The sequence below is a fragment of the Loxodonta africana genome, chromosome 5 (genome assembly GCF_030014295.1).
Source record: "Loxodonta africana isolate mLoxAfr1 chromosome 5, mLoxAfr1.hap2, whole genome shotgun sequence".
NCBI lineage: Eukaryota > Metazoa > Chordata > Mammalia > Proboscidea > Elephantidae > Loxodonta > Loxodonta africana.
Genome location: NC_087346.1, coordinates 40,912,478 through 41,053,422, shown reverse-complemented (window position 1 = coordinate 41,053,422; position 140,945 = coordinate 40,912,478). Strand labels below are relative to the sequence as shown.

The 140,945-nt window shown below is 39.7% G+C and overlaps 1 protein-coding gene across 8 annotated transcripts; it reads left to right on the top strand.

Annotated features, from left to right (window-relative positions):
• Positions 1 to 22,949: 22,949 nt before the first annotated feature.
• Positions 22,950 to 135,630, top strand: SGMS2 (sphingomyelin synthase 2). 8 transcript variants are annotated; one of them, XM_023548561.2, is made up of 8 exons: positions 24,591 to 25,096; positions 26,206 to 26,310; positions 66,472 to 66,616; positions 106,810 to 107,502; positions 112,178 to 112,295; positions 117,344 to 117,497; positions 122,546 to 122,712; positions 124,231 to 135,630. In XM_023548561.2, exons 4-8 carry the CDS (start codon positions 107,048 to 107,050, stop codon positions 124,432 to 124,434), a joined length of 1,098 nt encoding a protein of 365 aa, XP_023404329.1. In that variant the 5' UTR covers positions 24,591 to 25,096; positions 26,206 to 26,310; positions 66,472 to 66,616; positions 106,810 to 107,047; the 3' UTR covers positions 124,435 to 135,630. The 8 variants fall into 8 exon arrangements, with proteins under 8 accessions (XP_064141528.1, XP_010588794.1, XP_023404329.1 ...); XM_064285459.1 differs by lacking the exon at positions 24,591 to 25,096 and adding an exon at positions 80,257 to 80,428 and having other exon boundaries at positions 25,792 to 26,310; XM_064285458.1 differs by lacking the exons at positions 24,591 to 25,096; positions 26,206 to 26,310 and adding an exon at positions 22,950 to 23,204.
• The last annotated feature ends 5,315 nt before the right edge of the window (positions 135,631 to 140,945 follow it).

Genomic DNA, 140,945 nt, shown 5'->3' with positions numbered 1-140,945 from the left:
GTTTGGTTGTATTCAGGAAACTTGTTAGCTTTTGGTTTAATTCAGTTGTGCTGACTTCCCCCATATTGTGTGTTGTCCTTCCCTTCACCTAAGATAATTCTTTTTTACTATCTAGTTAGTGAATATCCCTCTCCCCTGGCCTCATACCATCAAAGAATGTTTTCTTCTGTGTTTAAACCTTTTCTTGAGTTCTTACAATAGTGTTGTCATACAATATTTGTCCTTTTTCGACTAATTTCACTCAGCATAATGCCTTCCAGATTCGTCCGTGTTATGTTTCGCAGATTCATTGTTGTTCTTTATCTTTGCATAGTATTCAATTGTGTGACTAAACCATAATTTGTTTATCCATTCATTTGTTGATGGGCACCTTGGTTGTTTCCATCTTTTTGCTATTGTGAACAGTGCTGTAATGAACATGGGTGTGCGTATATCTATTCATGTGATGGTTTTTATTTCTCTAGGATATATTCCAAGGAGTGAGATTGCTGGATCGTATGTGTCTTAGTCATCTAGTGCTGCCATAACAGAAATACCACAAGTGGATGGCTTTAACAAAGATAAATTTATTTTCTCACAGTCTAGTAGGTTACAAGTCCCAATTTAGGGTGTTGGGTACAGGGGAAGCCTTTCTCTCTCTGTCGGCTTTGGAGGAAGGCTTTGTCCTCAATCTTCCCATGGTCAAGGAGATTCTCAGGCACAGGAACCCCAGGCCCAAGGGACACGCTCTGCTCCTGGTGCTGCTTTCTTAGTGGTATGAAGTCCCCATCTCTCTGCTTGCTTCCGTTTCCTTTTATCTCTTAAGAGATAAAAGGTGGTGCAGGCCATGCCTCAGGGAAACTCCCTCTACCTTGGATCAGGGAGGTGACCTGAGTAAGGGTGGTGTTACAATCCCACCCTAATCCTCTGAACATAAAATTACAATCACAAAATGAAGTACAACCACACAATACTGGGATTCATGGCCTAACCAAGTTGACAGATACTTTTTGGGGGAAACAATTCAATCCATGACAGTATTGTACTTCTATTTCTAGTTTTTAAGAAAGAGTCAAATTTATTTCCAAAGTGGTTGTACCATTTTACATTTCCACCAGCAGTGTGTAAGTGCTCCAGTCTCTCCACAACCTCTCCAACATTCATTATTTTGTTTTTTGGATTAATGCTAGCCTTGTTGGGGTGAGATGGTATCTCATTGTCATTTTGATTTGCACTTCTCTAATGGCTAATGATTGTGAGCATTTCCTCATGTATCTGTTAGCTGCCTGAATGCCTTCTTTGGTGAAGAGCCAGTTCATATCCTTTGCCCTTTTTTTAATTGGGTTATTTGTCTTTTCGTTGGGGAGATTTTGCAGTATCTTGTAGATTTTAGACATTAGATGCTGATTGGATTTGTCATAGCCAAAAAATTTTTCCAGTCTATAAATTTTTTTTTTTTCACTCTTTTGGTGAAGTCTTCTAATGACCTTAAGTGTTTGATTTTTAGGAGCTCCCAGTTACCTAATTTCTCTTCTGGTGTTTGTGCATTGTTAGTGTCTTAGGCTGGGTTCTCTAGAGAAGTGAAACCAGTAAAGCATATAAGTATACAGAGAGATTTATATCAAGGAAACAGCTCACACAATTCTAGAGGTTGGAAAGTCCCAAGTCCTTGGATCAGGACAGAGGCCTTTCCCAAATCACAGAGCTGCAGAAACTGATGAACTCAAGATGAGTAGATCAGAGAACAGGGCTTCCGCTCACAGGCTATGAAAGTCGAGGAATCCTTAAAGTCACAGGCAAGACTGCAAGGTTTCTCCTGATTCACGTAGCTTCAGGGGCTGGCAAACCCAAGATAGGCAGGTTGGGGAGCAGGACCCTTTCTCACAGGCTGTGGCGATCAACAAATCCCAAGATGTACAGGTAAGCTGCTAGCTCAAGTTCCAAGAACTACAGGTAAGCTGCAAGGTGAACAGAAAGGAAGTAGGCAGTGGAAGGTGGAAAGATGAAAGCTAAGGGGGCAATGAGCTGCCACAGGCTCCACCCCCACTGACACTGCTCAGGAGATTCCATCACGGGGGTGATCAAATTTCACAGGGAAGTGATCACAACATTACACAACTGCCAAAACACTGAGAATCATGGCCCAGCCAAGTTGATACACAATCTTAACCATCACAGTCACCCCTTGTCAACTGTACACATCTCCCCAAACCATACATAATCTCTGAATAAACTCAATTACAAAGCTATACTTGCACATAACAGGATACAACTGACACACGAAAACCAAAAATGTACTAGCCCTGTTTACATCTTACATTTTATAAGTGAAGAAAACAAAAATATCTGATGCACACATACAAAGCAGAAATACTCATAACAATTACAGTCCTCGTTTCTGCAACTGGTCACGTGGCCATAACCGGTATTTAGAACTACCTTCTTCCACCACGCATTCTGTCTTCCCTTTGGCCTCGGCGAGCACCTCATCTGGTCGTGGTTCTGTGCCTGGTGGGGTGACCCAAACCTTCATTCCTGAAGGGTCTGAGCCATTAGCAGTCGTGTTGGAATCGGGTTGCTGTAGTTTTCCATTGGGAAACCCTAGTGGCGTAGTGGTTAAGTGCTATGGCTGCTAACCAAAGGGTCAGCAGTTCAAATCCACCAGGGGCTCCTTGGAAACTCTATGGGGCAGTTCTACTCTATCCTATAGGGTCACTATGAGTCGGAATCGACTCGACAGCACTGGGTTTGGGTTTTAGTTTTCCATTGACTTTAATCACAGGACATGGTTGTACTAAGAGACACCCTAAGGGAACTCCTGCATTCCAGATATACTCTTCTTTATCTCCATTATGTACTATCAATCCAATTTCCTCTTGGTAGTCTGGATCAATCACACCAGCCAGTATGGTAACTCCCTTCTTTGCCTGTTGGTCCAGAGGCATAAGGAGTCCAACGATCCAGGTAGTGTTCTTAACTTCCAGTTCAATGGAATCAATGATGTGTCTCTAGGTGGGAGCATTCCTCCCTTTGGAACTAAGACCTCTAGGTATGCAGAGCATAAGATCACAGGGACAGGAAGCAAAAATCTTGTAAGTGGGTCACTAGGGGTAATAGTGAGTGGTGCCACTCCCACTTCCATCCCTTGATTCCTGAACCCATGAATCCTGGCTATGGGAGAAATAGCACCATATATTGGACGCTGGTTTAGAGCATATACAGCCTCTTGGAGAACATTGCCCCAACCCTGCAAGGTATTGCCACCTAGCTGGCGCCGTAATTGTGTCTTTAGGAGGCCATTCCATTGTTCTATCAAGCCAGCTGCTTCAAGATGATGGGAAACACTGTAAGACCAGTGAATTCTATGAGCATGGGCCCACTGCCACACTTCATTTGCTGTGAAGTGGGTCCCTTGATCAGAAGCAATGCTGTGCAGGATACCATGATGGTGGATAAGGCATTCTGTAAGTCCACAGATGGTAGTTTTGGCAGAAGAATTGTGTACAGGGAAGGCAAACCCATATTCAGAGTAAGTGTCTATTCCAGTAAGGACAAAACACTGTCCTTTCCATGATGGAAGTGGTCCAATGTAATTAACTTGCCACCAAGTTGCTGGCTGATCACCCTGAAGGGATGGTGCCATATCAGGGATGCAGTGTTGGTCTCTGTTGCTGGTAGGTTGGGCCCTCAGCAGTGGCTGTAGCCCAGTCAGCCTTGGTGAGTGGAAGTCCATGTTGCTGGGCCCATGCATAACCTCCATTTCGCCCACCATGTCCACTTTATTCATGAGGCCATCGGGCAAAGATGGGAGTAGGTGGGGAAAGATGATTAGTGATTTCCACACAACGTGTCATCCTATCCACTTGATTTTTAAAATCATCCTCTGCTGAGGTCACCCCTTGGTGAGTATTCACATGAGACACAAATATCTTCATTTCTTTTGCCCATTCAGAGAGGTCTATCCACATACTTCTTCCCCATAAATCCTTGTCTCCAATTTTCCAATCATGTTCCTTCCAAGTCCCTGACCATCCAGCCAAACCATTGACCACAGCCCATCAATCAGTATACAATTACGCATCTGGCCATTTTTGCTTCCAAGAAAGGTGCACTGCTTGAAGTTCTGCCCATTGGGAAGATTCCCCTGCACCACTGTCCTTCAGGGAGGTTCCAGAAAGGGGCTGTAGTGCTGCCGCTGTCCACTTTTGAGTGGTGCCTGCCTATCACACAGAACCATCTGTAAACCAGGCATGAGTTTTCTCTTCAGTCTACTGGTCATAAGGAACTCCCCATGAGGCCATAGGTACAGACTGGGAGATGGAAGGTAATGTGACAGGTGTGGAGACTATGGGCATTTGGGCCACTTCCTCATGCAACTTACTTGTGCCTTCAGGTCCTGCTTGGCCCCTATCTCATATATACCACTTCCTTTTAATGATGGAGTGCTGCTGGGAAGTCCAACTTTATGACTCTGTGGGTCAGAAAACACCCAGTTCATGATGGGCAGCTCAGGCGTCATGGTGACTTGGTGTCCCCTGGTTAAGTGTTCAGTCTCTACTAAGGCCTAGTAACAAGCCAAAAGCACTTTCTCAAAAGGAGAATAGTTATCTACAGAGGATGACAGGGCTTTGCTCCAAAATCCTAAGGGCTTACACTGTGATTCACCAATAGGGGTCTGCCAAAGACTCCAAAAGCATCTCTAACTGCCATGGACACTTTAAGCACCACTGGATCAGCTGGATCAAATGGCCCAAGTGGCAGAGTGGCTTGTACAGCAGCCCGAACCTGTTGTAGAGCCTTCTCTTGTTCTTGGCCCTACTCAAAACTAGCAGCTTTTCAAGTCACTTGATAGATAGGCTGGAGTAGCATACCCAAATGAAGAATATGTCGCCTCCAAAATCCAAAGAGGCCCATTAGGCCCTGTGCCTCCTTTTTAGTTGTGGGAACAGCCAGATGCAATAACTTATCCTTTACTTTAGAAGGAATATCTTGACGTGCCCCACATCACTGGATCCCTAGAAATTTCCTGAGGTGGAAAGTGCCTGAATTTTTGTGGGATTAATTTCCTACCCTTTAACACACAAATGTTTTACCAGCAAGTCCAGAGTCATTGACAGTTCTTCCTTACTAGGCCCAATCAGCATAATGTTATCAGTATAATGGACCAGTGTGACGTCTTGTGGAAGGGAAACGTTATCAAGTTCCCTGCAGACTAATTATGACAGGGCTGGAGAGTTGGTGTAGCTCTGAGGTAGGCGAGTGAAGGTGTATCGCTGGCCTTGCCAGCCAAAGGCAAACTGCTTCTGGTGGTCCTTTGGAATAGGTGTGGAGAAAAAGGCATTAGCCAGACCAATAGCTGCATATCAGGCACCAAGAGATATATTAATTTGCTCAAGCAGTGAAACTACATCTAGAACAGCAGCTGCAATCGGGATCACCACTTGGTTAAGTTTTCCATAATCTACTGTCATTCTCTAAGATCCATCTGTTTTTTGCACAGGCCAAATAGGAGAGTCGAATGTGGATGCGGTAGGAATCACCACCCCTGCATCCTTCTAGTCCTTGATGGTAGCAGTAATCTCAGCAATCCCTCCAGGAATGCAGTATTGCTTTTGGTTTACTATTTTCCTAGGTAGGGGCAGTTCTAATGGCTTCTTCTTGGCTTTTCCTACCATAATAGCCCTTACTCCATTTGTTCGGGATTCAATATGGGGGTTCTGCCAGTTGCTGAGCATATGTATTCCAATTATGCATTCTGGAACCGGGAAAATCACTACAGGATGGCTTCAGGGACCCATTGGACCTACTGTGAGACGAACATGAGCCAAGGCTCCATTAATAACCTGACCTCCATATGCCCCTACTCTGACCGATGGGCCACAGTGATGTTTCCGGTCTCCTGGAGATAATGTCAGTTCAGAGCCAGTATCCAGTAATCCCCAAAAAGTCTGATTATTTCCTTTTCCCCAGTGAACAGTCACTCTCACAAAAGGCCGTAGATCCCCTTGGGGAAGGCTGGGAGAGAGATTAACAGTATAAATTTCTGGCAGTGTATTGGAGTCCTTCCTCAAGGGGACCCAGCCTCCCCTTCATTCAAGGGGTTGTAGGTATTTAAACTCAGTCAAGTCTGGGAATTGATTGAGGGACTGTGACTCTCTATTCTGGCAATTCAAGTTGCTGGCCTAGAATTCATCCATTTGTAAAGGTCAAGTAAATATTTAGTAGGTTTCCCATCTATTTCTCTCCTAGGGATGACTAAGTAGCCAATGCCATAAGTCCATACGAGTCAGACTATTCTGATTAGTGCTTTGACTCTGCTGTCCATTCCTGTAACCATGCCCACCTTGTCTTTGTTGATTGAGTGTAGCCACTTGGCCCCTAGTACCACAGGGTCCAATCAGCCCCATTGTAGCTACGTATCTTAATTCAGTTAGGGCAGTTCCCACTGTCAAATCTGATTTATATAAAATAACAATAACAGCAGTCTTCAAGGGTGCTGGAGCTATCCTCACAAATTTGTTCCCCACAGTTGTAGTAGAAGGTGTGTCCTCTGGGCATTCCATGTGAGCTGAGAGGCCAGGAAACCAGGAAACAGAAGCTGTAGAGACAAGGAACACAAGAAACTGAGCTGCCTAAGTCTTAAAAGATATGGCCATGACCTCAGGGGTTTCAAAGGGTAGAGCCATAGCCTCTGGTGTTTCTAAGGGTGGAGTCGTCGCTCAGATGGACTAGGAGAATGGCACACCTAAAGCCAAGGGGGCAGAATTGCTGTCCCAGCGAGCCTGGGACAGGATAGGCACAAGCTAGACATTTCCCATTACAATAAGACAAATATAAGACGATTCTTATATTGAGAAAAATTTGGAAGATTTTTGCCTAATGTATCTCCACCTTTTTTCTTTTAAAAGTAAATGACACTCTTTCTTAAGAAATACAAGCCATAAAAGGGAAGAGGTCCCAGATAAGTAAAGCATTAATGAAGAAGAACAAAGTGGGAGACCTCACATTACCTGATTTTAGAACCTATTACACTGCCACAATTGTTAAAACAGCCTGGTACTGGTACAAAAACAGATACACAGACCAGTGGAACAGAATTGAGAATCCAGACATAAATTCATCCACCTATGAGCAGCTGATATTTGACAAAGGCCCAGAATCCATTAACTGAGGAAAAGTCAGTCTTTTTAACAAATGGTGCTGGCATAACTGGATATCCATCTGCAAAAAAAAAGAAACAAGATCCATACCTCACACCATGCACAAAAACTAACTCAAAATGGATCAAAGACCTAAATATAAAATCTAAAACGATAAAGATCATGGAACAAAAAATAGGGACAACGTTAGGAGCCCTAATACATGGCACAAACAGGATACAAACGTTACTGTCTTAGTCATCTAGTGCTGCTGTAACAGAAATACCACAAGTGGATGGCTTTAACAAAGAGAAATTTATCTTCTCACAGTAAAATAGGCTACAAGTCCAAATTCAGGGCTTCGGCTCCAGGGGAAGGCTTTTTCTCCCTATCATCTCTGGAAGAAGGTCTTTGTCCTCAGTCTTCCCCTGGTTGAGGAGCTTCTCAGGAGCAGGGACCCCAGGTCCAAAGGATGTACTCTACTCCTGTCACTGCTTTATTGGTGGTATGAGGTCCCCAACTCTCTGCTAGCTTCCCTTTCCTTTTATTCCTTGAGAAATAAAAGGTGGTGCAGGTCACACCCCAGGGAAACTTCCTTTACATTGGATAGGGGATATGACCTGGTAAGGGTATTACAATCCTACCCTAATCCTCTTTAAAATAAAATTACAATCACAAAATAGAAGACAACCACAGAATACTGGGAATTATGGCCTAACCAAGTTGATACACACATTTTTGGGGGGACATAATTCAATTCATGAGTTTCCACCCTTTGGCTCCCCCAAAAATCACATCCTTGCAACATGCAAAACATATTCATCCCACCATATCATAGCAAAAATCTTAACTCCAAGTCCAAAACCTAAAAATTCCTCTTCATCTGTGAAATCTAGAATACAAATTCTCTGCTTCCAAAGGTATAATGGCAGAACGGGTACAAGCTAGACATTTCCATTACAAACGGGAAAAACTGGAGGAAAAGAAGGGATAATAGGCACCAAGCAAGTCACTAGAACACATTACATTAGCCCTGAAAGCTTCGAAAATAATCCCCTGGTCTCTGAGACAATTTACACAATGGCCCTGCCCTCCAGGTATTGGCCACACTCTCCTGATTGAGTGGTGGCCCCTCAGCCTTGGGCTTCAACTCTGCCTTCCAGGCTCACTGGGACAGCAATTCTGCCCCCTTGGCTTTAGGTGTGCCATTCTCCTAGTCCATCTGAGCGACGACTCCACCCTTAGAAACACCAGAGGCTATGGCTCTACCCTTTGAAACCCCTGAGGTCATGGCCATATCTTTTAAGACTTAGGCAGCTCAGTTTCTTGTGTTCCTTGTCTCTACAGCTTCTGTTTCCTGGTTTCCTGGCCTCTCAGCTCACATGGAATGCCCAGAGGACACACCTTCTACTACAACTGTGAGGAACAAATTTGTGAAGGTAGCTCCAGCACCCTTGAAGACTGCTGTTATTGTTATTTTATATAAATCAGATTTGACAGTGGGAACTGCCCTAACTGAATTCAGACACCTAGCCACAATGGGCAACTGCTACTAGTTGCCACCAACTCAATTCTGATTCATGGTGACCCCATGTGCTGCAGAGTAGACCCATTCCTTAGGGTTTCCATGACTGTGACCTTTCTGAAACAGATCAGCAGGCCTTTCTTCTGAGGTGCCTCTGGGTGGGGTGCTAATAGTCAAGCACTTAACCTAGTTGTTTCAAATGGTGTCTGGATCCCTCTCTTGAAGAGTCATTAAGTCATGGTGGGCCCCATATGATGATGATCCTTATGATCTGGTAAGTTCAGGCAATGCTGCTCGAGGCAAATCTGAGAATCAAATCATTGTCATGCAAGCCTTCTTTCTTCTTCTTTTTTTTTTTCCTTTTGGCTGCTGCTGAATTCTCCAAGACATGAGTTCCTGCTGCTATCCAGGAGACTCTCTGGGCTACGTTCACTATTTTTCATGTGGCCCCAACACTTACCCCTTTATGGTGGAAGGGAGGGTAATATAGTAAAAACAAAGCAGCCTCTCAAAGTTATTTAGTCAAGCATATACACAGAATCTCAGAGAAGTTTAGACCAGCTTGTACTTCCAGTTTAAGCACTATATTTAACCAACCAAATTCCCCCAAGTAATGGTTTTTTGGGACTGTTTTCTCTTGCCCAATCAATTTACTCCCTATTGCTCTGCTCCATCCGTAGTTGTATACTATCCTAATAGACTTCTTGGCTTCCTCCCTTGATCAGCAAAGCATGTCCCCAAACTCCACCCCACCAGGACTTTCTCTCTGTTCCTCAAGAAGAGCCACTCAGTACTATTTAACCTCTTTTGTCCTGCCTATACCCAAAATATCTGTCATAATTTGTCATTCATTATCAAATATATTTAAGTGCAGTTGGTTGGGGGCAGGTTAGTGGTCTTTGGGTCCTGTTGGAGAAGAGGATGGAAAGGGAACCTCATAGCAGTTTGGCCTCTGAATAGAACATCTAATATAAAATGAAGCCATTTACATTGCTAAGATTATCCTCCTCTTGACATACCTCCTGAATTTTATTACGCTAAGTAGGTATCTGTCTATCCCAGCTTCGAGTTACATTACATAAGACTCCTTTCTACCACCTTAGCTAGAGGAAAGAAGGGATCGGCCCGTCAGCTCCAGAAAAGGCAGGGGGTGGGTTCAGGGAGAAAATCTCCCCCACCTTCCTCACACACCTATTCCATCTTCATACTCTTATTTCCATAATGTTCTGTGCTTTCTTTCTCCTAATCTCCCCCTCTCTATCTATTGGTCCCTAACCCTCCTCATGTTGTTGTTGGGTGCCGCCAAGTCGGCTCTGACTCATAGCAACTGAACGAAACACTGCCTGGTCCTGCTCCATCCTTACAATCGTTGTTATGCTTGAGCCCATTGTTGCAGCCACTGTGTCAATCCAACTCATTGAGGATCTTCCTATTTTCTGCTGACCCTATATTTTACCAAGCATGATGTCTTTCTCCAGGGGCCGATCCCTCCTGACAACATGTCCAAAGTATTTAAGATGCAGACTTGCCATCCTTGCTTCTAAGGAGCATTCTGATTGTACTTCTTCCAAAACAGATTTGTTCTTTCTTCTGGTAGTCCATGGTATATTCAATATTCTTTGCCAACACCACAATTCAAAGGCATCAATTCTTCTTCGGTCTTCCTTATTCATTGCCCAGCTTTCACATGCATTTGATGCGATTGAAAATACCATGGCTTCGGTCAGGCACACCTTAGTCTTCAAGGTGACTACCCTTCTCATAAACCAAGCCAAAACCCACTGCTGTTGAGTCAATTCCGACTCATAGCGACCCTATAGGACAGAGTAGAACTGCCCCATAGAGTTTCCAAGGAGTGCCTTGGTGGATTTGAACTGCCAACCTTTTGGTTAGCAGCCGTAGCACTTAACTACTATGCCACCACGGTTTCCATATATCCTCTGAAATCTGTACTTTAGGATCATAACCTGTCGTATATGCTTAATCCTTTCTGTGAGCATTCCCTGTATTTTATGGACATAAGTGAAATCCAAGGGCACATTTTCTCTGCAGCTGCCCGAGGATGTCTGATTACCTTCTCATACTCTATGCACCTTGGGTTTGGAAGGTAAAGTGTGCATCCCCTCTGATTTCTAGAGATACTTCTGGATCATGATTATACCAAAAAAAAAAAAAAAATTACCACCTCTTGTGAAATGCCCTGTCCTTTGAGGCATTCATGACTTCTGCACCATTCTCTTCTCATTCCAACATATTATTAATTGTTTGCCACCTGATTGATCTTCTTCTCTAACTCTGGTCTGACCAAACTTCTGGGTGACTTCAGCATCCATGAGAACTGTCTATTATAATTATTTATTTATTAACCCAATTATCTTCCAATGCTCTGAACTCTGAAGCGAACCCTCCCTCTCCTCCTCCACTTCTCCACCTCACTCATCCATTCACAGTCACATTCTAGGCCCTGTTATTGCCCTAAACTACATATCTACATATCAGATAAATAGTCCATGAATCTCACCACCTGATCCCTATGCTTCCAGATTCTTCCATCTGTTATCTCTATTTCACACATTTAGCAACATCTTCAGGATGTCTTTTATTTTTCCCTTGTCCATCTGGGGAGCCCCTATCAACTCCCTCCTCTATCTGCTTCCCTCCTGACCATCTTTTATCCTGTAGTCCATTGTTTCATCACTCTTAACACTACCCTAAACTGCCTCCCTCTTTATCTCCTCCATCCACCAGAAAACCTTCCACACCCCCGTTTTCTGTGCCCAGGTCCAGGTGGCTGAGTGCTGTTGGGGAAAGTTGGAGAAAGCCACTTTTGGTGCCACTTTTGGTACCACTATGATCCCTACTTCAATTCAGTGTCCAAATTGTCAGTTTTACAAAGTTTCTCTAGTTGGTCCGTGTTCTTGCTCTGCAGCGAGGCTACTACTAACCATTTCCATTCTTTCTGAAACTAACCTTCTGTTCCACCTCTTTATTCTCAGTTGATGATGTCACCATGTGGTAGGCAGAATGGCCCCCTAAAGATGCCTACACCCTAATCTCCGGAATCTGTGAATACGTTCCATTATGCAGTAAAAGGGAATTTTCAGCTGTAATTAAGATTTAAAAAAAAAAAAAGTTGCTATCAAGTCAATTCCAACTCATGGCGACCCCATGTGTTCAGAGTGCAACTGCTCCATAGAGTTTTTATAGCTATGACCTTTCATAAACAGATTGCCAGGCAGGCTGTTCATCCCAGGCAGCTTTAGGTGGGTTTGAACAGCCAACCTTTTGGTTAGTAGGTGAGTGCTTAAAAATTTCACCACCCATAAAATAAACCCATTGCCGATTCCAATTCATAACGGCCCTGTAAGACAGAGTTGAACTGCACTGTAGAGTTTCCAAGGAGCAGCTGGTGGATTCAAACTTCCAGCCTTTCGGTTAGCAGCCGGACACCTAACCACTGTACCACCAGGGTTCCTTGTACCAGCTAGGAATTTGTAATTAAGATTACAGACCTTAAAATTAGGTGATTATTCTGGATTATCCAGGTGGATCCAATCTAATCACAGGGGCACAATAGCAGAGAACTTTCTCCAGCTGAGATAGAGAGATGCGGCAGAAGGGGAAGTCAAAAAATTTCCAAGAGAAAGATTCAACACATTTATTGCTGGCTCTGGGTCGAATGCCTCTAGAGCTAAGAGCAGCCCCCAGCTGACAGCCAGAAAGAAATAGGTACCTCAGTCTTGCAAATGCAAGAAACCAGGCTCTGCCAACAACCTGAATGTGTTGGGAAGTTTCCCAGAGCCTCCTGATAGGAACCCAGTGGCCCAACACCTTGATTTTTGCCTCATGAGACCCAGAGCAGAGAAACTAGCAGAGATCTGATCTACAGAATTATGAGACAATAAACTTGTGTTGTTTTAAGCTACCAAATTGTGGTTATTTGTCATGGCAGCAATAGAAAACTGATACACACACGCTAATTCACAAACAAATGGACGTACCCAACAAAAACTATTTCAACTTTCTGCAACCAGTCTACACACATAACTGTCACTCCCAGGATTTTCTCTTCCTTTTTCCCCCTCTGGTATTGGAGAAGTTATTCCTTGTCATCTCTCAGGTCGTTCCTTCCATCTGTGTTCTAGACACTCTCTCCTCTGGACTTCCCATGAACCTTGACTATTGATTATCCTCCCCGTTGTCTCTCTTCTCGTTTCCTTCTTCACTGTTTCCTTCCCATCAGCATTCAATCATAAGCAAGATGCTCCTTTTTAAAATAGCCCTCCTCTGGCCCTCCAGTTACTGCTTTCTGTCTTCCCCTTCACAGATGGTCATTACACAGCTGTCTGTTTTATCACACCCCTGCTCTAACCAGGACCAAACCAAGACAAGGAGGCTTATAGTTCTAAGCCCCATTCGAAGTAACATCATTGAAATATTTGTTCCATATTTATTCTGTGAGAATGGGAAGAAATGGAATTTTCTTTTTTAGACCAAATGGGCAACTCCTGTACAAAAGCAGGATAAGAAGGCAGGAAGGAACAGGCACTGGATGAATGGGCACAGGGAACCCAGGGTGGAAAAGGGAAACTTGCAACCAGTGTCACGAAATAATATGTGTATAAATTTTTGAATGAGAAACTAACTTCAGCTGTAAACTTTCATCTAAAGCACAAAAAACAAAACATATAAGAGATTCATGTACTTACATTAAAAAAAAAAAAACCAAACCCAGTGCCATCGAGTCGATTCCAACTCATAGCGACCCTATAGGACAGAGTAGAATTGCCTCATAGAGTTTCCAAGGAGCACCTGGCAGATTCAAACTGCCAACCCTTTGGTTAGCAGCCGTAGCACTTAACCACTACGCCACCAGGGTTTCCATTTACTTACATATGCTGGCCCAAAAAAGAGACATTGTTGGGGGAGGAACCAAAAACCCACTGCTGTCGAGTCGATTCAGACTCGTAGTGACCCTATAGGACAGAGTAGAACTGCCCCGTAGAGTTTCCAAGGAATACCTGGAGGATTTGAACTGCCTGCCAACCACTTGGTTAACAGCCTTAATATTTAACCACTAAGTCACAAGGGTTTCCGTTGGAAGAAGAGGGAGGTAAAATGTTCCCCACTTCTCTACGTTCTTATTCTCACTTTGGTTTTCATTTGCTAGTTTCCAACCCAGATAACTTCTTTTTTTTCTTTTATTAGTTAGTGAAGTTTTATTCAAGCAAGTTTTGATTCTAATTGGGGTGGCGTCAAAGTGAAAGCAACTCAACAAAACAAAACAAACCCACTGCCATGGAGTTGGCTCCAACTCATAGTGACTCTACAGGACAGAATAGAACTGCCCCCATAGGGTTTCTAAGGCTGTAAATCTTAATGCAAGCAGACTGCCACATCTTTCTCCTGCAGAATGGCTGGTAGGTTCCAACCACCAACCTTTTGGTTAGCAGTGGAACGCCTTAACCACTCACTGTACCACCAGGGCTCTTTGAAAGTAACTCAGAGGCTCTCAATTTGAGGTCAAATGCTAACTGGTTTTATAGGGTGAATGCAGAAGCTAGACAGAAACAGGATATGATTGGCCAAAAGCCTATTTTATATTGTATTCATTTTTAAGTTTATTGTTTTTTATATAATCTTATTTTTTTGTTGTTGTTAAGAATATACACAGCAGAATATATACCAATTCAACAGTTTCTACAAGTACAATCCAGTGACATTGATTTCATTCTTCAACTTGTGCAACCATTCTCACTCTCCTTTTCTGAGTTGTTCCTCCCCCACTAACGTAAATTCACTGCCCCCCAAGTTTCCTATCTAATCTTCAAACCAAATAACTTCTTGAAGTACATATTCAAGAATTTAAAGATTAGAGGACATACACATCGTTTTGTTTCAGAATTTCAGAAGACTATAATTATTGAATTAAAAAAAAAAAGACCAAACCCATTGCCATAGAGTGGATTTCGACTCATAGCAACCCTATAGGACAGAGTAGAACTGCCCCATAGAGTTTCCAAGGAGCACCTGGTGGATTCGAACTGCTGACCATTTGGTTAGTAGCTGTAGTGCTTAACCACTACACCACCAGGGTTTCCATATATTGAATAGTCATCAGATACAGGACTGCACTTAGGAGGATTGAGAAGCATTTTAAATTTTTACTTAGGGTACTGCCTACTCTGGTGGGAAAGGGACACAATTTTATTTTTATTTTGTACTCAGACATATACATATACAACAGCTTTGTTGAGATATAATTCACATACTATAAAATTCACCACTTAAAAGTGTATAATTCAATGGTCTTTAGTATATTCACAGTGTTGTGCAACCATCACCACCATCAACTTTAGAATATTTTCATTACTCCAAAAAGAAATCCCAGGCCATTAGCAGTCACTCCTTAACCCCCTCCCCCAACCCAAATTGTATTTTATAAATGTATTCTGGTAATACTTTAGCATCCTTTATAGATCAGCACTCCAGGAAGCCAACTCACTAACCACCTGCTGAACCAAGTTCTGCCTCACCCTACTCAATCAGGATTCCAATTCCATCCCACCATGCTACCAGACTCCCTCTGGTAAAGGTCAACGAAGACTGATGGACGGTTTTCAGTCTTCATGTTGCTCGCTCTCTCAGGAACACTTGATATACACAGCCACCCCATCTTCCTCAAAAAGAGACTTTTCCTTGGTTTCCACAGCACCATGTTCTCCTGGTTTTCCTCCAATCTGTCTGGTTGTCTATTTTCCCTTATCTGTAGTTTTCTCCTTCTTTACCTAACCTATAATGTTGGGCTTTCTCTTGGATCTCTTCTCTTCTTTTCTCAGTCTGTACTCTTTCCAGGCCATTATTATCCATCCATTTGCTGCCTATTCTCAAATTTGTATCTCTAGTCCATGCCTCTTTTCTGAGTTCTAGACCAATATCATTGGTTCCTGATCATATGCCACCTCTTGAAATGGTTGAAAATGGACTAATTTTTTTTTTTTTTTTTGTATAATGACTCTGTGTATTCCTTTCATCTTCTTTTGATTCTTGCGTCGTTTAATATTTTCCCCATAGAATCCCTCACTATTGCAACCTGAGGCTTGAATTTTTTCTCCAATTCTTTCAGCTTGAGAAACGCTGAGCCACACTGTGATATCATGAGCAACATCATGATAAACGGAGAAAAGATCGAAGTTGTCAAGGATTTCATTTTACTTGGATCCACAATCAACACCCATGGAAGCAGCACTCAAGAAATCAAAAGACACATTGCATTGGGTAAGTCTGCTGCAAAGGACTTTTTAAAGTGCTGAAGAGTAAAGATGTCACCTTGAAGACTAAGGTCCGCCTGACCCAAGCCATGGTATTTTCAATTGCATCATATGCATGTGAAAGCTGGACAATGAATAAAGAAGGCTGAAGAAGAATTGACGCCTTTCAATTGTGGTGTTGGCGAAGAGTATTGAATATACCATGGACTACCAAAAGAATGAACAAACCTGTCTTAGAAGTACAACCAGAATGCTCCTTAGAAGCAAGGATGGTGAGACCGCGTCTTACGTACTTTGGACATGTTGTCAGGAGGGATCAGTCCCTGGAGAAGGATATCATGCTTGGCAGAGCACAGGGGTCTGCGGAAAAGAGGAAGACCCTCAACGAGGTGGATGGACACAGTGGCTGCAACAATGAGCTCAAGCACAACAACAATTGTAAGGATGGCTAAGGAACGGGCAATGTTTCGTTTTGCTGTGCATAGGGTCGCTATGAGTCGGAACCGACTCGACGGCACCTAACAACAACAACAACAACAGACCACTATGTCCAGTTGCCTGCTTAACATCTCCACTTATACACCTCACATTTCAAACTCTTTATGTTTAAAACTTAAATCATTATCTTTTCCCACAAACCTGCTTTCACTACATTCCCTATCTTAGTAAATGGCACCATCATCTACCCAAGTGCCCCATCCCACATCCAATTAGTCTGCAAATTCTGTCCATCATACTCCAAATGCACTTCATTTCCTCCATTCCCATCATCAGTCTCCTTATCCAGACCACTGCCATTTCACACCTGGATTGCTGCAAAGCTGCTTATTGTTTCCCTTGGAGTCCCCGGGTGGTGCAACTTGTTAATGGGCTAAGCTGCTAGGCCAAATGTTGGAGGTTCAAGTCCTCCCAGACGTACCTCAGAAGGAAGGTCTGGTGATCTACCTCTGAAAAATCAGCCACTGAGAAGAGTTTTATTCTGAAACACATGAGGTTGCCATGAGTCAGAATCAACTCAACGGCAACGGGTACACCACCCCTATACCCCTCCAGGCCAGAGTGAGTGGACAATAATGTTAATAAGATTTGATACATAGTACCTGTCACTTGATTTCCTAAATACCCAAAAGACATTTTATTTAACATAGAACATCTGTATATGTGGAAACCCTGGTGGCATAGTGGCTAAGTGCTACAGCTGTTAACCAAAAGGTCAGCAGTTCGAATCTGCCAAGTGCTCCTTGGAAACCCTATGGGGCAGTTCTACTCTGTCCTATAGGATCACTGTGAGTGGGAACGGACTCGACAGCAATGGGTTATTTGTATACAGAGTGTAGTGCATACCAGGTATAAGAGGATAGTTCAAAGTTTTCTTTAATAGAAAAATATCAAACTAAACTCTTCCAAATTAAGAATTAAACAAACAAAAAAAACCCTCAATGCTGTCCAGTTGATTCCAAATCATAGGACAGAGTAGAACTGCCCCATAGGGTTTCCAAGGAGCAGCTGGTAGATTTGAATTGCTGACCTTTTGGTTAGCAGCTGTAGCTCACCATAGCTTTTAACCACTGTGCAACCAGGGCTCCAATTAAGAATTAACCCACCCAGTACCCAGTGCCGTTGAGTCGATTTCGACTCATATTTAGATAACAACAAATCAAAGAGAGTAAGAGTATATAGATAGACTTTTTCTCCCCCACCATGGAGCCACTAATATGATTGTGAGGAAACAGCATATGATATAGTGCTAAGCTTTAAAAAATCAGAACGATACATATTATATTGTTAAAATTATCCTACACAATAGAAATCTATGGAAAAGAGATTAGACACAAAATGTTAACAGTGATTATATTTTTCCCCTCCATTTTCCAATTGCTCATTAATATGGTAATATTTATTATATTTTTGATAAAGTTTAAAATAAGCATGCTTTAAAAACAACTAAAAATATTGCCAAATCGGAAAGGTTATATCAGTACAAATACAATTTAAGGAATGGTGGTCAAAAGTGTGAACTTTGGGCCAAAGATACCTGGATTTATATACTGACTATGCCACAAAGTTAAATGTGATCTTGGGTAAGTTACTTAATCTCTATTTAGTTTCCTCATATACACAGGAGGTTAAAAAGTTGCTGAAAGGAGTAAATGAGATAAGACAGTAAAGCATTTGCATAGCCCTTGGAATTTTTTTTTTTTTTTTTTTTTTTGGAATAGAGTAAAAGACTCATTGCCATTGAGTGAATTCCGATTCATAGCTACCCTATACGACAGAGTAGAACTGCCCCATATGGTTTCCAAGGAGTGGCTGGTAGATTCAAGCTACTGACCCTCTGCTTAGCTCTTAACGACTGCACCACCATGGTAGGTATCTGCTCTTTGAATGGGCCTGGCACGCTGTGAATATCTGAAAACATAAATTCAGAGGGTGGGCTATGCAAACTTAATCTTAGTTGTTTTGGGTGTTATTGTCTCCCTAGCTAGACAGTAAGCTCACTAATGGCATGGACTTATTGCATTACTGCTTTGTATGTTCTGGAAACAGCAGTCAAGAAATCAAATGACATATTCTGTTGGGCAAATCTGTTGCAAAACACCTCTTTAAAGTGTTTAAAAAAGCAAAGATGTCACCTTGAGGACTAAGGCGTGCCTTACCCAAGCCATGGTATTTTGAATCACCTTATACGCATGTGAACGCTAGACAATGAATAAGGAAGACCAAAGAAGAACTGATGCATTTGAATTATCATGTTGGAGAAGAATAATGAATATACCACGGACTGCCAGAAGAATGGAGCGCTGGTGACACAGCGGTTAAGATCTCACTGATAACCAAAGGGTCAGCAGCTTGAATCCACCAGCTGCTCCTTGGAAATCCAACAGGGCAGTTCTACTCTGTCCTATAGGGTCTCTATGAGTCGGAATTGACTCGATGGCAACTGGCTTGGTTCTGGTTGGCCAGAAGAACAAGCAAATCTGTTGTGGAAGAAGGACTGCCAGAATGCTCCTTAGAAGTGAGGATCTTGAGACTTAGTCTCACATACTTCAGACGTGTTTTCAGGAGGGATCAGTCCCTGGAGAAGGACATTACACTTGGTAAAATAGAGGCTCAGCAAAAAAAGAGAAAGACCCTCGATGAGATGCATTGACACAGTGGCTACAACAATGGGCTCAAACATAGCAACAATTGTGAGGATGGTGCATGATCAGGCACTGTTTTATTCTGTTGTGTACAGGGTCACTAGAGTTGGAACCAACTCAATGGCACCTAACAACAATAACAATGATAAACATAATGATTAAGTTAGGAAAACAGTATGAATCTGCATAAGTTATCTGCTCTTGTGATAACTCCTGCTCTGAATTTACCTAAGTCATTTTTATTTTCACTTTATGCCTAAGGTGTTTATCTAAGAATCACCATGTATACTTTCTGAATGTATGTGTTATCAATGGGAATGTTTTGTTGTTTTTTTAAATTTTGTATGAGATTGTTTATTTCAGCATTATTTATCATTTTCTTAAGATCCAGCATACTGCCTGGCATATAATTATTGAGTGAGTGAACAGACAAATGAACAAACTTTAAAGAACAGACCAACAGTAACAACAACACAATTAGCATTAGAACTAACGTTATGTGCCATTGAGTCAGTTCCAATTCATAGTGAATCCCTGAGCAACACAACAAAACACTGCCCGGTCCTGTACCATCCTTACAATCTTTTTTATGTTTGAGCCCATTGTTGCAGCCACTGTGTCAATCTATCTTGTTGAGGGTCTTCCTCTTTTCCACTGACCCTCGACTTTACCAAGCATAATGTCTTTCTCCAGGGCTTGGCCCCTCCTAATAACATGTCCAAAGTACATGAGACAAAATCTCATCGTTCTTGCTTCTAAGGAGCATTCTGGCCGTACTCCTTCCAAGACAGACTTGTTCATTCTTCTGGCTGTCCATGATATATTCAATATTCATTGCCAATGCTAAAATTCAAAAGCATCAATTCTTCTTCAGTCTTCCTTATTCATTGTGTAGCTTTCACATGCATATGACTAAAACCAAACCCAGACCCTCTGCTGTCAAGTTCAATTCCAACTCATAGCAACCCTATAGGACAGAGTAGAACTGCCCCACAGAGCACCGGGTAGATTCAAACTGCCAACATTTGGTTAGCAGCTGTAGCTCTTAACCACTAAGCCACCAGGGCTTCCACATGAGGTGACTAAAAATACAGTGACTTGGGTCAGGTGCACCTTAGTCCTCAAAGTAACATCTTTGCTTTTCAACACTTTGAAGAGGTCTTTTGCAGCATATTTGCCCAACACAATTGATTTCCTGACTACTGCTTACATGGGTGTTGATTGTAGAGCCAAGTAAAATGAAATCCTTGACAACTCCAATTTTTTCTCTGTTTATCATGATGTTGCTTACTGGTCCACTTGTGAGGATTTTTGTTTTCTTTATGTTGACGTGTAATCTGTACGAAGGCTGTAGTCTTTAATCTTCATCAGTAAGTGCTTCAAGTCCTCTTGGTTTTCAGCAAACAAGGTTGTATCATCTGCATATTGCAGCTTGTTAATGAGTCTTCATCCAAGTCTGATGCTGAGTTTTTCTTCATATAGTCCAGGTTCTCTGCTTATTTGCTCAGCATACAGACTGAATACGTATGGTGAAAGAATACAACCCTGATGCATACATTTCCTGATTTTAAACCACACAGTATCCCCTTGTTTTGTTCAAATGACTGCCTCTTAGTCTATGAGCAGGTTCTACATTAGCACAATTAAGTGTTCTGGAATTCCTATTCTACGAAATGTTATTCATAATTTGTTATGATCCACAGAGTCGAATGCCTTAGCATAGTCAATAAAACACAGCTAAGCATCTTTCTTGTGTTCTCTGCTTTTAGCCAAGGTTCATCTAACAGCAGCAATGACATCCCTTGTCCCACGACCTCTTCTGAATCCAGCTTGAATTTCTGGCAGTTCCCAGTCATTGTACAGCTGTGACTGTTTTTGAATTATCTTCAGATGTTCATCATACCAAAAACATATCTGTTGAACTTGATTTACCAAAGGCACTGGTTTAGAAAAAAAAATTGACAGGAACACACATGTCAGTCCTTCCCATCCTTTACCACATTCAGCATCATTAATTTTGGAAGGTGATGAATCACGGCTTCAGTAAACTTTGATACATTGTAAGGATAAAAAGTGCAGTTAAAAAAAAAAAAACAAAAAACCACCTCTTTCTGTGAGATTGATAAGTCACTATTTCTGAAAACAGAAATTAAGATGAATAATTTTCTTTCTCATATGTTGGCAATTTATAATGGAAAAGCCATGCAATTAAATCATAATTGTACTATTTACTTGTGAATATGGAACCGATGTAATAGAATGACCTAATTATTTATCTCACAATATTTAAACTGAGGCACCACAGTAACTACAAATTCCAAACTACCCATTGCAAAGCCTCCCCTACAGACAGAGGCTTTCTTCTGATGAAGCGGCAAGGTTTACACCATGCAACGGTGCAGAAAAGGGTTACAGGATATGTCCTGAGCTTCTAAACTTCATTCATATACATAGGCCAAAAAGTCTACACTCTAGGACATCTTATTTATACCTATCTCCATGATGTCATAAAATATTTCCGTCAGAAGTAGGGAGTAGGTGGATATTCGCCCCCTCCCCCCAAACTTGCCTGCATCTAAATACTTCAATCTAGTCCCTCTATGTTACTAATGGACAGGACACCCAGGCTTCTGAATTAGATCTGTGACTGTCTACAGAAACTGTTGGTTTTAATTTCCATTTACTTTGACTAGCAAACAAATCCATTTGCTATTGCCTTCTGGGCAAAATGCCTGGGCTTTGTAAAGCTGAAAACGAGCTACTTATTGAAAATGAAAAAGAAACCCAAGGAAAATAAATTCCAATTGTTGGTGTTCTCTTCTGGTTTCTTGCATTTCTATAGCTCTACATGAGTGCATTTTCCACAACAATAATGTTGATCCTTTGCTTAATTCAGTGGCCTTTTCCTTTGGTGGAAACTTTTGTACTGTGAGGACATCCTACGTTGTCAGTTTGAGAGGCTGCCTTGCCTGTCCTTTTTTTCTAATGGGCTATTTAATAATCACAGGTAAATGATTGTTTAGCAACACTATATTCGTACTACAAAAAAAAATCATGCTAGGTACCCAGAAATGCCTCTGATTATTTTTGTTGGTTATATGGAAGCACCCATACGCCAGTGCAAATCCTAAACATAATTCCCCTGTCCAGAAGTAGACAGTAATATAATATCCATTACATAATAGATATTAACATTATACCTATCAAGTAAATTCTATATAAAATAAAATAGATTTAGTCAAATTCCCTCTGATTGTCATCCTTGTTATAACCCCTAAAGCTGACATCGTTTGCTTAGAAAACTGCCCGCCAGGTGTATGAAAAGCAACTGCAAGAAAAGGTAGAGCCTTGAACATTTTTAAGATGGCAACACCGCTTCTAAAAAAATAACTGCTGAGTTCATCAAGCAAACCACACAAACAATAAAAAGAAAGAAACAAACCACGCACAGCCGCCTCATGCCCCCGAAGCGGCTGAGAAGCGCAGTGTTCAGCAGAGCAGGGGATCATTCTTTCACTATTTATTTTGGTTACGGTTTCTTACCCTAAATGAGAAGCAAATCAATTAACGGGACAAATGACATGGTGGCTAGTCACCGAAGGGAAAGTATTATTAGCCTCATTAACTTGGAGCACCCTCCCAGCTCATAGAGTTCGCGCCGAGCGGCTCTTGACTGACCCTGCCAGGCGACCCTGTGAGGTTTGGAAACCCACCTCCTTGACTCGGGCCCAGGTGACACACCCTTTGAATAAACACCGATGCCCCTAGAACTCACTCATCTCTGTCAGAAAGCAGTTTCCGAATCGGGAGGGGGGGGTGCGGGGGTGGGGGATCCCTTCCTGGCCCCACCCCTGGAACTTGCTGGGAGTGGCACCCAAAGAACTTTCCCAGATTGATCTCTGTCACCGCTCAAGGAGGTCTGTTCCAGGGCCCTCAGCCTTTCCTCCCAGTGCCAATCTGCCCTGCCTGCCTGCCTGCTTGCCAAGCCCCTCCTTCTCTGCACCTTTAAAGGCTGGCCGAGGGGAGGGTCGGCTGGGGATTTCTTCTTAAGAAGTCGCACCGGTTTTTCTAGCTCCGCTTTGTGCCAGCCGAGCCACAGCCACAGGAGCGAGCGCAGCCGCCTCCTCCGCCGCCACGGAGCGAGCGGGTGAGTCACTGTTTGGAAATGGAGTGGGCGGGCGAGGGTGTGAGAGAATGAATGATGTCAGGAGCGCGCAGGGCGCAGGGCGCGGGCCGCGCGGCGGGCGGGGAGAGCCGGGCGCGGGCCGCGGTAAACACCGAGCGCCGGGCCGAGCCGCGCCGCCGGCCCAGCCGGGCGGGGAGACCTCGCCCTCGGCCGCCCGGAGCCCGGCCCGTGCTGCAGCGCCGCCGAGTGCGGCCTCTGGGTCTGCAGCCGCGGGAGCGACCCAGAGAGGTGCTTCCCCTCGTGGGGCCGCGGCGCGAGAGGGCGAGACCCCGAGCAAAGTTTCCAGCGGCTTCGGCCCGGGGTGGCAGCGCCTGGAGCTGGCTGCGGCGGCTGCGGTTGCGGCAACGGACTCGGTCCCTTCGCAGATCCCCCTCCCGGGTGCAAGTGCCTTCTGCTGAGAGCTGGTAAGGAGCTCCGGGAGAGGCCGGGGGAGGAGGAGGATGGGCTGAGAAGCGGCGCGTCCTGCGGAGCGCTAGGAGAGGGGAAGGTATAAAATTAACCAGGGACGTGGCCGTAATTCTGCCTGTTCCCGCCCCGCCCCCGGGCATCCTTCCTCGATTGTGTTTGATGGCTGTGTGGCTTAGTCTCATTACTCTGATCATTCAGCCCGTTAATTGGTAACCATTTCGGGTAACTCGGTCCTGGTGTTGAAGGGACACAGGCTAAGCCATAGATTGTCCACAGCCACTCGAGGTCGTGGGTGAAGTTCAGATGGTGGAGGAGGGACTATCTTGTTCTCTCTTGAGAGGCACTTACTGATGATGTGTGAACCGTAATAGCACAGCTCTGGGCTGCCCACACTGAAATCTTTCAATATTTGGCATTCCAGAGCAGCTCCCCTTAAGAAGAGAGACGTGGCTTCTTAGGGCAAATACGTAGGAGCGGACCCAGGTCAAGATCTGTAGGATGCAGATAATCGTTTATGACCTGCGGTCTCGAAACGGTTCAAACGTTATGTCCTGTAATCTTTTATTTTGATTTATTAATCTTTGCCACACTTCTATTTCAACTCGTGTCCGCTTTAATGTGACCATAAAATCATTTTGAGGTGTGTATTACATTTTGAAGAGATTGCAACAGTTTAGCGTCTCTGGGTAGGTCGTCGTGGATTTTCAGTCTGTACTTAACTTTTCAAATCCTTGGTTTCTCCCCTAATTTCATATATTACCTGTGGGTCCTCAGGCACCTTACTTAAACACTCTGAACCGGTAAAATGGGGGATTATAACTACTTCACCATGAAAATTAAAGTGCCAAACACCTAGCATGTTGTGTGGCAACCAGACCTCAATAAATGCTAGCTGTTTATATATAAACAGTAGTAAATTCCAGCTGGTTTAGGAAATAAACAATTCATTTTCACACATTTTCCTGCCTACCAACTTGGTGGGCTGAGGTTTAGCATGTGAAATCCATGTTACCGGGACTCTTTTGGCAAGTGCTGTGTTTGCAGGAAGTCTTAAAGTGTGGATATCTGAGAGGTTTTTGGTTCCTACTCTGCATCATGGCAACTGCCTGCCACTCAGTGACTGAAAGTGAACAACCTGGGATTTGGAGGAAGACTCAATGTGTGGAAAGCTCTCTAAAATTTGACTCCTACCTTTTTTTGGAAGAAGCAGTGCAAAATTTTCCGTTTATCGCCCTTTCCTTGGTTTGCTGATATTCTTACTTCAAAATAGCCTTCTGGTTGAAGTGTTTTTTGTACGAGTTAATATTTAATTTGGTTTCTTTAGTTTCATTTTTAAGTAAAGCTGGTTGACTGAGAAGTCTGGAGTAAAACTCTTGGACACATGTGGATTGCTACCTTCTTCTCTCAGTTTCTCTTCTCACGGAAACTCGAAAAAGCCACGAAAGGTATTTGGAAGAATCTTAAGCAGTTGCTCAAGAGTTACTGGGACCATTTGGTCTTACCATCTCTGTAACAACAATGTTTAGAGTCAAAGGTCATGGGATATGTTTTTCCACAGTATAATGTAGAGAGATTTTGGACCTCAGTCCTGGAACTATCTCAGTAACTTATTGGCTGTGTTATTTTGAGCAAGTTACTTGAACTCTCTGGGATTTTTGTGGGACTTTAAATAAAATGATATTTATCAAACATCTGGCCCAGAATATAGGAGAAAAACATCATTTTCTTATATCTCTTAAAATAGACAATGGAATACAACAAGAACTTTTCTTTTTTCCTTGTTTTTTAAAGAAATAATACTTTGAGGTGAGGTGTTTGTTTTTTAACAGAACAATTACTGAGAATTCTAGACAGCTTCAGACTTAAGAGCAGCCTACTCACCTTTATCTATTTCTCTTATATGGGAATTGAAGCCTCTTTTCTGAACTGCAACTATAAGATATTTATTCAGTCCATTCATTTGGTTAACATTTAGCGAGCAACTACTATATACCAGCCACTGTGCTAGAGGTGCTAACGTGAAGGAAACAGTTGCTGACCTTGAGAGGCCTACTGTCCAGTAGAGAGAGATCCAGGGCTTTGATTATGCTTAGGGGTGGGGGTGGGGGGGAGGAGGCAAAAAGGAGGAACAAGAACCCAAGAAGTGGGAGAGGTGGGAGGAAACATGAAACAATTAACTAGGCTGCCTCCCACTGATAATGCCTGCCTAATGGTTCTCCTGTTGGAGCTCATGAATTCTTACGAGGCTGAACAATGCCAAGTATGCCTTGCTTTATCCAATAAAAATATTATAGACAAGTTTAGCCCTTAAGTTAAATAATTTTAAATGCTCGATAGCAAGCTTGTTTAAATGAAATATTATGGGTCAGTTCGGCCAGGAATTTAGTTTCTGAATTATCATTGTATATGAATATTTCAATTTACTAATTTTTCTCATAAGTAGTATGTTATTTATTGAGAATTTAAAAATGCAGGTAAAACAATTCAGCCATAATCTGACCATGCAAAGGCCACTTAATATTGTATCTTCCCATTCTTTTTCACCACTATGTAGATATAATACCAAGAGCTAACATGTGTTAGCTTTACTGTGGGGCAGGCACTGTGGCAATTGCTCTATGCACAGAAACTCCTATAATCCACACTCCATCCCTATGAGGTAGGTACAATTGTTATTCTCTTTTTACTGAGAAGGAAACTAATATTGAGAAAGCAAGTAACTTCCCTGAAGTTGCACAGCTAGAAAGTTACTCTTTATAAAACCAAGTTCATTTTCTACATACTATTTGGGCTTGCTTGGCTTGCATTTTCTAAGTTACCTTTTTTTTACCCAACTATATTGCATGGAAACCATGGTGGCATAGTAGTTAAGAACTAAGGCTGCTAACCAAAAGGTCGGCAGTTCGAATCCACCAGGCATTCCTTGGAAATCCTATGGGGTAGTTCTACTGTATCCTGTAGAATCAACTTGACGGCGGTGGTTAGTTCTCTATCGCATGGACGTCTCTCCGTGTCACTGGAATATTCTTGTACAGCATCATTTTTAGTTTTCTGTTATGTGAATATGTCTTGACTTAACCAATCCCCTATTGTTGGACACTTAGTTTATTTTCAGTTTTTTGATGTTAAACAGCTCTGCACTAAATAGCCTTCTGGCTCTATCCGTGGGCACACCATGATTATTTCAGTAACTCTGCATTTTAAAAAGTGAAATATAATGCTTAATTTAGCTGCCTTTGATTTCTTTCCTTCTTTCTTTTTAAAAATCATATTTAGAATTAGAAAACTTTCTCTTCTCCCTTTAATTTAAAATGTAGGAGTTTTAATTTTTATGTTCCTGTAGTGTTTTTCAAAAAATTGCAGCAATAGTCTCAGCCTTCTATGTAGAGCTGCAGTGTGTCCATAGCTGATTACACGGGGAAGTTATCAGATGAAAATGGAACATACAGACTTACTTAAAATACTGTTTGCATTTGTGATATTGTTATTAGCCAAAAAGCAGAACATCTTTCATGGGGAACTTTAGAAGAATGGAGCACTGCTAATTTTGACAGGAATATCTTGAAAATAAACTCTACTTATACAGTTTGCTTCCTTAGTACCTAGTCACATTAAAAAAAACAAAACCAAAAACCAAGCCCATTGCCGTTGATTCTGACTCATAGCAACCCTATAGATCAGGGTAGAACTGCCCCAGAGAGTTTCCAAGGGGCGCCTGGCGGATTTGAACTGCCGACCTCTTGGTTAGCAGTTGTAGCACTTAACCACTACGCCACTGGGTTTCCCCCAGTCGCACAGGCAAGTTACGTATTTTAAATATTGCATTTAGCAGATTTATCACCAGGTTTGAATAACCTCCATCAATTTCAAACAGGTCACCTTTTTAAAAAACTTTACAAGTTTGTTGTTTGGTCTCTTCAAAAGTATACCATTAGTAGGACATTCTGGGTTGATTTAATGAACATGTAAAAAATTTCCATTAACTGATTTTCATTATAATTATAAAACATTTTTTTTAATTAAATTTTCTCAAGTGTTACTGTGACACCTTCTTTGCTGCTCTGAGTCAAAATTTTAGTCTTTGGTTTGTATTTCCATTATTCTTACCTAATTTATTCTTATGATTTTTGATAAAGGATGTTGGAATATGAGTGGTGTTAAATTCAGCCTCTTCACTTACAGAAACCCAAATCAGTTCAGTAATTTCTAACAATGACTTGTAATTCAAAGCAGAATTAAATAAACAGGTAATAGATTTAAAGTATGAATAGGGTAATGAGTTTTTTACTAATTGGTTTTCCCTCTTGCCATACGTACATATCATTTGATGATTTTCTTATGACAGTTTCAGAGACGGCCTTACGGTTTATATCTTAGACAATTTGTGTCACTTAAAATGTTCAGATTAAACTTGGACTGTTAGAATTTTTTCAAGAAGCAGCATTAACTGAATTGAGTGTTTTCTTCCAAAAACATGTGGATCTTTTCTTCCAAAATACCCGTTCCTACAACTGAAAAAAGACAAACTAAAAGCCGTATTGTTAATGCCTAGGGGATGCTGAGCTTCTGTTAAGGGTGACAGGAAAATTTGAAAATGGTTAATGGTGATGGTTGAACACCATGATGAATGGCATTAATGTCACTCAGCTGTTCCTGTGAAAATTGTAGAAATGGCAAATATTTTGTTACCTATTTTTTTTTTTACCACAATAAAAAAAGAAGTACTTAAAAAAAAAAAAGCCACCTTTTTAAAGAGGAGTGGGTGAGAGGAGGTAAAAGGTAACACATTCAAAACCAAAGAGGGAGAAAAGATCAGCCGATTACTGAGTCAAGGCAAGTGAAAACTCTGGAAGGGTCTGTTACGGATTGAATTGTGTCCTCCCAAAATACGTGTTGTAAATCCTAGCCTCTATGCCTATGGTTATAATTCTGTTTGGGAATGGGTTGTCTTTGTTATGTTAATGAGGCAGGGTTAGTATAGGGTGTATCCTGAGTCAATCTCTTTTGAGATATAAAAGAGATTAAAACAAAAAAAAAAATGAGAGCAAAGATGGGGTAAGATAGATGCCAAGACACATGGAGATCTCCAAGGAACCATGACGTAGAAGCTGAAGAGACAGAACTTTTCTCGAGAGCTGACAGGGAGAGAAAGCCTTCCCCTAGAGCCAGGACTCTGAATTTGGACTTCTAGCCTTGTAAACTGTGAGAAAATAAATTTTTGTTTGTTAAAGCCATCCACTTGTGGTATTTGTGTTATGTAGCAGCACTAGATGACCGAGTCAGGGTCCTTCAGGAAAGTGCCACTTCTCCACCTGGTGCCTTGGTCGAGGCTCACATTTGTGGTGACACATTTTGATTTTGATGTCAGGGCCAGCCTCAGGCAAAACTGGGAAGGAGCTGAACTACCTGCCTGGGACACCCCCACCTCCAAGTTTACCTTGGCGTACTCACCTACACCAGGAAGGTACCTGATGAATATCTGAATAAAGGCAAATTGCTACCTAATTGTAACCATGTGACCAGAGGCATCGCGTTTATGGAAACTTGGGGGCTGAGTACCTATCACTAGAATTTAATCCCCTCCTTTCATTAAATGGAGCCCTGGTGGTGCAGTGGTTAAGAACTCGGATGCTAACCAAAAGGTTGGCAGCTCAAATCTACCAGCCACTCCTTGGAAACACTATGGGGGCAGTTCTTCTCTGTCCTATATGATCGATATGAACCAGAATTGACTCAACAGCAACTGGTTTGGGTTTTTGTTTTTTCTTTCATTAAATTGATCAGAAATGCAAAATATATACGATTTTTTTTAAAGTTTCCCCACAAATTGAAGAGACTGAAGGTAGGGTAACTGGGGGTAGGAAAACAACTGCAGAAAGAAAGATGGGAATGTACCGGAGGCAAATTCTGTGTCCCTGCTGGTGACTGGCTCCTCCTGTTGCAGCTGGGACTGGGGTCATGGTTGTGAGGCCCTGGAGGGCCTGGCCTGGGAGGGCGTGAAACCGGGGGTCAAGAGCCTCGCTGACCTGCTCTGCCAATGAGAGTCATCTGGGGAAGGCACCTCTTAACATGCATGCACACCACCTAGAAACATTAAGGGTACTTTTCATTGACGCTTCACCTGGGAGTCACTTTAATTAGGTAGTCTGACCTAACACCTAGAAAAAATGTGTAGAAATGAGCCTTTATTTAGGGGTAGAGAAGAGGATTCAAGAAAGAATAAGTGGTTTTGGATCACGGACCACTTGAGAGGGGTGAAACTAATACGGGTACCAAAAAGGGATAGCTCTAGTTAGCAACCCATCTCCAAAGTAGAGACCTTTCAGAAAAAGGCTCATAGCAGTAGTTAACTATGAAGCTAAGCCTCTGAAGCAGAGACCAGATGACTGAGTTGGCTCTCCGACTTCTCCAGTCTCAGAAGCTGGAGCCCTTGCAGTAAAAAAGTGATGGCTAAATAAGGGTAGATACAATGAGATAGGCACTTGCAGCTGTTGGTAGTTGTCATCGGCTCCAACTCATGATGACCTCGTATATAACAGAAGGAAATGTTGCCTAGTCCTGTGCCGTCTTCATGAGAGTCGGTATGTTTGACTACTGTGGCTGCTGTGCCAATCCACCTTACATTCGCTGACCTTCTACTTTACCAACCATGGTATCCTTTTCTAATGATTGGTCTTTCCTGATGACATGTCCAAAGTAAGCAAGCCAAAGCCTCGCCATCCTCACTTCAAAGGAGCATTCTGGTTGTATTTCCGATTTGTTCATTTTTCCGACAGTTCATGGTGTATTCAATATTCTTCACCAGCACTACAATTTAAATGTATCACTTGTCCTCTGTCTTTGTTTTTCATTGTCTAATTTTCACATGCTCATGAGACAAGTGAAAAGACCCTGGCTTGGGTCAGGTACACCGTAGTCATCAAAGTGACATCTTTGCTCTTTAAAACTTTAAAGAGGTCTTTTGCAGCAGATTCACGCAATGCAATACGCTGTTTGATTTCCTGACTCATGCTTCCATGGGCAATGATAGTCGATCCAAGTAGAATGAAATCATTGACAACTTTAATTTTTTTCTCCGTTTATCATGATGTTGTTTATCAGTCCAGTTTTGAGGATTTCCATACTAGTGAAGATTAAGCAAAATGTTGTCTTCATCTTGAGATAGCCCTGCAAAATAGAAACTGTTATCTCCACTGTGAAGGTGCAGAAACAGTATAGGAAGGTTGATGCACTCGAGGCTACAGAGCTGGTAAGAAGTGGAGCAGGATTTGAAGCCGGGACCATGCATTTCCCAGTATCCCTCGTTGCTTTCTGTAATCTTTCCATCAGGGTGATATGTCAGATCTTTGATTGATATACTTTGATACAGGATTGTATATCTGTTACCCCATCTCCTGGATTGTTTCTCTGGTTTGTGCTGTCATAAGGACAGGAAGTAATGTCAGAAGTGAACACTGGGAGGCTTATGAAGATTCGTGTTTGAGTCCCAGCACTACCAGCTAACCACTATGTAACCTTGAGCAGCTTCCTCAGAGGAACCTCTATTTCCTGTCTGTGAAAAGAAAATAAAATAGTTTTTACTTCATAAGATTACCATATGGATTATATGACTTTATGTGTATAAAACATTTAGAGTAATGCCTGACTCATAGCTACTATTAAGTGGCTCAGCTATCTCTTTTTTTTAATTGTAAATAAAAGATGCCTCGATGGTGCAGTGGTTAAGCGCTCAGCTGTCAACTTGAAAGGTTGACGATTCGAACCCACCAGCCACTCCACAGGGGAAAGATGTGCCAGTTTGCCTCTGTAAAAATTACAGCCTTGGAAATCCTATGGGGCAGTTCTACTCTGTCCTGTAGGGTTGCTCTGAGTCAGAATATACGTATTTGTATATATACAATATATATGAATTGTTATGTATGTATTTGATAAATTTTATATACATAAACAGAGTGCCATCTCAGCATTCTTCACATGTACAATTTAATTACATTGTGTTTATTGTGTTGTACACCAGCACCATTACCCATTTCCAAATTTTTCTATCACTCTTAATAGAAGCTCAGTGTCCCCTAAGCCAGTGAGTCCCCTCTGCCCCACCCCGGTGCTATCATTATCTTTTTACCTATAAGCAACACCTCTAACTTTTAAGACAGGTTTCAATTCTGTTACCTCCAAAATTGAATCCTTGGTTCTCACTAAGGAGGTTTGTTTCTCCTGTAACAGAACATTCGGTTGTCCCCTCTTGCTTATGCCAGTAGGGTCTGCATCCTACTCCCAGCCCTCCCTGTCTTTCTTCTGGGGTTAAAATAAAATGACTGACGTTGGTTATAAACTGCTATTGAATTCAGGACCTTTCATAAGAAGTATATAATGTCAGCTGTGAATGCTGAAAGGCTTTTGAGGCTGCCTCCACAATATGCTCGCACTCCCTGCAGATGCTGGTAGGGTGCGTCTAGCACAACTGGTACTGTCGCTCACAGAGCTTGGCCTTCTGGGCTGTATTGTACCATGAGCACCACTGTCCCAGAAAATGCCAGGAGACATTAAGAATCACAAACCCCACTGTCCCTGCCAAAGCTGCGCGTCTTTCTTTAGGAGGCCCCTAGACGGTTTATTTAACACAGCTGCTACTGTCTTCTGAGATTTGCATTTGTTGAGCGAGTTGTTTAACCATCCAGTTATTATGACCCCAGTAGTTGCCATCAAACTCTAATAGCAACAAAGGACATTGTTACGGCCAAATTAGTGGGTAAATTAGTGTTCTATAGAATGTCATTGAGTGTTTTTATGTACACACACACACACACACACACACACACACACACGATGTCATATCTTTTATGATGGATTAGTTAATGCCGAAAACTATGCTCCCTTGGAATAGAGTTTGAGTAGCAAGCTTTAAGGAGTCCTTGGGTGGTGCAAACAGTTAAGCTCTCAACTTCTAGCCAAAAGTTTGGAGGTTCTAGCCTACCCAGGGGAGCCCTGGAAGACAGGCCTGAGGATCCACTTCTGAAACGTCACAGCCTTAAAAACCCTGTGGAGCTCAGGTCTACTCAGGCACACACGGGGTTGCCGTCAATCAGAATCAACTTGATGGCAACTAACAACAGCAGTAGCAGCAAGTTATAAACGGCGAACAGGAACATTTAAAATTTTATTTAACAAATTCTTAAAGTGCTGACTATCTGCCAGGGTTTGTTCTAGGCACTTAGAAATATTACTCATTTACTCCTCCTAAAACGCTGTGAGGTAGATACTGTTATCCTCATTTCAGACACAGAGAGGTTAAGCCACTTGCCAAAGATCACGCAGCTAGTATGTAGCAGAGTTAGGTTTTGAAAGGAGGCGGACTGGCTGCAGAGTATAACCATTACACATTGATCATAGAATATACCACGTGTCTTGCAGTTTGGGCCTGGTCTGTGTTCTTGCATTTGTACGTTTATCAAAGAAAAAATCACATCTGTGCAAACATGCTCTCAACTCCTTATGATTTACCATGTGGAAGATTATGAGTAGGTCATATATTTCAGTATCACTACTGAAAGACTTTGATGCTTAACTTTCCATGTGGTAATATCAACCATTTCTCCCCAAAAGCTGCTGAGTGTTCAGTTAGGCTTGGTGTTGAGTCTGGGAGGGGAGCAGTACATCCCCGCGACTGGCACACTCAGCTCAGCAAGAAGAGAGCAAATCTTACCCTTGCTATTCTAACAGTATTTAATTTTTTTTAGCTTTGGGATTGTCACCTTTTGTGAATTAAAATAGTTAAAAATTCTAATTGGAGGAGAGTATCTTGTACACTTGATGTTTTTTTGTTTTTTAATTACTGTTGGAAACAGTGATAGGCAGAATAATGACCTCCCAAAGATGTTCAGTAGGTCCCTGGGTGGCCCAAATGGTTTGTGCTTGACTACTAACCTAAAGGTTGGCAGTTCAGACCCACCCAGTGGTACTGTAGAAGACAAAACCTGGTGATCTGCTTCCGTTAAGATTACAGCCAAGGAAACGCTATGCGTGCAGTTCTACTCTGTAACATGTGGGGTCACTGTGAGTCGCAATTGAATTGACATCAACTAATGACTTTTTTTTTTTTTAACGACAACAAGAGATGTTCTAATTCCCAGAATCTATGACTATGTTAGGTACCATGGCAAAAGGGGTTTAAGTTTGCAGATGGCATTTAGATTGCTAATCAGTTGACCTTGAAATAAGATTATTCTGAATCATCCGTGGGAGCCCAGTGTAATCACAAGAGTCCTTAAATGGACGGGGGCGGGGGGGGGGGGGGCGGCAGAAAAGTCGGAAGCAGAGAGATGGCAGCATGAGAAAGACTTGACCTGTTGTTCCTAGCTTTGAGGATGGAGGAAGGCCACAAGCCAAGGAATATGGGCACCCTCTAGTAGTTGGAAAAGGCGAGGAAACAAATTCTCCCCGAGAAGGAACATAGCCCTACAGATACCATGATTTTAATTCAGTGAGACCTGTGTCAGACTTCTGACCTCCAGAACTGTACGATAATAAATTCGTATTGTTTTAAGCCAGTAAACCTGTGGTAACTTGTTACAGTAGCTTTGGAAACTAATACAGAGAGTTATAATCTATGTTTTGGTTTGCTCCTTTATGCAGCCCCATCTATGATTTACTATCATGGACACAGTGGGTTGTAGCAAGTGTCTATATTTTTAGGGCTCTTTTATTTTTCATCTACAGTTAATCACTTTGGGGGAGCAGGAGTTAACTTTTGAAAATTCAGTACATCTTGGTATCCAGGAAATGTTCAAAATGACAATGCCAATGTTTCAGCAGAAAGAGAAGTCTTGTTGATTCTGGAGCAAGTAGAGCCACCTCGGGCCTCTTTGCCTAATAGAAATGTGTCTATGTCCCACGTAATGGTCATCATAACCTTGTATTTGTTTGGGGTAAGATGACAAACCACACATGCTGGTGGTGATGGCGGTGGAGGTTATCCTTCGACTTTTGACTCCAGGTTCCCTGTAACTTTTTAAAACCTGTACCTGCTCTGACTGCCTAACAACATCATTATGAATCCTTTGAGACCAAGAGCACGTCTACACAAAGGTTTCATAAACTGTAATGAATTAAGCAAATAAAAAGTGAAATCTCTCACTGGATCATCTATCGTAAGTACCTAGAGGGCCATAGGTCCCCAGAGTAGACACTGACTTGGAATCGCAGTGTCAATTTTTGAAGTTAAAAATAGCAAGGATTGGCATAATAGATGGGGTTAGCCTTTTTTTTTTTTTCCGTTTTTTTAAGGAATTCTCCAATAACAATCTTTCATAGTTATTTGAAGACAACGTCCTTCACTTAAGGATTCTCCTTTTGTATGATAAAGAAATGTAAGAGATAAAAGCTTGAGAGTTTTAAATGAAACAGTACTGTAGGATTTTGATGATTTTTAAAGAACTACAGAGTGGAAAATTCACTGGATGATATAAATATATAGCTGTTTCTGGGGGGAAGAGACTGTCTTGTGTAGAAGTATAGGAAAATTAGAAACACTAAAGCCATGGAGATTTAATATTTTCATATTTATAGTTCTCTTAAATGTACCCTTTTTAGATCTGGAGTCACTGTGTTAATTTAGAGGAAAAATATATATAAATACACATAAGTTGGATTTTGTAAATATGAAGGTTTGGAAGAAACTCAAAGAAATGTGGAGGAAAGAGACAAGTTTTGGTTTGTGTTTTAAAGTGCTTTTGGAGGAGATTTTTCTAGGCTCTCATTTCTTTAGTCTGGAAACTTCCCAAGCCCAGGCTCTGTGGGTACAGGGACCCACAGGACTCTGACTCATTTGCTTGCATTCAGTCCTCATAAAGCAACCCTTGGTTAATGGTTTGCTTTTCCCTGCCAGTTTCTTCATAGAAGGATGAGGGTGTCTTAGAAACCAGTATTAGGCAGCTATGTAAGTAACCTTCACTGGTACAAGAAGGGTATCTATGACATCTCCCAGTCATCATTGGTAAATTAATAAATTGATGTTCTCTGGGGTGTCCCTTGTTAGTACAAACCAGCACTCCTGAACTGCTCCCTCCTGGGTGAACTGATGAAATAGTTTCTGAGCTTGCAAAGACTAGACTCTGGACCAATGTGCTGACCTGCCCCCAGGGGGTAACCATCCCCTGAGAACTCAGCAATGCCCAACAGAAATATAATGAGAGCCACTCACGATAGCCACATATGTAAGTTTTTTAGTAGCCATATTACAAAAAAAAAAAAGATCAAGTTAACTTTAATAGCATATTTTCATTAACCCAATATATAAAAGTATTACCAATATGTAATATTATCAATTATAGTTAATATAAAATTCTTAAGATTTTTACTTTTTCCAAAAAGCCTGACATCTGATGTGTAATGTATACTAACAGCACATCTCCGTTTGCACTGGCCCCGTTTCAAGGGTGCAGTAGCCACTTGCGGCTAGCAGCTTCCACACTGGGTGTTGCAGCTCCAACCAGCCTTATCGTTAAGAATCAAGACCTTGTATAAATCCGAGAATATCCCCTTAATAGTTGCCATCCAATGACTTTGCTACTGTGTTTTGTTTTTCGTTTTCCTTTTTTGTTGTAAAAGTATATATAACACAGACCATTTTCCAGATGTACAATTCAGTGACAGTATTGGGTTTTAGACACAGAATTACATCATGAGTTGCCTCAGTGAGGGCCGTGGGACACTGGTTCTGGTCCTTCTGTCAGTATGAGTGAATAAGCCAAATGGTACAGTGAAACATCCCTGTAAGGTTATCTGTACTTCAGATTTGTGAATTTGGATGCCAGGAGGTGTACTGGGCCTGTAAATAAAATACTTAGATTGTTAAAACCAAAATAAATAAATAAATAAACCCATTGCTGTCGAGTCAATTCTGACTCATAATGACCCTACAGGACAGAGTAGAACTGCCCCCAAAAATTTCCGAGGTGAATTTGAACTGCCAAGCTTTTGGTTAGCAGCCAGTCTCTTAACTACTGAGCCATCAGAGCTCCGTGTAGATTATTAGATTCCTGCAAATAGGAAGAGAGAGCTGCTCATCTGCCTTTGTGACCTGGTATACAGTAGAGTGTGTGCAGCATCTGGCCTGGTCTCCAAAACTCAAGATGTTGCCACATTTAACTCCTGTCATCTGTCACCTTGCTGTCACCTGTTATTTGCCCCCACCCTGTCCCACCCTACCCTTGCCTTGTTTATATGCATATTGTTGTTTACTAATTTATGCTCCTGTTCAGTTGCTTATTGTGACAGTTTGGGAAGCAAGGCCACTGGGAAATCTAGACCAGAGAAATCATTCATTATTTGGTATCAGTCTGCCAGGAACAGATAAGATTAGAATGTAACAAGACACAGGCACAGTACCAAAGAATGAGAGAGAGAGTAATTCTGTTGGAGGAAAATAAATAAATCTCAAGGAAGGATTTCATAGTGAAAATTCTCCCAGCCATTGAGCAAGCCACCACTCTTACCAAGTTCTCAGACATGTTGCCTTGGGTTTCCTAATTGGGTTGACTTTATATACACAGGTAGCTGAGACATAGTCCCAAACACTCATCAATTCTTTCTGGAATTAATGCATTCAACACAATTTTTAAAGCACTTGCCATGTACTAGATATTATTCTTGATTCTGGGGATTCAGCAATGAACAGTAATCAAGGTTTGAACAGTAATCAGTGGAGATCGAGTGTATGTGTTGAGAGAGCAAAAGGTGCTGAAAAAGGAGGATGACCGGATGATAAGCAAGTAAAACCAATAAATAAACCAGATACGTACAGATTTGGATTAAGTTCCTTAAAGGAAACATGGTGATATAGTGAAGAGTAACTGGGAAGGCCTAGTCTAGCAGAGTCAGGAGTTTACCTAAAGGGGTCATATCTGAACTGAGATGTGAAGGATGAGAAGGAGCCGGCAGAGGGGACAGCATGTGTTCAAGCCTTTGTGGGGAAAGAGCTTGGTATACACAAGAATGGAAAGGAGGCTGGTCAGGCTGCAGTGTGTGGAGTCAAAAGTGGTAGGACATGAGGCAGTGAGGAGGTAGGGCCATGTTGGGTAGGGCTTGCAGGCTTTATAATATATGAATCTTATTCCAAATGTATTATGAAGTGTTCTTAGGGCATGATCTGGTTTACATTTGTCACAGATCTCTCTGGCTGCTGGGCAGAGTGGAGTAGAAGGTGATAAGAGTAGAGGCAAGTAGATCAATTGAGAGTCTTTTGGAATCCCACTCCTTGGAATATATCCTAGAGAAATAAGAGCCTTTACACGAACAGATATATATGCACACCCATGTTCATTGCAGCAGTGTTTACAATAGCAAAAAGATGGAAGCAACCAAGGTGCCCGGCAATGGATGAATGGATAAGTAAATTATGGCATATTCACACAGTGGTATACTACGCATTGATAAAGAACAGTGAGGAATCTGCGAAACATTTCATAACATGGAGGAACCTGGAAGGCATTATGCTGAGTGAAATTAGTCAGTTGCAAAAGGACAAATATTGTATAAGACCACTAGTATAAGAACTCGAGAAATAGTTTAAACAGAGAAGAAAATATTCTTTTGTGGTTACGAGAGGCAGGGAGGGACAGGGGTATTCAATAATTAGATGGTAGATAAGAACTACTTTGGGTGAAGGGAAAGTCAACACACAATACAGGGGAGGTCAGCACAACTGGACTAAACCAAAAGCAAAGAAGTTTTCTAAATAAACTGAATGCCATCGTAACAGGGGCTTGGGTTTGGGGACCATGGATTCAGGGGACATCTAAGTCCAGGCATAATAAAATCTATTAAAAAAACACTCTGCATCCCACTTTGGAGAGTGGCGTCTGGGGTCTTAAACACTAGCAAGCGGCCATCTAAGATGCATCAATTGGTCTCAACCCACCTGGATCTAAGGAGAATGAAGAACACCAAGGACAGAAAGTAATTACGAGTCCAAGAGACAGAAAGGGCCACATAAACCAGAGACTACATCATCCTGAGGCCAGAAGAACTAGATGGTCCCCAGCTACAACCAATGTCTGCCCTGACAGGGAACACAATAGCGAACCCTGAGGGAGCAGGAGAGCAGTAGGATGCAGACCCCAAATTCTCGTAAAAAGACCAGACTTAATGGTCTGACTGAGACTAGAAGGACCCCGGTGGTCATGGCCCCCAGACCTTCTGTTGGCCCAGGACAGGAACCATTCCCAAAGCCAACTCTTCAGACATGAATTGGACTGGACAATGGTTTGAAGAGGGATGCTGGTGAGGAGTGAGCTTCTTGGATCAGGTGGACACTTGAGACTATGTTGGCATCTCCTCCCTAGAGGGGAGATAAGAGGGTAGAGGGGGTTAGAAGCTGGCAAAATGGACACGAAAAGAGAGAGTGGAGGGAGGGAGTAGGCTGTCTCATTAGGGGGAGAGCAATTGGGAGTATGTAGCAAGGTGTATATAAGTTTTTGTTTGAGAGACTGACTTGATTTGTAAACTTTCACTTAAAGCACAATAAAAATAAAAAGAGTCTATTGGCAGCATTCTGCATGAGAGGTGATGCTGTTTGGAGCAAGATGGTGGTATTGGAGGTGGAGAGGGGTAGATGGATTTGAGAGTTTTGGAGATAGTATCAACAAGACTTGCAGATATATTACATATATATATTTGTATTATGTGAGAGAGTAGGAAAAGTCAAGCACGACTCCTAGTTTTTTGGTGGATGAGGGGGTTGTTGGAAATAGAGTTCTGGTTTGGCCATTGGGTAGTTTAGGTGCCGACTAGCCGTCCTAATGGATATAGATGTCAGATAGGCAGTTAGGATTGAGAGACCTGTGTTCAGCATAAAAGTGGTATATAAAGTAATGAGAATGGAAATCTAGAATCACCTAGGGAGATTTTCTAGGCAGAGAAGAGAGACGGAGCTCAGGCTCATAGAAGTAAGAGCATTAATAGGTTGGATAGGAGACCAAAGAGTGACCAGTGAGGTAGGAGGAGGACCAGAAGAGCTGTGTCCCAAATGCCAAAAGAATCAAGTGTTTAAAACAGGATGGAGTAATCAGCTCTGTTGTAAGTTCTTGAGGAGTTGAGTAAGATGAGAAGACAGCGTGTGTTGGGTTTGGCAATACAGAGGATATTGGTGATCTCGCTGAGCGCCCGTAGGGGAGCCATTTAAAGCACAAATGAATTGGCCTCCAGCATTTTCCTCAAGGAACTTTCTCATTCTCTCCCTTCTCCACCTTACCCCCACAGGCTAGATGTCTTCTCTGTGTTCCAGAGTACGTAGGCCTTTCTCTGTCACTGGACTGCCTACCATGTTGTATATGATTTTCTGCTGATACTGTGTTCTTTCTAGACTGTGAGCTTCTTGAGAGCAGGATTTATACGTTTTTCGTATTTATATGTTTAACGTATGGTGCAGACATCCAACACATGTTTGCCAAATTAATGAGTTGAGTATTCTCAAATACTGCTTTTTTTTGCTTATATTACCTTCTGCTGTCTTTTGTCAGGCAGGGGCAAATGTTTCCTGATTCTCAGTCTGCTACCCTCTTCCCATGCCATCTGCTTTTTGTAACTTGCCAGGGCTGGGGACACATTTTATCCAGCGTTATAACATTTCCTTCTCCTTCTCTTCTTCCTCCTCTTCCTCCACAGTTGCCAGTGGTTGATTCCAAAAGCTTGCAGTTTTGACTCATGGCGACCCCATGTGTGCAGAGTAGGCCTGATCACCAGGCCTTTCTTCCAAGGCACTGCTGGGTTTGACCTCAAACCTTTCAATTAGTAGTTGTCTTAGTCAGGGTTCTCTAGTGGAGTAAAACCAGTGAAGTGTATACAGATGTACCTATATAGAGAGAGAAATTTACTTCACGGAAATGGCTCACACAATTGTGGAGGCTGGCAAGTCCCAAATTCATGGATCAGGTGACAGGCTGAAGACCTCTGCAGGTGCACAGGGTTACAGGGGTTGTTGAATCCAAAATCTGCAGGTCAGGTGACAAGCCAGAGACTTCTTCAGGCTTACGTTACAAGAACTGGAGGTCAGGCGACTAGAAGAGTGCAGGGTTGAGAAAGAGAGACTGAGCTTTGCCAGACATCGTTTATGTCCCGGAGGCAGGGCACACACCCAAGGAAACTCTGCTTTTGACTAATGGCTGCTCACATCAGATCACGTTATGAAGAGTACACACCAAATCATTGAGAGTCATAGCCAAGTTGACACATAACATTAACCATCACGTTAGCCCAGAGCTTATCCATTTTGCACTACCCAGGGACTCCTTAAAAAGGCTTGCTTAGTTCTAATCTTTTCTTCTTGGATGTTTCCCTTGAACCCTATACCTTCTTGGGAGACCATACGTGAAAACCTGTGGAAATCACTTCTCATTTATTTCAGAAACTTCGCCTTTTTCCACCTCTGCGTGGTTTGGTCAAAGTTACCTGCAGCTACACTGTACAGTTTACCATTTCTGAAGCTTTGATTTGCTTCATTGCACACTGGAGTATCTTAATGCCCTGGAAAGTTTGGGCTTCACTGGCCTAGTAGCAACTGGCTAGCAACCCCAAAGGGTTCTTTTTAGCAAGTTTTTTCTTTTTTGGTAATTGTTTTCTCACCAAGGCTACGTGGAAGGGAATTTTTTCTTCTACACTACTTCTGTTTGTTTTCCACTTAATTATCCTCCGGTTGTGACACCTGAATTATGCTCCTTGCTGTGGAGATATTAAGTGTATTGCTAATGGAGGATTATCGCTTTAGGTGGAAGGATAGAAGCAAGAGGAGGATATAAATCTTGTTTACATGCAAATGTTTCCTAGTAATAAAAATCACGAAAAGTTACTAGAGATTTAGGTTCAGAAATGTCTCTACAGGGTTCGCTTATGTTTTTAGAAGGAATTGCCTTTCTTAATTAAAGAAACTATTGATTTAAGATTCTGGTCAGACTAGAGATTAATTCCCTGTTTTTATACTTGGCTTCATTCTTTAAGGAGCCCTGGTGGCACAGTGGTTAAAAGCACTCGGGTGTTAACCAAAAAGATTGGATGTTCGAATCCACCAGCTGCTCCAAGAGAGAAAGACGTGGCAGTCTGCTTCTGCGAAGATTTACAGCCTTGGAAACCCTATGGGGCAGTTCTACTATGTCCTGTGGGGTCACTATGAGTCAGAATCAACTCAAGGACAGTGGGTTCGGGTTCATTCTTTAATTTATATCCTTTGTTTGATAGGGTGTTACCCTCACATGGACAGTATCTTTTGTGAACTTCATCTTTTTAAATGCATCTCACAAAACCCTTTTTTTTTTCCTTTAACTTAACTAAAAGAGACACATTTTAATATCACTTCGTTTGGTTTTTATTTCACAAAATCTTGCTATTTTCTTGAAATTTACTATAGTTAGGGTGATCTAGCCTGTTAGAACAGTCCTGGTATATACCTGTTGTTCTGATGTAATCATTAGTTAATCAGTCTTTCTTTGAAAATACAAAACTGGCCTGGTTAGGCTGTAAAATTATATGGTCACCTTTTTATAGGCCACATTTAATAGAAATCTGAGGGGATTAATATTTTATTTATTTTTTGTTTTAATCTACATAAATTTTAAATATACATATATATCTATATGTATTTACATATTTTTTCTTTTACTTTTTCCAGCTAAACTTACAGAATCTTGCCAGATGTCTTGATGTTGTAGAAAGATATATATTTTTGTTGCTGCTGCTGCTGCTGTAGGCAAGTCAGAAGAATTTCTCTTCTCCTCAGATTCCTGACTTTCTCATGTTCTTTATCTCTGTGATTCTTTTTCTTCTTATTGGTCAAGGTGCTAACAGATTACATATGTCTGGAGGATATAGGTTTCTCCAGGATAATTCCCATAATATGATATTTTAGGTTGGGAGGAATGTAGAGAATATATATTTGAAATTAGGTAAAGGAAGCTAGTCTGTGGGATTTCTTTCTCTATCATCTGTCTCTCTGTGTGAATGTGTGTGTGTTAAAAAGAAATTTAGATGAAGTTAGGCAGTTCAAACCCACCTAGTGGCTCTGAGGGGGAAAGACCTGGTGCCTGTTCCTATAAAGATTACAGCCTAGAAAACTCTGTGGGGCAGTTCTACTCTGTCATGTGGGGTCAACTAAATGGCACCTAACAACAACGGTTCTAATTAGCTGGCAAAGTCATGGAAACTGGAGTAAAGTGCACTGGTCTTAATGGGCTGTCTTGTAATTTCCAGTTACACCTCAATGAATTTTGGAGGTAGTCTCAATCTAGCTGTCAAACAGACTTCTAAATTTTGCAGTGATTGCTTCCTCTATTGTTCATTCATCAGCCACTTAAAAAAAAAAAAAAAAGAAAGAAAGAAAACCAAACCCATTGCCGTGGAGTTGATTCCAACTCATAAGGACCCTATAAGACAGAGACCTGCCCCGTAGGGTTTCCAAGGAGGGGCCGGTGGATTCAAACTGCTTACCAAATTAGCAGCTAAGTTCTTAACCACTATGCTCATATAAAAAAACAAACCAAACCTGTTGTCATAGAGTTGATTCCGACTAATAGCGACGCAATAGGACAGAGTTAGAACTGCCCTGTAGGGTTTCCAAGGCTGTAAATCTTTACAGGAGCAGACTGCTATATCTTTCTCCTGTGGAGCAGCTGGTGGATTTGAACTACCGACCTTTTGATTAGCAGCTGAGAGCTCAACTGTTATAGGTCCTTGTTTTTTTCCTAAGATGCTTTATCCAGTGCAGTAATCTAAGCCATTTTTTTTTTCCTTCCCCTTTGAATTTTTTTGTTGGTGCTGTTTTGTTTTCTATCTTGACAAATAAATTGCCTTTAATAGGTGAGGCAGGAGCAGGAAAATTACGAAACTACATCCAGAAAGAGATCATTTGTAAAAGTTCCTTCTATATGGGTTAGTAGAAAAGACAGAGGTAATGGGTGTTAGATATATGGTGTTAGGCTGTAACTTTCCTTTGTGTTCTTTTTACCCCATTTACACATGCAGTAAAGCGCCTACCCTACCCTGCCGTAGTCATGAAGTAAATGAGGCTGGGTTTTTTGTTTTAAATGATGTACTTGACCTTCGTTTCTACTAAAATGTTCTTATTAAACAGTCTTAGGGTTGGACACACACTCATTCTTTTTGAATAGAAGTAAACAATTAGCTATTTTTGAATTCTAAGAATCCTTTGAACCTTTCAACATGAAACTTAAAAGAAGGAAATACTGACAAAGTGCTTTTTTTGAGTCATTTGTTCTCCAAAGCATAATTTGTATTTATTTAAATGAGATTTGATTTTATTCTAAAGAGAATTTCAGTCAACTCTCTAAATTTAACTAGAGTTTAACAAATACAACTATCTGATGAGCCAGCTTTATTATTAAATATTTGTTTATAACCCACAAGCGTTACTCATAGTTTCTTAGTATTGTGTTTGGAAGCAGAAGTAGTGGAAGGAGTGTGGTGTCAGCTGTGAGTTGCCATGGATACGGCTGTCAACAGTGAGAAGAGGAATAAGCTGTATACATGTTGGTGGAAGCATAGCAACGATGGTGATGATGGCGCAGGACCTGGCAGTGTTTCGTTCTGTTGTACATAGGGTTGCTATGAGTCGGAACCAACTCAAGGGCACTAAACAACAGCAACAACAATGTTGGCCACAATTTGAGACTGTAGTCCTTAGGGTCAAAAGCCATCCTCAGGGTGCTTTTTCAGGGGGAAGTTAAGGTTAGGGGAAGAGAAGTCTCAAAGATCTCACATCCTTGGGTTAGGACTGAAGAGTAAAATTCACTATGCAGTGCATCACTCCCTTGCAAAAGGCATTCAGGATGATCACCTAGGTTCCAGGTACATTTCTGAATTGTATGTGTAATTGACAGAAACCTTAAGAAGGCTGTTTGAAGTTGAGATGTTTTTATTTTAAAACACAGTATAAAACCTACATGGCATCTTGAAGAGGGCAGAAAAATATCTTTTGGGACCTGCCATTACTTCTGTAGACAGATTTCTGTTGTATTGGCTTCACGTAACCTCGTTAACTGTGCCTACTTAGCTGATGACTAGAGGGTCAGTTTTCAAGAGATGATTAAAAGTGCTTCTTTTTAAATCATCTTGGATTTGGCAAGGTGGGGTGGAGGGAGCATGTAATCAAAAAGGCTACTACCCGATGCTGGCGAGTGGATTTCGACTCATGGGGACTCCATGTGTTACAGAGTAGAATTGAGCTCCATAGGGTTTTCTTGGCTGTAATCTTTACGGAAGCAGATCCCAGGCCTTTTTTCCATGACACCACTGGTGGGTTTAATCTGCCAACCTTTCAGTTAGTAGGCAAGCACAAACAATTGTGTCACCCAGGGACCTTCAAAATGGCTAGAGGTATTTAAAAAACACACTGTATACTCAGCAAAATGTGGTTCTAGATATAAATTAAAATAAACCAAAGAAATAACACTCAGTCCATCTCCTCAAAGAGCTCACGTTTAAATATAATTTAACTATAGTCAAATGCAGATTAACTGATTAAGTTTCTATCCCTTGCTAATTCATGTAACCAGTGGTCTGTGTTGGTTTCTAATGGAGCCTGGACCATCTTGTCTATAGCTTCCATCAACTGGGGCAAAGTAAATATGAGCTGTGACAAGTGATTTTAGCACTTTTACAAACTTGAAAGTCTTTTCTTCACCTCAAGTCAGGAGCAAGGTGAGGCTCATACATGGAAGAGCAGCTGGACTGAGCTAGGAAGGATCATAGCTGGGGAGAGGAGACAAGATACTCCAGACTAAGCTAGTGAAGAAGAGAGGTTGGGCTAGGAAGCTTGAGTGAGGGGCTGATGGCCTTGAGGCCAGTGTGTGAGCAGTTTTAGGACTCCCAGAGGATTGAGCACCTGGGCCAAGGGATGATGAGACTACTTTTTAAAGGAAACAGCAAGATGCTCCTGAGGCCTAAACTGGAAAAGTCCTTCCTTCTCCTAGGCTCTGAAGAGAACGTGGCCTGGATTTGGTAGTGGAATTATACAATGTGCAAGAAAAGAGAGTGCTCATTCTAAGTTATAGAAGCAGTGAAAAGGCCTGTGACCCAGAAGGGAGGAAGGTGTGTATGGGGAGCCATTTAACACGGGGTTACTGACAAGTTTCTTATGCCCTTCACCTTCCTCAATCGTATGTGGTTTGTACCCTCAAGCTCCCCTGTGTAGTTGTGTGGCGTCCAAGTATGTGTGGAATTCACTCGATGGCAACTGGTTTTTATGGGGAAGGACAAACCTAAAGGAAACACAGGGAAGCTGTCTCTACTTGAGGCAAGGTTTTAAAAAGAGAAAGCTGGTTTTGGTAGTGTGGTTCCTTGAGGCAAGCAGCTAAGGGACTCTTTGATGTGGGGTCCTCATTGAAGTGAGCCTTTGGCTACAAGAACATTCTTAATGGAAGGCCTAAAGATGTCATCTTGAAAGTAAAGCACGTCTTTTCTTTGGTGTGGTTTCATTGGGGTACAGTTTAGCAAATGGCATGTTACAGATTTGTGCTAAGCCCCTGACATAACGCTTATGTTGCACTCTGAATGAAACTTTTTAATTTCAGCGGGGATGCCATGTGCCTTGTCATTGATGTGTAAAGTATTGCCTTCATATTTGCTGGCATGAATGTATAGATTGACAGAGAAAAAACTGTGAGGAGGCAATGATAGAGTTATGCCAACTTATATAAACATGTTATGCCACAAATGTTTCATCAACCTTAAGCAGTGCTTAGAATGCTCCCTGCATTTAGAAGGAGTCCCTGGGTGGTGCAAACAGTGAACACACTCGGCTGCTAACCAAAAGGTTGGAGGTTCGAGTTGACCCAGAGGTGCCTTAGAAGAAAGTCCTGCCAATCTACTTCCAAAAAATCAGCCATTAAAAACCTTATGGAGTACATTTCTACTCTGACACACATGGGGTCACCGTGAGTCAGAATCAACAGGCAGGTGGTTCTACATTTAGAAGGCTTAAGTGCTTGTGAATTATAAGGCAAATTGAAATTAGAGATTGTGTTCAAGCAGATTGTCGTTGTTCTTAAAGGACATAATGGGGTTCTTTTTGTTGTTGTCGTTACTGTTCAAGTGTTGCTTCATAGATTAACTGCTAATATTTGGAGTATTTGTTGTTTTTATTTTCGAAAAAAATTCTTGCTATCCTAAATATTAGTAAGATTTTATAGATAATTCTAAGAAATACTTATGAGATACTTTAGAGAAAGCCTGACTGTCTAAGGGAATGCTTGGTTTCTAGATGTGTTTCCTTTGCTCTGTTAACCTGCCATGAAGTTCCATGAAGACAGACCATTTCTACATGTAGTACAATGTGTTGCCTTCCCCCTCAAGCATACACAAGAGCAACGCTGTCCAGTAGAGCTTTCCTCGATGATGGAATGTGCTGTAACTGTTCACTGTCCATTATAGCAGTCATGAGCCACATGCAGGCTATTGAGCACTTGACGTTTGGGTAGTGTGACTGAGGAACTGAATTTTTAATTTTACTTAATTTTAACCAGTTTTAACGTAAACTTAAGTAACTGCATGTAGCTTGTGGTTATTGTAACTGGACAGCCCCAACACTAAAAAGTTAGAACACATCTGAGAGTCCATTAATCCAATACCTGTTTTTTTCCTTTAGCAAATACTTGATGAGTGCTTACTATGTACCAAGCTGATTTCTAGGTACTGAGGGTACAAGATTAAATAGTACAAATTGCAATTGAGGTCACTGAAGCTCACAGAATTAAAGTGACCCTTTTAAGATCACAACTAGCAAATGTAAGAGTCCAGATTAAAACCAGATCTCATGATTGCTAATTGAGTATTTTTTGTCCTTAGTGCTCTTTTCCCCAGAAAGCCCCTTTGCTTCTTGTTTACTTTATATTTCTTACTGTTCTCAATTAGAGAGTGGCTCACCACCAGACACATGATTACAACTTACTGAGACCGTGAAAAGCAATTGTGTGTATCTCCTCTAGAAAGAGTACACGTTTGCACTTAGCATAGACTTTTTGTTTATTTAGAAATGTGAGGGAAAAATGGGATTACTTACTATCCGGAAGCCTTTCTACAAGGATGAATAAGAATTGTTCTTTACTCTTTCTCTATTGCAAGCTTTAAAAACTTTAGAGAGGCGGAGACAACCTCCTGGTTTCTTTTTTCACGTGCTAAACCTCATCCTTCTCTTGAAGGTGCCATGTTCTAAGGCAAAGGTGGCGTCCAAGATGTTCAAAGGCTGCTAATTGTGCTTTGAAAATAAGAGAGAGTAGCATAAGCATCGATAATGACATTCATAATGCTTACTCCTTAAACTTTTCCTTCTTATACTTAGGTGTAATTTCTGACTGTGCATAACTGAGAAGCCCAAGGCAAAAGCGCACAACTCTCTCAGAGATTTTCTTGGTTAGATATCACCATCCTATTTTGTGGCACAGCCCATTGGTGCTTGGGTGGTGCTGCAGGTCCTACCAGCAGGAACTCTGATTTACAGGGTAGTGAACTCTTGGTAGGAGCCCTGGTGGTGCAGTGGATAAAGTGCTTGGCTGCTGTCCCTGAAAGCTTAGCAGGTCGAACCCACCAGCTGCTCTGCAGGAGAAAGATGTGGCAGTCTGCTTCTGTAAAGATTACAGCATTGGAAACTGTATGGGGCAGTTCTACTCTGTCCTGTAGGGTCACTATAACTCCTAATGACTCGACGGCTGTGTGTGTGTGAGAGTGAACTCTTGATACCCGCCCCTGCTGTCCCTACACAGGTGATAGGTGGTCATGGTGCCAGGCATGTGAGTGCTTTGCTTCATCTTCCTTTATGTTGCTCAAGATTATGTTGCAGAAAATTCTAATAGCCTGCCCACATTTCACTTCCTTCTTTTCTTCCTCCCTTTTTTCAGTTTAATTGTTTCTTTCATTTGGGCATCAAATAATTCTTTTATTTGTTACCTTCATTTGGGCATCAAATAATACTTCAGGGTACTGAAAAGTTAGTTAAGCCTGATCTCTTGACTCCCATTTGATCCTCTCTGCACGTCATCTTTCCTCCAAGGTTTAAAATAAGACCTTGAAAGACTTTGCCTTGTAACATACGGGCTTATGTAAATATGCTGATATGTCATTTGCTCTGTGGTTGCTTGGAAGGAGTGTTAGAAACCAGGTGAGGGGAATCTATGAGACCAAGGACACATAAAGTAAACAGGTAAGTTCTCCATAAAAGAGAGAATTCCTTTTTTTTATAAAAAGTTGCCCACTAGAGGAAAAAGCTGCTGATAACTCTTGAAGGGACTAGAGTAAACAACTTCTTAGAAATCTTGAGAGCTAGGGCAAAAAGATTGTTGTCGTTATTTGGCTAACTCATGGCAACCCCGTGTGTGGCGGAATAGAACTGCTCCATTGGGTTTTCTTGGCTATAATCTTTCCTTTTTTTCCATAGCCTTGTAATAGCCGAAAAACTAGAAACAAGCCAAATGCCGATTAACAAGTGAATGAGTAAACACATTGTGGTATATTTATATATATGGGAATACTATACAGCAATAAAAAGAAATGGACTATTGAATCATACAATAATGTGGATGAATCTCATTATAGTTATGCTGAGTGAAAGCAGCCAGACCAAAAAAGAGTACATACTATATGATTCTGTTTATATAAAATTCTAGAAAATATAAACTAATCTCTATAGTGACAGAAAGCAGATCAGTAGTTGCCTGGGGAACAGGACAAGAGAAGAGGAGGTAGAGGGAGGGACTTGGCTATGATCTTAATGGAAGGAAATCACCAGGCCTTTTCTTCCACGGTGCTGATGGGCGGGATGATGGGCGGGATCGAATCACCAAGCTCTAGGTTATCAGTTGAATGCAAACCATTTGTGTCACCCAGACACCTTAACAAAAGATTTTTGTTGTGCACTGAGTCAATTGCAACTCACAGTAACCCTATATGACAGAGCAAAACTGCCCCATAGGGTTTCCTAGATGTAATCTTTATAGGAAACTGCCCCATAGGGTTTCCTAGATGTAATCTTTATAGGAGCAGATCTCCAGGTCTTTTCTTCCACAAATCAGCCAGTGGGTTCTAACCTCCGGCCTTTTGGTTAGCAGCTGAGCTCTTAACCTTTCTGTCACCAGGGCTCCTTTAACAAAAGATTAGGAGAGAGAAAATAAAAGCTATAGGAAATGGATTGCAGAACCAATAACCTGAAATGGCTGGGAATCAAACATAGTCTTCTTGAGTTAGAGCTGAATGGTGTAAGTGTTTATCTTTGGCTAAATTACTACTCAGATGTAGCTATTTACGCAGGCCTGGTGGTACAGTGGTTAAGAGCTTGGCTGCTAACCAAAGGATTTATGATTTGAACCAACCCACCAGCTGCTCCACAGGAGAAAGATGTGGCATTCTGTTCCCATAAAGATTTACGGCCTTGGCTGGTATTAATCTAAAAAACACAAAATAATAAACGTTGGAGAGATTGTGGAGAGACTGGAACACTTATGCACTGCTGGTGGGAGTGTAAAATGGTACAGCCACTTTGGAAATTGATTTGGCACTTACTTAAAAAGCTAGAAATAGAACTACCATACGGTCTAGCATTCCCACTTCTTGGAATATATCCTAGAGAAATAAGAGCCTTCACGCAAACAGGTATATGCACACCCATGTTCATTGCAGCACCGTTTACGACAGCAAAAAGATGGAAGCAACCAAAGTGCCAATAAACAGATGAAATAAATTATGGTATATTCACACAATGGAATACTATGCAACGATAAAGAACAACGATGAATTCGTGAAACGTTTCATAACATGGAGGAATCTGGAAGGCATTATGCTGAGTGAAATTAGTCAGTTGCAAAAGGACAAATATTGTATGAGACCACTATTATAAGAACTCAAGAAATAGTTTAAACAGAGAAGAAAACATTGTTTGCTGGTTACAGGGTGGGGAGGGAGGAAGAGGGATATTCACTAATTAGATAATAGACAAGAACTATTTTAGGTGAAGGGAAAGACAACACTCAATACAGTAGAGGTCAGCACAACTGGACTAAACCAAAAGCAAAGAAGTTTCCTGAATACAACCGAATACTTCAAAGGCCAGAGTAGCAGGGGCAGGGGCCTGGGGACCATGGTTTCAGGGGACATCTAGGTCAGTTGGCATAACAAAATATATTAAGAAAACATTCTGCATCCCACTTTGGTGAATGGCATGTGGGGTCTTAAACGCTAGCAAACGGCCATCTAAGATGTATCAATTGGTCTCAACCCAGATGGAGAATGAAGAACACCAAAGCCACAAGGTAATTATGAGCCGAAGAGACAGAAAGGGCCACATAAATTAGAGACTACATCAGCCTGAGACTAGAAGAACTGGATGGTGCCTGGCTACAACCGATGACCGCCCCGACCGGGAACACAACAGAGAGTTCCTGATGGAGCAGGAGAACAGTGGGATGCAGACCTCAAGTTCTCGTAAAAAGACCAGTCTTAATGGTCTGATTGAGACTAGAAGGATCCTGAAGGTCATGGCCCCCAGACCTTCTGCTAGCCCAAGACTGGAACCATTCCTAAAGCCAACTCTTCAGACAGGAATTGGACTGGACTGTAAGACAGAAAATGATACTGGTGAGGAGTGAGTTTCTTGGCTCAAGTAGGCATATGAAACTATGTGGGCAGCTTCTGTCTGGAGGCGAGATGAGAAGGCAGAGGGGAACAGGAGCTGGCTGAATGGACACAAGGAATACAGGGTGGAGAGGAGGAGAGTGTTAACCTCATTATGGGGAGAGCGACTAGGAGTACATAAAAAACAAAAGCCCAGTGCCGTCGAGTCGATTCCAACTCATAGTGACCCTATAAGACAGAGTAGAAGTGCATAGACATAGCAAGGTGTATATGTTTTTGTGCGAGGGACTGACTTGATTTGTAAACTTTCACTTAAAGCACAATTTAAAAAAAAAAAGATTTACAGCCTTGGAAACCCTACAGAGCGGTTCTACTCTGTCCTATAGGGTCGCTATGAGTTGGAATTGACTCATGGCAATGGGTTTGGTTTTGTTTATAGCTATTCAGTTCATTCTGTTATCCTACTCACGTATGTATATTACAGGATCCATGCAGCATCCGTTATAAATAATACATATATCTTGTGGAGTTACTTTGCCTCCCAGCAGAATTCCTGTCTGCCTGAGTAGAGGCGAATGATCTCTGGTAGCTTTTCTCTAATTACACTATCCTCTCCCCAAATCTGCTTCTAGCTTAATTCATATTTACCCCTTTCTATTTCATTTTTCCTTCTAGTTTCATTTTTATTTTCAAAGACAGGATTTTATTTGAGTAGGAGTAGTAATCATAGTAAATACGTCCATTTTGCTTTAATTTTATCAACGATATAATTATGCTATATTTAACTGGGGAGGCTGGCCTCTTTGCTCCTTGCCAGTATGTCACCACAAATGGCATCTTGCTAAAAAGAAAACTGCAAGTTTCTAGGAGTGAATATTTCTATTTGCTTACCCCCCAAGCAGCAACCAAAAAGAAAAAGAGGTTTACTATTTTTATTCTTAGTACATAATGATATTAAACAGACTATCTGCTTGTCATAATATACTTTTCTTTTACAGACTGTTAATATGGTAGCTGCTATTTGGAAATTTGTTTGAGAAGTTTGAGCCTCACGTTTTTTTCTTTAGCTTTTTAATTATAATGTTAACTCACATTTATTTTAGGAAATTATAAACCTGCCTAAGCAGTAGGAAAATTAAAAAAAAAAATAAGTCGCCTATAAATCAGAAACCCTATGGGTTTTGTTTTTTTTTTTAATAAATCTATTGCCTAGAGATAACCCCGGTTTAACATTTTGTGTTATAATTCCTGATCCATAATGTTTACACATGTAACTTTTTAAAAATAGTAGGGTCATACAAATAAGGTCAAAGATTTAAAAATTTTTCTTAATTTTCCTGCTCTTGGCTTCTTCTGTGACCCAAGAATATATCAGGTTCCTTATGATTTCACTTTTTTTGTTTGTTTTTTTTACTCTTAAATTTTTCATCATCTGGATTTTCATTTGGTATGAGGTCTGAAGTATCTAACTTTTTTCTTATTTTTTTAATAGTTAGCCAGTTGTGACTATTTTTTAAATCTACTGGTTTCAAATAGCTGCTATTATTATGCACAACGCTTATCCTGAGCTTACTATGTCCATGTTCAGTGCTTTACATGAATTTTCTCATCTTCTCAACAACCTCATGAGGATAGATTTTATTATCTCTACTTTGCAGCTTTGTGAGGTTAAGAGATTTGCCCTGATGCTACAGCCAGGAAGTAGCACAGGCTACTCTGTGACCCGTTCGTTCAAATGATATTATATACTGAATCTCAAATCACATAAAAAAAAAAAAAATCACATACGGTAACTATATTGCTATCTGTACAGTATGTGAAAATTCTAAATGCTGTATTCTCTTTCTGGACTTTCTAGCTGTTTATTCATCTGTCTGTCTTATCTCACAGCACCGCCACACTGGTTTCGCTATTGCTACTTAAAAAAAAAAAAAAAAAAAAATTTTTTTTTTTTGCTACTTTACAATATGTTTAATATTTGGGAAGAAAAAAGCTATTTTGTTATCTTATCCTTAAAAAAAAACAAATGGACTAGTCTCATTTATCCAGGTGAATTTTTAGAGTTTGTCACAAGAATTCTAAATCCTGTTGGTATTGTAATTGGAATTGCATTAAGTTTATAAATTAAGTTGAAATGTATTGGTATTTTTACAATGAGAGTTTCTATACAAGAATGCTTCTCCATCTATTCTAGTTTTATATACCCATTGATATAAGCTCATAGTTTTCTTTATATAGTTTTTACCTATTTCTTATCAAGTTTATTCCTACCGTTGTTGGTTTTTCGGAGCGAGGGCTATTAAAATGAGACAAAACCATCATTTTCAAATTGGTTACTGTGGGTATATAAGAAAAAATTTGTTTTTAGTCTTTTGTATATTTAAAAAATTTTGTTTTTACAACTAGTCACCTTACTAAGCTCAAATGACTTTCATTTGATTGAGCTTTTCTATTTTATACATAAATGCATCTGTTTCTCTTAAATATTTGTCTATTATCTTTTCCTTGTCTTAATTAATTTTGGATGTTTTAGACTGTGCAGTGAGTAAGTAGTGGTGAGGTGTCTTCCCAGGGTTCTCTCTGGAATACGAATGCTGCCATATTGAGTTTTGAGATAATTCAAAAAAATAAAATTTTAATTATATTGCAAATCACATGTCTCAGATCACTTGTATCCAGAATATATATTAAAAAAGAAAAAAAAAATTTAACAGAAACAAAACAAACTGCCCAAAATTAAAAAAGTCTTCAATAGACACTTCACTGAAGAGAATGGATAGCAAATAAGCGTGTGAAAAGATATTGGATATCATTAGCCATTAAAACAAAAGACCAAACCCCCATTGCTGTGGAGTCGATTCTGACTCACAGCGACCCTGTAGGACAGAGTAGAACTGCGCCATAGTGTTTCCAAGGAGCACCTGGTAGATTCAAACTGCCTACCTCTTGGTTAGCAGCTGTATCACTTTACCAGTACACCACCAGGGTTTCCTGTTAGCCATTAGTGAAATGCAAGTTAAAGGAACAGTGAAATGCTACTTCACACTGATTAGAACAACTAAAATTAAGAAGATCAACAATACTAGGTGCTGGCAAAGATGAGGAATGACCAGAACTCTCATACTTTGCTGGAGCAGAAAGGAAAATTGTACAGCCACTCTGGAAAACAGCCTGGCACTTTCTTATGAAGTTAAACATACACCTACCATGTTACCACAAATTCTACTCCTGGATATTTTTCCTAGAGAAATGAAAACTTTTGTTCAAAAAACTGTACATGGATGTTTATAGCAGCTCTATTCAGAATCACCAAAAACTAGAAACAACCCAAAAATCCTTCGGTGGGTAAATGGATCAACAAACTGTGTAGGTTCGTATAATGGAATACTACTCAGAAATAAAAAGAAAAAACCTATTTATGCAAGAATGACTTTGAATCTCAAAGACATTATGCAGCGCTAAAGAAGCCATTCTCAAAAGGCTACATAGTGTAAAGTTCCATATGACATTCTTAAAGAGGTAAAACTCTAGGGGAGAGATGAGTGGTTGCCAGAGTTTAGTGGTAGAAGGGGTATGGCTATAAAAGTCTATAGTACAAGGAAGTTTTTGGAGTGATGGAAATGTTCTGTATCCCGGTTATGGTGGTGGTTTTACCAATCTATGTCTGTGCTGGAATTTATAAAGCTGTATACCAAAAAAATTCAATTTTGCTGTATGATAATTAAAAAAAAATTAGACCATAGATTTTATGGTCATTTAAATGAGAAGAGACACTGAATTTTTCCTATGGAATTGATAACTTTTCCCTTAATATTTTGATGTATGATATTCTAATATTGACCTGTCTTTACATTCCTAAAGTAAATACTAATTGATTATGTTTTTTTTTTTTTTTAATAGATTCCAAATCTGATTTGTTAGGATTTGTTTAGGGGTAAGCCATCAATTTGTACCTGAGGTTTCCCTCCTTTTCCAGACTTAGAATGTCACCTTCAATGTTAAAGTATAAGCAGCTTCTTTTCTTTTTTTGCAGAAGGTCCGGAGACATTACTTAAAATTAAACCATTAATTTTCACAGTTGTGATACTATGTGACCTTCCTGTAGTTTCTTATGCTTTTCACTCTGAGGAGTTTAGGGGTTCAGATGTAACAATCACAACTCTGTGTCATAAAGGAAAGAACTAGATTGGCAATTGTCTGGGCCCTGGAAGACCTAACAAAAAAACTGCAGAAAGCAGAGGTTTCGAGACACAGGGCTTTTTAATCTGTTGTTCGACCTTCTTCTCTGGGCTTTAAAAAAAAAGACTCCTATTTCTGGGATGTTTGAATGCAGTCTGTATTAGGCAGAGGGAGGTACAGAGTGACCTTTCAAGATATTTTAAATTTAAGCATCTATAATTAGAAAATGCTATTTGAGTTCTTATAATAAAATTTTTTAGTCTTAAAGCACCCAATTAAACTAGAGGGTTATTCCTCCTTGCCTCCTTTCTCCTTCCCTCATTCATACCTGCCACATCTGCTTTTGTGGATTCAGCTCTCAGAAAATCTCAAAGGATAAAACTTATAAAAGTCCTTGTACTCTTCTTCCCCATTGTAGGGTTCCTTCAGGGACTTCCTTGTCTTATTGCAAGGAGCTTACATATGACTCTTTAGGAACACAGCTGGCTGTCTTACAAAGGAGGAGTTGGCGGACAAGTAAATACCTATAGCCATCTACCCTGGGCCCTGGTGGTACAATGATTAAGGGCTCAGCTGCTAAGCAAAAGGTCAGCGGTTTGAACCCACCGGCCACTCTGCAGGGAGAAAAGGCCTGGCGATCTGCTCCTGTAAAGATTACAGCCTAGGAAATCCTATGAAGCAGTTGTTCTTTTTTTTTTTTTTTAATATAATATTTTATTGTGATTTTTGTGAATGTTTACACAGAAAATTTGGTTCCCATTTAACAATTTCTGTACATACTGTTCGGAAATCTTGGTGGTGTGGTGGTTAAGAGCTACGGCTGTTAACCAAAAGGTCAGCAGTTTGAATCCACCAGGCGCTCTTTGGAAACCCTATGGGGCAGTTCTCCTCTATCCTATAGGGTGGCTCTGAGTCGGAATTGACTCAACGGCAATGGGTTTTTGTTTTTGTTTTTTTTTGGTATACATATTGTTCAGTGACATTCGTTACATTTTTCACAATGTGTCAACATTCTCATTATTTCTCTTCTGGTTGTTTCTATTAATCTAGCTTCCTTGCTGCCTTCCCCCTTACCTTCTCATCTTTGCTTTAGGGTATGTGTTGACTGGTTTCATAGAGATGATTTTTTAAAGGATCACATTACTCACAGGTGATATTGTTTATTTTTTGAGCCAACCTGTTATTTAGCTGAAGGGTGACCTCCAGGAGTGGTTTCAGTCTGGTTTAAAGGTTTCTCAGGTAGATAGTCTTCGGGGATCCTCTAGTCTCTACTGGTCCAGTAAGTCTGGCCTTTTTTTTTTTTTAAATAAGAGTTTTGTTCTACATTTTTCTCCATTCTATCCGGGACTATCTATTGTGTCTCTGGTCAAAATGGTCAGTAGTGGTAGCCAGGCACCAACTAGTTCTGGTCTCAGGATAGATGAGGCTGTAGTTTGTATAGGCTGGGAGCCCTGGCGGCATAGTGGTTAAGAGCTACGGCTGCTAATCAAAAGTTGGGCAGTTCAAATAACCAGCCACTCCTTGGAAACCCTATGGGGCAGTTCTACTCTGTCCTGTAGGGTCACTGTGAAATGAATTGACCCAGTGCAACAGGTAATAGTCTTGTAGACTAGTTTCGTCTTTCAGTCTTTGGTTTCCTTCTTTCTCTTTTGCTCCAGACGAGTAGAGACCAATAGCTATATCTTAGATGGCCACTTTAAAACTTTTAAGACCCCAGATGCTATTCACCAAACTAGGATGTAAAACATAAACTTTATGAACTACGTTATGCCAGTTGACCAAGTTGTCCCACCATGAGGAGTTCTGCTCCTATAGAGTCGCTATGAGTCAGAATCGATTCAGCAGCACACAGCACCACCACCACCCTGGGCCAGGTTTTGTGCCAGGAAAACAGCAGAGAACCTGACAAATGTGACCCCTTCCCTCATGGGGCTTACAAGCTGACAGAAAGGAAACAATTACGTCTTTAAAATAATTGACTAAATAATTGAAAATAGCAAGCTCTTAAGATGGAGAAGTTTAGAGTAATGTGGGAGTGAATGAACCCCCACAAAACCAAATCCATTGCCATCATGTTGATTCGGACTTGTAGTGACCCTATAGTACAGAGTGGAACTGCCCCTAGAGGGTTTCCAAGGCTGTGAATCTTTTTTTTTTTTTTTTTTTTTTACTTTCTGGTGAGTTTTTATTATTGTACTTTATATGAAAGTTTATACAACAAACTAGTTTCTCATTAAACAGTACACATGTTGTTTTGTGACGCTAGTTACCAATCCCACGACATGTCAACACTCTCAGTTCTCGACTTTGGTTTCCCTATTACCAGCTTTCCTGTACCCTCTTGCCTTCTAATCCTTACCCCTGGGCCAGTGTGCCCCTTTAGTCTCATTTTGTTTTATAGGCCTGTCTAATCTTTGGCTGAAGGGTAAACCTCAGGAGTGACTTCTTACTGAGTTAAAAGGGTATCTGGGGGCAGTACTCTCAGGGTTTGCCCAGTCTCTGTCAGACCAGTAAGTCTGCTTTTTTTCTTTGTGGGTTAGAATTTTGTTCTACATTTTTCTCCAGCTTTGTCCGGGACCCTCTATTGTGATCCCTGTCAGAGCAGTCAGTGGTGGTAGCCAGGTACCATCTAGTTGTGCTGGACTCGGGCTGGTGGAGGCTGTGGTAGTTGTGGCCCATTAGTCCTTTGGATTAATCTTTCCCTTGTGTCTTTGGTTTCCTCATTCTCCCTTGCTCCAGACCAGTGGAGTATCTTAGGTGGCCACTCAAAAGCTTTTAAGACCCCAGACACTACTCACCAAAGTGGAATGTAGAACATTTTCTTTATGTTATACCAGTTGAGCTAGATGTTTGCCAAGACCACGGTCCCCACAGCCTTCAGCCCAGTAATTTGGTCCCTCAGGAAGTTTGGATGTATCTGTGGAGCTTCCATGACCTTGCCAAGGCTGTAAATCTTTATGGAAGCAGAATGCCACATCTTTCTCCCAAAGAGCGGCTGGTGGGTTCAAACCACCAACCTTTGGCTGACAGCCGAGTGCTTAACCACTGTGCCACCAGGCTCCATAAGGCTTCTCTAAGGAACTGATGTTTGTTCAGGAATGCATGAGATTAATTATAAATACTATCTATTGCTCTTCCTCCTCACAGAATGCTATATTTTGCTAGCTACCAGGTGCCGTGGAGTCAGTTCTGCCTCATGGTGGCCCTGTGTGGGTCAGAAGTAGAACAGCGCTCCACAGGGTTTTCGGTAGCTGATTTTTTGGAAGTAGATTACTCAGACTTTCTCTTGAGCTGCCTTCGGTTGGACTGAAACTGCAAACCTTTGTGTTAGCAGCCAAGCACGTTAACTAACTGTTTGCACCACTTAGGGACTCCATGGTACGTTTAGTGCCTGAGGACTGCAAGTTAGTTAGTCCATTTCTGCTCTTTTTGGGTGGCTTTATCAATACCTCAGAAGTATTGAAATGGAAATACATTACTGTAGTTGGTTAACCAAATTGGGTATTAGCACCATTCCATCTGAATAAAAATTCTTAAATGATTTGTTTTAAGACAACAGATTTTGCCTGATGGACTGAAAAAGTTTGATACATCACCAGACCATCAATTTATTTATGGGACTTGTGGGATAACCATGAAAGTTCAACTGCATTGTGTCTGCTATGTACACTATGAGAATATCTGAAGAAACACTGGTCCTTTTACAGCTAATGGTTGCTGTCTAATAACTAGTCTTTAAAAAATTCATTTGTTTTCTAACTTACAGTAAGGTGTTTCCATATCACAATTTGGAAGCGTTCCATGTTTACCTGTTAGGTAGAGCTTGCGGAGGCTATGACAAATAGGCATAGTCTTCCAAGTTGTTTAATCCCCTGAGATGATTATGGCTGTTCTTTTGCCAGATGATGGCTCTCAAGTCCATTAGACTTAAAAACAGATGCTTCTGGGGAAAGTTGCTTTTCAATACATCAGGTTACTTAGTGTTTTTATGTAGCTGCATTTTGGCCATCTCCTGATGTCAGAAGATTTTTCCCACAAATCTGGCACTGTCTCCTCCTCAGCTCTTATCAGAAGCGTGGCTGAAGGAAATAGAAACAAAGGATGCACTGGAGATTTCCGGCGCACTTGTGTCCCTGAAATAAGCCAGGCCAGTACAGCTGCATATTTGTAGGCATTGCCTTGGCTTCCCACTAAAGAAACTTCAGAGAGTCATGCTTTGGAATTTATCGAGGGACACAATAAAAACTGTTATACGAGACTTACAATGGTCTGCCTGGTTTGCAGTATTGCACATTGCCAGCTGTGTACAGACCTGCAGTGTGCGTTTTACAGGTGAGTGTCAAGACAAGCTTTTTTTCTCCTGGGGAAAAAAATACGGGGTTCCCTGCAGCCTCTTCTCCCAACACGAGGAGACACATATACCCTCTGAGTTTGGAAAATAATGTTTTGCTTTGTTTTGTTTTTTCCCCTCTTTGCTCTGGCTGCAAAAGAGTTGAAAGCCAAATATGCAGCTCAGTTTTAGCCATTATCTAAGATTTAACTAACCAGTTGCCATCAAGTCTATTCTGACTAATGGCGACCCTGTATGTGTCAGAGCAGAACTGTCCTCCGTAGAGTTTTCAAGGACTGATTTTTCAGAAGTAGGTTGTCAGGCCTTTCTTCTTAAGTGACTCTGGATGGACTCAAACCTCCAACCTTTCAGTTAGCAGCCGAGTGCACTAATGATTTGCACCACTCAGGGACTCCAAGACTTAGCTGCTGTTGTTGTTGCTGGGTGCCATTGAGTCAACTTTTGGTTAGTTGTGACTCCATGTTAAAGAGTAGAACTGCTGCATAGGGTTTTCTAGGTTGTAATCTTTATGGGAGCAGCTCGCCAGGTCTTTCTTCTATGGAGCCACTGAGGGGGTTCGAACTGCCAACCTTTGGGATAGCAACTGAGTGGTTAACTGTTGTGCCATGAGGACTCCTTAAGACCTAACTAGCGTTCTCTATTTCCCTTCATCTCTTGTTTCTATTTGTTAGTCACTTAACAGATACTTGTAATGCTTACTATATGCCACATGCTACTCTAAGCCATTTGTAACTATTAACCCCTTCACGTCTGTTAAGATGCTGTTATGAATTGAATTGTGTTCCCCCAAAATGTGTATCAGCTTGATTAGGCCATGATTCCCAGTATTGTGAGATTGTCCTCCATTTTGTGATCTGATCTGATTTTCCTGTGTGTTGTAAATCCTAACTTCTATGATGTTAATGAGGCAGGATTAGAGGCAGTTATGTTAATGAGGCAGGATACAATCAATAGGATTAGGTTGTATCTTGAGTCAATCTCTTTTGAGATGTAAAAGAGAGAAGTGAGCAGAGAGAATAGGACCTCATTCCACCAAACAAGAAGAGCTAAGTGCAGACTATACACTTTGGACCCAGGGTGCCTGTACTGAGAAGCTCCTAAACCAGGGGAAGATTGATGACAAGGACCTTCCCCCAGAGCCAACAGAGAGAGAAAGGCTTCTCCTGGAGCTGGTGCCCTGAATTTGGACTTCTAGCCTCCTAAACCGTGAGAGAATAAGTTTCTGTTTGCCAAAACCATCCGCTTGTGGTATTTCTGTTATAGCAGCACTAGATAACTAAGATGGATGCTATGAAGTAAGTACTATTACTATCCCTCCTTAGAGATGAGGAAACTGAGGCACAGGGAGGGTAAGTATCTTACCTAAAGTCACAGAGGCATCAATGTGGAGTGGGGCTTCAAGATCTTTGGGTTTATTACCATGAAGCTTTGCTGCTTCTGCAGTGATTTCCTAACAGGGACAGGGAGAACAACATTGAATCATGGGATACCCCTCCCTTATCTTCCACGTCTAGTGATGAAGAACCCATGGTCTATATCTATCATGCTCTCTAATTCTACATTACTTTTCCCCAGTACCATTTTTTGTAAGTTAATGCCATTTACTTTATTCTTTTGTGGAATTATGTGCAGTACATATACTTCGACTTCTATGATACTTTTTAATATGGAACTTTCCTTAACTTGACACTACATTCACATGCCACACCAGTTGCCATCAAGTCAGCTCTGACTCACGGTGACTGTCTTAGTCATCTAGTACTGCTATAACAGAAATACTGCAAGTGGATGGCTTTAACAGATGAAAGTTTATTCTCTCGCAGTCTAATAGGCTAGAAGTCCGAATTCAGAGTGCTGGCTCCAGGGGATGGCTTTTTCTCTCTACTGGCTCTTGAGGAATGTCCTTGTCATCAATCTTCCCCTGGTCTAGGAGCTTCTCAGCGCAGGAACTTCGGATCCAAAGGACACACTCTGCTCCTGGCTTTGCTATCTTGGTAATATGAGGTTCCCCTGTCACTCTGCTCCCTTCTCTCTTTTATATCTCAGAAGAGATTACTTAATACACAAGCTGATCTTGTAGATTGAGACCTGCCTCATTATCATAGCTGCCACTAATCCTTCCTCATTAACGTCATAGAGGTAGGATTTATAACACAGGAAAATCACATCAGATCACAAAATGGTGGATAATCACACAATACTGGGAATCATGGCCTAGGCAAGTTGACACATATTTTGGGGAGACACAATTCAGTCCACGACAGCGTGTGTCAGAGTAGAAGGTGTTCCGTAGTTTTTCAGTGGCTGATTTTTTGGAAGTAGGTTACCAGGCCATTCTTTCAAGACACTTCGAGGTGGGCTCAAACCTCCAACCTTTCAGTTTAGTGGTTCATGAACCATTTGCACCACCCAGGGAGCCCCAACACTACATTAAAAAAAAAAAAGCCTGTTGCCATGGAGTTGATTCCAACTCATAGCGACCCTATAGGACAGAGTAGAACTGCCCCATAGAGTTTCCAAGGAGCACCTGGTGGATTCAAACTGCTGACTTCTTGGTTAACAGCCATAGCACTTAACTACTACGCAACCAGGGTTAAAAGAATTTTTGTAGTAGTAGGTATGAATTTGCGTTCTACATCTATCCACTTTACCAATTATCGTTGACAAGGACACACATTTTAAGGTTGACTAGATGAAAGGTACTGTGTTTAGCTTTGTAATTGAATCAAACCTATGAATTGGCAATATTAGTACTCTTAATACAATGTTATAAACAATTATAACTGTCTGCAGACCTTAACTACTGAGCATCCTCTGTGGTCTCTGTTAACAATCCAAGAGCAACTATCTGCTCTGCCTTAATTTGGCTTGTCTGTCTGCTCTTTGGTCCATGACTGAAAATGTTAGCTGAGGATATCCAGCTTTGTTTGTTTTTAATGTTGCACTTGCTACCTAAGAATACAGTGTTTCCTTGTTTTATAAGCTACTTTAATTTACAGCTTCTTCCACTTTGACACTCTTGGAAGTTTCTATACATCATTGCGTGTAGGTACATGAAAAGCATTGGAACTTAGAGCTTTGTCTCCTTGAGAAATCTGTTAGTTCAATTCTTACTTTATCAGCTATCTGTCTATACTAACTTTAATCTTGACTTTATAAGTAGTTAATTAAACTAATCCTTATGCTCGAGTAGTTCAAGTTGGCAGGCCCAAAGATAAGCCCATGAGATCATTGGTGGATGTTAATACTGCAGCCAGCTATCACTGAAGGCAGACACACAGCTTCGGGACTGTTTTGAGGCCATATCTGAACACCTTTAATTTTAAGAGCCACATGACTTCTTTGATTGATGTACTACCCTATTGAATATGAACACACATTTATATATTATAATAGTACCTCAGTGCTCTGGAAATATCTTAAATGTAGGGAAGCTTTGAAGGATTTAATGTGCGAGAATAAATTTTAAGAGATCAATTTGGAAATGGGTTGAAGGAGGCTACTCTATTCCAGGTGAAACACGATGGTTGCTGGAAATAGGACCAGGTAGTGGGGATGGTGGATCAAAAGAGAGGGTAATAGCTGGAGTACAGTTCCAACCAAAAATGAGAAAAAAAGTGTCCTCTTACGTAAGATGGGGCTGTTTTATAAGGGAGTGAGCATGCTGCCCTGAGAGTATTGTGCCATATCTGAAATGTAAAACTAAGTCACTAACCTCTTAGTGTTGGCCTTGCTGGAATGAATGTAGCACTTCTGACTAGGGATGTTTGCTTCCTCTATACACTGCATTTTAGATACTTTGTTCTTTTTTTTTTTTTTTTAATACCAGCTTTAAAAAAACAAAAAAAAACAGACTCAGAATGACTCTGTAGGACAGAGCAGAATTGCCCCACAGGGCTTGCGAGGGTGTAATCTTTACGGAAGCAGATTGCCCCATCTTTCTCCTGCAGAGCGGCTACTGGGTTTGAACTGCCAACCTTTCTGTTAGCAGCCAAGAGCTTTAACCACTGCATCACCAGGACTCCTAATAACAGCTTTATTGAGATATAACTTACATACCATGAAAGTCACCCCTCTAAAGTGTTCATTTTAGTATGTTCACAGTTGTGCAGCCATCACCAATGTCTTGATTTTAGAACATTTTCATTACCCCAAGAAGATACCTCATTAGCAGGCACTCCCCATTCCTTTTTCTCCTAGCCCCTGGAAATCATTGTTCTACTTCATGCCTGTTCTGGGCATTTCATAGAAACAAACTTCTACAATATGTGGTCTTTTGTGACTTCTTCCTTTCACTTAGCATAATTTTTTCAAGGTTCATTGATATTGTGGCATGGATTAGTTCTTCATCCCTTTTTATTGCCAAATAATGTAGTTCATTGTATGGCTGTATTGCGTATTATTTATGCATTTGTCATTTGATAGGTATTTGGGTTATTCCCACTCTTTGGCTATTATGAGTAATGTCACTCTGAACATTTGTATACAAGTGTTTGTGTGGCTGTGTTTCATTCTTCTTTGGTATGTATCTATAGGAGTGACAGATCTGTTTTTTAGTCTCTTCCAAGAATTGACTATTTTAAAAATTGACAGTTTAAAATCAGTTTGTGGTTACAGATCCGTATATATCCTGTACTTGTTAAACTAGGTTTTAATGGAATTCATTAAGTGCTGAAAGATATATATCAGCTATTAAATCATATGTGTATGATTTTACATATCTATTTTTTTTATATTGTTGTTAGGTGCCGTTGAGTTGATTCCAACTCACAGCACCCCATGTGACAGAGTAGAACTGCCCCATAGGGTTTTCTAGGTTGTAATCTCTGCAGGAGCAGGTCTCCAGATCACCGGGTCTTACTCCCTTGGAGTCACTGGGTAGGTTTTCAGGTAGCCGCTAAGCATGTAACCATTGTGCTACTAGGGCTCTTTTAAATGTGTGTGTGTGTGTGTGTGTGTGTGTGTGTGTGTGTGTGTGTGTTTATATATATACATATAAAGAGAAAGAGAGAGAGAGTTTGGTAGTTGATCTCAGGCTGTCCTTTCAGGGTTTTTCTATTGTGGTTCTATGACCTGTAGACTTCTAGACAGTGGCATATCTTTTATGTCCACCCACAAGCCAAATTTCAACTATTTAAAAATCCATTAAAAGATCACAGCAGCTGTATATACTTTGGAGTGAGTGGTTCATCATTTTGTTTGAAGGTGGCAAATTGTACTCTGCCCATTAGCCTGAGTTTTCCTGATACTTTGTTTGGCCTGTATGTAGGCAGCCACTCTGCCTGCCTTATAGAGCCCTGAACAACCTGGCCTCTGCCCACCTCTGGGACTTCCTCTTCACGTCTCAACTTCTAGATCACAAGACTCCAGCAGTGCTTGCCCTTACGGTCCTTAAGCCTGCCAGGACCATTCCTGCCTTGGGGCCTTTATGCCCGCTGCTACCTCTGCCTGTAATGTTCTCCTGTCTTCCACAGCTGGTTCCCCCATATTATTTATGCCATAACTTAAACTTCGTCCCCTGAGAGAGGCCTTCCCTGACCACTTCCTCTGAATCAGTTGCACCAGCCTTGCCCTGACCCTGACTTAATCTTCCAAGCGGCATATGTCACAGTCTTCTTGCTTGTTTGTTGACACATCAGAATGTGCACTTCATGAGCAAAGAGAGTCTACCTGCACTGCTCTGTCCTCAACACCAGAGTAGGATCTGGCAGAAGTTATGTGGGTATTTATGGAATGAGTGGAATGAGTGGTAGAGTCCCTCCTCTCCTCCTGAAGTACCTATACCTGGTAGAGCCATTGTTTTTCTGGTGACTCTTCTGTTGGTGATGTTAGGTGCCATGGAGTCGATTTTGACTCATAGCAACCCCATGCGACAGAGTAGAACATTCCAATAGGGTCTTGTCTCAGTTATCTAGTGCTGCTGCAACAGAAATACCACAAGTGGATGGCTTTAACAAAGAGAAATTTATTCTTTCACAGTCTAGGAGGCTAGAAATATGAATTCAGGGTGCCAGGTCCAAGGGAAGGCTCTCTCTCTCTGTTGCTTCTTGGGGAGGTCCTTGTCATCAATCTTCCCTGGTCTAGGAGCTTCTCAGTGCAGGGACCCTGGGTCCAAAGGACGCTTTCCACTCCTGGTTCTTCATTCTTGGTGGCATGAGGTCCCTCTCCTCTCTGCTCACTTCTCTTTTTTATATCTCAAGTGAGATTGACTCAAGATACAACCTAACATTATAGATTGAATCCTGCCTCATTAGCATAGCTGCTCCTAATCCTGCCTCATTAGCATCACAGAGGTGGGATTTACAGCATATAGGAAAATCACATCAAATCACAAAATGGAGGATAACCGCACAATACTGGGAATCATGGCCTAGGCAAATTGACACACATTTTGGGGAGACACAGTTCAATCCGTAACAGGTCTTCTAGGCTGTAATCTTTACAGGAACAGATTGCCAGGTCTTTCTCCCATGAAGCCACTGAGTAGGTCTAAATCATCAGCCTTTCAGTTAGCAGCAGAGCACTTACCATTGCACCACCAGGACTCCTGGTAACTTTTCTATGGGTATGGTATCAGAGAGCACTTCAACCCTCATAAAACCAACAAAACAGAAAAACAAAGCATAATTCTTATTTTAACCTTTGACTTTTCCCTCCTATCCTTAGAGCTATCATCCTCTGCCTGTACACCACTCTTCTAAGAAAGGATCTACTACGACACTTGGAGTGTTGACTGCTGGAAGAACTAAGGTGGTATTTGCTGTGCTACCATCTGCAAGCAGAAGGTTTGTTTCCTTCCCGATGCTGTATTGTAAGTATACACCGACTTCTCACATATTGACAGGTTAGGTTCTAAAGACCAGGTCGTTATGTGAAAATTGGTGTTTTGCGAAAACGGAGGATGACCACATCAGATCACAAAATGGAGAATGACTGCGTCATTACATAACTGCCAAATTACGTCATTATGTGACTGACAAATTACATGATTATGTAACTGCCAAACCTCTGAGAACTGTGACCCAGCCAAGTTGACACGTAACCACCACAACTAGCGTTACTCTGGCCTTGTACCTCTGCATTTGTTACTGCCACACAACATCCTTAATGTGCAAAATAGTCAGATAGTAGATTTTTTTAATACTGTCATAAATGTGAAATGTTGAATAAGGAGATAGTCGATAAGTGAGGAGCAGGTGTAATTTGCATCAGCTTAAGGTTGGCTGTCTACTAGTTATTCTGCAGCTTCTCTGCTACTTCCCTTGCCAGTGAAGACATTTCATAAATGCCTTACCTCTCTGAGAATTTTTAATTTGTCATCACAAGAGTCTTCTGTGAACACAGAGTTAAAACCCTTTAGTTACCAAATTTTTATTTTTTTAATTTTTTTGATGGTATTGGTATGTATGCTTACTAATTGAGCATGTTTAAATTTTGGGTTGGTAATATGGATTTTAAGAAATATGATCTGGTAATATAAGCCCAATGAAGTAAGTGGCACTGTGGTGCCACTGATCTGTGGTATGACAATGTATGTGAGAGATACATAGATAATTTATTGTGGATGCCTTTCCATTAGGTTACATGGGGAACTTCTGGTTTTCCAAATATGACACAGAAAAACCAAAACAAACCCATCGGAGCTCCCTATCACACAGGAAGACCATAATTACGCTTGCAAGCCTTATCTCATAGAAATAACAGAAAAAGAAGCAAAAGTTTACAAAACTAACATATCCAGGAAGCATTACCTAATAGAATGCTCAGCCTGCCCAACAGTGGGGCTCCAATTCTGGTCTGCTGAGCTTCACGTGTTTCAAAACCGACTTACCTTGATGCTAAAAGCCTCAGAACCAGAATAACTAAAGATATAGGCAGTTTAAATCCCCCAGCCACTCCTTGGAAACCCTATGGAGGTATTCTACTCTATTCTATAGGGTTGCTATGGCATTCAACAACAGTGGTCCAGAGGCATAAAAAAACACCCATAAAAAGTGGCTGGTAAACTGTTAACCCAATGGTAACTGAAGGGTGAAAGTGATTTCAGGCGTGAGGATGTTGCCTCACTCATTGGATTATTGTCTTAAATGACAGCAAGAGAAGTAGAGATAATATGGAAATTTCCTAACCTCTTTGGATTATTGGAGCCCTGGTGGCATAGTGGTTAAGAGCGCAGCTGCTAACCAAAATGTCGGCAGTACAAATCCACCAGCCTGCTCCTTGGAAAGGAGCAGTTCTACTGTGTCCTATCAGAATTGACTTGACGGCAATGGGTTTGGTTTTTTTTTTTTTTTTTTTTCATATTGCCAAAGAGAGCACTGTCTCGACCATACCTCAGAAAAGTTTGTGACACTAAAAATCTTTAAGGAAATATCAGTCAACCATGCGAAGTAAGTTTGCAACCAGAAAAGTTACTGAAATTATTACTAGTAAAGTTTATTCTGGTTTTACGGTTTTTTAAACCCCAAGGCTGTAAAGAGGTGTGGTAGTTATTACCATCCCATCCCCACTGAAAAGGAAGGAAGCTTTCCCTTTGATACCATACAACTCAATTTGATATCTGGACTAATTGGAATTTAATTTCAAGAATTATTTCATTCTTGACAATAATCACACCACTGCCATCGAGTTGATGCCATCATAGCAATCCTGTAGGACAGAGTAAACTGCCCATAGGGTTTCCAAGGAGCACCTGGTGGATTCAAACTGCTGGCCTTCTGGTTAGCAGCTGTGACTCATAACCACTACGCCCCCAGGGTTTCCACAGTATAGATAGCAGCCACATTTTTCATGTAAGAGAGTTTCTCTTCCCTTTGTAAAGCTATGGGCACCACTCATAACTGTACTTATTTTATCATTACTAATCAGCATGGTGTTTACCTGAAAAGGCTTTAGCCCTAAGGCGGATCCGAGGACCATGTAAACCAAAAAACCAAACCAGTTGCCTTCAAGTTGATCCCAACTCATAGTGACTGTATGTGTGTCAGGGTAGAACTGTGCTCCATAATGTTTTCAAGGACTGATTTTTCAGAAGGAGATCGTGAGGCCTTTCTTCTGAGGTGCTTCTGGGTGGACTTGAACCTCCATCGCTTTGGTTAGCAGCCAAACATGGTAACCTTTTTCACCACCCAGGGACTCCTAGGGCTATGTAGTACCCTGTTGATTAAAAATACTTTTTTATTATTTTTATTATTTAAGATTCAGCTTTTAAGCATGGCATTCTATAGGCTTGTTTGTCTTCTGTAAAATTCAAAGTAATACTAAAAATGTTGCTCGAATTAGAATTCCTATATTGGGTTGATACTAGGAATGACAACTATTTCCAAATATCTGACCTCTGTGATTTGGAAAAGAATTCATTCATTCAACAAATACTTACTGAATACCTTCTGTGTACCAAGTGCTCTTCTGGGTGTTCTGAATATGGCAGTGAATAGAACAAAACAAATCCCTGCTTTCACGGGGCTTTTAAAAAGCTCCTAAGTATCCTCAGCAAACAAAGGGCAGAAAGGAGCGGCAGAGAACATTGTTCACCGTAGGTGCTCTGGAGAAACCCCCTTCAAGATGGCAGATCGAACGCAGATAGAAAAGGAAAGAGTTGAAACCTGATTTGGAAAATAATATAACACAATTTTATGACTGTTATGGATTGAATTGTGTCCCCTAAAAATGTGTGTCAACTTGGCTAGACCGTGATTCGCAATATTATGTGATTGTTCACCATTTTGTGATCTGAGGTGATTTTCCTATGTGTTGTAAATCCTACGTCTATGTTAATGAGGCAAGATTAGAGGCGGTTATGTTAATGAGGCAGAACTCAATCTACAAGATTAGGTTGTGTCTTAAATCAGTCTCTCTTGAGATACAAAAGAGAGAATCCAGCAGAGAGACAGGGGACCTCATACCTCCAAGCAAGAAGAACATGGAGCAGTGTGCATCCTTTGGACCCAGGGTCCGTGTGCTGAGACACTTCTAGACCAGGGGAGGATTGAAGACAAGGACCTTCCCCCAGAGCCAACAGAGAGAGAAAGCCTTCCCCTGGAGCTGGTGCCCTGAATTCAGACTTTTAGCCTCTTAGACTGTGATGGAATAAATTGTTGTTCGTTAAAGCCATCCATTTGTGGTATTTCTGTTATAGCAGCACTAGATAACTAAGACAATGACCATCCACTCTAATTTAATCCCTGCCAAAATTTTGACACTTATCAAACAAACAAAAAGTTACCAGGTTCATGTAACTTCACCTTGGAAAAGAAAATTCCTTTTCAAGTGTGCCATTTTTATACCTGTTTCTGGGTACGCATTAAAAGTGCAAAGTGAAAAAGATAGAGAGCCTTGGCTGTGTTGACTTCCACCTGCCCAACTTCTGCCTCCAACCTCTCCTCCCAGGCACTGCTGTTAGTTTCTAATGCATCCTTCCAGAGTTTCTTTATGCATAAATGAGCAAATATGAATTCTTATTTGTCCCCCTTCATAATCCATTGTACGGATGTACCACAGTTTAAATAGCGACCTATTGATGGACATTTGGTTATGGCCACTCGTTTGCTACTAAACAGTGCTGCAATAAATCACTTTATACATAGTTCGTTTTGCATGCATACAATTATATCTGTATAAATTTGCGAAAATAGAATCGTAGGTCATAAGGTACATTTTGATAGCTATCACCAAATTGCCTCCCAAAGGGAGTTTTTCTCATTCACACCCCTACCAGAAACTTGTGAGAGTACCTTTTACCAAGGTCTGAATTTTTGCCCGTGTGGTAGTTTAAATGGTTTCACAAAGTAGCTTTAATTTAGGAATACCATATATTCAGAATTTTTAGCAGCATTTTTTTTTTCAGAATTAAAAGAATAACACGCCTTATTTCAGAATTGAGAGAGTAATATGGCATGTGAGGTTGAAGCCTTTTCATATCAATTCTCTCACTAGATCCTCACTAACTTCCTTGTGGGGAAGCTAGGATTGGTATTGTGCCCATTATTACAGGTGAATAAACGAATTGAGAGCTACAGCTGCTAACCAAAAGGTGGGCATTTCAAATCCATCAGCCGCTCTTTGGGAACTCCGTGGGGCAGTTCTACCCTGTCCTTTAGGGTCACTGTGAGTTGGAATCAATTCAACGGCAACAGGTTTGGTTTGTTACTTTTTTAAACTGAGTCAGCTCAGAGCAGTAAAGTTTACAATCAGGGTGACACAACCAACTTAGAAAAGAAATTAGGACTAGAACTCAGCTCTTTTTACTGTACTTGTTGTGGGGGGGGGGATTTTTAAAAAATGACTAATAAAAACCATCTAAGATCTTCTATGTAATTATGTAATTTAAAACAAAATTTGACCTTGTTTAAAATGCTACATTTTTAATACTAGAAAGATACAGGATAAAAGTACTTCCCAATCACATGATGTACTTGGGTGACCTACTATTAAGTATAAAAGGTTTTTCTGTGGTTTGATCCTGTATTATGGATAATCGAAATAGTTCAGTGTGCAAAAAAAAAAAGTTAAACGAACAGGTCTAGGACTGCCATCCTCAGAAAGGCCTGCTTGCAAGCCTGGCCCTTGGCTGGCATCTGGGAACTTGGATTTTGGAGGGTTCTCACCATTCTCTGATAAGAGTGGCTCACCGTGCCCGAACTGGTTGTGCAAACAATATGGTTTATGCTGAATACTTGCTTTCTTCCTTGGAGCCTGGAATTACTTTAGTTTTCTTCAGTTTCAACTTGAACTTGCATATGAGCAATTGATGGTCTGTTCCACAATCAGCCCCTGGCCTTGTGCTGATTGGTAATATTGAGCTTTTCCATTGTCTCTTTCCACAGATGTAGTCAATATGATTCCTGTGTATTCCATCCGGCAAGGTCCACATATATAGTCACCATTTATGTTGTTTAAAAAAAGTATTTGCAACAAGTAAGTTGTTGATCTTGCAAAATTCTATCGTGGGATCTCTTGTGCCATTTCATTCACCAAGGCCGTATTGTCCAACTACTGATCCTTCTTTGTTTTCAACTTTCACATTCCCATTACCAGTAATTACAAATGCATCTGAAATTGATCAAACAAGCAATCAAGATGCATGGGTAAATATTGCAGTCCATAATGTTAAATACATTTAGGATTCAGTACTTTCCCACTAACATTAGAGGTAACATTTAGGCACACCTTTAAAGTTTACTCACTTTTTTTTTACCTGTAGCAGGTATCTATGTTGCTTTGAGGACTAAGGTGCTGCACCTGAACCAAGCCATGGTATTTTCAGTTGTCTCATATGCATGTGAAAGCTGGTCAGTGAAGAAGGTAGACCAAAGAAGAATTGATGCCTTTGAAATATGGTGCTGTCAATGAATATTGAATATACCATGGACTGACTGAAGAACAAACATATCTGTCTTGGAAAAAGTATAGCCAGAATGCTCCTTAGAAACGAGGATGGCAAAACTTTATCTCACCTCCTTTGGGCATGTTATCAGGAAAGACCAGTCCACGGGGAAGGACATCATGGTTGATGAAATAGAGGCTCAGCAAAAAAGAGGAAGACCCTCAATGAGATGGATCGACACAGTGGCTGCAACAGTGGGCTCTTACATAGCAATGACTGTAAGGATGGTGCAGGACCAGGCAGTGTTTCATTCTGTTTTATGTAGGCTCACTATGAGTCAGGACTAACTCAACGGCATCTAACAACAACAATATAGCAGGTATATTTGAAAAAAACCAAAACCAAACCCAGTGCTGTCGAGTCAATTCCGATTCATAGCAACCCTATAGGACAGAGTAGAACTGCCCCATAGAGTTTCCAAGGAGCGCCTGGTAGATTTGAACTGCCGACCCTTTGGTTAGCAGCTGTAGCACTTAACCACTACGCCACCAGGGTTTCCATATTTGAAAAGAAAGACAAAAAAAAAAAAAAGCGAATAAATAGATCTTGTGTGTGTTAAGATTTTTTAAACCACTTTTCCTCCTTTGAATATTTAATGCCTTATAAATGATGGAGCTGTAAAATATTAGGGAACAAGCAATAGCTGTTGGAGAATTTATAGGAAATTCAAGCCCAGGGTGTCTTACTCTAGATTTCTGGCTTCTAGAGTGACCTAGACATACGTGCCAGGTTAAATTTGAAGAGAAAGCTTAGTACAGTGACAAAGTAAACATCTTGGGCCAGCTGTACTGCCTATATTTGTAGTGGTATTTTAGGATGAACCCCTTCAATTCTGAAATACTTACACTGATGTGGCCATTCATACTTTCCTGTTACCTAAAAAAAAAAAATATGTACGTAAGTGTAACTGTGTTTCTGGCCTGGAATACGGCCAACTCAATGAGTCATCCCCCTGGTCCCCTGAAAAAATTCTCTCCTGTGAAGTCAGAATTAGTGACTCATTGTGCTTTAGTAGTATGTTATATTAACTGTGAATTCATAAGAGAACTAAATCATATGGGATGGCAAGCAACATCCATGACAACATGTAATTCCAATTCCCTTTTACAACTAAGAATCCTATGATTACCTTCGTATTAAAGTTTTTCATCAGAACTCAATAGGGAAAATAACGTAGCCTCTATTTTCAGCTACTAGGGATCTGTGAATTCTGGCCACAACATAGTACCTTTTGAATTATCCTGACTGGAAAAGGATAATTGAAGGAGCCTCTACTGGCAGTGAAGTGGGAAGGGACAGTGTCAGGGTTAAGCAGTAAGTCAACAGTCTAGTGCTGGGAGGAGGCCCTGCTGAGTAAATATCTGCCTGTGTCTCATTGTACCTGTGCCTGAGTCACCTTCATCCTAAGTTACTAGGCAACAGGGTGACTCAGAGACTCTAAACACCTCACTACAATGAAATGTCCATTCTCAGCATTTCCAGGAAATGTCTCACTGGTGGGGTGGGGGGATTGGGGGAGGCTAGCAGGATAGGCATTCACACAGGCGCTGAGGGTATCAGATGACCTAGAGCTGGTGGCTATGTGTCAGAAGGTGAGGCCAGTTAGGTGCGGCCAGTTAATGTTTGGAAGAAATCACCTCACAGGGCAAACACAGACTGCTGCCTATGTGGTAACAGTAGGGAGGGAGGCTGGAGGGAGAAACAGTGGATTTCTCCCCAGAAGGAGAAGGAACTCCATTGCTCTTAGGAAAAAAAAAATAGTAGCACATTCCTAGTTGTAAACGGTCTCAGCATAGTGGCTGCGAGGATGGATTCTAGAGCTAACCTGGCTGGGTTCAAATTCTACCTCTGCCACTTGCTGGATTTCCGGGTTTCACTTCCTCATGCCCCAAGTTGGGATGCTGATGGTGCATACGCCATAAGATGGTTGTGCATGTTAACAGGCCTGGGTTTTGGAAAGTGTTAGCTTGCCTTTCACCCCCAGACAACTCCCTAAAAGGTGGAGGAAGAAATTGTGAATGAAGAAAAACCAGAGATAAGTGAGAACTTAAATATATATATATCCTTTTTTTATTTTTCAGAGACTGCTGATTAAGAAATTGTGATTACACGATTAAGAAACTTCTTCAAGGGGTTTTCACATGACATACTTTGAAAATTGTGTGAAACAGACTACATCAAAATTATGCGGGGGCAGGGCATAACGGCAGGGAGGGGAGCTTGGGGTCTTCTAAATTAATCTGTAATATTGTAGTTCTGAAGCTAGGTATATGAAGTTTTGCATTATTATTTTTTATTCTTTATGTTATATCCCCTTTTATATATATATCTCATAATAAAAAATGCACCTACACAAAATAAACTATAATAAATTGCATGAAATTTTTAGGCCATATAACACATGTAGAGGTGCCTGGGTGGCACAAATGGTTTACACTCACTTGCTAATCTAAAGGTTGGCAGTTCGAACCCACCAAGTGGGTGGAAAAAAGGCGCTGCAATCTGCTCCCGTACAGATTACAGCTAGAAAAACCCAACGGAGCAGTTCTACTCTGTAACATATGGGTCACTGTGAGTCAGAATCTACTCAATGGAAATGAGTTTTTTTTTTTTAGCACATACAGAAGTCATAATTATGTAGACACATTACTAATTTTTTTTTTTAAGAAAGGTACCTGAGGTTTTTTGGAGAAAGGTAGGATAACACTGGTATCTTTGAGTATGTGGCTGACACATTCTCCAAGAGCAATTCTAGTGCCTGGGTGCCGAGCACTTGGCTAGTGGCCAGCGGCACTGATACAGATAAGTCTTGGACTCTGCGCTTCAGCAGCTCCTAACCCAGCACAGCAGAGAGCCCTTTGTAAGCAGCGTACTGTAATACTGTGGGCTGGACTGACTAAATGTATGGGAGCATACCATTAAATTCCAATTTGATCTTGTAAGAGTTTGAACTTCTCTTGCATTTATTTTGTGAAGGGAAAGCAGAGTGGCAGTGAGGATTGGACTAGGCGTACAGCAGTACCTGGATGATACTTGGTGGTGATTAAAGGCTGCTGTGAAAAGAGTTGAGATGAGAGGATTCGAGGGCCCTGGGTCACTGGGGTTAAAGAGAATAAAGGAAATCAAAACCTTCCTTCTTCCTGAGCTAGTTCTTTGTGAGGAGGGGTTGGAGCAGACTGACAAGTGGTTGTTTTCCAAGGAAGTGGTATGCTATAAAAAGGAGTCCTCATGGCACAGGTGGGGCAGTTCTACTCTGTCCTGTAGGTCGCTGTGAGTCGGAATCGACTCGATGGCACTGGGTTTGGTTTTTTTTGTTTTCATGGCACAGTGGTTAAAGCGCTCAGCTGCGAACCCAAAGGTCAGTGGTTTGAACCTCCCAGCCACTCCACGAGAGAAAGATGTGGCAGTCTGCTTCCATAAAGATTTACAGCCTTGGAAGCCTTGTGGGGCAGTTCTACTCTGTCCTGTAGGGTCATTGTGAGCCGGAATCCACTCAACAGCAGTGGCTGAGTACGCTATGAAGTAAACAGAAAGAAAAGGACTAGGGATTGGCTTTCTCAGGGTTATCTCAAGTGCTAGTCATAATAAGCTAATTTTAAATTATTTAGAAACCATGACCGGTGGTATAACATAAGTATATACCATCATTTTATTTAAAAATTCAGAAGAATTCTTTATCACCAAAATAACAGCCTAATGACTTAAGGTTAACTTTTGGCTCCCTATAAGAAGTAAGAAAAAAAAAAGCCATCTGCTAACTGTAAAATTCTCTGACTTTCCTTCAAACTATAATACATAGTGCTTCACTGAATTTAGCATTGAAGGTAGATTCCCTGTTTTATATGCTGTGTTACACCTTGAGTAACTTTCTCTTAAGTGTATATTGTTGATTTGGGGGGAAGTACTTTTAAGCTCAGTTCATTTTACAAAGAACCGTTTACATGAATTTAGATTCTCAGTCTTTTGTCAGGAATCTTCATGCTACTTAATGGAAAATTGTACTGATAATTATTCACAAAATATTGCTGAACAAACCTAATTTTTTTTCAGGAACAGAAAAAGTGATAATGTTGCAAATAATTGAAATGAATAAATTTTGATGGGGCTCATTTATTTATGTGTTCCAAATTATATTTGAGACACCCAGTGCCCTCGAGTCGATTCCGACTCATAGTGACCCTATAGGACGGAGTAGAACTGCCCCATTGAGTTTCCAAGGAGCGCCTGGCGGATTCGAACTGCCGACCCTTTGGTTAGCATCCATAGCACTTAACCACTACGCCACCAGGGTTTCCTATTTGAGGTAGGGATCTATTATTTTAATTGCCAATGTTCTAACACATGATCAGCAACTTTTTAGTAGTCCTTTGGTTCAGCTGTGTGTGTCACATCTGGGATTAAACCTGGAAGAGTGTGCTTCCTAGAAAAGATTAAATCTAGGATTGCTAATCTGTTACTAGAGAGGTCTAGTCTTGTTTGATACTGTAAGTTATCTGCCTTTAAATATTAATGCTGTAATTCTATAAGTTAAAATGTGCAATTTAGATTTCTTGGGATATTTTTGTTTCTCAACTGTTTCAGAAAAGGCCTTTTTGAAACAACTTTATATTAATTGGTATTAGATTATTTCCTAATTTTGAATCTGCATCCTTATAATGGTCAGTTGGTATAATAAAACATTCTTTATTCTTCTGTCTTCTTTGGAGTTGGCCTCTTAGCTTATCCAGTAACTTTCCATCATTTACCTTGCTTCTGACTAACCATCTCTTGTTCTGGTGGAGATGACTTTTAGTCTTCAACCTTATGAAATTTTTTCTCTAACTTTAATGCCTTATTTCTTCTGTAATGAATCTGGTGTCAGGAGTCATAAGACTCTTCACTAAGATCTTATTTAATTGGTTTCAGTACTGTTGGGATAAGGGGTTCTACATCAGGCCCTCCAAAACAGTCTCTTTCCTACTCCATTCAGGTGGCTAAGTAGTTGAATGGAACCTAATAGATGATCCTTCTATGAATTTATTTCCCTTCTCATGTGGCCTGTTCTAGCCATGTGATTATCATGAGAAATGGAGGTATAATAAAATAAATGCTACAATATGCCAAAGGCCAATCATTTAAAATAGTCCCTTATTTGAGAATGCTAGGGAGGCAGGGTAAAAGAAACTGAGGACCAAGGAGATTTCTTTAATTCTAATCAACTGGCACAGCCATACTTAGAACCTGGGTCTTATTATCCTAAGATGTTACTATGCTGGTTTGACTTATATTTAGTTTGCTTGTGAGATTAGGAAAGACATGTTGTAGGCACCACATCTGTTGAATGAATTTTGTTGTTTATTGTCTTTATAAACCTTTATGGACCTGTTACCCCTAAATTATTTACATCAAGTTAAATAAAAATACAGAGAAATTTTAAATCTTTGGGGCATATTGATTTCTCAAACAATAGGACCAATCTCCTGGTGGTGCTTTAAGCATTAAAAGATTTTACTTAGAGCGTCTGACAGTTACTACACTCTATTAGTAAATTACCTTACTCTACTTCTTTTCTTTCTGTTAGAATGGGATTTTTATTTGTCATCTTTAACCATCTTTGGTGAGATCATTAATATATGTCTTATCTTTTTTTATGGAATGATAGATTTTTTTGTTTTGTTTTTAATATGGCAGAAAGTCTTAGAAATCTGTAACATAATGGGATTGTACTATATGAGAAAACTGAAATCTAAAGGAGCTAAATTACCCACTCAGAATTGTTATGGTTAGCTGCCATTGAGTTGGTTCTAACTCATAGTGACCCCTATGTATAAAAGAACAAAACACTGTCTGGTCCTATGCCATCCTCACAATCATTCCTATGTTTGAGATTAATGATGGCTTATTTGTGGCCAAACTGAGATTTCTGGCCTCTTGACTTGTAGTACAGGGCCTTGCCATGATACCAGTGGTTTTCAACTTTTTTGGCCATGGAGCCTGGGTTTTAGATGAGATTTTGAGTAATCTCTCCAATATAAAATGTAAAGGAGAGCTTCTCAAATTGGAGATTTGACGATGTGGCCTCCCCAAGACACTGTTCTGTAAGATATTCTTTCTTCCCAAAGTAGTTCACAACACAAATAATGTGGCCCTTCATACAACAAACTAAGCATGGTCCAGTTCTACTTTCTCAAGCAGTTCCGTCTCCTTTATCTCAAAGTGAATGTAAATGGGAAAGTTGAGCTGACCCAGCTGGGAATCACAGTTATACAGGAAATATCAAGGTCTTCCCAGGTTGACCATGGAACGTTTTTACTGTGTATCAAGAGGAAGCAGTGAGGGAGCTCTGGCTGTGAGGGTGTACTGATCTCCAAGTTTGGTTCTTCTGACATAGCAAGGGCGGTGGTACCCCGTTTCCTCTTCTTTGCTGCAAGAATTCAACGTGAAGCTGTATGTACATACTTTTTGTAGATGCTTTTTCCAAAGAGAGGCAGAATGGCATAGCAGGCCAGAACTGTTGTTGTTGTTAGTTGCTATAGAACTGATTCTGACTCATGGCAACCCTGTGCATGCAGAGTAGAACTTCACTCCATAGGGTTTTCAAGGCTATGACCTTTCGGTATGAACTACCAAAGTTTAAATGCTGAGTCAGAACTATCAAGGTACCAAATGCTTCCTCCACTACGTTCTGGATCTTGGGCAATTTACTTAAGCTCTCTGTGCTCATCTCTAAGTTGTGGATAATAATATCTACCTCATAGATAAAGGATATATAATATAGGTGAAAATTAAATAAGATGATATAAATAAAATATTTGGAATAGTGTTTGAGCAGTAGTACTATATAAATGATAGCTATAGCTTTATTCTTAAGTCTCAGCAATATAAATTTAAATCATTGATAAAATACAAGCTCAAAAAATTTTTATCAGTTAAAAACATTCCAATCTAGTATTCTTAGTTAAAAATATTTTCTTGGCAGGGAGAATATAGTATTGTTGCTGTTAGTTGCCATTGAATCCGCTCCAACTCGTGGCGACGTTATGTACAGGTAGTTCCCGACTTAACAACAGGGTTCCGTTCAAACAATTCTATCATAAGTCAGTTCTGACGTAAGTCGAATACCTCTTTTTTTTTTTTTTTTAAGTTTTCGTTATTATTGCCTTTTATCATCAGTATCTTTATAAATCCAATCTTTATTTGTCTTTGGGGGTTGGCATGAGAATGATAACATCAGCAAATTATGTCCTAATGTTGTATATAGTACATAATTACTAATGATAAGATGTAAAAAATAAAAAGGATGGTCATAAATGTGATTCATCGTAACTCAAATACATCATAAGTTGGGGGCTACCTGTATAACAGAAAGAAACATTGCCCAGTCCTGGGGCATCCTCATGATCATTGGTATGTTCTAGCCCACTGTAGCTATTATGTCAATTGTAGATTGATGACGGGGGGGTCCAAAACCAAAACTAGACCTGTTGCCATGGAGTCAATTCCGACTCATAGCAGCCCTATAGGACAGAGTAGAACTACCCCATAGTGTTTCCAAGGCTGTAATATTTATGGAAGCAGATTGCCATATCTTTCTGCTGCAGAGCAGCTGGTAGAATAGAACCACCAACCTTATGATTAGCAGCTGAGTGCTTAACCACTACACCACCAGGGCTCCTTCGATGGGAGGGGGGTAACCATGGTAAATACCAGTTAGCTTTGCGTGATTATGCTGTTGGTGAAATTGTTTAAAGTATATATTAGGAGTAAGTTCAGACATACAATTTGTGACTATTGATATGTGTAGACTTCCACTTGCCCTGTGTAAGTTAGAGGTGCTAGTGGCCTGAACTTAGATAGAGGTGGTAAAGATAAGTAGATAGAATAGACAGGACTTAGGGGAATTGTCAGGGGGCCAGGGGACAGAGTTTGAAGCTGAGGGTTACACCCAAGATTTTATTACCTTGAGTAACCAGGTGGTACAATTTACTGATACTTGAAACAAAGGAGGGAGGTGTATGTCTGGAAGAAGGAAATAAAAAGTGCAATTTTGAACATGAGCTGTGAGTGTTTGCTTTTTTTGTTCTCAGGGTTATGAGCCCTTCAGCTGGAGTTCAGTCTTTTCCCATAAAGACATCCGTCATCAAGCCATGATCCGTTTTGCCATTCTTAAGTATCCTGTTGCCGTAGAATCAATTCTGACTCACAGTGACCGTATAGGACAGAGCAGAGCTGCCCCACAGAGTTTCCGAGGAATGGCTAGTGGGTTCCAACTGCTGACTTTTTGTTTAGCTTCCGTATCTCTTAACCACTGCACCACCAGGAGTCCGTTCTTAAGTACAGACACACATTAATCATGTCATTTTTGGTCTTGCTCAGTACAAACTTTGAAAATGAGCTACTGATATGCTCATTGCTGCAGATGATGCTGTTGAGTGGTTAGTTGCCATCAAGTCAGTTCCAACTCATGGGGACTCCATGTGTGCAGAGTAGAACTGCTCCATAGGGTTTTCAAGGCTGTGGCTTTTCAGAAGCACGTCGCCAGGCCTGTCTTCCAAGGTGCCTCTGGGTAGGTTCGAACAGACAACCTTTCAGCTAGTAGTCGAGCACTTAACCATTTGCACCACCCAGGACTCCTGCAGATTATGCTACAGGGGATATTTTAGAAGCTAAAAAAAAAAAAAAAATTTTTTTTTTTTTTTTAATACACACCATTTTGTGACTTGCTTTCTTCACCTAACATATGATGGCATTTTATTGTACACATAAAACATATTTATAATGTTACAGTCCCATCTTGATGGTCATTGGGGTTCTGTTTTTTTTCAGCCTTGCAAGCCCAGAAGTATGTATCTGCAATTTCAAAATCCAAACTTCTAAAAACAAGTCTGCCCTTCCTTCCTCCCCTTCTTCTTTCGGAAATCCTGGTAGCATAGTGGTTAAGTGCTATGGCTGCTAACCAGAAGGTCAGCAGTTTGAATCCATCAGGCACTCCTTGGAAACCCTATGGGGCAGTTCTTCTCTATCCTATAGGGTCACTATGAGTCAGAATTGACTGAACGGCAATAGATTTGTTTTGTTTTGTTTTTTTTTTTAGAGACACCTTAGAAGAAAGGCTTAGCAATCTACTTCTGAAAAATTAACCATTGAAAACCATGGAGCACAGCTCTATTCTGACACGCATAGTATTGTCATGAGTCAAAATCGACTCAATGGCAACTGATTTTTTTTTTTTTGTATCTCCAGAGCAGTGCCTAGTACGTAGTAAACACTAAGAATTGCTGAATGAAAATTTATCTTTGTATTTTTACGTGGAAAGTCAAAACATGCTTATTTATTATTTCAATACAGAAAGGTAGAAACTAAAGTTCCATGTAATGTCACCTTGCAGTAACCCTGTAACTTATTTACACATAATACATAATTTTCCCCCATAATAAAAAATCATGCTATACATACTGTTTTGTAACTTGCTTTCTTCACCTAACATTATATGATGGCATTTTACTGTACACATAAAACATATTTATGTTACTAGTCCCATCTTGATGGTCATGGAGGTTCTGGTTTTTTTTTTCAGTCTTGCAAGTCCGGAAGTATGTATTTGCAATTTCAAAATCCAAACTTCTAAAAACAAAAGTCTGCCCTTCCTCCCTCCCTCCCTCCCTCTCTCCCTTTCTTCCTCTCTTCTTCTCTCCCTTCATCCCCTCTTCCTTTCCCCCCTCCCAGAAACAAAAGGACAAGTAGTATATGATCCTACTTAAATGAAATATCTAGAATAGACAAATGCATAGAGACAGAAAGTAGAATAGTGGCTACCAGGTGAGATGGGTGGGCGGGTGGGGTGGTTTAATACGGAGTTATTGCCTAGTGGGCAGAGTCTCTATTAGGGGTGATGAAAAACTTCTGGAAATAGTGATGGTGGTTGTATAGCATTGTGAACACAATTAATGTCACTGAATTGTACACTTAAGATAATTAAAATGGCAAATTTCATGTTACGTATTTTATCACAATAAAAAGAAAAAAAAATCAACAACAAAAAGGCTATGCTGATGGTTTAGAGACACCTGTTGTTGTCATTAGGTGCCATTGAGATGGTTCTGACTCTTAGTGACCCTGCGCACAGCAGAACAAAACACTGCCCAGCCCTTTGCTATCCTCAGAATTGTTGCTATGCTTGAGCCCATTATTGCAGCCTCTGTGTCAATCCATTTTGTTGAGGGTCTTCCTCTTTTTCGCTGACTGTCTGCTTTACCAAGCATGATATTCTTCTCCAGGGACTGATCCCTCCTGATAACATGTCCAAGTACGTGAGATGTAGTCTCAACATCCTTGCTGCTAAGGAGCATTCCAGTTGTACTTCTTCCAAGACAGATTTGTTTGTTCTCTTCACAGTCCATGGTATAATCAAAATTCTTTGCCAACACCACAATTCAAAGGCATCAATCCTTCTTCGGTCTTATTCATTGTCCAGCTTTCACATGCATATGAGGCAACTGAAAAAACCATGGCTTGGGTCAGGCACACCTTAGTCCTCAAGGTGACATGCTTTTCAATTTAAAAGAGGTCTTTCGCAGCCAATTTGCCCAATTCAATGTGTCTTTTGATTTCTCCACTGCTGCTTACATGGGTATTGATTGTGGATCCGAGAAAAATGAAATCCTTGACAACCTCAATCTTTTCTCTGTTTATCATGATGTTGCTTATTGGTCCGGTTGTGAGAATTTTTGTTTTATGTTGAGGTGTACTCTATACTGAAGGCTTTGGTCTTTGATCTTCATCAGTAAGTGCTTCAAGTCCTCTTCAATTTCATCAAGCAAGGTTGTGTCATCTGCATAACGCAGGTTGTTGATGAGCCTTCCTCCAATCCTGATGCCCCATTCCTCTCCATATAGTCCAGCTTCTTGGATTATTTGCTCAGCATACAGATTGAATAGGTATGGTGAAAGGATGCAACACTGACGCACACCTTTCCAGACTTTGAACTACGCAGTATCTCCGTGACCTGTTCGAATGACTGCCTGTTGATCCATGTACAGATTCCTCATGAGCACAATTAAGTGTTCTGGAATTCCCATTCTCTGCAATGTTATCCATAATTTGTTATGATCCACACAATTGAATGCCTTAGCGTAGTCAATAAAACACAGGTAAATATCCTGATATTCCCTGCTTTCAGCCAAGATCCATCTGACATCAGCAATGATATCCTTGGTTCTACATCCTCTTCTAAATCAGCTTGAATTTCTGGCAGTTTGCTGTCAATATACTGCTGCAGCCACTTTTGAATGATCTTCAGCAAAATTTTGCTTGTATGTGATATTAATGATATTGTTCAATAATTTCCATATTCACTTTGATCACCTTTCTTGGGAATAGGCATAAATATGGATCTCTTCCAGTCTATTGGCCAGTTAGCTGTCTTCCAAATTTCTTGGCACAGACAAGGGAACACTTCCAGTGCTGCATTCATTTCTTGAAACATCTCAATTGGTATTCCGTCAATTCCTGGAGCCTTGTTTTTCACCAGTGCCTTCAGCACAGCTTGGACTCCCTCCTTCAGTACCATAGGTTCCTGATCATACGTTACTTCCTGAAATGGTTGACCTTTCGACCAATTCTTTTCGGTGTGGTGACTCTGTATATTCTTTCCATCTTCTTTTGATGCTTCCTGTGTTGTTTAATATTTTCCCTGTAGAATCCTTCAGTATAGAACCCTTCAGTATTGCATCTCAAGGCTTGAATTTTTTTTTTCTTCAGTTCTTTCAGCTTGAGAAATTCCAAGTGTGTTTTTCCTCTTGGTTTTCTATCTCCAGCTTTTTGCATGTGTCATCATAATACTTTGTCTTCTCGAGCCACCGTTTGACACGTAGACATGAGTTTCTAATGCTTTTAATTTTAACTGTAAGTGTAACACATTTATAGTGAAAAATTTTTAAATGTGAACTATATAGAAATGTAGGAAGGAAAAAAATCTCATACTCTAGCACTAGGGCTGTTTTTAATATTTTAGTGAAACTTGTGACTTTTCTCTACATGCATTTTTGTATACCTGAACTTGTACAAAAACACAACACCTTTTTAAAAATGGAAGCACATTTTCCCTGTTAGCTCTGTCAAAGCTTTTGTAGTTAAGACAGATTGATTTTAACTATAAGAATGATTACTGTAGAAAATTAGAAAATGTAATGCAAACTAAAGAAAGAATAAAAATCACCCATAAATTTTTCATGGAGTGTTAATCTTTGGTATATTTCCTGCCAGACTTTTTTCTAGGGATATGTAATATTTTTACAGTGTTGAAATCAATTTGCAATTTCTTGGTAGATCCCACCACAAGCATGAACCTCTGATATTCTTTTGGTGTGTTTATTACCTTGGTCTTTTTCTTTTTTTTAATGTGTACATTTCCTTTTTTATGAAAATAGAAATATGATTTTGTTTTTTAAACCATAAGTTTAATCTATTTCATGGATACTATAGTCTCTTACTGTAGATAATTTAGGTTGTTTTGCTGTCTCACTCTTAGGACTCTTGTTTTTGGATGTTTTTTTCTGTCCTTTAAGACTAGTCCCAAAATAAATTCAAAGAGGTGGAGTTACTATGCCAAGAGTTACAAGCATTTTTAAAGCTCATCTTATATTTAAAAAGAGAGAGAGAGATTTTCAAAAGAACTGTACCAATTTATGATCCTACCAGCAATTCATTGCATTTTTTATGTTCCTATTTCGATTACAGCTTAAATTGCAGTTTGAAGGGCTTTGTTTCAAGGTAACTTTCCAATGTTCTTAGCCATGAATTACAATAGGCCAGAAGCTTGTGTGTTAATTTGCCAGTGAGACATTCTTTAGGAGGTTCTTGTTGTCAGTTACTAGGTTTGTCAGAGGAGGTGTATATTCTAGGAGAAATCAGCTCCAAATAGAAAACAAGGAAATGCCTTCTGGCGATGAGACCAATCCATGGCAATGTGATCTTCTATTTCTGTTTCCTTTCCTGAATGTTCTCCCCTAATCACAGCAGAAATTATTCTCTGTACTTCTTGTCTCTCCCCATGTTTTCCCATTGACGTTTGAGGGTAGAATTCAAGAGTTAATTTCCTGAAGCCACCCTCCCTTCCTGCAAAGAATATGAGATGGAAAAGCTGACTTAAGGACCAAAGAAGGATGAGAGCCAAGTGAAAACCCTGATTAAATAATCATAATGTATTTTGTATGTTATTTATATAAAATTTGTTTATATATTTGTTATAGTTCACCCACGCGCTCTCTGTCTCTCTCTCTTTCTATTTGTTTTGTTGTTGTCCTTGCCATGGAGTTGGCTCAGACTCATGGCGACCTTATGTCTAACAGAACAAAACATTGACTGGTCCTGTGCCATCCTCACAATTGTTGGTATGTGTGAGCCCATTGTTGCAACTATTGTTTCAGTCCATCTCCTTGAGGGTTTCCCTCATTTTCGCTGATCCTCTACTTTACTGAGCATGATGTTCTTTTCTAGCGCGTGATCTTTCCTGATGACGTGTTCAAAGTAAGCGAAATCAAGTCTTGCCATCTGCACTTCTAAGGAATATTCTGGCTGTACTTCTTCCAAGACTGATTTGTTCTTCTGGCAGTCCATTTGTTTACTTACATATAATAACTAACAATTCATGCTAAACAGAATATCTGACTTTTTTCCCAGGGGCTGAATTAATTTTAATTGGTCGTTGTGTTTGCTCTTGCTTCAGTAGAAATGTTTCAGTGTAGCTTGTCTCCAGACTGTCAATATTACCTTGCTGTGTCCTGTACCCACTGTCAATCTCTACTGCAGTCTAGTTTTCCATCCAGATATTCAGGGCTGTCCTGCTTTTGATAGCAGGGTGGATGCTCACCCCAGTGCCTCCCTGCACGCCTCAAGCGGTAAGCCACACTTCTTTCTTTGACCTCCTAAGAACCATTTAAGCACATCTCTGATGTCTATCTTTACTTTTCCTGTTTTCTTTGTCATTTAAGGCTTCATTGCAAAAACTCTTACTGTTGCTCTGCTTTCCCCTTTTTCCAAACTTATTTCCTTGTTTTCTGTACTATCTGCAAGAGTGACGGCTTGGGTAAATTGAAATTAAATTTCTCATGGCATTCCTAAAAGAAAAATAAGAGCTGCGTATCCTGTTCTAGAATTTTGCCGAAGGGAAACGGGCATCTGGCTAGGGATTGCTACATAACAGATGATGCGCTAGTATATACTCTGTGATCTTTATTATCCCAACAGCCATCTATGTTTTGTGGTGGAGTGGTAAAGCTCAGTACAGTGCTAGCCAGGAGACATTTAGTAGAAGATATATTTGTTTATTAGAAACTTTGCAACTTTGTGAACCAGTGCAAAGAAAAAGCAAAAAACCAGACCCGTTGCTATGGAGTCAATTCCGGCTCGTAGTGACCCTATAAGACAAAGTAGAGCTGCCCCATTGGGTTTCCATGGCTGTAATCTTTACAGAAGCAGACTGTCACATCTTTTTCCCACACAGCAGCTGGTTAGTAGCCGAGCACTTAACCACTGTGCCACCAGGGCTCCTTGTGAAGCAGTGCACTAGTCACAAATGGGAAACAAAGAACTTGAGTGAGCTGTCCTTTTTTTTGCGAGGGAGATGCTTCCTTCTCTGAAGGTGCCTCGACCAGTTGCTCTGGAGCAAAGAACAGGGATTTAGCTCTGTAGAACCTCATTTTCCCTCAGGTGGACCGTATGTGAATTGGCAATCATTCTCAATATCCTTACACTTTGTTGATGTTGTCGGCTGCCATTGAGTTGGCCCCCAACTCATGGTGACCCCACATTCAATGGAATTGGACTGTTTTGATCCCTAGGATTTTCAGTGCCTGATTTTCAGAAATAGATGATCAGGCCTTCCCTCCTAGTCCATCTTAGTCTGAACGTTCTCCTGAAACTTGCTTAACATCACAGCAACACACAAGCCTCCGATGACAGATGGATGTGGCTATACTTCAGGTGCATTGGCTAGGAATTGAACTGTGGTCTCCCACATAGTAGGGAAGATTTCCAACGCTGCCCTCATCCTTACACTTAGTTGCTTATATTTAAGTACTATGGCGTAAAAACCAGATTTCTGTATTTCCTTCAAATGAAAAAAAAAATTTTTTTTTAATATACAGACTTTCTGATGAAAATTATGGAAAGGGACACTTTGTGATTTTTTTTCCTGCTTTTTCTTAATTGATTAGGATAAATGAAAAAATTTTACAAAATATTTAAGAAATGTTTTTTAGGTCTATTTCAGATACCAATATAATAATTGTATTCTTTAAGATTATCAATGTTGATAAAAATGGCATTCCGTTAAATTCAGGATTTTAATCTCAATTCTTATTCTTAATGTTATTATATTATAACTTCTTAATTCTTTTTAATTGATAGCATATTCTCTTGCTTTCTCTTCCCTAGCTATATCTGCCATTCTTTCAATAAACTGTTGGATTTGAATTGGGGAAGCTGGGTTGCTCTTCATAGACCCAAATTTGGAGAACATAAATCATCATTATTAGGTTATTTGCAGAAAACAATCTATGAAACCTAGATTGGAAGCATTAGTTGAATAAGTGCTCTTAAGAGACAAATGGTTTATTTAAATTACAACCTGCAGTTTAAATTCGGGGAGTAACTGGAGCCAAATACAATGACCTTAACTGCTTTTGAGAAGTTGTTGCTTTATATAGTCTCATACCATTTGAAAGCAATGGTTTCTTCTCCCAGTCATGCAAAAGCAGCTCTGAAAAATATACTGCCCTACATTTTTTAATAGAAGCTGAAAATAGCATGTACCAAATATGAGTTGTCTACATTCTTCCTCTGGTCCCTAGGTGGTGCAAACAGTTTGCACTTGACTACTAGCCTAAAGGTTGGGGGTTTGAACTCACCCAGCAGTATCGCAGAATAGGTCTGAAAAGGTTTGCTTCCGTAAAGATTGTTGTTTGTTTTTAGGTGCCGTTGAGTCAATTCCAAATCATTGTGACCTTATATACAACAGAGCAAAACACTGCCTGGTCCTGCGCTATCTTCACAGTTGTTTTTATGCTTGAGCCCATTGTTGCCATTGTGTCAATCCATCTCGTTGAGGGTCTCCCTCCTTTTCGTTGACTCTGCCTTACCAAGCATGATGTCCTTCTCCAAGGACTGGTCCCTCCTGATAACCTGTCCAAAGTAGTTGAGATGAAGTCTTGCCATCCTTGCTTCTAAGGAGCATTCTGGCTATACTTCTTCCAAGACAGGTTGCTTCATTTTTCTGACAGTCCATGGCATAGTCAGTATTCTTCACCAATACCATCATTCAAAGGCTTCAAAATCTGTAAAGATTACAACGAAGAAAACCCTATGGAGCAGTTCTACTCTGTAACATATGGGGTCGCCATGAGTCAGAATTTACTGGACAGCAACTAATAACAACAACATTCTTTATTACTTCATTTGTGGAGCATTTTTGTGGTTGGCATAAGAGAATGAGAAAAGTAGAATTTACTGACTTTTCTACTCCTTCCACGGTCTCTTCCCTTTCCTATCTTTTCCTTTCCTTATAGTGAAAACTGTCCTCTACCTTGAGGAACCCAGGAATTTCAGACATGAGTTGTCTAGCCTTCATGCGCCTCACTCACCTTTGCCCTTAGCCAAGGTCTGCACAAGACCACACCTAAATCACAACAGCAGATGAGACTTAAGGAACAGGTTCTAGAATCTTCGTTCCTTCTTAATTTTTCAGTGTTAAAGTTTTGCTGCTAGGAAGTACTCCCCTAAACTCTCAGGCCATATGAAACTATCTCTTGTGTTTGTTTTATTGGCATGGAGAACTAAGCCCAAATGTGATAACCAGTAACCTTTTTTATTTTAACTAAATATCAAAATTTCTAATTCTGGATCTTAGACCACTGCAAGGAAATTGTATTAAAAGTGTACATAGGCGTCATTTCTACAGAAGCACTGGGGATTGAGTGAACTTCCTGTTCTTAGGCATGTACCCACTGTTACAGCCATGAAATGTACTAATCGCAAACGCCTGGTTATATGTTGTTTTTCTCCTGCTTTGCCTCCACACTAGAGTAAAAAAACTATGCAAATCATTTCTATATATTCAAGGATTATATAACTCATTTCTATAGATTCTTGTTTAAAGGTAATTTTATTTAAATCTCAAAACATTCTCTTCCAATGCTCTAGTAAAGAGAAAGTGAGGTTTCAAGAAGTCGTTTGCAGAGGTTTTTGAAATAGTATGAAATATACATACCCTTTGGTGACCATGGAAACCCTGGCAGCATAGCGCTTAAGAGCTATGGCTGCTAACCAAAAAGGTCGGCAGTTCGAATCCACCAGGCGCTCCTTGGAAACCATATGGGGCAGTTCTACTCTGTCCTGTAGGGTCGCTATGAGTCGGAATCAACTCGATGGCAATGGGTTTGGTTTTTTTTGGTTGGTCATCCTGTGGTAGAGGAAGAAACTAATAGGTGGATTTCTAAAATAATCTGAATGGCATTGGATCTTAGGGACCTTTATTAAAGTAGATAATTATGAAATTATTTTTTTGGCTTTGGGTTAATCTTTTTTTAACATTTTTTTTTTGTACTTAGATGAAGGTTTACAGAACAAACTAGTTTCTCATTAAACAGTATATATATTGTTTTATGACTTTGGTTAACAACCGTACAACATGTCAATACTCTGCCTTCTCGAACTTGGGTCCCTTTTACCAGCTTTCCTGTTCCCTTCTGCTTTCTAGTCCTTTGCCCCTGGGCAGGTGTGCCCCTTCAGCCTTGTTTTATGAGCCTGTCTAATCTTTGGCTGAAGGGAAAACATCGGGAGTGACTTCATTACTGAGCTAAAAGGGTGTCTGGGGGCCACACACTTGGGGTTTCTCCAGTCTCTGTCAGACCAATAAGTCTGGTCTTTTTTTGTGGGTTAGAATTTTGTTCTACATTTTCCCCCAGGTCTGTCTGGAACCCTCTATTGTGATCCCTGTCAGAGCAGTCAGTCGTGGTAGTCAGGCACCACCTAGTTGTACTGAACTCAGTCTGGTGGAGGCTGTGCTAGATGTGGTCTATTAGTCCTCTGGACTAATCTTTCCCTTGTATCTTTAGTTTTTCTTCATTCTCCCTTGCTCCTGAAGGGGTGAGACTAGTGTTGTATCTTAGATGGCCACTCACAGGCTTTTAAGACCCCAGATGCTACTCACCAAAATAGAATGTAGAACATTTTCTGTATAAACTATGTTATGCCAGTTGAGCTAGATGTTCCCCAAGACCATGGACCCCACAGCCCTCAGCCCAGCAATTCTGTCCCTCAGGGGGTTTGGATGTGTCTATGGAGCTTCCATGACCTTGCCTTGTAGAAGTTGTGCTGGCTTGCCCAGTATTGTGTACTGTCTTACCCTTCACCAGAGTTCCCACCTATCGTTTGTTTGTTTAGTGTTTTTCTGTTCCCACCCTTCCCTTCCTTCATAACCGTCAAAGATTGTTTCTTTTTGTGTGTAAACTTCTCATGAGTTTTTACAGTAGTGGTCTCATACAATATTTCCATTTTGTGATTGATTTACTTCACTCAGCATAATGCCCTCCAGATTCATCCATGTTATGAGATGCTTTACAGATTCATCGTTGTTCTTTATCATTGCATAATACTCCATTGTGTGTATGTATCATAGTTTGCTTATCCGTTCATCTGTTGATGGGCATCTAGGTTGTTTCTATCTTTTTGCTATTGTGAACAACACTGCAGTGAACATGGGTGTTCATATGTCTATTCATATGATGGCTCTTATTTCTTTAGGATATATCCTTAGGAGTGGGATTGCTGGATTATAGGGTGTTTCTATTTCTAGCTTTCTAAAGAAGCACCATATAGTTTTCCAAAATGATTGTATCATTTTGCATTCCCATCAGCAGTGCATAAGAGTTCCAATCTTCCTGCAGCCTTTCCAACATTTGTTATTTCCTGTTTTTTTTTATTCATACCAGTAATGCTGGGGTGAGATGATATCTCATTGTGGTTTTAATTTGCATTTCTCTAATGGCTAGTGATCGCAAGTATTTATTTCCTCATGTATCTGTTAGCCACTTGAATGTCTTCTTTGGTGAAGTGTCTGTTCATTTCCTGTGCCCATTTTTTAATTGGACTGTTTGTCTTTTTGTTTCGAGCTGTTGGATTTTCTTGTAAATTTTAGAGATCAGACCTTTGTTTGATCTATAATAGCCAAAAATTTCTTCCCAGTCTGTAGGTTCTCTTTTTACTCTTTTGGTGATGTCTTTCGATGAGCATAGGTGTTTAGTTTTTAGAAGATCCCAGTTACCTACCTTATCTTCTGGAGTTTGTGTGTTGTTGGTTATAGTTTGTATCCTGTTAGGGCCTCTGGCATAGATCCAATTTTTTTTCTATGAACTTTATACTTTTTGGCTTTATATTTAGGTCTTTGATCCATTTTGAGCTAGTTTTTGTATATGGTGTGAGGTATGGGTACTGTTTCATTTTTTTGTACACAGACATCCAGTTTTGCAAGCTCCATTTGTTACAAAGACTGTCTTTCCCCCATTTGATAGACTTTGGACACTCGTCGAAGATCAGGTAACTGTAGGTGGGTGAATATACATCAGGGTTCTCAATTTTGTTCCATTGGTCAATGTACCAGTCTTTGTACCACTACTAGGCTGTTTTGACCACTGTAGCAGTTTACTATGTTCTAAGGTTAGGTAGTGCAAGTCTTCCTACTTTATTCTTCTTGTTCTGTAGTGCTTTACTTATTTTGGGCTTCTTCCTTTTCCATATAAAGTTAATGATTAGTTTTTCCATCTCTTTAAAGAATGTTGTTGGTATTTGGATCAGGATTGCATTGTATTTGTTAATCGCTTTGGGTAGAATTGTCATTTTCACAATGTTGAGTCTACCTATCCATGAGCATGGTATGTTTTCCCATTTATGTAGATCTCTTTTTGTTGCAGTAATGTTTTATAGTTTTCCTTGTGTAGGTCTTTTATATCCCTGGTTAGATTTACCCCTAAGCATTTTATTTTTTTAGTGGCTATTATAAATGTTATTGTTTTCCTGATTTCCTTTTCATTGTTCTCTTTATTGGTGTATAGGAATCCAACTGATTTTTGTATGTTTATCTTGTATTTTGCTAATCTGCTGAATCTTTCTGTTAGTTCCAGTAGTTTTCTCATGGAGCCTTTTGGGTTTTCTATGTATAATATCGTATCATCCACAGGTTAACTTCTTCATTACCAATTTGAATGCCCTTTATTTCTTTTTCTTGCCTTATTGCTCTAGCTAGGACTTAACAGCACAATGTTAAATAGGAGTGGTGATAAAGGGCATCCTTATCTTGTTCCTGTTCTCAAGGGGAATGTGTTCAGCCTATCTCCAGTAACAAAGATGTTGGCCATTGGTTTTGCATAGATGTCCTTTATTATGTTGAGAAATTTCCCTTTTACCTATTTTATTGAGAGTTTTTTTTATCAGGAATGGGTGTTGGACTTTGTCAAATGCCTTTTCTGTGCCAACTGAGATTATTATGTGATTCTTTTCTTTCCTTTTATTTATGTGGTGATTACATTGATTGATTTTCTAATATTGAACCATCCTTGCATACTGGTATGAACCCTATTTGGTCATGGTGTATTATTTTTTGATATGATGCTGAATTCTATTGGTTAGAATTTTGTTAAGAGCTTTTGCATCTATATTCCTGAGAGACATTTGTCTGTAATTTTCTTTTTTTGTGGTGTCTTTGCCAGGCTCCAGTATCAGGGTTATGCTGGCTTCATAGAATGAATTCAGAAGTATCACTTCCCTTTCTGTGTTCTGAAATCATTTGAGTAGTACTGGTGTAAGCGCTTCTTTGAATGTTTGGTAGAATTCTCCAGTGAAGCCATCTGGGCCAGGGCTTTTTTTTTTGGTGGGAGTTTTTTTTTTTTTTTTTAATTACCTTTTCAACCTCTTCTCTTGTTATGGATCTGTTCAAATTTTCAACATCATTTTGTGTTAGTTGGGCAGGTAGTGTGTTTCTAGAAATCTGTCCATTTCCTCAAGGTTTTCAAATTTGTTGGAGTATAGTTTTTCATAATGCTCTGTTATAATCCTTTTTATTCCAGTTGGATCTGTTGTAATGTGCCCCATTTCATTTCCGATTTGGGTTATTTGCATCCTCTCCTGTTTTTCTTCTGTCACGTTGGCCAGTGGTTTGTCAATTTTGTTGATCCTTTCAAAGAGCCAACTTCTGGTTTTGTTGATTCTTTATATTGTTTTTCTAGTCTCTATTTCATTTATTTTTGCTTTAATCTTTTATTATTTCCTTTCTTGTGGTGGCTGTGGGCTTTTTTTGCTGTTCTCTTTCTATGTGTTCTAGTTGTATAGCTAATGTTTTGATTTTGTCCCTTTCTTCTTTTTTGATGTGTGCATCTTTTGCTATAAATTGACCTCTGAGGACTGACTTTGCTGTGTCCCACAGGTTTTGATATGATGTGTTTTCATTCTCGTTTGATTATAGGAATTTTTTTATTCCATCCCTGATTTATTCTATTACCCAGTGGTTTTTAAGCAGGGTGTTATCCAGTTTCCATGTGATTGATTTTTTTTTTTCCTTGCTCTTCCTGTTGTTAATTTCTACCTGGCTGGTGTTGTGGTCAGAGAAGATATTTTTTATTATCTCAGTGTTTTGGATTTTGTTGAGGGTTGCTCTGTGGCCTAAAATGTGGTCTGTTCTGGAGAACGTTCCATTTGCACTGGAAAAGAATATGTACTTTGAAGCTGTTGGGTAGAGCTTTCTATATATATGTCTATGAGGTCAAGTTGGCTGATTGTGCCCTTTAGCTCTTCTGTATCTTTGTTGAGTTTCTTTCTAGATGTTGCATCCTTTACCAAGAGTGGTGTGTTGAAGTCTCCTACTTGTATTGTGGAGCTGTCCATTTTACTTTTCAGTACTGTTATAGTTTGTTTTATGTATTTTGGAGCCCTGTCATTGGGTACATAGATATTTATTATGGCTATGTCTTCATGATGGATCATCTCTTTAATCATTATATAGTGCCCTTTGTCTTTTACGGTGGATTTTGTTTTAAAGTCTTTTTTATCTGAGGTTAGTATTGCCACTCTTGCTCTTTATTAGTAGTTGTTTGCTAGGTACATTTTTTTCCATCCTGTGATTTTTAATAAATTTACGTCTTTGTTACTAAGGTGTGTCTCTTGTAGACAGCATATTGATAGATCCTGTTTTTTAATCCATTCTGTCACTTTGTGTCTCTTTATGGGTGCATTTAGGTCATTTACATTCAGCGTAATTGTTGATAGGTGTGAGTTTATGCTGTCATTTTGTAGTGCAAATGTTTTTTTTTTTTTTGTTCTTTTACTCACCTGTGCTGAATTCCTTTTGTTTGTGGAATTTTTTTGTTTCATTTCCTTTGTTTTTGTAGATTTTGTTTTTACTAAGACTTTATGTTTTTCTTCTTTATCTTGATCAGTGGGTTTGTTAACTTTCTTTGTGTTTACCTTGAAATTTACCCTTATTTTCCTAGATTTGAGCCAGTCTATTATTACTTGGTATTACCTTGGCTTCCTCTCTATTAAAAGTTCTATACTTACACTGTTTATTCCCTCTTCTGTTGTTCTGATGTTGTTATTTACAGATTAACCTCTCTAATTCCCTGTTATAATTCTTTTGGTTTTGGATAGTCCTTGAAAGTTCATTTCCTAAGTTGGTACCTGGCTGGTGCAATCTTCCATCCTAGCTTCAGACTGTGGTCTGAGGTTGTTTGTTCTCAGGCTGAAGGACTCCCTTTAATAATTCTTGTAAGCCTGGTTTGGTTTCTGCATATTCCCTGAATTTCTGTTTATCTGGAAATGTCTTAATTTCACCATCATATTTGAATGAGAGTTTTGCAGGATATGTTATTCTTGGTTGGCAATTTTTTTCTTTCAAGGTTTTATATATGTCATCCCATTGCCTTCTTGCCTGCATGGTTTCTGCTGAATAATCAGAGCTTAGTCTTATTGCTTCTCCTCTGTGACTTTTCATTTTTCTCGAGCTGCTCTCAGGATTCTTTCTTTGTCTTTGGTTTTAGCAAGTGTGATTATGATATGCCTTGGTGATTTTCTTTTGGGGTCTATCATATATGGGGCTCATTGAGCTTCTTGGATGGTCAGCTTTTCATCTTTCATGGTATTAGGAAAGTCTTCTGTCAGCAATGCTTCAGTGATTCTCTCTGTGTTTCCGCTTTCTCCCACTGTTCTGGAACTCTGATCGCTTGAAAAATTTTGCTTTTGATTGTATCCCACATAGTTCTCAGGGTTTCTTCATTTTTCTTCGTTCTTTTTTCTGATTTTTCCTCAACTAGTGTTGTATCCAAGTGTTCGTCTTCAACTTCACTGATCCTGTCTTCCATCATATCAAAATTGTTCCTCAGCCCTTCCATGACACTGCCCATGTCTGAAATCTTGTTGTTTATCTTTTGGAATTCTAGTTGTTGTTTTTGTGTGATTTCTGGTTGTGAATTTGTTTTGGCATCTTATTCCTGTATTATTTTCCTGAATTCTTCCAGTTTTTTGTCTGTATTTTCCATGAATTTGTCTGTCTTTTCCATATGTATGTCTATTTTTCCTCATTTTTGTCTGCTTTTTGCTTCAACTCATGGATAGCTCTGAATATTAGAGATTTGAATTCCCCATCAGGTAGTTCTAGCGCCTTTTCTTCTACTAGAAAGTCATATGGTATCTCATTTTGGATGCCTACTGGAACCATCCTGTCCTGTTTTTTAATATGTTTTGATATTGTCTGCTGTCTTCAGGACATTCGGTAGTTATTTTCTTCATTTATTGATTGTAGATTTGTTTGTTTCATCGTTTTTTGTTTTTGTTTTTGTTTATATTTGAACAGGTGAGCTGTACATTCTTTATCGTTTGCTCATGTGTGGGTACGATACTTTTCACCTCCTTGTCCAATGGCCAGGGCCAGTTACTTAGCTATCATGCAGCGGGGCAGGTCCTCCTGAAGCGGGGTGCTGGGATAGGTAGTTTGTGGCACATGCTAGGGCCAACAGGGTTGGCTGGGAATCAGTGGAGAGCAGGTTCCAGTAGGCTATGCCTGTGCTGCTCAGGGGTGTAATGTTCAGCGCATGGTGCAGATAGGTGGGTAGGAGGGGGTAGGTTGTGATGTGTGGAGCTAAGATGGGTATGGGAAAGAGGAGAGAGAAACAGGAGCCAAAAACAAACAAACAGATCAAAAAAAGAAAGTGCTAAGGAAGCTTGCTGTTGGAGTGGAGAGATGAGAAATGTAGAAAAACAAAAGGGGAAAAATAAATAAATAACAACTAGAAAAGAGAAAGTCTCCAGGGATCCCACCAGTGTGGCTTCAAGGACTGGAGAAGTGGCTCCCAGGCCATGCAGTACAGCCTGGCTAAAAGGGGTAGAGATGTCACACGGTGCCAGGTATTCAGGAAACAGGAAAAGAAGGTAATTATTGAGTGATGAGAAACTGAGAAATGAAGAAAGACAAAAAGAAATGCCCCCAGGGATCCCTCTGATGCAGCTGCACAGACTGGGGTAGTGGCTCCCAAGCCACACAGTACAGTCCGGCTAGAAGGGGCTCCCAAGCCTCAAAAAGGACAAGAAAACAAACAAAACAAAACAAAGCAAAAAAAGCTCCAGGTATCCCGCCAGCATGGTGGTGGGCTGGGGAAAGCTGTTCCCCAGTCGAGCGGTGCTTTTCGCCTTTCAGGAAGAAGCAAAGATGGCACACTGAGGCAGGTGTTCAAGAGAAAGGAGGGAGAGGTGGTAAGAGGTTTGGAAAGAACCAAAAGAAGCAGAAAAAAGCAATGGCAACAAACAAATGGCACTTTGGGAGCCAGCCACATGGGCAGGGCGAATCCAAGCGCCAGTCAGCCAAAGCCTGTCTCTCTCAGCCAGGAGACCACAGCTGGTGGGAAGCAGAGGAGGCTGACCAGCAGCAGGGAGAAGGATGGGGGGTGAGAAAGCATGTATCGCTGGTTACCGGGTGCTCTGTCTCCTGCTGGGAGCCCCTGTAAGCTGCTTTCCCATACCATACTCCCTGTCCACTGCTCTCCGATGTTGGTGGGGCAGATCCAAGTGGCACGGACCCTGCACTTCTCGGCTGCCAGAGCAACCGCAGCCATCTGTGAAGTGGGGGAGGTCGAGCAGGCGGGGAGAAGGGTGAAGGGTGGGAAAGCATATATCGCTGGTTACCAGGTGTTCCTTCTCCTGATGGGAGCTCCATGAAGCTGCTTTCCCTGTGCTCCCTGTCCACCAATCTCTGACAAGAGTCCAAGATGGTGAATCCGTGTTGCGTTAGCTGATAGAGGACCTCCATACGTATCTCTCCTTGCTGTCTTTTCTCTATCAGTTTCTTATTCTGTTTGGTGCTTGGCTGAATTCTTTATCTATTCATTTGACACTTAGGGTTCAAGGATTCACGTTTGTCTCTTTTCTACTTAGTTTTTTGGGTCTTTGCTGTGGAGGGACAGCATGGTGCTTCTGTCTATAGTACAATGTTGGCCAGAAGCTCTGGAATTATTTTTAAGGAACTATTCTCATTTTTCTTTTCCTCTCATTTCTTATCCTTGTTTTGCTTTAATAAGATAGTAGTCTTCCAAATATAAAAAGGAAAAAATTGTTGTTGTTCATTTGTGTTTTTTTGTTGTTGGTTTTGTGATCTATTTATTTACTTAGGAAGAGATTGCTAATGTCGTTTAGAAAGTGTTGTGTGGTTTGGGGAGTGTAATGTCAAGTTGTTATACCCAGCATTTTCTTTTTTCTATTTATTAGACTAACCATTGTTCTTAGTAGAAAATATAAGCTCCAATATCAGACTTAAATACCTTTTTGAAATATTAAATGGAATTTTTTTTGAAACCCCTCACTTCATTGGAGAAATCTATGCAGGCTCCCATTACGGAGTATCAAGTATTAACACCTAAGGAAATCAGTTTCTAGGTTTATAAATCTCTGGGGTATATACGGAAAGCTAAGAATGTAGAGCTAGCTTTCCCACATTCCTAGCTTTCCTGGAAGAAATCCATGTTTGTGCCCATTCCAAAGAAAGGTGGAACAGAATGTAGAAATTATTGAACAATATCATTAATGTCACACGCAAGTAAAATTTTGCTGAAGATAATTCAAAAATGGTTGCAGCAGTACGTCATCGACAGGGAACTGCCAGAAATTCAACCCAGATTTAGAAGAGGATGTGGAACGGGGGGTATGATTGCTAATGTCAGATGAAGCTTGGCTGGAAGCAAAAAATACCAAAAAGATGTTTACCTATGTTTTATTGACTATGCAAAGGCATTCAACTGTGTGGATCATAACAAATTATGGGTAACATTGCAAAGAATGGGAATTCTAGAGCACTTAATTGTGCTTACGAGGAACCTGAACATAGACCAAGAGACAGTCATTCAGACAGAACAAGGGGATACTGAGTGGCTTAAAATCAGGAAAGATGTGCGTCAGGATTGTAAATATGCATTCATTTCAACCTACCTAGCCATTTAAGTAAACAATATTTTAGACCACTAACTCAAGGTCATTATTTTTCCCCATTTTAATCCAACCCATAGTAAATTTTGATGAATTCTGTTAGAAAATTCATCTGTTTTTTATCACTTCATATTGCTTAGTTACAGGTTTGTTGTTGGAGCACAATTTACACAAATTTTGTTAAAGAATTTGCTTTTAATTGGCTGGTTCTAGATCTTGTCCATAAAAACTTAGCATTATATATTAATTCAGAATTACTGTTAAGGAGTGCTCAGCTGCACTCCAAAGGGATGAGTGAGCCTGGAATATAATAACATAGTATAGGTTTCTTGTTCTCTAGAAACAATTTATCTCAATGGAACATACAGTGACACTTCTAAGAGCCAGAACTTGACTGGACTGCCTTGTTTTTCTGAGTCTTGCAAGTTTTCTGCCTTTGACAGGGTACAGTCTTACCACTTTTCTGTTACTCTCTATTAGTGGAAAATATTTGAGTTTTCCTTTTCTGACAGGTTTCTGCCTTACACGTTTTCTGGCTTTCACAGTGTGTGTGTTTGTGTGTGTATATGTATACGTATATACATATATACAGATATATACGTATGCATAGATACATTATATATATACGTTATATGTATACACACACATATATAGGTATGTATACACATGTTGTGTATATAAAACCAAAACCAAACCTGTGGCTGTCGAGTTGATTCCAACTCATAGCAACCCTATAGTACAAAGTAGAACTGCCCCATAGGGTTTCCAAGGAGCGGCTGGTGGATTTGAACTGCTGACCTTTTGGTTAGCAGCCTTAGCTCTTAACTACTATGCCACCAGGAATTCCACTATGTGTGTGTATATTATATACATATATATTTTTTAACAGCTTATTTGAGGCATTATTTATATACCATAACATTCACTTAATTTAGGGGTGCAATTCAATGATTTCTTATAAATATACAATCATTACCACCAATTTTAGAACATTTCCATCCCTCAAAAAAGACACATCCAGCCCATACGCAGTCAGTTTGCATTCCCACCTGCAGCCCCAGGCAACCATGAATTACTTTCTGTCCCTACTGATTTGCAATAAGGCTATATCTTTATCTTATAACAAGTAGATACAGGACTAAAATTATCCAATTTACCTTAATATGAGATTCTAAATAAGGCTTCTGCCTCTATTTTTGTTTTTTATTGTGGTAAAAATACACATAACAAACATTTGCATTTTCAACATTTTTATGTATACAGTTCAGTGACATTAATTATATTCCTCATGTGTACACCGTGATCACTATCCATTTCCAAAATGTTTTCTCACCCTTAACAGAAACTCAGTACCCTCCAAGCAATAACTTTCCTTTCTCCCTTCCTCCTGCCCCTGATAACTACTGATAAACTTTAACTTCTATACATTTTTCTAGTCTAGATATTTCACAGAAGGGAGATCATATACTATTTGTCCTTATGTGACTGACTTATTTCACTCAGCATAATGTTTTCAAGGTTCATCCATGTCATAGCATGCATTAAGACTTCATTTCTCTTCATGGCTAAGTATGTATTATAGGTATATACCACATCATGTTTATCCATTCATGTATTGATGGTTATTTAGGTTGTTTACACCTTTTGGCTACTTACGTATCTGTTTGAGTCCCTGCTTTCAAGTCTCTTGGGTATATACCTGGGACTGGAATTGCTGAGTCACATGATAACTCTATGTTTAACTTTTTGAGGAACCGCAAAGCTGTTTTCCCACTAGAATGGATAAGGGTTCCAATTTCGGCACATCCTTGTCAACACTTGTTTCCTATTTTTCTGTAACAGCCACCCTAGTGGGGATGAAGCAGCCTCTTGCTGTGGTTTTGATTTGTATCTCCCTAATGACGCTTTTTTTTTTTTTTTTAATGACGCTGAGCATGTTTTTATGTGCTTTTTGGTCATTTGTTTATCTTCTTTGGTGAAATGTCTATTCAAGTCCTTTACCCATAGATTTCTGCCATCTTTTGTACTAGAAGTACATCTATCTTTTAGCCAAGCATGTCTTACCCAAAGTTCAGCAGTACTGTCATTATAGCTGATTTTTCAATTGTCTTTGATGTAAAAAAAAAAAAAAAAAAATTTCTGTAGCCTGTTGTCAGAATCAAGCGTCACCAAGGTACCTTACAAGCCTACCTGTTTCCCAAATATACAATCCTATCATACCTATAGAGGTGTGGGACCCACAGACAGATGTGGCAGGATAAAAACTTGTAGTCATCTGACGAGGACTCTTGCATGTTACTTGTGTTGGGAAATTATGTCACAAACAGTGGGTCTTCTTTTCAGTTTTCAAAAACTTGTTAGTAAAAATATTTAACAAATTTTGTGGGTGCTTCTGACATAGAACCCCATGACTCACAAGGCACCCTCATGTTTGTAAGCATATTAGTACCTACCCATTTTAGATGGGAAGGTTCTTACCAACAGGTTAAGTTCTAACACTGTTAATAAGGAAAAATTAAGATGTCTTGGTTGCTGAAAAAATTTTGTAGACATGAGATTTCCTAGCAAAATGTGATATATGCATATTATAAATTTGGTATGGTAGTTTATTAGTAATAGTAATTATAGGGTATCAGGGGAACAGTTAACACCCTCCATTGTTGTTTTTCTTTCCACAAGAGGAGTAAATTATTTTATTAAATTTTTTTTCTAAGTTTATATTGATTTTTTAAAATTATAGACTAGAAAATTACCTATAATGCTATTTATCTAGAGGACTTTCCTATGCATTTATGTATCTCTTTAAGAAAAAATCATAGTTGATTGCCTCAACCTTTTTCACTGACTATATTGTTGACCTTTTAACCTGTGATTGTAGTAGATGTCGTAGTATGTAGAAGAACAGGGGCTCTGAGGTCAGATTCCTGGGTTCAAATCCAGGCTCTGCCACTTTTCTACTCATCTGACCTTGGGCAACTGACTTTATTGCACTTACTTTTCTTTAAAATTGGGCTAAGAATATTCCCTAGGGCTTTTATGAAGATTAAATTAGATAATACATGAAGTACAGTACCTGGTACATAGGTAACATTTACTGAGAACTATTATTTTTTGTTTGTTTTATTCTATAACTTGATTTTTTAATGGCTTTATGGGGATTTTTTTTTTTTTTTTTTATCTAAGATTTATATTTAAGGAGCCTAGGGTCGCTATAGGGTCGCTATGAGTCGGAATCGACTCGACAGCACTGGGTTTGGTTTTTGGTTTTTTTATCAGCTATTTAGAAACCCTGGTGGCATAGTGGTTAAGAGCTATAGCTATAACCAAAAGGTTGGTAGTTCAAATCCGCCAGGCACTCCTTGCAAACCTTATGGGGCAGTTCTATTCTGTCCTGTAGGGTCGCTGTGAGTCAGAATTGACTTGATGGCAATGGATGGGTTTTATCAGCTGTTTGTTTCAATCTATATTCAATTTATTAAAGTTCTGTTTCAAAACCTAGTTTTTCCTAAGTCTTTAAGCTCGATTTGTAAATCTCTTTTATTCATATTTGCAATCTGTAAATGGTAAAAACATGTTTTGTTTTATTAATGTTTAACTTCTCTCTTTAGCAGATTATTTTAAACATTGAAACCCATGTATAAACTTAGATAAATTTCCTTCAATTTTAAACTATATGTACACATTTAATATATCTGTCTGATCTTAAACACTTCAAATGTATAATTGGGCAGACTTACAAATGTAGTAAGCAAAGCATCTCTAAGCTGTTGGGCTGAATCCATGTTTGTGCTCAGTTGCTGGCCGCTGCAGGATACAATCACTGAGCCATGGTGAGAACTGCTGTGAGAAACTCATGGGAGTGAGCCCTTTCATACTTGTGCCTTTTTTTATCTACCTATCTTAACTATCTATCACATGGCTCCGTTCCCACTCTTTTTTAAACCGTAACCTTTGATATGAATTATTGAGATTTTACACTGCCTATTCTAATCAAATTTTCTACTTAATTGAAAACAGCATCTTTCTTATACATAATATTTATATACCTGTCTCATAGTTTTATAGTTACTATATCAATGCACTGTATTTCACATATTAAATAACAAAACCAAGCCAGTTGCCACCAAGTCAATTCCAACTCATGGCGACCTCATGTGTACAGAGCAGAACTGCTCCATAGAGTTTTCAGTGGCTGTCATCTTCCGAAAGTAAATCCCCTTTCTTCTGAGGTGCCTCTGGGTGGATCTGAACCACTAACTTTTTGGTTAGTAACAATAACCTTAATTTATTTAACTAATCTCTTATTGTTGGATATTGGATATCTAATAATTTATTTAACTAATCTCTTATTGTTGGATTTCTCTTATAAATAACTGTGTTGAAAACACACTGGTAGCAAAATTTTATGTACATACTTATTTCTTTAGGGTAAAATAGAATAATTGACTAAAGCGCCATTGCCCCAATTTTAATTATGTAACATAGTATCATATCTAGTGGTGCAAGTCTTTGACTGTTAATCACGTTTTTACTCCCTGATGACCTTTAGAATCATTTTGTCAAATTACGGGAAAAATCCTGTTGAGATTATTAAAAGAAAATAGGTTTTTGCCTTCTTTTGACCTAGAAGTACAACTATCTATCCTTTGCACTCAGAGTGCTCTTATTCCCAGTAAATATGGTAAAATCAAATCTGTTATAGTATAAAATTTAGATTTCTCTTCTGTGAACATGATATAACTTATTTCTTCATATAAACTCAGAATCTTTCCTTTTAATTATTAGGGTTTGAGGGCATTTTTATGTTATTGTTGTAGTAGCTATTAAGTATTTAACATTTTTATTAGCTTTTCTAACTGGTTATTACTTGTTCTATAAGAGAGCTGTGTGTGTGTGTGTGTGTGTGTGTGTTTAGTTTGTAAACAGAACCTTAGCCTTCCAGTTGAATCTTGGATTTTTGAGGTAGACAATTATTTCCAAGTTAACTTTTTCTCTTCTGTTTTTCAATAATTACTTGGTGTTTTCTTTTTCTTGGTTTATTGACTAGAACTTTTAAAGCAGCTTTAAATAATAGTGGTGATAGAAGTGAGATAGAGAAGTACAGTGATCCCTACTAAACATGTTTTCCAGTAATTTAACCAAAAAGGATTCTAAAGTTAATTTAGAAATAAAAAGGGGGACAACAAAAGAAGATTCACACTGCTAGATATTAGGACTTATTTTACATACGAACACTCTGATATTGGCATTGAAAAACCTGCCTATATAGCTCTAATTCTATTATTCAATGCCCCACCCCCCCCAAAAAGTTAAGTAAATACTGAATTTTATCAAATGCCTTGTTCACTTCATTCAAGATGATCATATCTTTTCTTTTTCTTATGTTGTGACATATTTATTGCAATCATTTCTTATTTTTAACTTTCCTCCCATTCTGGAATAAATCATACTTAGTTCTTAAAAAAATACTAACAAAACAATATCTTCTGTACTAAAATTTTCAGATTTTTGCATTTGCCTTCAAATCAGAGATTAGTCTGTAGAGATCTTTAATTTTTTCAATATTATGTAGGTTAACTTTCAGTATTTTGCAACGTAAGGTATCTTGGAAAGCATTTCATTTGCTTTGTAAACAGATAAACTAATGGGATTGCCATTCATTGAGTTGAACTATTTTATAGCTTTTGTCACTTTTCCAGACACTTAACTGGTGGGAAAGGATCACTATAGAAATGAGTATGTTGTAATCATCACATCGAGTCCCGAGATTGGTTGACGCATGATGATTGTGCTTTGTATATTAATCTTCTTAATGAAATCCCAAGGAAAATATCAATCCTGGTACTAATGACAATAAATGGGCTTTGCAGTCACAGAGCAGCCTTATTCCCAAGAGCACAAAGCTCTTCATGATTAATTATTTCAGTCATCCTCACAGTCAGTCGTCCCATGAGGTGGATAGCTGAGTGCTTCTTCTTTAAAAAGAAAAAGAAGTAACTAATTGGCTTTTCTTCTTCTGTTCTACATTCTGTATTCTAGAACTGGGTGGCTGCCTTCTAAAGACCATCTGTATGTCCACTGGTGAAACTGTGTTTCAAAATCACAAGCTTCTTCCACATATGAACACCAGGCTAAGAGCAAATGTGGAGTAAAGTTGGCGGAAATTTGGATGATAGTTTGGCAAAATGCTATGAGTGGATTAGGCTAGAGTTGGTAATTTAGCAATGGCTGAGCTTGTGTTTGGTACCTCCGTTAGAACTGGTAGTCCATGCTGTTGAAGGTTTGTTTGGAAAATATCTCCTTACTAAGGCACCTCTTTGTCATATTTAACTCTGCCCACAACATTGTGCTAGTGATTTACCCAACAGAGAATATCTGTCAGTCCCATTTTACAGAGAGGGCAGTTGGTCTTTTCTCATCCTGGTGCTAATGTGTTACTAGCAGGGGGCTTTTCCAAGGTGCAAGAGAAAGGTGAGATGTCTAAAATTTTTATTAACCACCTCTAGCTGCTGCCCATCTCCTGGCCTTTCCTCTTCCAATGATCCTCCATTTCTCCACCAAGCCAAAGTTCCTCATGTTCTGTCTTCCTCAGGAATGGACAGTGCTTTTGGGGGCACACATCTTGTCAGGAGAGCAGAGATAAGTTACAAATAAACCTTTGTTTTTATCTAGTGATCACCTTATCCTTTTCCTTCCTTTCTTAATATGCCTTTTAGTCTCCTCCAGTACTTTTGTTGTTTTAGTTTTCTCTCTCCAGTCAGTCTGCAAGCTATTTGAGTAAATGTTCAGGTCAGGTCTTTTTTTAAAGATGCCTTTTAATTCCCTTGACATATTCCTCAGTACTGGGGGGTTTAGGTCCTCAGTAAACACTAGTGGTTGATCTGTTTGCCGCCCATAACTGTAAACAAATATTGCCTTACATACCGACTGTGCCATTTTAACTTTTTCATTTTTCTTTCATTACATAAAGGCTTAGCTGTCACCGGTTTGAGTTTTTCCTCCCCCTTATTTTTTCTTGAAGTTACCCCAAAAGGGAGGCCTTTAAAATGCAAAGGATTATGCTTAAGTTGTGTAGCGTACTCAGGGTGGGGACTAATTACGAGGTTTGAAAACCTCTTCAGGTGGCTGGATCCCTAGGCAGGACTAAAATACTGCTTTCCTAAATTGAGAACAGCTGGGGCCGTGTTGCCGGCAAGTATAAAAGAGTTGATGGTGGTGCTCTGTGTTATAAAGAAGTGTGTGCTCTTGGGGCCTCTGGAGCATAAGCTGAAGGCACTGTTTTCCTCATCAGTATTGTGGTAAGTACCCCCAAGCTGGTCCTCTGGATGCTGGTTTCTGTTGTTCAGTAGAAATCATGGTGGCTCACCACTATCAAAATGTTTAACTGATTTTCCATGTCAATTGTAGTAAACTATTTTATCATTTAAGTAGCAAATTCTTCTTGTACCCAAATGAGACATAGCTAAGACTTTGTGTATCTTATGCAGTGTTATTTTGAAGACTGCCAGCTCTCCTTCTCTATGTGTGCATCTCTGAATATAAAACTATAAACTGAGGCAGGGTCATTGTAAATATCTTGAATGTGTAGCTGTAACTTGACTGTGTTCTTAAACCGACACCAGTTTCATTATAATAAAATAGAAAATTGACAATTTTGACAGATGCAGGGTAGCAGTTATTCAGTGCATAAATGCAACTCATCACAGCTTTCCACTCTTTAAGATTCATAGAAAAGCTCCACCATTAGGAAGGAATGATGTGAACTCTGGGTAGGTTCTAGCCTATTATGACTTCATGGTTAGCAACAAGTAATAGTGTCTGATAAAATGTTGAGATGTTGGGTCCTGACTTTTAAAGGGAATTTTAAGAATTTTAAAGAGAATTGCTAGTTAGAATGTTCCTATTTATATTGACATCAGTCCAAAAAGAGACAAGAATTCCAAGATCAAACAATTCAATATTTTATAAATAAACTTGATCTCAGCAGCTTTAACTTTGTTCTGACGATGTATTTGTAAAGTGAATGGCTTTGGTATTTCTTTCCTTATTTTGACAATGTTATTGTTTGGATGGTTGATGATCAGACAAGCACATTTTCTGAACATAGTTTTGTTTTGTTTTTGCAGGTGGGATAGTAACATCTTTTGGGGAAAGAGAATTGGCTCCCTTTCCTGAAAGTGGCAAATGTACACCAGATAGCTGCGTGGGAAGAACAGAATTCAGATGGCTGACTCTCTACATTTTGTGTTAGAAAACAAAACCGGTTGTAAAAGTACATGCTGATCTTGGAAATAGAAGAATTGAAAAGATTTAAGTTTCCACAAAGAAGAAGAGCTTGACTATCTCCTTTTTGACTGAGGGACAATGGATATCATAGAGACAGCAAAACTTGAAGAACATATGGAAAATCAAACCAATGACCCTACAAGCACTTATACAAGACCTGCTGAACCTGTTGAAGAAGAAAACAAAAATGGCAATGGTAAACCTAAGAGTTTATCCAATGGGCTGCGAAAGGGTACCAAAAAGTACCCGGACTATATCCAAATTGCAATGCCCACTGAATCAAGGAACAAATTTCCCCTAGAGTGGTGGAAAACAGGCATTGCCTTCGTGTACGCTCTCTTCAACCTGGTCTTGACAACCGTCATGATCACAGTTGTACATGAGAGGGTCCCTCCCAAGGAACTGAGCCCTCCACTCCCAGACAAATTTTTTGATTACATTGATCGGGTGAAGTGGGCATTTTCTGTATCAGAAATAAATGGGATTATATTAGTTGGATTGTGGATCACCCAGTGGCTGTTTCTGAGATACAAGTAAGTAGGTCTAGTATGTTTTTTGAAGGGTTGCTATTAGTTTAAGCGGGCAGATGTGTAATTGAAATTATCTTTCCCAGCTTTATCTGATAAAGTCAGTCTTGTTGAGGCATTTGATGAAAGGAAAGAAGCAGCAGAAAGGTTGACCACATTGAATAAATTCAGTCAATATTAAATAAATGTTTATTGAGCAACTCTGTGCGAAAGTGGCAAGTGCTGTGGTGGGTGATTCAGAGTTTATGTATTTAAGGTGCAGTTCCTGATTACAAGAACTTAATGCTATGGTATTAATATGATGCAATGGGATAAAAGAGACTTGGAGAGGAATAACTTTCACTTTATCATGCTTGTTTTATTTCAGGCTCTTGACAGGAGGGGAAAGGGTAGGGCAGGAAGCTCTTTTCCCTGTTACTCATAATGTGATGACTATATTGGTCTACAGGCAATAGCATGATTTAAGGTTTGCCTCTGTTCAGGAGTTCTCAAATTTTACATTTCTTTTCCTTTTTCTTATTGGCAGTCCAGTCACAAGAGTTTGTTTGAGAAACTGAATTTAGAACTGGGTCTGTGTGGTTTGGGTTTTAGATTTCTAAAGTAAACGTGCCTTCTGTTTCTCCCACGGCACCACAAAGAAGCTCTTAGTTCACTGGTTTCAGCCTCCTGGTTTTGGAATAGCAGGAATCAGGAAGTAGTAGGTCAGGTGTTTTTACTTTGAAGACATTGAAAAATTGGACAGAGCTCTGAAGTGGGTATGTCTGCTTCCCTGTGTGAATTCTGGCTGTTGGTCCAAAAAATAAATAAATCCCCTCAATTTCCCTTTTCATCTCATTCGTCACTTGAATGTTTGTTCTCTACTAAGATTCTAGTAATTAAATGAAGTAAAATATAAGTTTGAGCAAAACATAAGCAGGGGCTTTAAAAAAATATAAGAGTCCATGTTGATCTTAGAACTAGAAGGATTAAAAAAAAAAAATTTAAGTTTCCACGGAGAATAAGAGCTTGACCATATCTCTTTTTTGATCTGAAGACGGGGGAACAATGCATAGCATAGAGACAGCAAAACTTAGTCAATACAATTAAGAAAATTCAAAGTGAAATGGAATTTCAGTATAAATGCCAAGATCATTTTAGAAGAGAGAAATTATGCTATATTCTTTCATTTGGTTGCTGCTTTGAGATTAGAGGAATTCAACCTATCTTTGCTGAAGAGTTCCCCAAATACAACTTTATGGTTTTGAAAACTTATTCCAAAAGCTGAAGTCATTCCTAAACATTTTCCTTAACGTTTATCTCAGAATATTCTTCATAGTTCCCAGTTATCTTTTACTTAGTATGCTTTGTGCTAAAAACAAAGAATACATTTGTTGAACTTCAGTGCTTTTCTTTTTAGTGTGTGGAACTGACACTGAATATAAGAAAGTCTGCTTGGGCCTCAGATATTTGCTATCTCCTTTAATTTAGAGCAAAGTGTTATTGATGTGTACATGAAAAGAGAAATTGTCCAGGGCCTCCACCCTGAAGTACAGTCTTCACCTCAGTTTACTTGAATCTTCATCTGGACAGTTGTTGTTAACCGCCTCTCTGTTACTACCATAAATTTTAACATGTCAGAACTCATGATTCCATAGCTGGGCCACACATTTCAATGATGTTTCAGTCACAACTCAGTATAAAAAATGTGGGGGGTGCAGGGGGCGACATTAGTTTGTCCTTTTACTTTTTAGTTAGAATTGGATCTTATATTTTAATAATTAGTGGAATAATCTTCAGTATTGGTTTTGAATATCCCAGCTAAATAGGAAATCCTACTTGCTCTTTCTTTTTTGAAAGCATTTTTCAAAGCTAGGGAAATAAGAGTCGGAATCGACTCGACAGCAGTGGGTTTGGTTTTTGGGTTTATGGAAATAAAATCATTAATAGTAATTCTCTAAGTAAGGCTTCAGAGTACATGTTTCACCTGAGTAAGTTTTCAGTTCTATGTACAGCTGTGTTTAAAAGGCTGGAATGAATATACTTGACTCATAATAATTCCTGCTTTTAACTTTACTTTGTGTAACAACATGAAGGAACATCCAAAACAGAACTTTTTGGGGTCTGAGGTTGAATCACAGGGTGAATCATATTTCAGTTAACCAAGGGGAGAGACTCAACTTTTTTTTTTTTTTAGTACCAGAAGAGGCAGAGCTAAAATGGAAAGCCTTTCAGAGAAATACCTTGGAAAAAATAAGTACTTTCATCTCCCAGTCTAGGTGGTGTTACTGTATTTTGACCTTAGGAAGCCTGTGGAATATTCTTAAAATAGCTGTTGGAGAGACAGGCATCTAACATACATATTTGTACATAATTCTTTAAATTACAAGTCCTGACAGTTACCTGAATGCACCTTGATCCATACTAAAACTACAATCTTGGAGGAAACTTAAAATACATCACATGCCTGAAATTGCCTGTTTTTCCAGAAGTCTTTGATCAGTGCCAGTTTTGAAAGTGTAAGAGCTCTGGAAACGGGAGAGTTAGAGTAATGTATTTTATGTACTAGGGGAATTACAATGTTCCACTGCTATCTGTAAAGTTTTCACTGGCCAGTTTTTTCAGAAGTAGATCACCAGGTCCTTCTTTCCAGTCTATCTTAGTCTGGAACCTCTGCTGAAGTCTGGCTACAATGGGTGACCCTGCAGGCATTTGAAATACCAGTGGCATAACTTTCAGCCTCACAGCAACACACAAGCCTCCACAGTATGACAAACTGACAGACAAGTTAATCTGTATGCTGAGCAAATAATTCGAGAAGCTGGACTATATGAAGAAGAACATTGATCAGGATTGGAGAAAGACTCATTAAAAACCCGCAATGTGCAGGTGATACAACTTTGCTTTCTTGCTTAAACATGAAGGGGACTTGAAGCACTTACTTTTGAAGATCAAAGGACTACAGACTTTGGTGTGAATTAAACCTCTACATAAAGAAAAGAAAAATCCTCACAACTGGACCCATAAGCAACATCATGATAAACAGAGAAAATATTGAAGGTGTAAAGGATTTTATTTTACTTGGATCTACAATGAATGCCCATGGAAGCAGCAGTCAAGAAATCAAATGACATATTGCACTGGGCAAATCTGCTGCAAAAGACGTCTTTAAAGTGTTAAAAAGCAAAGATGTCACCTTGAGGACTAGGGTGCGCCTAACCCAAGCCATGGTATTTTTAATTGCCTTATGGGTGGGTTATGTGGGTGCAAAAGCTGGACAATGAATAAGGAAGACTGGAGAAGAATTGATGCCTTTGAATTATGATGTTGGAGAAGAATATGGAATATACCATGGACTGCCAGAAAAATGAACAAATCTGTCATGGAAAAAGTACAGCCAGATTTTTCCTAAGAAGCAAAGATTGTGAGACTTCATCTCCCTTACTTTGGACATGTTATCAGGAATGACCAGTCCCTGGAGAAGGATATCATGCTTCATATATCAGCAAAAAAAAAAAGGAAGACCTTCAACTAGATGGATTGACACAGTGGCTGCAACAATGGGCTCGGACATATCAACGATTATGAGGATGACACTGGACCGGACAGTGTTTCATTCTCTTGTGCATGGGGTTGCTATGAATCGGAATCGACTCAGTGGCACTTAACAACAAAAAAATTGCACCACTCAGCTCCTAAATCTCCAGAGTATAGAGATTATAGACCTACTCTCTCAGTACACAAGAGTAAAGAAGTGTCCATCTTCAGGTGGAAGTGAGGACTCTCAGAACCCTTCATGCCAGTTCAGGTGCCCAAGAGGCAATGATGCCAATGGGTAGAGGCCTTCCCTTTGGAGGACAGTGTACTCAGTCAACGACTGGAAACCCCTGCATTAGGCCAAGGACTCAGGTCATGAAGGAAAAGAACCAATATTTGTCAAGCAAATAGCTCCACAAAATTATAAAGTAAAAGGGACTTGCAGGATTTTTTGGTTGTTGTTGCCTTTTTTGATCAAGGTTCAATAAAATCAGAGTAAATTAATCAGTTTATAGCTTCAAGGCCCTTAATTATATGAGGACACTATGGACCTCTTCAAAATTTAATTCCCTGAAAATCTATTTAGTCATAGAGAAAATCATTCGTGCCCATTGCTGAAATATTTTTGGATGGTCCCCAAATAAACCTTGCTTATATAACTTAGGTTAAATGAGTTTGTCACATCTCCCTATGTGTCCAATTACGTACTATCACCTTGATTCATTAGTTTATTCCTCTATGACCATGACTCACTTATGCTTTGGATATGTTCCCAAGAGAGGGTTTCACTAATGCAGTGAGTGACTACAAACGTAGAGAGGCTCATTGAATTATCCGGCAAATAGTGACTTTCTTTGGAGAGGTGATTTTTCTAGAGCCATTAGTCTACTTTAGCTCCCTTTTGAGACTCATTCCTTCTGGGCCCCAAATCACCTAGATTGATCGAAGTATGTAAATCCTCATTTCTGAAAACTACAGTGCAATCCATCCCTGGCATTGTAGGGATGGGCAGCTCACAACAAGCCTTTAAACTCTGTGAGGCTGTGGTTGGTTTATTAGTGCATTTTGTACTGAATTATTCTTTATTCTGTTCAACGTTGTTTTATATTGCATCAGGAACAAAAACAACCAGTAAACTTGTTTTTCCCCCTCTCTACTTTTCTGTTAGGTCAATCGTGGGGCGCAGATTCTTTTTTATCATGGGAACTTTATACCTGTATCGCTGTGTTACTATGTACGTTACTACTCTCCCCGTGCCTGGGATGCATTTTCAGTGCGCCCCAAAGGTAAGTACCTCTGGGTTACTTTTTAGAGGAAATTGAGAAAAGGTATTGAACACCCGCTCTGTCTCATACGTTCTTCTAGACCCTTTCCTATGTGTTAACTAAAATCTAGCATGTTTTCTATTTGTCTTCAGATTTGGAGGGGGGGAGGGACAAAAGTGTATCCATAAAGTATCTATCTTTGTGCATGAAATTTTGTTTTCTTCTAACTGTAAATTACCTTTGGCTGCTTGACTCTTTCCTTTTTTACCTTCTTGTTTATTTATTCACTCTTGCATTCGTTCTACAAATATGAAGCACCTGTTATGTACCAGGCATTGGGGTGACAGCAATGACCAAAACAAGGTCCCTCTCCTTTGGGAGCTTATAGTCTATTGGGAGATGACAGATGATTTTTAAAAAAAGAAAAAGTAAATTACAGTGGGACAGATGGTGTGAAGTCAAGTGATTGTCAGATGAAAACAATAAAACTAAGTAAGGGCGAAAGAATATGAGAGTAGTTACTATTTGATATAGAGGTCAGGGAAGGTTTCTTTAATAAGAAAGCATTTGGGCAGGAACAAAGAGGAGGCAGTGAGCAGGTAGATGGCCAAGAAAATAGTTTAGTCACAGTGGGTTTCAGGATGAGCAGGGAGGCCGGTATGGCTGAGTGGAATTGTAAGAGGGTCAGGGCAGTGTATGTCACAGATCCCATGGGGCCTCATGGCCCATTGTAAGAGCTTGAACCTTGGTGGCAGCAGTGGAAGTGGTGAATAGTTCTATTCTGAACATACTTTGAAGAGAGAATCAACAGGATGTGCTAAGTGGGGTTTGAGAGAAATCGAGGATAACTCCAAAGTTTTTATCCTGAGCAGTTGGAAAGATAGAGTGGTCTTTTGCTGAGATATGGTATAAGGATGCATGCCGAAACTATCTTGAGCAGTTTTTAATCAGTTTTTCCAGTTAAGAGTCAATTCTCCAAAGAGCTGTTAATCATGAGACCCCAGTGTGCCCTGGTTTATAAAAATGGAAACTTACAAATCACGTGCTTTCTGGACAAGGGAATGAAGTCTAACATCATATTTTACTAAACACTAAGCAGATGTCTGAGGTAGAAGGAAAAAAGAGTTGTTCTAAAGAAGTCAACAGCCTCTCTCACCAAATATAGGTGTGGTTTGGAGAAGCTATAATTTTCCACAGCCATCAAAGCATAAAGTATCTGTCGTTAAAACAGTGTACATATTGAATTTAAACATTGACTGATCTTTAGTGAAACTAATTTAAGGCATGGGAGGAGTTCAGAAGCATAATAAACACTTCTAAGGGGTTATTGTGAAGTGTTAAATGGAGAAATGGCCACAGAAATGAAGGCATTCCAGTAACGGCTGAGGTTTGCAAGGAAGAATTGCTGTCATTACAGAAGGACAAGTAAATTAAAGATTGTCTTCCATGGAAGAGTTACAATTTTCAGAAGCCACATCAGTAAACATGCCACTGGATAACCAACCTACGTATACTCATAACGGAAACTCTGATAACACCCTATGTTCATGTCAGAGCCTCTTCCTGAAGCTTAAGCAGGCTGTACGTGCCTATATTGTGATTCAGTAAAACAAACACAAATCACTTTGTCTGACTAGCGGTGAGGTTGTGTTATTAGAACAGGGTTGCGTTCTAAATGTGGTTCAGGGCTGGCTTTGAGAGCGCTTTAGATTTTTGAGATCACAGGCTCTTAGATAATGTACCTGTCTCCTGCTGACTCTATAGAATGCCCTTTGTGAATATGAGCAATGATAGAACTGTGGCTACTGAAACCACTTGCTGTGGGAGGAGGATGTCAAATCCAGAAACTGATGTCTAATAAAACTTGTAACTCACCAGATGTGATCGCCACAAGCCATCTCAGCGATAGGTTCCTTGGTGAAATCCTTGGCTGTTATCGTTTTCTAGTTGTATTCTCCCTTGTCTATCCCATGGTTGACTATAAATCCTTTGCATATAATTTGGTTCAACTACCAATCCATACTTTGGTTTGCAGTCACTAAACTTGTGTTCTTCAAAGTGTGTTTAGAATAATCTTAGCCTACTTGTTAGGGCTTACATGTAATGATTTTAGTGCTTCAAACCCATTTTGCCACATACAAGAAAGTTAGGCTGGGCAAGTATCATGCCCCTTCCCTGAGAAGGCTTCCTTGGGTATACGTAAGGAAAAAGGACTTCTCTTATTCATTGAAGGGACAGTGTGGATGGTAAGGTTTCTGGTTTGGCAGCAGCCAAGTTAGGCTGTCCTAGTAGCTAATTTATTTTTGTGGGAAGTAATGTGTGGAGGTCACAGTTTGAGGAACCTTTAAGAAGGCTCAAAATAGCCTTAGCTACAGCAGTTGCATCTCCTCTTAAATTTCTGTATCTTCAATTCTGTGTGCAGTAATAGTATAGAAAGGTGTCTGAAAAGGAGGAAATTAATAGGAACCAGAGTTTTCTGTAATATGTGATGAGGGACGTACCAGTGAGCTAGAATAGAACTAAAAAAAAAAAAAAAATGAATCCTAACTTTCACTATTCTCTCCCCTTCCCAGTTTTCTTTCTACCTTCTTTTCTTTTTTCCTTCCTTTTTTTGAGGTTCTATTTAGCATTTGTACTGAGCATAATTGGATACCTGAGGGTAGCAGTAACAGGCCTGAGGACTTAAGAACTAAGAAAGACAAAAATACCAAGAAAGGTCTTTCCTGTGTTCTGTTGAAGACATAGTGAATCAAATGCTATCAAAAATCTCCACACACCAACACTGCTGAAAGAAAGTGAGAAGAAGAGAAATGAGTGGCTCATTTTAGCTTCCAGTTTGTTTTTACCTTTGGGCCCCAAATAAAGGGGCTGATGGCAGTTTCAGCCATTAACTGTTTCAAGTGTTCCTGCCCTTGAAAAATTAGAATATAGAGTTGGGATGGGTGAGGAGATTAAAAAATATATATATGATTTTGAAATTAAGAATGTTCTTTTAAAACTGGGAACACAATGGCCAGGAGAGAGTGTATATATCTTTGTACTTGATCTTGGTGTTGACAGTGTCTCATACCAACGTCATGATAAAAAAATTCCTTAAGGACGCCGCTGGCCCGATAAAGCCTGTGGCTGTGTTTTGTAATACGCTTAGCTGACGTGTGCCTGAAGTGAGTGTTGCAGCTCTGTCAACAGCCTTCTTGTCTTGCTATTGCCTTTTAGATTCTGTCTTTTCAAGGCAGGAGCTCCTAGTGCTTGGCATGTTTTTGTTCAGTGCCTGTCTGTTCTTGGTAAAATACATAGGTTCTCTTGGTGCAGCATGTTATACATTTTTATATATAAAATTTATAGACAATAATAGTCTTTCTAAGGAGCCCTGGTGGCACAATGGTTAAATGTTCAGCTGCTAACTGAAAGGTGGTTTGCACTCACCCAAAGGCTCCTTGGGACAAAGACCTGGCAAAGACTGCCCGTAAATATGAAAGCTTAGAAAGCCCTATGGGGCAGACATAGGGTCACTATGAGTCAAAATCGTCTCAGTGGCACATAACAATAGTCTTTCTATACTTTTCTTCTCCTGTGTTTTTATTACTGAGTATTAGAATATTACTCAGTCCTTTTCTGAGTATCATTCTTTTTTTCTTTTTCTTTTTTTATTGTGATTTAGGTGAAACTTTACAGAGCAAATTAGTTTCTCATTAAACAGTTAATAATACACAAATTGTTTGGTGACATTGGCTACCAACCCAGCGATGTGTCAGTACTCTGTCTCCCCTTCCCACCTCAGATTCCTTGTTTCCATTCGTCCAGTTTTCCTGTCCCTTCCTGCCGTCTCATCTTTGCTCTTGGGCTGACGTGCCCATTAGTCTTGTATACATGATTGAACTATGAATCACATCCCTCACGTGTTATTTTTGACCCTATAGACCTGTCTAATCTTTGGCCAAAGGGTGAGCTTCAGGAGTGACTTCAGTGCTGAGTTAAAAGGGTGTCTAGGGGCCAAACTCTTGGGGTTTCTCCAGTCTCTGTCAGACAACAAGCCTGGTCTTTTTTGTGTGTGTGTGTGAATTTTAATTTTGTCCTATGTTTTTCTCCTACTCTGCCCAGAACCCTCTGTTGGGATCCCTGCCAGAGCAGTTGGTAGTCTTCTTTGATTTTTCTAATCCTATTGTGAAGATTTCGTCCCCTTTGTACTAGACTGATTTGAGTCCCTCCATCTGGCCCCACAACATTATCCAATTTTCTGTGCCTACCATTTTGACAAACTGAAGTCTACTACCCCTTCCTGTATGCTTAAATTCTAATGGGATATAACCTTTTGACCATTGCCTCAAATTCTAGCCGTCGCCCATCATTGTCTCCCACGGGCTAACAATTCTCATATCATCACAGTAAATTCTAGGAGCCTCCACACCCTTGTCCAAGGGGGCTCTCTCCTGATCACCTGCCACTGCACGCAGGTTACTTCTTTGGGACAACTTTTCCTGTGAAAGTACTATTTTTTAAGCTGCCATTACCTCACCAATCCACCACTTTCAAACCTATTTAAATTATTTAATTTGTTGCAGCTCCTGTTTTTAACTATAAATGTTTTGATCAGACATTAATAAAGCTATAGACACCCTTTAGGTTGTGTGTTTAAGACAAGGAACCCACATTCTGCAGAATATTAGTAATGTGGTATGCAGCAGAATCAAATATTAACATCCAAAACCCTGACTTCCCCCCTGCGAACAGGAGACAAAAGAGCTTTGACCCGTTTTTTAGCTCATAGCTGTGGTGAAGTCATTGGTTATTAATATTTTTAAAAGCTTTGTCCAAGGACACACCTCCACCAAAACATATTATTAGTAACGTGTTGAATAATTTAAAACTTGTCAATAAAACTCACCAATACAATGAATAAAACCCAATTTAAGGAGCTTCCCTCTCTTCCTCCTTGAATTCTTTTTGACTTTCTAGATCCAAAAAATAAAATCACAGTGTAGTGACCTTTCTAGGTGTCACACAGGCTAGGCTAAGACATTATTTTATCAGCTTGTAAATGTCCTTCCTAATCTTCATGTGTCATTCAGCTCAACGGAAACTCTCAGGCAAAAGTAGAACGGATTCTACGGCTGATTTCTGGTGGCGGATTGTCCATAACTGGCTCACATATCTTGTGCGGAGACTTCCTCTTCAGTGGTCACACCGTTGTGCTGACACTTACTTATTTGTTCATCAAAGAATGTAAGTAATAGCTCATTCCCACTTTATTGATTGCTGTAGTAGGAGGGAACCCTAGGTCTTGAAACTAATGGGAGGCCTTACTCTGTTGGTATTGATAGCTGTGAACAACATATATATTTACATATAAATGATTTGAACACTGAAGCTTAAAACCAGGCCCTGTCTTCTATTTAGCATTTCGCATGCTTCAAAATGAAAAGCTATTTTAATATTGGAACTAAGAAGAACTTGTTATGTTTATCGCAAAGAGAATTGGTGCATTCTAAAGCCAAAAGTAAGACTTTAAAATTATTTGACACTTCCATTCTGTCATTCCAGACAATTCGACTAATGTTTTCCCCTTTTTTAAGACTTATCTTTGTCCCTCTTTATGCCAATTTTATCATTTTCCAACCACTTTATATGCTTTAGCAGGCATTGCTGTGGCACATTTTGCCAGTACTGATCATTTTCTTCTTAAGAGATTGTCTTTCTCGATCTAAACATAAAGGCAAGAATGTGAAATATCTTACCTTATTTATGTGGTTAATTCCCATTGTATAAAATCCTTTTATATTCCAATAGCTTTCTATGACCAGAATAATGCCCTCTCCATTGTGGGGTTGTATTTGGTTTTAGGTGCCTAGCAGATCCCATTTTTATAGGTTTCTGAGGTTCTGTATATTTAAGCCCATTATCTCAAAATCCCTTTGAAGTAGTGACGCTACTTCCTTCCTTTTTTGCACAGGTAGTCAATGCTAACCCTTACTCTTGAATTAGTTCCAAGGTACCCCAAACCAGTGTTTTTTAAGATGTTTATCTCAATTCACATTACTTAGCATATTGTAAAGGAAGTCCTTAGGCAGAGACTAGCAGAAGGAGACTTCTCTCCTGTCTTCCTCCCTCCTACCTCCTGCCTTGGCCCTTCATCAATCCAAATAGGTGTAGTCTGACCTAAAGGTACTGTGGACATCAAGGCTTATCTTCCAGTGGGACAGAGGTGAATTCATGCCCCACAGATTGCTTGGAGTTTTAGTTCTGAGGGTAATAAGACAAAGATTTGAGATTCTGTATAGTAGATGAAGGAGCCCTGATGGCATAGTGGTTAAGCGCTCAGCTGCTAACCGAAAGGTTAGCAGTTTGAACCCACCAGCCGTTCCATAGGAGAAAGATGTGGCAGTCTGCTTCCATAAAGATTATAGCCTAGGAAACCCTATGGGGCAGTTCCACTTGGAATCAACTTGGTAACAATGGGTTTGGGTTTATAGTAGATGAAGTACAGCCTTTTAACATTGTGAGACTTGCATAGCTTCTGTGTTGTTACCTTTGTAAACTCAACATACAAACTTGCAGCAGGGAGAGTAGCATGTTAACAGGGACTTCATCATACTTGACTTTAAGGCTAAGAGTCCGCTGCATCTTTCCCCTTTGTTTCTACTCTCATACTAAAAGGGGGTGGAAAGGGGGACCTGGGCCTGTCTCTGCACCAATGTCGGAGACATCCCGTGAAACTGAGAGTCAGTTTTATAAATTAACTGAAGACCACATAATATTGACAATAACAGTAGCAAGCAGACATAGTTAGGTATTAACTTACGGTATGTTGTTTTTGTTAGTTGCTATCAAGTCAATTTCAACTCACCGCGACCCCATGTATATCAGGCAAACTGTGCTGCATAGGGTTTTCAGGGATGTGACCTTTTGGAAGCAGATTACTGGACCTGTCTTCTGAGGTACCTCTTGGTGGGTTTGAACTGCCAACCTTTTGGCTAGTAGTCAAGCACTTAACTGTTTGCACTATGCAGGAACTCCTTAACACTATGCAAGACGCTATTCTAAGTGCTTGACATGAATTAACTCATTTAATCTTTGCAACTATCCTGTGAAGGAGGCACTATTTTTTATCTCCATTTCTCAGATGAGGAAACTGAAACAGAGAAAGTAAGTGCCTAGGCAAGGTTCACACCTAGTAATTGGAAAATCTGGTATTTAAACTCAAGCAGGCTGACTGCAGAGATTATGCTCTTAATCTCTTGGCTGTGTTTAGAATTTCTGGAAATCCAAGTTGTCTGATCTTATAGAATTGCCAAAAAATAGTCTAGTTGTCTACAAGCAGAACGTATTGCTCATTTTTCTTCTTTCTTCTTCCCCAGAGCCATAGTCAGGCAACTTGTGATTATTTTCACCCTTAAATAAAAGCCACACGGTATGTAGAGACATTTCCTACCAAAGATGTGATTTTGGTTTGAGGTTTTTAAAATTTTGTAGGTTTACATATAGGGTGGCAAGAATTACATTCTGCTCTTTCTGATTTTTGGTGAGAAATGAAATGCAAATCTGTAATGCTTAACACAAACTCAACTTCGCAGTCAGTTCTATACATAAACAGGGCGTTCCATGTTTCTGCCTATCTCCTATGCAATTAGGAAAAGAAATCACCTTCTAAATTATACTGTGCATTATTGTTCTGAGTAAACAGTGGTTTCAGTGGTGTCTTTGAAGTTGATTTCTAGAATTAGATGCATCGTGTATATATTTTTGCTTTTCTGCCTTTTGATTAGTTTGGACTCTCCTTGCTGGCTTCATTGTAATGAGTGGATTTAAATTTAGTTGTGGGAGCAGATGAAAACGCAGGACCAAGACTACTTTGAGGGTTAGTAAGATAGGGCTTTATCCAGCTGTGCAAATATTATAATTGGGACCTAGGTTCCTTATAAAGTTAGCCTGCTTAAGTCAGCCTAGCTGTTAGTACCAAATGTTTCACTAGTTTAGAACACTTTTTCTTTTTTAACTTTGCCACCACACAAAACCTGTTGCCCCTATTATTCAGCACTAGAGCTCCACAATGACAGTGACATTAGTTAATATTTGTTGTGATCATCTTTTTTAGCTTGGTAAATTCTTACAGGTAGAATGAGAGCGAAGAAAGGATTACCATCTTGTCATTTCTCTTTCAAAATAGTTTATATTGAATATTTTCTTTGGGTCTGTCAGTTGTCTCAATTAATGAGCAGTGGTCCCAACATGGTAGCATAAAAAAGGAATAAATTTTTATAGGAGATTGGTGCTAGGGTTTCTAGCCACTCCAGAAACCTCATTTTCAGTTGCACAAGTCATACAATGACAATTCAGGCCACTTCTTACCTTCTTCAATTTTACTTCTCGTGAATAAATACACACAAAATAATTGTGGTTTGCCCACACGTTTTGGATGTTTAAGGTAAATGGCAGATGACCTATAAGAAGGGGAAGCAGGGTTGGTGTGAGACCTTAGGGAAGGGTAGGGTCTGTGGTGCTGAAGAATTCATGTTTACTCTGAGGAGAGAAGCTGCTGCTCAGCTCTTGCCAACTGTAGCCAAGTAGAAATGTGGTACGATTGTTTCCAGGTTATCTTCTTTTTTGCAGAGAAGTCGGAAATCCAAGTTTTCCAGAAATTTCCGGACTTCTAAATGTTGGTTCAGTTTTTTAACATTGTGAGCCTACAGAATAACAGGAAGGGGGTTGGATCTGGCCCTCCAGGCCAGATTAAGGTCTCTCCCACCCTTAAATTCTAGGAGTCTGTGAATTACCTGCTAGAGCTTAGTGGCAGAGTGAAACAATTGAGAAATGATGAGGAACATACTGAAAATCACACTTTCAAATGCAAATTCATGTTTCTTTTCTTGCTGTTATACTTGGGACCAAAAGAGCAAAAACCTATTAAAAAAATTTGTTTTTATTTGAATGATACCTTGTTGTTACTTGATTTGGTATTTTTTCTGAAGTTTTATTGAACCATTCTTCTTGAAAGTAAATGTCACTATGATTGTAAGTACAGCTAAATATGAAATAAATTTCAGGATTATTCTTATTGTGAACTAATAATGTTCTAAAATAGAAAAAAAGAAATAAGAAGCAACTGTCAAAGTTACTGGCTTAAATTATATCCATGTCATTAGCACTGTGTGAGAAGTAGTTGTATAATTGTTTAACCTGAGTGCTCCAGTTCTCTCTTATCACTGATCAATGTAGTGAATTTCTTAGCGTCCTCAGTGAGGCTAAACCTGTAAGTGAATGAGCAGGAATTCTAAACTTTACATAGCTGTCAAGTCAGCTTCAACTCAGGGCGACCCCATGTGTGTCAGAGTACAAGTGTGCTCCATAGGGTTTTTAATAGCTGATTTTTCAGAAGTAGATTGCTAGGTCTTTCTTCCAAGGTACCTCTGGGTGGACTTGAACCTCCAGCCTTTTGGTTAGCTGCTGAGCACATTAACCTTTTGCACCACCAAAGGACTCCAAGCTTTACATGTTTTCATTGTTGTGTGCTGTGGAGTCAGTCCCAGCTCAAAGCAACCCTATAGGACCTAGTAGAACTGGCCCATAGGGTCTCCAAGGCTGTAAACTTTACGGAAGCAGACTGCCATATTTTTCTTTGGGAAGTGCGGCTGGTGGATTCAAACTGCCCACCTTTTGGTTCGCAGCCAAGTGCTTAACCACTGCACCACCAGGGCTCTTTTAAGCTTTACATAGGGAGTGCTTTATAGTTGCCATTGGAAGTAACTGTAAAATTGCCAAGAATCAGAATTTTGCTGCCACACATGCCACCATTTTCCCCCCAGACTAGTAAATTTATATAAGATCTAAAATTATTCCTGCTCTCTTTTTTTTTTTTCTTATTTTCATAGACAACTACCTTTTTTTTTTTTTTTTAATGACCCTTCCTGTTTTTCTTTCCAGAAGGGGTCCTTATGTGAACCAGTATGAGCCAATTCCAACCAACCCTAATAAAAAACAATTCTGTCCTCTTCCTTATTAAACAACTCATTAGCAGCAGGCAAGACCTGGAGTATCTCATGTTACGACCATCTCAGTGAATGACCATTAGACCTGCTACCAGTGGCTCGCCCTTGATACTGGAACATGCGCAGTTCATAGTGACTCATTTCTGATGATAGATTTTCTCCTTCCAGTGATTTCTAGATTATTCTACTTAAGACTCTAGATTATTCTACTTAAGTTCATTAGGACAGACTGTAATCATTAAATTCATCTCTGGGAGTCTTATTAACTATAATTTTTCTACTGTCCAGATTCGCCTCGTCACTTCTGGTGGTATCATTTAATCTGTTGGCTGCTGAGTGCTGCCGGGATCATCTGCATTCTTGTAGCACATGAACACTATACTGTCGATGTGATCATTGCTTATTATATCACAACACGGCTGTTCTGGTGGTACCATTCAATGGCCAATGAAAAGGTGAGAGCAGTGGAAACCCTTGGACAATTCTTTTCTTTGAATGTAGTCACTTTCTTTTCATACAGTGGGGTCTTAGATCAGTTAATGCAAATAACTGCTCTTGCCACCCAAATATGTGGTTTGGGACAATTCACTTCATAAACTTCATAAAGTAAAGCAAAATAAAGAACTTCACAAATGTAAATGACATTAAGGATAAAAGTGCTATAAAAGTATAGGGCACAGTAGTTTACTAATATAATTATACTAGAATTGAAGAAGCATATATGTTAAATTAAAATGTAGGAACCTTCTCTGTAGAAGCACTGTGGTGGAACTAGGTAAGATGCTGTCTTCCCTCAAAGAGCTTACATTAATTTTGACGAAAAGATGAAAGCTATTAAAAGAAAATAAACCAAAAACCAAACCTATTGCTGTCGAGTTGATTTTGACTCATAGCGACCTAGTACGACAGAGTAGAACTGCCCCACAGGGTTTCCAAGGAGCAGCTGGTGGATTCAAACTGCCAACCTTTTGGTGAGCTCTTAAACACTGTACCACCAGGGCTCCATTAAAAGAAAAACAGGCCAAATAAGTAGCTTGTGAATTATTGGATTTGGTAACATCTTTTGGTGATATGGTACTCCTGGCTTCTCCTCTTAACTTTTCTGATTTCTTTCTGCTGCTTTCTACTCCCAGAAGCCCTTTTGTTTCTTCTCCCATTCATTCTTGAAGAGCTAGCTCAAAGGCAACCTTCTCTGGGAGGCTTTGCTAACTTCTGCTCTCGGGCTCTAGCCCCAGGGTAGAATTATTCCTTCCCTTATCTGTCTTTCCCTACCCTTGGTGTGTGCCCTTCGTGTAATAGAATTAGCCTGTGTACCATGACTTACTTATCTTTGGATGGCCTTGCCATATTGTGTGACACATGGAATGTTTGCAGAACTTGCAAGCAATTGAGAGAAGTCATTCCCAAAGGATCTAAATCCAGCTCTCATTTTTGCAATAGTATCTCTGTTGCTGGGGTCCACTAATACATGGCCTTGCTCTGGATTACTTTATTTCTCTGTGTAACTTCAGCCTTCTTTTTCCTTCTTATACTTCTACCTAAGAGCCTGTTGACACCAAAACAAAATTTTCATTTTTCCTCTTAAATGTGTTCAACCCTCTAGGCTCTCTTTTCTGTCTTTCGTCTTCCTTGACCCATAGGTCTGACCATTTACAGATCGTAAAAATTATTCCTCCTGAATAACTCTCACATCCATCCCTGAGTCTCCATTCTTACTGGAAATGCAGGCAGAAGTGGGCAATTGCAGCGAGCCACAGAGAGTTTGGAAAAGCACTACGTGGATTTGCTTGCAGGGCAGGGGCCAAGATGGCAGCAGAACTAGGAGCGAGGCACAAACACAGTTACTGCCATATGATCAGAATTATGTTGCTTTCCCTGTTAGGTTACACTGAATGACAGGTTAATTAAGAAAAAAATTTGGACACAAATCATGAAAAATATATCTAATTTTACTTTTTCCCTACCTTTTTCAGAACTTGAAGATCTCTTCACAGACTAATTTCTTGTCTCGAGCATGGTGGTTCCCCATCTTCTATTTTTTTGAGAAAAATGTACAAGGCTCAATTCCTTGCTGTTTCTCCTGGCCACTATCCTGGCCTCCTGGCTGCTTCAAATCGTCCTGCAAAAAGTATTCACGGGTTCAGAAGATCGGTGAAGATAACGAGAAATCTACCTGAGGAGCAAAACCAAGGCATCAGCTCTTATACCCAAAGAGTTAACGCTGTAACCAAAGGTATAGTTTTGTTTTTTATTTTAGGAGAACTGACTGGTAAATGAAGAAATGGACCAAATTGTGGGTAAATGATTAGAAAAATGAACAAAGTATTATCCCTTGACTGGTTTTTATTCATCCTGAGAAAAATAATTCTCCTGCAGCTCTTCATTCATTGGTGACAAGCCCCCCAAACTGGGATTTTGCTAATGAGCTTGTTAAAGAGGTGCCAAAGAACATAGCACTCCTTTCCTCATTCTTTCTCTACTTCAGAATGTTGGATTTTTTTTTTTTTTTCTCCCAAGGTCAGAAGAATTTCTTAATGTTTTAAATAAAATATCTGGATATATACAGCTACTGTGTAAATAGAATAACCTAATGTTGAGAGTGGTTTTCAACATTAGGGTTATTAGTGAAAGAGAGAGTCAGGGGCTGTTGGTAAACTTCAGGTGAACTTTGCTTCTACCCTATTGTGGGGAATGACAGGGCTGGGAATGTGCACTGCTGCTGCTACTGTGTATCACTTTTCCTTTTTTTTTTTAACTGATCATTTTATATATATTAAAAAAAAGAAAGGTGATCTAAATAAACATGGAAGTATTTGACATACCCCTCAGATTTTACATGTGTGTAAATATTTCACTGTAAAATGTCTAATGCAAATACAGAGGACACATGGGGCTATCTCTGCCAATGAGTGATCCTTGAGTACACAGTTAAATGCCTGGTAAATTTGCATCTGGTACCCCTAGTGCAGTCAAGCTCATGGACACTGGCTAAAAACATACCAGTGTGAACTGATGCTGGTGCCACTGGGAGAACAAGCCTACATTTCCCTCCCAGGTCTGTATCTTCATAGTTATTACATTGTACTTTGTGCAAAACCAAGATGGTGGCTGAAAGTTAATGAATCCTTGCTTTTGACCAAGAGACTCAGCGTGTCATAAACAGATCCTAAGACATATACCACAACTGAATCATTTTACTTTTACCCTCTGAGAATTATAACACGGTGCTTCACTATAATCTGTTGGAATCAGTGTGTCAGACAGTTATAACTACCCAATAAGGGAATAATTGTTTCTAAATTTCTTTGAGGTGATGCAAAAAAGGTAGATAATATTTTTAAATGACTGTTGTTGTTGTTACTGTTGTTAGGTGCCATTGAGTCAATTCTGACTCATAATGACCCAATGTGACAGAGTAGAACTGCCCCATAGGGTTTTCTATGCTGTAATCTTTATGGGAGCAGGTCTTCCTCCCTCAGAGCCACTGGGTGGGTTCGAAACACCAACCTATCAGTTAATAGCCAAGCGCTTAACTGTTGCACCACTGGGGCTCCTTTTTAAACGACTAGATTATATCACTTAATGCCATTGAATCTTTTGGATAAATCTTGGCTAATTCCTTAACTACTTTAAGGCTACTTTGCAAGACTTCTTAGTAACCTTAAAAAAAGATTTCAAAGGTTACAAAATCAGCAACACCAGGGTGCAAGTGTGGGAGAGCGAGTGAGGGTGGAAGGAGTTGTTCCATTTATCTTGAAGGTGAAATTTTCCCTCCTCGTAGAATGAAAAGCATCCCTAAGTCTATCATTATCACGAAAACTAGTTATCCTTGATTAAGTACATAAAATTGACCTTTAAATTGTTTGAGAAAAGCACAATACGAATCTGTTCAGAAGAGTCATCATTCTTTGGTGCTAAAATTCTGTGTATGTTTTCAGTATGGCTCTTTCTTTGTGTAATCAAAGAATAAATTCCTAAAGACAAGGGTAGCTGAATTCAAAGCCAGAAGAAAGACTGTCTAGTCTGATTATTTAAAACAAGAATTGAAACTCTAAATATCCTTGGCAGGCTTTGAAGCACAAGGATTTTTCTGGTATTTATTATTAATAAATCAATAATAAATGTAATCTGTAGCCTACTTGATGTGTCTAACCATAATTCTGCATCATCTCCATTGATTAAATATTATTAAATATTGACACCTGTGATAGATCAAGGTCTGCTTGGAAACACCTTGATTTTAAATCCCTGTTGTCTGATTATGAGGGAAAGCACTTGGCTCTCAAGCCTGGGTTTTGCCCTTCAATATAGGGTATTTTTATGGAGCCTCTAATTCAAATAAAACAGTTTGGTATATCCTAGAGCCTTATTCAGCTGGGGTTTTGATAACCACCTTTTTTTTTTTTTCCATGTAAATAAGGAAAACTGTTTAAGCTTTAAAAGTCATTGTGCATTGATTACCGAAGACCCTTAACCCTTAGTCAAGTAATTCAGTTTTTAAAACATGTCCTCGCCTTTTAAAGAACTTTACAAACACCTGTGACCCCACGAGTGGACACTACTGCTCTCATGTCCTTTGCAAGTACATGTCATAATTCTGTCACAAGTGCTGGGAACACATGTGATTTGAAAATCATGCAGGGGAAACAAAAATCAAGATGGGAGATGAGAATAGCGAACTCATTGACATTTAGGAAAGCAAAGTTAAGATTTAACCCACGTATCACTTTGGAATCATAAAACACAAACCCTTAGGATCTTACCTTTGAAGCAGTAAATTTTGGAAACTCCTTTTCTTTGCCAATTAAGTTACAAGCAAGGTCGTTATCCATTGTCATTTTTTTTTTTGTAAACCAGTGCACCTGTTGGAAGCTTTTCCTGTAATTTAGTCCTTCTGTGAAATATCTATACATACAATTCCTACAAATTATGCTACATTTTTAAAAATTATTCTTTAAAATACAAACGAGTTCTGCTCTGATTCTATTTTTCTAGCTCCTCCTTGAGCTTTGAAAATAAAGCATTATTTCACCAGTTCTACCTGATGTAATTGTGAATTTGTTCTTTAATTGACTGGCATCCTGGGAAACAAGTTTTGCTGTGGAGGAAGGCTGCTTTGGGGAGTGAACCTTGAGTCTCTAGTCTGGTCTATGGATGACGTTGCATAGGGTTCTTTGCTGCATAGTAGTGCCCCCTTGTGGAAATACATATGTGAATTTTAGTAGGTATATTTTAGTACATTGGACAGCAAACTTTCCATTTTTTAAGTATATTTTCAAGTTTTTTAAAGGCATTTGTTTATTATTTTTTCCAATAATTTCAAACTATCATGGAAAAGGAGTTCTTTTAAAGGCATTTTAATTTCAGCCTTTTCCAAAGGGGAAAATGTGCTCAGATTTTTATGGAGTTGCAATTCTAATCTTTTCATTTGGGCAAAGAAAATTTATAGGATGTTTTTACCTCTCATTATCACAATCATTAATGTCTCCCTTTATAACTACCTACACTATGTTTACTTTGAAACACGAAGTTGGCTGGCTTGCTTTCTTTTTTTTGACGTACTAGAACTCATGCAGCTTCTTTTTTAATTAAAAGTTCACATCTTGTTCCTTGAATACTTTGTACTTCATTTTTTGTTTGTTTTTGTTTTGCACTGTAAAACTGATTATAAATTTAAACCAGTCTTAACACATTCACCTCTTGTCATGTAATGAAGTGTGAGAAGGAAATTCTTAATAAATGAGTTTACATGATTAAATCAAGTATATTGTAAGAAATCTGCCACCTGTTGAAGGCTTTTCTATTTGTATGTATAAAGATTTCTGTTTTTCTAATGCCATTGTGTTGCAATAATTTAACTCCTTTGACTAAGTTGCTAAAAAGATTTCCTCTATTAAGAAGTGCTCTTGACTTCAATACCCAGACACTGAAAATCATGTCAAAGGTACCCAAAGATAAGTTTTTATACAGCTATACATCTTATAATTTCTGATTTATTTTATTGCTCATTAATTTATCTATACTGTGTTCTAAATGAATCATGAATGAGAATAGTTTATTATTGTATAATTATTTAAAACTGTCCTTTAAAAGAAAAGAAGAAACTATAAACATAAGCTAATCTAGTGGCCAAGTTGGAATTCATTATTTAATTTACCTCCTATGCAATGATTAATGCTGCAAAATGTCTGGTTCTGTGATAGTATATTCACAAAACAACTATTACTACAAGGTTTGAGAAGTAGCCAATTGCATTCTTTTGGAAATTTACTGTACTGTTTCAGTGTGTTAAGTGCCTTGTTGTAAAGTAAAATTTTAAGTCTAGAATTCATTATTTTCCTGACATATATTTTTCATTATGATATATACAATATATGCTATTGTAATAGTTTTATTAAATGCTTACATTTTAATCAAGTATCTAAGTTTCAGAAGCTCTTTTCTCCTACCCACCAGTACCTTAATCGTTGGTCTGTCATAGGATTTGAGTTCAGATTAGTTTTTTTAAAAAGAAGAGATTATCTTTGTTTAAAAATACATATTCCATGCTTGTGCTTTTGTGTTTGTAAATACATTTCAGGAGGAATTTAGGAGTATAACTACAGTTTATGCTTCTAAAATGCCAACATTTTACATTTACATTTTAAGTGCCTGATTGTTAGTTAAAACTAATTTGTGTTTGTTTTCTAAAAAAGACGTGTACTTCATTTCTAATCTCTTTGGGTTTGCTTTAAAAAAAAAATGCAAGAGCCTTTACTTTATATTTACTCAATAAACCACAGTGACATCAACAGTCTTTTCCAAATTAGTATTACTGTTTCTTTCAATTTAAAAAATTTGGTTTCTCTTTTTAAGATTTCTTAAATTTATTCAGGTTTAGAGTACTTATGATTTTTTTTTTTTTTATGAAAGCCACACGAGGATTATTTTCATCAAACACTATTTCTTAAAATAAGGTGATAACCTTTAGTGAGTGGTGTTGACAATAAACTGGAGAGTGTGTTATTTTTCCTGTCTTTGGATTTAAGGTGAAAATTAATTCACAACCAATTCATTCATAGAGAAGAAAAAAAAATCAGTTACATGCTTCATGAATCCAATTTTCATTGTTCATCAGGGGGCAAAAGTCATTAATTCTTCAAGGAAAGCAGAGACTTTTCTGTTATTCAGTTCGGAAGAAATGTCATCCTCACGACATCACAGAGGGGGCACAACTAGACTTCCTAGTGATGGCAACAGTTGTTGTTGGGCTCTAGGATGGATGGCGAGGGCATGACCCCAAAGACACATTTAATAAAAGCAATTAGATGGCATAAGGTAATAAGGTTCAAATATTAAGTTGTTAGGGGTCCCTGGGTGGCAGAAATGGTTCAGCGTTGGACTGCTAGCAGAAAGGTTGGCAGTCCAAACCCACCTAGAGGCCCCTCAGAAGAAAGACCTGAAGATCTTCCTGTGAAAGGTCACAGCCTTAAAAACCTCATGGAGCAGTTCTACTCTGCACACGTTGGTTTGCCACGAGTCAGAATTGACTGAACAGCAACAACGTTAAATTGTTGGATACAGTTAAGGTTTTATCCCTGGATTATCTGGAGATGATAGAGTGTAGATCAGAATAGTCTTTCCTCCACCTCTACCCAAGCCTTGGATGAAAAGCTCGCATAGGGAGGGTCGCTGCTCCTGCCTGAAACATTGGCATGCTGATTTTGCTAACCATAGCTTCAAGGCCTCCCCTTACCTAGAATATATTATATAAGGAACGAACTTGAACTTCCATACATTGTACAAGGAACTAACATCATCTTTTATTAACAGGCTTATTTGTTCTACATTCCATTTATCAGTAATTAGGAAAATGAATAATAAGGGTACACTCTTCTCAGTCATTTGTTTTCTCTACGTGAAAGCTCTTGAGTGTACCTCCTATGAAAGGATAAAAAAAAAAATCTCTGGCCATGTTTGAAAGTGTTGATCATTGTTTTTTTTTTTTTTTTTTTTATAGTAACTTTCTTAAGCTAGCTCCAACGAGGACTCAGTAGGCAACTTTAAATGATAGTTTAAATGACATTTTGAAACATACAAATTATGGGCAAATTTCATAAGTAATAAAAACACTTTAAAACCAAAATAAGAATGGTTGAATAGGAAGATTATTATAATCCATGCTTGGTTTGAGATCTCTGTCTTACAGGTATAATGCTGTAGATCTGAGGATTGGAGGATAGTGGTGTGTCCAAACAAGTCCTGCTACCAGAATTAGACATGCAAAGAGTAGATAAAAGGCTTTTGCTAGTGTCACTAGAAGGTGAATACACATTCACTTACCTTAACCCCCACCCCATTCGCATCCCATTTGAGGAAGGAAAAGCATCACCTATATTCATACTTACCCATGGATTTAGCTTCAAGTCTAAGGTCTTATTTGTCACAGGTCATTACAGTCTTGTATTTGGAAAAAGCCTCAGTCCCTCTAGATAATTACGCCCTACGATTCAAATGGCAAGTGACCCCGTGTTTTGACAAGCTTCGGCTTCTCTGACTTGAATCTCCTGCTAGGGGTAGGAAGACAGGAAGCTTCTTTCACCAAGCATTTGAGTGCTACTGTGTAGCATGCAGCAGAGTTGCTAACGAATAAAACTCCTGCCATCAAAATTTGTGAATGTCTGCGCAGTAAACCGCATCCGTAACTCTTAGGTCACGTTGAAACACATTCAATAGTATAAAATATGTTGTCTTGGGTTTGCAAGGTTAAGGAAATGTCAATAGGTCCTTCACAACGAACCCGCTAGGTGTTACAGAGGATTGAGAGCTAACTACTTTTCTGGATGCATTAGTACTGAATTTTATCGTCCTTTTCTTTTTGATATTTTAGCCAAATTTACACTAGATTTTATTTAATCTAAATGTTGGGAGAGGCAATCCACTCTGGGCCTTGGGCATCTATCCTAGCATGTTTTTGCTGGAATGCCAAGAAGTCAAGGCCTTGGCTGCTTTTACCAGGGATATTCCCAGGGTTGTTTTTGCAACGAGCAACCTTGAGGAATGAGGTAACATATCACCTCAAATAAAAAGAGCTTGCTTCCGTTTACTATATATATGATAAATACTCCAAAATTAGTGTTTCTCAGCTGAGTTGCAAACACCTACCTGTGTTGCCTCTGTGGGACCTGGGGGACAAGGGGAACCAAAGCAACCAGGCAACGCTTTAGCTACTGCTGTGCCGTGAGAAATAAAGTCTTCATCTCTGACCCAGGAATCTTTTGTATTCCCCCAGCATCCATGAAACAGAAACAGGCTAATTTATTGGCTTGTAAGTGAGGTAAGTAACAAGATGCTTCACACATCTTGATATCTAACATTTCATTTTCTTAGTAAGATACTTAAGAATCTCAGAAGCGTAATCTAGGATTATTCACTAATGTAAGTGAGAATAGTGATGGATTATGCACTAATATGAGTATATATGCTACACATTTAATTCACAGGTGGCCCATGTAATGAGGCATAGCATTTTACAGTTTTTATGCTTGACACACATTCCTTAATCTGCATAAGCCTGTGAGTTAGACAAGGCAAGTGGGGGTGACCCCATTTTATGAGATGAAAGGATTTATAAATGTTAGAGCTAGAACTTGAGTTTAGTTCTTTCTGGCTGTGAGTTTAATTCTCTCTGCCTATAGCTTACCGCTTTCCTGTCGTAATTGCTATGGCCATCCTCACAAATATTTAGGATCCATTTTCTAAGGCAAAGATCATGGATTTTATTCTCTTATCAGTCAATTAGTTTGTTAAGAGGGCAACTGGTGTTTAGAATAGGTTCTTTGTCAGATGCTACTGATTTTTCTTAGCTGCAGTTTACTGCATTTCAAAGGTGAGAAAAATCAATGTTCCTCATGCAAAATGGCCCTGAGAGCAAACGAATCCCCAAGCATTTGAACTCACAAATTTATTAGAATAAATCAAACACAGTGCAAGTTTCGCTTGCAGGATTGCACACTATTATGCAGTTTAATATCTTACACAGGTTAACAGGTGACACACCAAATTGCCTAAGACTTTAAATATGACTCTTTGGGTTTATTTTCCCTGGGCAATAAAGATCTTCCTGGGAAAAGAGGAGGAATACAGGGACCTACTTTCAAAAGACAGCAAAGCTCTGATGAAATGGAACAGAGTCTCCGGGGTCACCATAAGCTGGGTGGATTCTGTGCCCCACAAATGACCAAAGTGAAGCCCTAGGGCTATTTGGTTCTGGCATTAGCTGGTAAGTTCTCTGTCCAAGCTGTCCAAATCAACATGTGTGCATACTTCTGGCCAAGTTTTGGGGCACGCTTTATTTCAGTGTTTATATTCAAGCACTTAACTGTTTTTCTAAATTCTTTAAACCATGTATTTATTTGGGTAAAAGAAAAGAAGCCAGTACTTGGTGAGAAGCTGCGATGTACCACTGCTGAGTGGTTTATTTCTATTTAATGTTCACAACGCTCTTACCCGGTAGCTCTCATTCTGCTGCTTTTACACAATTGAGAGAACTCAGACTCAGGTAAATGCGGGGCAAGGAACGCAGAGCTGATGAACACAGACTCCAGCCCCAGGGATGCCAACGTCCACAATTTTCTCCTTGTGATAAAAAAGTTGTCCAACATGTGAAGAATGCATGAAAAGAAGAAATGCCTCTTCAAGATCTCTCGACTGACGGGTGTTATGCTGTTTGAGAACAAAGTTGGGGAGCACATGAGACTGAGCCCTGTAAGATTTTGTGACCCACATTTAGCAGAATTCTTGTTCCACATTAACTCTGGTCTTTTCATCTATAAATACCTTTTTCGTCTTTTTACCCTCATATCCTATGTAGTAATTCCCTAGGGCTGCCGTAACAGACTGGGTGGCTTGAAACAACAGAAATTGTCTTAGTTCTGGAGGCTAGAACTCTAAATTCAGGATGTTGGCAGGGCCATGCTCTCTCTCTGAAGGCTCTAGAAGAGCTTCCTTGTCTCTCCAAGCTTCTGGTAGCCACACTTGTTCTTTGGCTTGTGGCAGCATAACTCCAATCTCTACCTCCATCTTCAAATGGCTGTCTTACCTCCGTGTGTGTCTGTGTCTCTTTTATAAGGACACCATTCATATTGGTTTAGGACTCTAATACAGCCTCATGTTAACTGATAACATCTTCAAAGGCCCTATTTCCAAACAAGTTCACAATCACAGGTACCAGGATTTCAACATATCTTTTGGGGGGACACGATTCAATCGATAGCACCCTACAATAGATGTGTGGTTAATGAGCCAAAGGCACCATTACCCCCTCCTCCCATCCTCTCCTTTCAGGGTACACCTGCCTGAGGCCAGTGGCAGTGGAGCCCTGGAGATGAAGGCAGAATAAGCCCCAGGGCGTACAGATGTATACAGAGTCATTGTACTTTACCAGTACCTAAGCTAGTGATCTGACTTATATGACCTGCCTATGTATTGGGGGAACACCAGAATTTGGGCAGTCCCTCTGAGGGTCTTGAGATTAAATTATATCAAAGAGAGTTAGACTGAAAATCAGACAAAGGCGTTAAATAAAGACTGTTTTGTTGTGCATCTGCCGTCCCAAGAGACGTGGTGGAAAATCTCCTGCAGAAGCTATTTAAAATTAAATTGCCCAAAGCACCAGAGAATATATCAAAATGAATCTCCCTCTCTCCCAGGAGAATAACTTAAAATAGGAACCTTTTTGCAACTGGTGCTTTTCTGGCAGGATTACTGGAACAAACCAAAGGGCTTAAATTTCAGTACAATCTAAGATGAAATGCCCTTTCCCATTGAGGTCGTGTTACCGAGATCAGTGATTTTTGCCCTTTTGTTGAGATACTGGTTTGGGGGTTTCATTTGTTTTTTTGGAGAATATCTAGAAAGTCAGGGACCTTCCCCCAGCCCCAGAAAGGTTCACATGTGCACAGAGAGTGTACATGCAATTGCTAGGCAGCTAAGGTACCCCTGAAGCTCATTTGTGATTCCAAGTTCAGAACCTCTAGCACTGGTTATGGAGCCCTGCTGGCACAGTGGTTAAGAGCTATGGCGAGCCAAGGCTGCTAACCAAAAGCTAGGCAGTATTTTCTTTTTGTTTTAAATTAGATTCAGGGAAAGATGAATTTTGGAGATGGAGTAATAACTAACTCTGACCATACAAAATCATTAGGGCACTTTCATATTTTAATAACTGCTTCAGTTACTAGTTCCTTTCTTTAAATTCAGGCTGAAAGTAAAATAATACAAATGTGAGCTATAATCTTATCATATTAGGACGTGGTTTGGCGTATGTTACTTTCTTTTTGTTGATAATTCCGAATTTAATTTTAGGTTTTTTGGCTCCATAAAAACATGCTTTATGTTTATAAGAGTAAGCATTCTGTTTAGTGATTCAAGTAAATTCTTGAGGTTTGTTTACAAGCATTATTAAATCTTTTCTAACTACTATCCTCCAAAAATTTTACAGATAAATGTACCAATGACATTTATTAAACATCTATGATACTTGGACTACACAGTCCTTGGACTACAAAGAAGGTATAAAAAATTGTCCCTGGTTTGCACAGCTTATGGTTTCCTCAGGGGGATTGTACGGTTACTGAAAAAGTTGCTAATACTAGGGACACGTGCTGGCCTAGTGCCAGCAGGCGGAAGAGGCAGTAAATAGATCAGAGAAAGGAGGCCAAGGTGGATTAGAGCCATTAGGGAAGGCTGCTTCTGAAAATCAGCCAGTGAAAACCCTCCAGATCACAGTGGTCTGATCCACAGCCAATCATGGGTATGACCGGGTTTGTTCCGTTGTGCATAGGGTGACCATGAGTTGCAGCCAACTCCATGGCAGCTAACGACAACAACAATAGGAGAGACTTAAAATGAACTACAAAAGTTAGGATTTGAATAAGCAGCACAGGGCACACAAAGTAGGGAGAGACTATGGCAAAGGCTCAGAGGTCTAGGTCTACAGCATGCTCAGGGGTCAGTGTATACCAAAAACCAAACCCATTGCCATCGAGTCCATCCTGACTCATAGTGACCGTATAGGAAAGAATAGACCTACCCCGTAGGGTTTCCAAGGAGCAACTGGTGGATTCGAATTGCCAACCTTTTGGTTAGCAGCTGAATGCTTAAACACTGAGCCACCAGGGCTCTGATCAATGTATAGCCCAGATTAATTCAGAGATTCATTGGAGATTGGCTCAAAAAGGTGACCAGGATGAGCGAGAGTAGGGCTTTATGTCAAGCTGAGGACTTAAATGTTACTATATGAGCAAAGGGGAGCCCTAAGGGTTTCAGAATAGCCAGGGGTCCTGTGGAGAATGGTTGGTGATGTTAAAAAAAAAAAAAAAAGACTTAGGGAAGAGGCAAGTTCAAGAGATATCATAAGGAATAAATATGCTAATGGGGCTCAATCCCTGAAGTATCAGTCTAGAAAGAAATATGAGGAATCAAAACAAATTGAAAGGTTTCAAACTTGGGTAATGAGTACTGTAGCCCTGAGTGGAGGAGGGTCTGTCGGACATGTGATCTTTGAGGTCATGGTAGGAAATGCACTTGCAGATGTTTTCAGCAGGTGTAGCAGAAGTTACGAGCTAGGTTATTAGACTGGAAGCAAAGGATTTGGAGTCATCCAAGTAAAGCTGGTGTTACTAGTTGCCTTGAGTCAGTTCTGACTCATGGTGTCCTTACATATAACATTGCCTGGCCCATTCTTGTGGCTATTGTGTAGTGCCTTCAAACTGGGGAGCTCATCTTCCAGCACTATATCAGACAATATTCTGTTGTGATCTATAGGGTTTTCGTTGGCCTTTCTTCCTAGCCTGCCTTAGTCTGGAAGCTCCACTGAAACCTGTCCATCATGGATGACCTGCTGGTATTTGAAATATCAGTGGCATAGCTCCCAGCATCATAGCAACATGAAGCCACCACAGTACAACAAACTGTCAGGTGGGTGGTAGCAAAACTGGTAATATCCTTAATTTAATCTGTAAAGTAATCACTTTCAATTGTAAAAGAAGTCAATTATAATAGTAACTGACCCAATTAATCCTAAAGACCAGGTAGGAGCTGGCCAGTCAATTGTGGGGAGGGGAAAAGAAATAGAAAAAAAGTTGGTGCAGGAGTAAGCATGGTGAGTTTAGCACAGGGTTTCTCAATCTCAGAACTATCAACATTCTGGGCCAAATAATTCTTTGTTGTGGGCAACTGTCCTGTGCATTGCAGGATGTTTACCAGCATTCCTGGCTTCTACCTACTAGATGCTGGTAGCAGTCTCCAGTTATAATAATTTCCCCAGTTGTGACAACCAAAAAGGTCTCCAGACATTGCCACATGTCCCCTAGGGGGTAAGACTGCCCCCTGTGGAGAATTACTGGCTTAGCCAATATTCACAGAAAGTTACCACAAGGTATCTGGAATTTGCTAGGCATATTAGGCAACATGGAAACCCTGGTGGCGTAGTGGTTAAGTGCTATGGCTGCTAAGCAAAGGGTCAGCAGTTTGAATCCGCTAGGTGCTCCTTGGAAACTCTATGGGGCAGTTCTACTCTGTCCTATAGGGTCACTATTTGTTGTCATCAACTCAAAAACACTGGGTTTGGTTTGGTTTTTGGTTATTAGGAACATAAAGATAGTTGGGGAGAAATGACCAACACACAAAATAATTATCAAATGATTATAATTAAGTGATAAATATTTGTGATCAGACTACCAGAGTTAAAAAGAATTATGAAGTGAGAAGACCAATGTGTCAAAGTAGGTATCACAAGAGAATTGGAGTTGAATCAGTGCCAGAATGCTGAGTTAAATCTCATCAGGGTTCCAAATTTTCACCTCTCTTCCATATTTTGACACCACAGATAATCTTATTCCCTATGTCCATAAAATTATGGTGGCCCTCAGCTCTGAATTTCCCTACTCTTAATCTCAAAATGTCTCCACACCTTCACCTATCTTTCTTCCTTTCTGTCTCAGAGAAGTGTTCCTTTTCCTTTGCAAAGCTAACTCTTCTATTTTTGCCTTGTATTCCCTGATATTGAATATTCTAAGACCTTGTCCTACCAGTTAATTCCTCTTACATCTTTAATCTTTCCCTCTCTAATGACTCCTTTACCTCAATTTACAGATGTGATCATGTTGTTGTTGTGCGTTACTGAGTTGATTTTGACTCATACCGACCCCACGTGACAGAGTAGAACTGCCCCATAGGGTTTTCTAAGCTGTAATCCTTATGGAAGCAGATCGTCGGGTTTATCTCTGAAAGAGCCGCTGGATTAAGCAGCCAAATGCTTAACCATTGCATCACCAGGGTTCCTTAAATGTGATCATAGTTTCCATTATTAAAAAAAAAAGCTATCCCTTGCTACTGTCTTAACCTGCCATATTCTCCTTCTTTCATTCCTTGCCAAACCTCTCAAAAGATTAATCTGAACTAATTAATAGTTAATCTCAACTTCCTACTTCTTAACTTATTGCAATATAGCTTCCAGCCCCTGCCCCTCAAGTTTATTGAAATCACCACTTTCGAGCGTTACCAGGACTTCCCAACTGCCAAATCCCCATGCCTCAGCAGCACCTGCCTTAGCATCCTGACCTTGCCTGCCCAGTCGGCTCAGTCCTTTTGAGTACCACTGCTTTACCGTAAGTGCTTTCTGCACTTTCAGATTTTGTCTGTACTCTTGCATGTTTATTGCTCATTCTGGAAGGACTTTTCTCTCTTCCACCTGTCAGAATTATACTCAGCTTATCAAGCACTCTTTTTTTTCCACATCTTGTATGCTACCTCAAAATACAAGAAAAAAGAGTGCAGTCATCAACTAAGGATGTCTGTCATGGAGTGAAACTGAGCAGTGGTTGGTGCGTATGGTACATGTTCTTTCTGATCTAAGATAGAGAGGGGATTGGATCTCAGTGACAAAGCTGCTTGTAACTTAGGGAATGAGGCAGATACAGCCAAGAGCACTAGAGACCACATCTTTGGGAAAATGAGAAAATGATAGAAATACTTGGGGAAGTATGAAAGTTGTGATTTTCAATGGCCATAAATGCAGATTCAGTTTATGTCCTTCATCCTGCATTCATTATTGCAAAATATACTATCCATTGTATATTTGCAAACGCCAATTGAAGTTCTTACATGCTTTCTGTTAGGAGTTAAAACAAACAAATGACACTTTGTGAGCACCTGCTTTGTGACAAGTATGGCAGAGTGGGAAATAAGATAAATATGATATGGGCCACTGCCCTCTCAAATTACTCATAGTCTTTTGAGCAGACAAATATATAAACATACACAGTGTGATGTATGGAATAATAGCAGAATGCACACGTTACAAAATGATTAGTTCTGCTGGTGGAGGTGGAGTGGGGAATGAAGGCTTCACAGAGGACATCGTGTCTGGAAGAAACAGAGACTCACCAACTCCTGAGAAGGTAAACAAAAGAAGTGAACTATTCTCTACCTGCAACTGGGAAGGCTGATCAGAAATTCAACAAAGGGAATATACACACCTATCAAATGAAAAATTTCTGTGTGGTAAAGCAGAAAGGTATAGGCATCAGATGCAAACAGACCTGAGTTTGTATCCAGTTCCCCAACTACACAGCAGTGTGAATTTGGGCAAGTTATTGAAGGCATCTGGACCTCAGTTTCCATACAGGGCTGGTGTGAGGACTAAAGTGTATAAAGCCAACAGTGGGTATTACAAAATCATCTTTTGATAAATGTTTCAAGGAACAGAATGGAAAGCTGGCATAAGAATTGATAAAACCCAGTTTGGGCAAAGGAGTGAGAATCGGTACTGTATATAAAAAATCCTTATAATAACTGTGACCAATAATTCTACTTCTGGAATCCTAAGGAGGGAGGGAGATTTAACCAAGTGTTCAAAAACATATTAAAACAATGTTTATTCCAACACCATTTATAATAGAAACTGGAAATAACCTAAATGTTTATCAACAGATGATTAGGTTAATAAATTGTAATGTGCCCATCTTGATCTCTTAATGGCCTCCCTGCTTTCATCTTTGCCCTCTTACAGAGCCAGATCACGGTATTCCTTTTTTAAAAAAAAAAAAAAAAACCTCCAATGGCTCTCAGTCATAGTAAAAGCCAAAGTCCCTACAAGGCTATCTCTCTAATTTCATCTCTTACCACTCTGCCCCTTGCCCTCTCCACTCCAGCCATACTGGCCTCTTTGGTCCTACAAAGTCTCCAAGGACACTTCAGCCTCAGGGGCTGTGCACCTGCTCTTTCCTCTACCTGAATGCTCTTCTTCTAGATATCTGTAAGCTTTCCACCAGGTGATCAGGCGTCTGCTCAAGAAAGATCTTCCCCAGTTACCCTATATAAGATAGCAACCCCCCGCACACACACACACACACACACACACACACACGTGTGCATGCACAGATAGCAGTCTCTACCATCACTTTTATGTGCCTTATTTCCTCCATAGTACTTACTACCAACTGACACATTATACATTTGTTTATTTTTAATCTGTCTTCCCCAACTAGAAAGTAGCTCCTTGAGGGGAAAGCATTTTATTTCGTTCACTTAATACTCCCACTGCCAAGAATACTGCATGATACACAGTAGGTGTTCAGTAAATATTTGTTGAAGAAGTGAGTCCATTCAATGAAATACCAGACAACTGATAAAAAGGATGAAGTAGATTAATACTCACTGAGAGATCAAGGTTATCAAAATACACTGTTAAGTTAAAAGAGCAGGTTACTGAACCAAATACATATTATGATGTCATTTATGGGGAAAAAAATCTATGTAAGCATATAAAAATTCTGGAAGGATATATGCCACACTTTTAACAGAGGTCGTCTCTGAGAGTTATTGAAGAGGAATGAAAGCAACATGCTTATATGTGTGTGTGTGCATTTTATGTATCAAAAGTCGTAGAAATTCTACTTAATAATCAAAGATGCATATTTCACCGTACAGCTCATAATAGCAAAAACTGAAAATAACCTAAGTGTCAACCACAGGGGACTGATCAGATAAATTTTAGAATATTACATAACAATGGACTAGGTTTTTTAAATTGGGGGATCAGCAAACAAATGATCTGCAGGCTAAATCCAGCTGCTGCCTTTTTTGTAAATAAAGTTCTATTGCCCATCCTTTCCATGTTATCTATGGCTGCTTTCCCACAACAATGGCAGAGTTGTGTAGTTGTGACAGAAACCATATGGCCCACAAAGCCTAAAATATTTACTATTTGGCCCTTTACAGAAAGTGTTGCCAACCCCTGAATTAGAATATAGTAGTTAAAAACTATTTGTGGTAACTCTACAACTTGAGGAACTAGAAAAAGAAGAGCAAATTAGGCCTAAAGCTACCAGAAGAAAGGAAATAATAAAGATCAGAGCAGAAATAAATGAAATAGAGAACAGAAAAACAATAGAGAGAATCAACAAAACCAGAAGTTGTTTTTTAAAATAGATCAATAAAATCAACAAACCTTTTGATAGACTGACAAAAAGAGAGAGAAGATGCAAATACCTAAAATTAGAAATGGAAGTGGGAACATCAGAACTGACCCTATAGAAACTTAAAAAAAAAAAAAGGATTGTGAGAATACTACAAATGGTTATATGCCAACAAATTAATTAAAAAAAAAGACTAATTTCTTAAAACACATAAACTCCCTACACTGATT

Bases quoted from the DNA above. Each gene is read 5' to 3' on its own strand.
- SGMS2 (XM_064285458.1), top strand. From the start codon at position 107,048: ATGGATATCATAGAGACAGCAAAACTTGAAGAACATATGGAAAATCAA. The intron at 112,296-117,343 runs GTAAGTACCTCT...TGTGTCATTCAG, and splicing joins ATTTTCAGTGCGCCCCAAAG to CTCAACGGAAACTCTCAGGC. The intron at 117,498-122,545 runs GTAAGTAATAGC...TCTACTGTCCAG, and splicing joins TTATTTGTTCATCAAAGAAT to ATTCGCCTCGTCACTTCTGG.